Consider the following 144179-nt stretch of genomic DNA (forward strand, 5'->3'; position numbering starts at 1 on the left):
CAGCAGACAACATCTCAACATTAATGATAGAGTAGTCATATATGTTGTTGAATAGTTGTTGTTATAAATAGATCTTATGTCTGAGCTATCAGAGTCATAAGATGAATTTTATGACTCGTCTTCAAGTGATTTAGTAAAAGTATGTATGGTATCAATACCTACATCTTTGGTGTTGCAAGTTCCTTCGTGTTTTGGTTCATTGATCACTTGTATTTGACACACTTGTGGACATAACCTTGATGGTTGTGTTAGTCCCTATCGTCCTTTCCATTCAGTCTAGACTGATGACTGGTCCTTCTTCTATAGCTTCTAATTCTTCTTTTGTAGTTCCATACTTGATTTTTCATATCTCATTGGAGGGAGAATTTGCTTGTGCTCTTCCTTCTTTCAGCTGTTGTTCATAGTCTTCTTATCTTTTTAGTCTGATTTCTTCTATTTCCTTTTGCAATTTTAAGCATATCAGCTCTTGTGCGTCATCTATGATATCTCTAGATTATTCAGGGGTTTATGTAGTAGATGTATCTAAGAGATGATCTGGACCCCATTCATAGTCATTTGAATCAATTTCTGAATCATCTACTTGTTATCTACCAATATATGTCACTAGAACATTCAATAGTGCAAATAATTTTCTGATTCTTTCTACCTCTTCTTTCATATCCTCTAGGAATTTTACTTCTTGTAGTATTATAGCTGATACAATTGGAACTTCATTACCATTTGCTTCCTCTCTTTGGGTTGGCAATTCTTCTTGTTCATCATCTTACTCTTCCTGAGTTTGTTGCATATTAAATTTTTGTGATGTTGAAGGTAGTACCTTTTTCCTCCACTTAGGTTGATGTTGAGAAGTATGTTTCTGATCTGATGACTTTCTTGGATCATATCTCAATCCAGTTTTATCAGTTGTAGACTTAGTTTGCAGTTGAATAGGTTCAACAATACCTTCTTGACACTTTCCTAGAGGACTGGTACTTGAATATCCCATGCATTAAAGCATCTTATAGACTAGACCATATTTTGTCAAGGAAACCTCACAATGTTGTATTTCTTTGTTTGTACAATATTCTTTGAAAATCCATTTGAGAATGAAATCCTCTTCTATTTCATCTACAAGGGAAGTAGAGGACTGTATAAGGAGACCATCATAAATGAAATTTGGAGTTGAAGTTTGTGGCTTCATAACCTTTGATGGTTTTCCCGACTGTCTTCCCGAAGGAGGAAGAGACATTAGTGAGAGTACAGGTTCTATTTTGTATCTATCCATGCCAGTATTTGTGATTTTCAATTTCTTCTCTAAATCTTTCAGCAAAGTTTCTAAACTTTCAGTTGTAGAGGCCACTCTATTATTAGGAACAAAGGCATCAACACTCTGCATTAATGCATTACAGGTATAGCTTGTATCACCAAAAATACTAACTTCAACTCTGTTATAAGGAAATTTTAAGCATTGATGATATGTAGATGGTACTGCTTTCATTTCGTGAATCCATGGTCTGCCTAGTAAGATGTTGTATGAAAGAGGAAGGTCAAGGATCTGAAAGATAACATCTTTTTCCATAGGTCTTACCTTGATTGGTAATAGTACCAGACCTTTAGAGGTTCTTTCTTCTTCATCATAAGCTTTGATCATTATTTTCTTTGTTGGATCATGACATTTTCAAAAAATCCCAGCTATGTCAGTAGATTGTAGGTACAAATATTCAACCCAAAGCCTCCATCTATCAAAACATGTTTAACTCAGTGTTTATGGATCATAACTTTGATGTGTAATGGTTGGTTATGTGGATGATTCAGTGAGTTGTCATCTTCTTCAGAGAAAGTGAGGTAATGAGGCAAAGTCAGGTGACCCACCATAGATTGAAACCGATCTATATCAAAATATTTAGGTACACTAGTAGTGAGCAAAGCCTTGTTTGGGATCTCTCTATGAGCAGAAGAGATCCTAAGCAATTCCAAAATGGAGATTTGAGAGTTAGTTATTTTTAATTGTTCAACGATGCTATAACAAAGAGAGGATGATGAAGCCAGTTGTTTAGATTTAGCCGGAATTGTGTCTGTTTGTCTCTTTGAAGGAGTTGGTAGGTTTGACATTGTTTGAGCAGAAGTTGAGGAAATAGCTCCTTGGAGAGTAACCTTCTTTTGAGCACAGATCACAGCATCTGCGGTTTGTGCTTGATTTTGTTTATCTTTGATTATGATCAAATTGCAATATTCAGGTTTAGAAGATTCAATCATGTTGATCACGTTGTTGTTGTTAATGTAGGTATAATTGACTTTAGCACCTCCCTTGGATTTTGAGGAATCACCTTGTTCATAAATAGGTAAGGGATCTTTAAAAGCATTATGATCAGCAATAGTCACATGATTTCCAACAACAATTTTTCTAGTGTCGATGAGATCTTAAATTTCATGTCTAAGCTTCATGCACTTCTTTGTGTTATGACCCTTGTTTCGATGGTATTCACAGTATTCGTTTTCTCTCCACAACTTGGGTTTAATTTCTGGATCATATGGTCTAGAATTGTCTGGCAATATTATCAGGTCATTTGCCAATAAAGTTTTAAAATCTTATTCATATGATTCATCTAGAGGAGAAAAATGACATTTAGGTTTTGAAATCCAAGGTTTCTCTTTAAACCATTCTTTTGATTTTTTGGAGGATTTTCCACTGCAGTTTCAGTTGCTTTGAGTGCTTGTGTGCCACTAACCAGGTTAAATATTGTGGATTTTGATTTTGCTTGAACGATGTCTACCACTCTGTCATTAACAACATTTTTGTTATTACCAGTATTTGTTCTTTTCTTTAGAACTAGAACCTTGCGATATTTCTTTCCAAAGTGATATATCTCCTTTCTTTATGAGCACATATTCCATTCTGATGGCACTATCTACCATTTTGTTGAATGAAGGATACACTTGCATTTCAATACTATATTTCAATTCATGGATTAAATTATTGATGAAGATATCCATTTTCTCAGAATCTAGAATAGGTCGTGAATATCTAGAGAACATCTTTCTCCAGTGTTGAAGAAAGGTGAGAAAAGGTTCTCTTGTTTTCTGTTTAGTGTTGCAAATTTTGATCATAGTGATTGGATGACGAATGTTATAGGAGTACTGTTGTAGAAACAATTGTATTAACTAGTCAAAAGTTTTGATTCCCATAGGTAGGCTTGAAAACCATTCCATAGCTTGCCCTCCTAAACTTCTCGGGAAAGGGCGCATGAGGTATGTTTGTTTGTGCATGAATTCCATACATAAAGCGCAAAATTCTCTGACATGGTCTTGAGGATCTACATTCACACCATATTTGTCAAACTTAGACATCTCTACTTTTGAGGGAAATGGAGGCATGTAAAGGTTTTTGTCAAACGGAAATGGGCATATTGTGTCCAGAGAATATTGCTTTGATGATTTATCTATGTTTTTCAGCTCTGTGATCTCAGTCTGTAACACTTGCAATCATTTGTTTACCAGGCCTAAAGGTGTCTCTTCCTCCTTAGCGATGAGGGTTTCAATGTTATAATTGATAGGAAGTTTGGCACCTTGCTTTGCTAGCTCTAGAAAATAGTCTTTTTTTTTATCTAGCCATGATGACTTTCATCATCTTTCGGAAATGCTTATCGTTCAGACATTTATTTATACTAGTTTCCAAAGGTTCAGAAACTATGGATTCGTCAGATGAAGACTCATTTTTAGTGGCATGATTTCTAAGGTTGTCATAAGTATCTCATTTAGTTTCTTGTCTTTCTTGCCTTTCTCCAGACATGGTGGGAGGTAGGGGCTGATAAAAAATTGGTAGATTAAAAATAGGTATTTGTGACGATGAAGGTTTATTTGAGATGAGCTCTTCTACAAAGAATGGATTGTCATTTGATGAAAAGGATGCTCATTTATGTTTGTCAGTTTTGCTACAAGAACTTCTGGTTTGAATAGGCATTTACAGTCGACAGGATTGAGAGCTAGATGTGATGCAGAAGTCAAGATCAAATTGCGGCTAGTTGTTCGTTTAATGTAGTGATTGAGAGAAATAACTAAGATCTAGTCTGGTTTCAAGAATGATCTATCCTATGTAAGATTTTATTTAAGTTAATATAGGTTTGATAAGATGTTGTTTGAACTAACTGAGAGATAATCGACGAAATCATGCAACGCAACGACAGGGGTACACTATCAAGATTGTTTATGCTCAGGATGATGATAACCAGTTTTATGCTCGTTGTGGACTATTTTAAGCAAGTTTGATTGTTCTAGACTTAAAAAATTAGGAATTCATACGATAGGGTTTACAGAACTAGACGACAGTTTAATGGTTTTAGGACAATGAAAATAGTATTTTGTATGAGTTACTACCTAGGTTCTATGATAGGTGGGCAAACTACAGATGATAAACTGTTGGATATGATGATTTTTCATACGACACAAAATAGAGGATCATATGACAATTCCCTAACCAGGACAACAATTTCTTAGACCTCGTACAACAATTGATAAAGGGCTAGATGAAAATCTATGAGGATTAATAAAGTTTCATATGATAATACATATGCAGTAGGATGATATTTCAGCAAGCTCGTACGATAGTTTACTGGACAAAGATGAGATTCTAACAGACAGAGTTTTTCAATGACTGACGAAGACTAGTTTTTGACAAGGGCTAAGTTTTTTATGACTGTCAGGGACTAGTTTTGGACTAGAACAAAGTTTTGATCACTGAGATGTTGATTTGTTTGATTTGTTTTCTCCAGTTTCAATATTTCAGTTTTTCAGTTTGAGGGGCGAAAACACAGAAAACATGCAAGATGTATAATAATTCCAATCACAACATGCTAACCCTACGGAAGTCGGCTTAGAGAAGAAAACCTTTGCTTTCTGAATTAAGTATACAACCAATAGATAATTAGAATATGGCCGCTAAGTATCACACAATGGATTCTCAATGTCGTATTAGCCAACTCCAAATGCTAATGGGGGCACGATATGGAAAGTGTCTTGGGAGAGTTACTATCTCTCTTGCACAAAGATTGTCCCCCTTTCGGAGGTGAATCAGGTAGCTTCTATCTTATAGTTCTTAGTCAGGAATTTCATTTGAAATTACCCCTTGAAGTCACGCAAGCATGATTGAGGCCTATAGCCAAACAAGGTACCGAAACAAGTTGTAGTCATGTAAACATGATTGAGACTGCAAGGCCCTACAAAATGCTCGATATGAGAGATCTCAAAGAGAACACTCAAATAATCCCATCCTCTAAGAATTTAATCACCAGAGGCCTATTTATTATAGTGAGTTGGAATTCTTAGGTCCAATTGTACTCACTTGGGTCATTCTCAAATGGTGATTACTTTTTCCCACTGTGATAGGCCCACTAAAGGTACACAAATCTTGAAACTTATAAAAAAGCTTCAATGGTCTAAATTTTTGATTGTCTGTAAAAGACAAGAGCATACTCTCCTACCTCTCAGATTTTTCTGAAAACACAAAAGACAGATTTGTTCTTTAACCAAATAGCAATTTAAGTGCCTAAAAAATGAATTTAAAGAATATACGATGTTTGGTCAATTTTCTTTAGGCAACCTACAAAACCAATGCATTAGTATTCATGTTGTTTTTTATTCTTTGACAAGTGTTCTATAAGAAAATGGTTAGGTTGTGAAAATCTCAAGTGGACATAAGACAATTCAGGGTTAGCATCAGTATCATCAAAATTTAATTCAAGAAAAACCTTGAAAAGTAATTTTTTTTCAAAAAATCCTAATCTAACTCCTCCAACCTGCAAGAAACTATTAGAAACGTACAAGAAGAAAAAGTTAGTGAAATATCAAATCTCTTGGTGGGCTTACACAAGCCTAATTTCAAATCTTGGTTATAATTTTTTCACTCCTAATGCCAAAATGCCCTGAAATTTGACTGATTCTGAAATTTAGAAGATCCTCAAAAAACTAGATTTTGTATTATAACTCCTGCAGGTCTGAAACCCCTCTCAAACATCCTGAAAATATATATGGAATATAACTTAAAGTATAAGAAAGAGAAAGAGAAGAGGAAATATCACTTATACTTAAATGTTATATTTTATATATATTGACCTTCCGCAAGCCTAATTTCAAGCAAACTCCTTTAAAAAACTCTGTTTTTCATACGACAGAACAATAACTCGTATGAGTATTCTCACCTGACCATATGATAATTCTCACAGAACCAAATGAGTAAACACAGAAGAAAATGACAAAGCAGTTACTCGTACGACTATTACCATAGAGTCAAATGACAAAACACAAAATTAGATATCCAAAGAAGAAACTCATATGAGTATTCTCTCTAAACCACATGATAAACGATAGGTCTTGATAGAATGTCGTATGATGAAGGATATATACTCGTACGATATTTCAAAGAGGTTTACGGATGAGACTTGTAGGATAGAAAAAAGTGATTTGGAGGCCGAAGTATTGAATATTTTGCCCCACAGTGGGCGCCAAAAATGTGTGTGTGAAAAGTGGACCTGTATCTGTATCTCGAATACACAACACTTCAATTAAGTCATTAGATGCATGGTTATTAAATCAATAATCAATGAATAATAAACCATTACAAAGCGACCTATTTCCTTCTAGTAGATGCGAGTTTAGATTTCTCCTGGATTGCTAAGCTATCCAATGACTAGACAACACCTAAATGAAGGATTTTTAATCTATATAAGCATGGATTTAAGCTAGATGGATGCAAGATTTAATTCTAGATGAATGAAAGATATGCATGATTAATCTAACATGATGTAAGCTATGAATGAATATTTAAGCTAAATGATGTAACAAATATGCAATATCTCATTGCAAATTCTCAATGAACCTACAGCAAAAACAACATAATAACAATATCTTCTCTAGGATCCTTGAATGAGAGATGAGAGCCTGAATTTATAGAAAACTCAGAAAGAAACCAACGGCTAAGATCAAATGATGATGAGAGGTCAATATTTTCCAAGAGGAAGCACAATCTAGGTGAATTGATGTGATTGGCTGCTTTTCTTAGTTTTAAAGGAAATTTAACTAAAATTAAGATAAAATCAGAAAAAACTAATTTATTCTCTATTTCATTCAATTTTAATATTTAATTGTTTTAATTGCTTTCTCTAAGATTATTTATCAATTTTTAATTTTTTTTTCCAATTAATTCATTTTTTGATGATTTAATGGCAAATTGATTTATTTAATAAAATATGCTAGGATATTCAATAAAATAAATAGGATAATTTGTTTAAAAATGATTTACTTGGAATAATCAATTAATTAAATAAATATTTAATTAATATTGGTTGATTAATTTGCCATGTGACATTTAATGATTTTAGAAATTAATTGTGTGCTCAAGATTAAATTTAATTGCCTTTGCTGAGGACCTTGGTGACATTGTCAAGATTAGGGGCTCATGGTTTAGATGATCATTTTTAGGGTGTTACAATTGCAGATTCGGAAGATTTTTTGATCCGGTTTGTAGTGTTGGTATGTTGATCACTATTTTGCAAAGTCTGGTAGATCCTCTAGTATATTCTAGTTTGATCAGATCTAGTGCTGTTATTTTGGGATATTTATAGGGATGGTCTTGTGTATCTTAATTTCAATTGGATCGTGATTTGGTGCTCCACACGTTATCTTTCTTCATGACAGTTTCTGATTGGTTGTGTCCTTGAGCTTCTAGACGTTGACCGATGAAGATTTGAAAAGTGGTGTTGGTGCGACTGTTCTAGATGATTCTAACATGCTTCCTTGCGTCTCTTAGTCATGTCCTATTTGTTTTGGTGATCCACATTGATCATTGTGCGCATTTTTGGTGGTTACTATCAATTGATGGTGATTTGCATGTTATGCAGTTTTTATGGTAGTGTAGCAAGTTGTGGTTGACCTTGGCATGATTTTTGGTGGAGTTGTGAGTTTGGGAATTTGATTTAGGACCATGTTATTCTATTTAAACCATTATATTGGTCTAGTGGTCAATCTTTGTATCATGTGATGTAATTTTATAGTTGAGGGTTGAGGGTATATCCGACCTTGTTGTCAAGGTTGATGAATTATATATAGGTGAAATAGTCATGTAGTTTGGGTCTCAATGTTGTGTCTACATTATCATACAGAGGTTTGTGTGTGAACAAGTGATTTATCCTTTGGTGTTGAGTTTGTGGCGAGAATGGTGTTGCAAGGCAAACATTTGTGCTTAACCAGAATTGTAATCAGGCATTTGGAGATGTTATTCTTTAAGTTCATTTCTTCGGAATTATAGTTTGAATCTTATTGTAAGTCAGTGAGACTTCCTTGAGGGTTGTAGCCTTTCAGGCCATTATATTTGAGAAGTGGTCTCTAGGCAGTGTGTCTAAATGCATGTGCATTCCCCATTATAACATTTTCACATACTATTGTAGAGTATCAACTTACTGTGGGTAGGTTCACACCATGGTTTTTCCCTTAACCGGGTTTTCGATGTCAAAATATTGGTATTGTGTGTTGTGTTATTAATTTTCTTATCTGTCTTATTGTTGTAGTTTATCAGATATGTGTTTTGTGGTTAAGTTTGTTATTCTAGTGAAGACTAATTCACCCCCCGTCTTAGTCTTCCCTCTTATTAGAGCTGACAATTGGCATCAGAGCTAGATCCTTTGGTAGAAGCTTAATCACTTAAGGAGATCCAAGATGGAAACTCAAGGTGTTATCTTTAATAAGGGTAGTCCAAGATTTGATGGAAGTAACTATGCTATATGGAAGGACTGGATGGAAGTGCACTTGAAATTTCTTGGTGAAGATTGTTGGAAGATTACAAAGAATGTCTATGTTGTTCTTCAGAATGTACCATCTACTCTGTTGGAATTATGTGAACCGGTATGTGGACATAATGACATTGTATGTTGTCATTGATGTTAATATGTTGAAGAGGTATGAACCGACATATGTGAGAATCAGTATAACACTGTGAACCAACATTTGTGCCAAAGTGAAGCGGTGTGCTTGTTCAAGATGAACTGGCATATGGTTATGGGAACTGACACATGGAAGCATTGTATGACTACCGGTTGGTAGTCTCAACTTTAGGGTTTCTGATTGAAGTGCTTCAAGCCTGTATGGCTCAACCGGAGACATTGTGTGATGAGTTAGCATTGTAATGAAGAACAGATCATGTTCCCATGTCAGCCTTGTGTGCATGAAGGATCTTGCATAAAGGAGATTGTTCCTATCTACCCTGGGAATGTGCGAAGTCTGTAAATGGTGATAATGTGTGATGGGTTATCAGCCACCATAAAATCAGTGGAAAACAAACAATGGAGAATGTCTTGAGATTGGATCAAGACTGTTGCATTCAATAAAGTATGATCAATGGTCAAGATTGAACTGTTTGAATTCCTTAACCTAACAGGTCTAGGGTTTAGGGTTTATGCTACCAACCTGTTTGTTGTCCTATAAGGTCAATGTTGTGACTCTTTTAGAGGTTGTTGGTAGAAGTTGTGTGTGAGTATCCAAGAGAAGGGATACATGATTCTTGCCAGACTAGAGGAGAGAAGTGATACCTGTAGAGTGTAAGTGCAGAAGGTGAAGAGGAGCTTAAGTGGATCTGCATTGGCATTGAGTGTTGTTACTAGAACATTGAAATACCTATTGATCTCTAACCAATTCAACAGTTGGAAAATCCCCTAACAGGGTAGCCTTAACCAACTTGCTATAAATCCCTTAACAGGGTAACTCAAAGTTATTGAGATCTGGAAAGCTAGAGAGCTCTGGAAATCCTTTAGCTATTAAGTTCTTGAAATCCTCTAACAAGGTACCCTTAATAGGTTTTAACCCTTAATCGAGTATTGTAGCCATCCCTTAACCGGGTGATCTTTAATAGGATTGGTTCCTAGTAGAATCTTTTGTAATGTCTTTAACCGGACAAGGCTTCTAACTTAGCAAACTTCCAAAGAGTTCAACAATAAGCTTGTGGGTATTCATCCCCACCATGGATTTTCCCAGTTGGGTTTCCACGTGAAAAATATGTGTGTCATATGTGATGCTTTTATCTTGTGATGCTTTGTTATTGCCTGTTAAGCATATGATGGTTTTGTGTTTTATGCCTGTCAATAAAACATGTTGAACTAGCTATTGTGAAGATATGATGATAGATTACCTGTTCATGAATAAGGGTGAAATGGTAGTGTAGTTTTGAGTTGAGTGGAAAACTCAGTAAGTAATCAGTTTATGATTTCTTTAGTTGTTCTGAGTTTTACCGGTTGCACTCTATCTCAAACTAGTGTCACTGTTTGCCAATCATTTAGTGGGATTGTTGTTGAACCGGTTTAGGTCTATATTTTGTCTATATTGATTCACCCCCCCCCCCCTCTTAGTATCGGTTTGGTACTATTCGTTCATCATTGAGTTATCATACTCTTGATGAGGTTAAGGAAGTAGAACACAATATTAGAATGAGAGAAGCATTTCTTAGTGTCATGACTAATTCTAAGATGACAAATGTAATGGGACTTTAGATCACACATGAGATCTGGGTGAAGCTTGAGGTGTTGTACAAAGGTGATAAATAAGTGAAGGTTTCTAAGCCACAAAGTTTAAAAGGAGAGTATGAGACATTGAAGATGGGAGATGATGAAAAGCTACACTCTTTTATGGCTAAGGTGAATGACCTTGTCCTAGGTATCAGATGTTCTAGTGGAACCATTGAGGAAGATGAATTGTTGCTAAGGTGTTGAGATCTTTGCCTTCTTCCTATAAACATAAGGTTGCTGCTATTGATGAGATCTGAAGTGTGACTACTGTGACAAGAGATATGTTGGTTGGAAATCTTATTGCATTTGAGTTGAGTGAATTTGGAGAATCACATGGAAAGTCTGAGACAACATTTAGAGAATTTGCATCTATATCCGATAAGCAGAAATATGATCCTGATGAGTGCAGGATATCTAGATATGAAAGAGAGAGAAGAGAGATGGAAGAGAAAGAGAGGGCACTAGATGAACTTGAAGCACTAATTGCTCAGATATTTCCTAAAGGTGTCGGTAAGTATGATGGATAGTTTCCTTTGAAATGTTTCTCTTGTAACAAGATATGACATTTTGCTTCTAGATGCCCAAAGAGAATGGCTAAGTATGATAAAAATGATAAGTTTGATAAAGATGATAGGAAAGATAGACATGACAAGCATGAGAAGTATGAAAAGCCTAACCAAAAGTACAAGAATAAAAAGAACTATTATTATGATGTTGAAGAAGATATTACAAATGAAAAATCTGAAGGATATGAAGCTGTATTTCTTGCCATTAAGGAAGATGGACCTATACCTGTTGATTCCACTAGTTGTACTATTGAGGAGAAAGCTTTAGCTGCTAAAGTTGAAGAGAAAGGTGAGTGGGTGATTGGGAGTGGTTGTTCACATCATATGACTAGTGATAAAAGAAAAAAGGTAAGAATGGAAAGATATGATGGTGGAATAGTCAGATTTGGAGATGACAAATCCTATGTGATCCATGGGAGAGGTTCTATTTATTTTGATGGTAAGCATAAAGCTAATGATGTTTTGTATGTTGAAGGTTTGAAGCATAATATTTTGAGTGTTGGATAGATGGTTGATAAGGATTATGATCTACAATTCAAGGATGGTAAATGCAAGATCTTAAATGCCTCTAGTATAGAGATTGCATCTAAAACTAAGACTGAAGGTAACATTTTTCATTTGAATGTTGGTGAGAAAAGTTGTTTGATTGCTTAGATTGATGAGAGCTGGTTATGACATAGAACAATGTGTCATGTAAATTTTGAATCAATGATTAATATATGTTCTTCACATGTTGTTAGAGATCTGCCCAAGATTGTTAAGCTTGATAATCTAGTATGTAAGGAATGTCAGTTGGTTAAGAAAATAAGAATTTCTTTCAAAGGCAAATAATATACATCTGATGGATTGCTAGATCTTGTGCATACTAACCTATGTGGACCTACAAATGTTAGAAGTTTGCAGGGTGATAGATATTTTATGCTTCTAATTGATGATTATTCTAGGATGATGTGGGTTGTCTTTTTTAAGGAGAAATCATAAGCATTTGATAAATTCAAGATATTCAAAGTTAAGGTTGAGACTAAGTTTGGATTGAAGGTGAAGTGTTTGAGATCTAATAGACATGGAAAAAAAATTTCCAGTGATTTCAATTCATTCTGTGTGAAGCATGGGATTAGAAGATAATTATCTCCCCCTAGAACCCCTCAGCAGAATGGAGTCATTGAGAGGAAGAACATAAATATTTTGGATGTTGCAAGGACTATGATGATTGAAGGGAATGTTCCAAAGATATACTAGAGAGAAGATATTGGTATTATTGTTTGCACATTCAACAGAGTTCACATCAAAGGAGATACCGGTACGAGCCCTTATGAGCTTTGGTTTGGTCATGTTCCTATTGTGAGATATTTTAGAGTATTTGTGGTGCAGGGGCACTTAGCAATTTTTTTTTTGAGTTTGTTTCCAAGATGTTGGAATCATATTTTTTAGTTTTTTTAAAAAGGACAAGAGGTCATAAAGTATGTTCTCAAATGATTGTAAGGGCCCTAAGAGTCTTTGTTTGGCCAATGTTGGCATGTGAGCTCTTCAGGGTGTCAGGTAGAGCACTTAATAGGATGAGTTGTTTTTGGGTTAATGTAGGTTGGTTAATGTTGTTTTAAAGTTGTTAAGGTCATATGAGTCATGTGAAAGTGACCAAGTTTGGTTTTGAGCAAAGTTGCTCACCTATGCAATAAATTGCAAAAGTTGCAAAAGTTGCTCACAACAACTTTGCAACATTTTTCATACACCAATGGTTAGTTGGTTGTCACGGTTGGTTGTGATAAATTGTAAGTACTCCAAAGCTAGTATAAGGCTTGGAAAGACTAATGAAAAATGGTTGTTGAAGGATGTTGAATATCTAAGGCAAATAAACAAGTTTTGGTTTCCCATTTGTGTGTGTTCTTCCAAGTTTTTGTTGTTCTTTGCAAGTTTATATGTCCTGTACAGATTGAGAATCCCAAAATAGGGTCATGGATTGTTAGAATGACATCTTACCTTCATTTTTTTTGATTTGGAGTCTTGAAGTGTTGTAGGTTGTAAATAATCTTCATTTTGTTGTAGATGGGTTCAGGAGCCCTAAAAACTAGGGTTTTTAGAGAAAACTGGCTCCAACCTAACGTTCCATGATAGATTTCCACTCTAAAACCTTGTGGAATGTTAGGTTGCTATGTATTCTATGTTTTGTTTCGGGTTTTGAGACAGGGAAACCCAAATCATAGATTTCCCACCATACTCTAAGCTTGGCATGTTGAGTTAGCAAGCATTATGAATCATGGATAATAGGCCCTAATTGGGTGAGTCTAGTGGGTGAAGGAGAAGTATGATTGGTTTGGAACTCCATATAGAAGCACAGACCCCAAACTATCATCAATTCACTTAGGCAATTAGACTGGTGAAGGAGTTTTGATCAATCCCTATTTTTAATGCCTAGAAAGGGGCAATTAGGCCTAGTTAACCGATAAGGGTTAGATATGTTAGTGACCAAACCCACCTCTAGTTTTGAGAGTGTATGTAAAATCAAAATGGGTGTCTAGAATGACAAAGAATTCATAGGGTTGTTCAATAAATATAACTAGTGAATACAGAATACCTCGCTGATAGGGCTACTAGAACTGGTTAGGCTTAAAAGTGCAGTTTGTTTGTAAAACACCAAACCGGTAAAGTGTCAAAGTTATTGAGCAAGGATTAGGGTTGAGAATCCATCCAAAATCATCCATCCTAGTGTGTGTATTGTTGGTAATGAAGATCCTATGGTAGAGGGGTTGAACTCTCAGGTTGAGTATGAAAGGGAGTGGGAAAACAAGGTCTTCGAAGCAAGAAAATGGAACTCACAAAACAAGAAGAGCTTGTCCTAGCCTAAGGACCTTGGGAAGGTCAGAGAAGGTAAGTCTTCTAGACCCTTGGAGGGTGTGAGGTGTAGAATCATTGGATGGTTCTTGTGTAGCTCAGAGGAGATACCTAGACAAGGTAGAACAAACTGGTGAGAGACAATCCACTCCACATTAGATTTGTAGTAGAGATAATTGATTGAACAAAGTGGTGTATGTTAGAACCAAAGCTAGAGTCAAAAGCTAGAGGCATGCCACCAAAAGAAATGAACCAAGAGGCCATCAGGAAGTTGGTCCAAGATATGCTTAGTGAAGCCCGAGAGAAAGAAACCAAGAAAGGTGAGGGCGAGGTCACTGAATGGGGTGATGAAGCTGATGATGAAGATGCAGATGTGATAGGATTCATAATAGAAAAGGAGTTTGATAGAGATCAACAAATCTTCTTGGATGCCATCAAGTCACTCAATAAAAACAACATAGAAAGTTTACCTATCTACAATGGAAGCCTAAATGGCTAAGAGTTATTGGATTGGATAGAAGCCTTGAACAATCATTTCAAATACAAGGAAGTTGCAGAAGAAAAGAGGGTCAATTGGCCAAGTCAAGACTGAAGGGATCAAACCTAGTGTGGTGGAACATGATGCAAGAAGAAAGAGAACAAACTGGGAGAAATAAGATCATCTCTTGGGAGAGAATAAAGATTAGGATTAAAACTCAATTCTTACCTATAGATTATGAGGTGCAGATGCACAAGGAGTTGTAGAATTTGAAACAAAGAGAAATGGATGTGAGTACTTATATAGAGGAGTTCAACAAACTTACCCTAAGAGCTAGGAAGAAAGAGGAAGAGGTGAAGAAGGTTGCAAGGTACTTAAATGGCCTTAGAAAAAAAATTCAAGATGAGATCAGCATGATAGCACCTGACACAGTCGATAAATTCTTTTACTTAGTCTTGAGAGAAGAAGGTAGGATCAAAAGGAAAGGTTGACATAATCAAAGAGGTAGAGGTGGCAGAGGTTATAGAGGAAGAGGCACCTTTGGAAGGGGATATAATCCCAACAAGAATGATGAAGGAAATCAATTAGAGAATGGTGGTGATAATCTAACAAAGGAGGATAGTTTAGAGGCAACTCTAGAGGGATAAATAACTATAGAGGAAAATTTGGAAATTTAGGAAGAGGAAGGACAATCTTCACTAGAAAATGCTACCATTGTCATCAAGTGGGGCATACCATGAGCCGGTGTCCTGAAAAGACTTCAAGCTCTCACATGGGAGATAGGAGAACTCAGTTGGTGCAAAAAGAGGATTTTCAAAGTGTTACCTCACCAATCAGCAAGGCAGGACTAGTCTCAGATGGAGAGAACCTAATGCTAAGAAGGACCTTGTTGAAGGTACCATAGTCCAAAGAACCTACACAAAGGAAGACACTTTTCAAAACCACATGCAGATCTCATGGTAATATTTATAAAGTTATAGTAGATTCAAGGTCTACTGAGAATATTGTAGTAGTTGACATGGTAGACAAACTAAAATTGAAAAGGTTGCCACATACCACCCCCTATAAGGTATCTTGGTTGAGTAAAGGTCACCATGTGCTTGTAGATGAGCAAGCTTGGGTAGAATTTGAAATAGGATATTACAAGGATAGAGTGTTATGTGACATATTACCCATGGATGCATGTCACTTTTTGTTAGGACACCCTTGGCAGTATGATATCAAATCGATACATGATGAGGAGATGAATTCCTATGTTATCACCAAGGAGGGTAGAAAGTTTTGAATGGGTCTCTTGATTGATTAGGGTGAAGAAAGACATGTTGGATCAAGTGTTATGTTGTTTGGTGGGAAAGAGTTCTTGAAATTATTGAAGCATGAAGGGAACCAAGGATGTTCTCTCATAGTGAAACCCAAAGATGTGACAAAGACTGAAACCAAATTGGTGATACCACAAGAGGTGCAGACCTTGCTAGACTGGTACAAATACATAGTTTTCAATGAGATACCAGATTCCTTACCTCCTATGAGAGATGTTAATCATCAAATAGACCTCATACCTAGTTCGACTTTTCCAAACAAAGCTACTTACAAAATGACACCTACTCAAAATGAGGAAATAGCAAAGCAAATGCATGAATTGCTAGATAAGGGGTTGATAAAGAAGAGGTTAAGTCCATGTGTAGTGCCTACTGTTTTAGCACCTAAGAAGGATGGTAAGTGAAGGATGTGCACTGATTCAAGGGACATAAACAAAAATCACAATTCGATACCAGTTTCCAATACCGAGGATTGAGGATCTAATGGACTACCTAGGTGGAGCTTGCTACTTTTCTAAGGTGGATTTGAAATTAGGCTATCATCAAATTAGGATCAGACCTGGTGATTAATGGAAGACAACCTTTAAAATAAATGAGGGGCTATATGAATGGTTGGCGATTCCCTTTGGGCTCACAAATTCACCTAGTACCTTCATGAGACTCATGAATGAGGTTCTTGCAAAGTTCATTGGTAAGTTTGTCATCGTTTATCTTGATGACATTATGATTTTTAGCAGGTCAAAGGAAGAGTATATCAAACATTTGAATCAGTTTTTGAGGAAGCTACATCAATCCAAGTTGATGATGAACTTCGATAAATGTGAGTTTTTCAAAAATGAATTGGTGTATCTTGGTTTTGTAGTTTCTCAAGGTTGTTTAAAAATCGATCCATCAAAAGTGGAAGCAATAGTAAATTGGCCTACTCCTAAATTAGTAGGAAATGCAAGAATTTTCCATGGTTTAGCTTCTTTTTATAGGAAATTCATTACAGGTTTTATCCATGTGTGTGCACCTATCTTGAACACCATCAAGGGTGGGATAAAATGTTAGTTTCAGTGGACTAGTGCAGTAGACAAAGGGTTTGAGTTCTTCAAACAAAAGGTAGCAGAACTTCCTTACCTTAGGCTCCTTGATTTCAATCATCTCTTCATTGTGCAATGTGATGCCAGCAAGTTGGCTATAGGGGCCGTTTTGAGCCAAGAAGGTCACCTGGTTGCATTTTTCTCTAAGAAGCTCAATGAAGCAAAACAAAAGTATTCTACCTATGATCTAGAGTTATATGCTATGGTGCAAGCACTCAAGAAGTGATGACATTATTTGTTACCTAAAGAGTTCATAGGCTACACTGATAATCATGCACTTAGTTTTTTGAATGGGCAGGAGAAATTGATTCAAAGATACATCAAGTGGGTTGCGTATTTGCAAGCCTACACCTTTTCTATCAAGCGCAAGAAAGGAGTCACTAATAAGGTAGAAAATGCCTTAAGTAGAAGGGTTCTAACCATTCAAGAAGTACAACTGCAAAGTGTGGGGTCAAATGACCTCAAAGATATCTACCAAGGTGACAAAGATTTTGGTGAAGGATATGATGTTTGCTCAAAGGTTGCTAATGCTTGTCATGTTTCCTATTTTGATTTTATGTTGCAAGAAGGCTTATTTTTTAAAGGAAACCTACTTTGCATACCACAATTCTCTATGAGAGACAATATCATCAAGGAGAAGTATCAAGGTAGTCTAAGTGGACATTTTGGTCTTGACAAGATCTTAAAGAAGGTTGGTAGGTTCTACCAATGGCCTAGACTACAATCAGATGTTAGAAGATTTGTGGAGCAATGTGCTATTTGTCAAAGGGCTAAGGGTACTTCTAGCAATGCAGGTTTATAACAACCTCTAGCCATACCAACAAGACCATGGGAGTGTGTGAGTATGGACTTTGTTCTTGGTTTACCTAGATCTCCAAGAGGATATGATAGTGTCTATGTCATGGTGGATAGATTTAGCAAGATGGCATACTTTGTGCCTTGAAAATGCACTAATGATGCCTCCTACATAAAAGGGTTGTTCTTCAAAGAGATTGTAAGGATCCATGGTTTACCACTTAGTATTGTGAGTGATAAGGACAAAATTTGTGAGCCACTTTTGGTGAACCTTGTGGATGAAACTTGGTACTAACCTTTATTTTTCATCTGCATACCATCCATAGTTTGATGGTGAAACTGAAGTAGTAAATAGGTCCTTGGGTAATTTACTGAGATGTCTCACCAAACAGCATGGTCAAGTTTGGGATCTAGTATTGGGACAAGTAGAGTATGCCTACAATGACTCTATCAATAGGAGCACAAGATGGAGTCCATTTGAGATTGTATATTGATGTCATCCAAGGGGTATCTTAGAACTCAGAGACCTAAATTCTATGGACCATAGGAGTGCTCAAGGTGAATACTTTGCAGAGGATATGAAGGAGATCCATGAACAAGTCAAGAAAACATTGTAGCATAAAAAATGAGAAATACAAGACACAAGCAAACAAAACAAGAAGAGAAGTACACTACAAGGTAGGTGATCTGGTTATGGCCTATCTAAGAAGGAAAGACTTCCCAAGGGATAACATAGCAAACTATGCATGAAGAAGATTGGACCTCTTAAGGTTGTGCATAAGTTTGGCGACAATGCCTATGAGGTGGAACTACTACCAAACTTGGGAATATCACCAATCTTTAATGTATGTGATTTGTTCTAGTATAAGGTAACTCAATCAACTCCAAACAAAGAAGAGACTACTGCTATGGAAGAAGTATATTGGATACAAGACCTACCTCCAAGCCAACCGGTGACATTGGACTGAATTTTGGAGTCCAAGATTGTCAAAAGGAATAGGAAAGGAGTCTATAGAGACTACTTGGTTAAATGGATATGTCTCCCTAAATCTAAAGCTACATGGATGTCTAAAGGAGATATACTGAAGCATGGAACCACTGTTCAAGCCCTATCCACTCAAGGGACTTGATTTTTTCCTACCCTGCGAGTATGGTGTTGGGGCACTTCGCAAATGTTTTGTTGAGCTTGTTTTCAGGATGTTGGAATCATGTTTTTAGTTTTGCAATAAGACCAAGAGGCCATAGAGTGTGTGCTCAAATGGTTGTAAGGGCCCTAAGAGTCTTTGTTTGGCCAATGTTGACATGTGAGCTCTTAAGGGTGCCAGGTAGAGCATTTAATAGGATAAGTTGTTTTTGGGTTAATGTAGGTTGGTTTGTGTTGTTTTTAAGTTGTTAAGGTCATGTGAGTCATGTGAAAGTGACCAAGTTGGGTTTGAGAAAAGTTACTCACCTATGCAACAAATTGCAAAAGTTGCAAAAGTTCCTCACAATAACTTTGGAACATTTTTCATACACCAATGGTTAGTTGGTTGTCACAGTTAGTTGTGAGCATTTGTAACTACTCCAAGGCCAATATAAGGCTTGGAAAGACTGATGAAAAATGGTTGTTGAAGGTTGTTGAACATCTGAAGCAAATAAACAAGTTTTGGTTTCCCATTTGTGTGTGGTCTTCCGAGTTTTTGTTGTTCTTTGCAAGTTCGTAGGACCTGTACGGATTGAGAATTCCAAAATAGGGTCATGGATTGTTAGGCTGGTGTCTTACCTTCATTTTTTTTTATTTGGACTCTTCAAGTGTTGTAAGTTGTAAATAATCTTTTTTTTGTTGCATGTGGGTTCAGGAGCCCTAAAAACCAGGGTTTTGAGAGCAAAATGGCTCCAACCTAATGTTCCATGGTAGATTTCCCCTCTAAAACCTTGTGGAATGTTAGGTTGAAATTTATTATATGTTTCTTTATGGGTTTTTAGATAGGAGAAGCCATATCAAAGATTTGCCACCATACCCTAAGCTTGGCACGTTGAGTTGGCAAGCATTAGGAATCATGGATAACAGACCCTAATTGGATGAGTTCGGTGGGTGAAGGAGAAGTATGATTGGTTTGTAAATCCATATGGAAGAACAAACCCTAAAATATCATCAATTCACTCAGGCAATCGGACCGGTGAATGAGTTTTGATCAATCCCTATTTTTAAGACCTGGAAAGGGGCAATTAGGCCTAGTTAACTAGTAAGTGTTAGATATGTTAGTGACCAAACCCACCTCTAGTTTTGAGATAGTGTATGTAAAATCCAAAAGGGTGTTTGAAATGACAAAGAGTTCATAGGGTTTTTCAGGAAGTTTAACTGGTGAATGTAGAATACTTTGCTGACAGGTCTACTAGAACCAGTTAGGCTTAAAAGTGCAGTTTGTTTGTAAAACACCAAACCGGTAAAGTGTAAAAGTTCTTGAGAAAGGATTAGGGTTGGGAATCCATCCTAATGTGTGTAGTGTGGGAAATGAAGATCCTATGGTAGAGGGGTTGAACTCTTAGGTTGAGTGTGAAAGGGAGTGGGAAAACAAGGTCTTCGAAGGAAGAAAATTGAACTCGCAAAACAACAAGAGCTTGTCCTAGCCTAAGGACCTTGGAAAGGTCGGAGAGGGTAAGTCTTCTAGACCCTTGGGGGGTGTGAGGTGTAGAATCCTTGGATGGTTCTTGTGGAGCTTAGAGGAGTTACCTAGATAAGGTAGCACAACCCGGTGAGAGAGAATCCACTTTACATGAATTTGGTAGAAAATGTTATATCAAAAGAGACGAGGATATAGGAAAGTTCAATGCTAGCATTGATGATGGTATTTTCTTGGGATAATCAATAAAGAGAAAGGCATATCGGTGCTACAATAAGAGATTAAGAAAGATAGTAGAAAGTGCAAATGTGAAGGTGGATGAGAACCTTGGGAGAGAGATCAGAGAATGTGGTTATGATGATGTTCAACATATTGTTTTAGCCCCTATTCACCCTGAAGAGCCTAAGAAGAATGATCCAATAGAGATTGTGAATCTGGATGTTGTTGGTGAAGGAGTGTAGCAACCTAAAATTCATAACAATCAGAAGACTCTAAGGTATGTAAGATTGAATCATTCTGAAAATTAGATTATTGGTGATGAAAATAAAGGTGTGATGACTATAAGAAGGCTAGTTGTTGAAGAAGTATGATTGATTTCCAAAGTTGAACCTAAAGATGTTGTTGAAGCCTATAAAGATGAAATTTGGATGAGAGCTATGGAAGAAGAACTAGCTCAAATTAGAAAAGAATAACACTTGGGAACTTGTTCCTAGACCTAAGGATATGAATGTTATTGGTACTAAATGGGTATTCAGAAATAAATTGAATGAAGTCAGTGATGTTGTTAGAAATAAATCTAGACTAGTCTTCAAAGGGTATTCACAACAAAAAGGGATTGATTATGAGGAGACTTTTTCTCCGGTTTCCAGACTTGAAGTTGTTAGATTGTTTCTTGCTTATGCTACTTATAAAGATTTCAAGGTATATCAGATGAATGCAAAATTTGCCTTTTTGAATGGTGATCTTGAGGAAGAAGTTTATATTGAATGACCTGATGAATTTTCATTGTCGGATGATGGAGACATGGTATGTAAGTTGAAGAAATCTCTTTATGGACTAAAACAAGCTCCTAGAGCTTGGTATGCTAGACTAGATAAATACTTGTTGAAATTGATTTAGTAAAGGTACTACTAACAACAATCTATACTTTAAGATAGAAAATGATATCCTCATTTTTGAAGTCTTTGTTGATGATATAATCTTTGGTGGTGATGATAACTCGAGCATGAAGTTTGTCAGTGATATGCATAAGGAATTTGAGATGTCTATGATTGGTGAGATAAAATTTTTGTTAGGTTTACAGATTGTAGAGACAAGAAAAGGTATATTCATATCTCAAACTAAGTATGTGATGGAATTGTCAAAGAAGTTTGGATTAGAGGGCTCTAAACCGGTTGGAAATCCTATGGTGACTAGTTGTAAACTGTCTAAGAATGATGAATCTCTGAAAGCTAATCAGAGTTTGTACAGATCTATGGTTGGTGGAGTGTTGTATCTTAGTCATACTAGGTCATACATTATGCATGTTTTGTGCATGGCTGCTAGATATCAAGCTGATCCAAAAGAGATTCATCACTATTGTGAAGAGGATGTTCAGATACCTAAAGGGAATTGTGGACTATGGATTATGGTATCCTAGGAATGATGATTTAATGTTATGTTCCTAAACTGATCCTAACTCAACTGGTGATGTTTATGACCAGAAGAGCATTACTGATGGAGCATTCTTTTTGGGTAAGAAGTTGGTTTCATGGGCTAGCAAGAAACAAGATTTAGTGTCCTTATCTACAACTAAAGCTGAGTAGATTTTTGTAGGTAGTAATTGCACTCAGGTAATTTGGGTGAAGCAAATGTTGAAGGGTAGAAGAGTCATTTATGAATAGCCTATTGTTATATACTATGATAATTCCAATTCTATCAACATGTCAAAGAATCATGTACAACATTCAAAGACTAAACATGTGTAAATCAAATATCATTACATGAGAGAGCAAGCCAGTGAAAAGAAGGTGAAGTTGGAGTATGTATCTACAAAGGAACAAATAGCTAATATTTTCACTAAACCTTTGTCTATAGATACATTTGTCTACTTGAGAGACAAGTTAGGGGTATCCACCCCTCCTGATGAGGACCGGATATATTGAGTTGCATCAATCTGGTGGATTTTAGAACCTTATCTTCTTATCTAGATTGGTGACTTGGTGCTGCTCCTCTAGTCAAGTAGTTTGTTGATCTGGTTATATAGTTTTGGGGGAGAGAGGTTCACATTTCTATTGTGTGAGCTTTGGCATTTTTGTCAAAGGGGGACAAAGATCATGTGAAAAACTTCTTTCTAAGTCTTGATCTTAGGAGGAGTTTGTTGGAGATGTCTTCTTTTCTTTGCATTGATTATTTTTCACATTCATATGTTTCCATCAATGCCAAAGGGGGAAATTGTTGGATATTTTTGGTCATTACTTCTACTAGGATATGTTATTGTCATTGATGTCAACATATTTTGGTGATTGCTCTGATGATTGCAGATTGGGAAAATTTTCTGGTCCGATTTGTAGTGTTGGTTTCCTGATCACTGTTATGCAGAGTCTGGTATATCCTCTAGTATATTCTGATGTGATCAGATCTATTACTATGCTTTTGGGATATTGCTTGGGATGGTATTGTGTATATTCATTTTAGTTGGATCATGATTTGGTGCTCTACAAGTTATCTTTCTTCATGACAATTGTTGATTGGTTGTCTTCTTGAGCTTTCAGATGTTGACTGATGAAGATTTGAAAACTGGTGTTGGTGCAGCTATTTTGGATGATTCTAACGTTCTTGGTGGTCTTTCTTAGTCATGTCCTATTTCACTTGGCAATCCGCATTGATCATTGTGCAAGTTTTTGGGGGATTCTATCAATCAGTGATGATTTGCATGTGATGTAGTATTTCTGTTGGTGTAGCATGTTGTGGTTGATCTTAGCATGATTTTCAGTGGAGTTGTGAGTTTGGGAATTTTATTTACAACCATTCTATGCTATGTAAACCATTATATTGGTTTGGTGGTCAATCTTTGTATTGTGTGATGTAATTTTATAATTGAGTGTTGAGGGTTTAGCCGACCTTGTTGTCGAGGTTGATGAGTTGTATATATATGTGAAATAGTCATGTTGTTTGGGTGTCGATATTGTGTCTACATTATCAGAGAAATATTTGTGTGTGAACAAGTGATTTATCCTTCGATGTTGAGTTTGTGGTGAGATTGGTGTTGTAGGGCAGACGTTTGTGCTTAACTGGAACTGTAATCAGGCATTTGGAGATGTTATTCTTTAAGTTCATTTCTTTTGAATTGTAGTCTGAATCTTATTGTAAGTTAGTGAGACTTCCCTGAGGGTTGTAGAATTCATGTGTTATAAGTGTTAAATATGATATAATTCATGGTTAACTATTCAATGGGTTAAATGGTTACTTTCCTATGTTTTATGTTAAGAAAAGATCATTAGTGTAAGTAGGGGAAAATCATTTAATTTTGCTAGTTAATGTTGCACATATCTTTACTATTGTTGTATCTAAGTAATGTCATTGAATTACCCTATGGAAAAAAAATTAAATATTATAAATAATTCTGCTTGTGCATTTGAGCTTATGTGATCATATTAATTTAATGTATGTATTACTTTTAAGTTTTATGTGTTGTTGTAACCTTTAAAAAAAAGTTATCTCTAGTTTAATAGATAGTTGGTTAGTTTCTCTAGGGTATTCTTGGAAGGCATTACAATAGCATTAAACTATTCATTAGTCATTTTCCTATTGATTGTCAAATGCTTGCTTTCTATGGGTACAATAAATACTATTGTGAGAGTAGATTTTATACTACATTGGATACATTTGGGATATATTTCTAGGAACTATTCATTTGCTTTCAGTCAAAAGAAAGCATACTATAAATGCAAAGGTTAGGAGTAAAATTAAATAGATGATAAGGTTTTACCAAATATTAAAAAAATTACTTAACAAGGTGGAGAAATTTAGGATTCTGGCTAAATTGTTGTGGCATAATTATTTTAATTAGAAGCATATCACTCATGGGATTATTAACCACCAAATATAAAAGTAATTATAGATTTTATAAGAATTAACTAGTTTTAGAAATATTTCAAAAGTAGTTCCTCTTAAAATAGATCATGGCCATTCCATTTAACTAGTACTTGGGAGTTAACCACCCAACTTTATAGACTAGAGGTATTCATATGTACAGAATGTAAGACTCGGAAGATCATTTAAAACATGTCAGAATCAAGTATTATCAAGCATAGTCAAATCCATTATTCCTCTTAAGAAAAAAATGGTCTACATCAAATATGATAGTTGGATGATTTGTACTAATTATAGAGATTTCATTAAATACACCATAAAAGATAAGTTTCATCTTCAAACAAGTGATAATTTGTTAGATGATATTAGTGGTTTTATTTATTCAATAAAATGATCTTCGTTTTGGTTATAATCAAATCAAAATTTAAGATGAGGATGACAATAAGATTACTTTTTAAACACATGATGATGACAATAAATTTTCTTATAATACCTATTTCTTTCACAAGTGTACCATCAATATTTTACTTTATTGAATCTATGATTAGTTCATTTATTTAGAGATTCATTGTTTTGATATTTTTTATGAAATCTTAATATATAGAAAATCTTGGAAGAAACACTCGCATCACATAAACTAGGTTTTATGCATTCTTAAGTAACAATAAATACAGTTGTTATTTTTTCTAATCTTTCAACTATCTCCATCATATTTGGGTGTTGTTGTGGTAGCTCCCTTGTGCAAACCAAACCTACTTGCATAAATTGAGTAATGCATGTTAATACCATTCCTTTATCTACCTCTTTAAAATTTCTAAGTAGTTGGTTGTCCGCTACAATTTTATTTAGAAAATCCATACATGCCCATTTTGGTACATTAATAGCTTCCAGAAATATGGCATTTATTGGTCTCCTCCTTGTTAGGAATTCTGAAAGTAGAATTCCATAGATGTATACATATCATATCCTTTTGTTGAAATCATTCCACGAAACCATATTTTTAAAATTATATTGTACTTAGTGATTGTCAATCCATGTGAAATAACCATATAAAAATAGAAGGAAAACGATGATAAATTGTATTGCAATAATACAAAATTTATACTTGGTGCAAAGTAGGCGATAGCCCATTTAGTAGAAGTTTGTGAAAGTTGATCAATTCATTGAATTTTGAAATAAGAGTTTTGCAATGCCAAAGTTTGTTATATCCTAAGTCATATCATTCCCTAATAACAAATTATTTGATTTGAGGTCACAATGAGTGACTTCCACAAACCATTGATGATGTAGATATGTCATTCCTTGTGCTATCTCCTTTGTTATTCTTAATTAGTCACTCAAATTTAATTTGCATTCATCTCCTCCCTCAGGATATAACCATTTTATCTAAACTTGTATTTGACATGAAAGGAAGAACCAATGCTTTAAAATCAAAGTTGGAACAAGTTGAAATTATTTTGATCACATTGCAATGCCAAACTCTTTCTAACATATTGCTTTCTCTTTCAAAATTTTAGAGAGCACTTTCATCTTGCAAATTGAAAAATTAAACAACAATATTTGTACCATTATTGAGAATCCCTATATAAATAGATCTATAAGTTCAACTCCTAATAGATTAGTTTAGCTAAACCAACTAGTTGCATCCATAATTTTTTCATACGAAACCCTTTTAGACCCAATGTTAAGGTTTGGGATATTTTGATTTGTATGTCTCCTAAAGAAAATTATAAACAATGCAGGATACATGATGAAGATTGGTATGCTAATGAAAATTAGTACTATCATCTTTTTAGAGACAAAGAATTGTTTGTGTTCACAATCAAAGAATGCTTGTAAATTAATCCAATTGCCAAAAGGACCAACATTTCTAGAAACTACTTGTTACAAGTGCAGTTGTTGTTGCACCAAAAGATCGACCTGTCAATGCCTGATACAACCACTAGGCTTGTAGAATTCATAGGAGGTGGTTAAGACATGTCACCAACCCGAGTGATGTGTTACACAACACAAGGAGACCAACTGCACACACCTTGCAACAATCTCCCCTAGTGCAAGCAAGGGGTTTGAACCCCTGACCAAGCTCTGATACCACTTGTTACAAGTGTGGTTAATTTTGCTTCAAAAGATCGACCTATTAATGCTTGATACAACCACTAGACTTATAGAATTAACAAGAGGTAGTTAAGCCATGTCACAAACCCAAGCATCGCGCTACACAACACAAGGAGACTAAGGGCACACACCTTGCAACACTACTAACTCATCAATCTTGTAAAAAATCCTCTCCTTGTAACTTTTCCTATTAAGTTGTTTGAAGAGAGTGATATATTGAAGTGTTTTTATCTATTGGATATCAACTAGGATTGCACCTAACAAATTATTACTTGAGAGATCAATAGCCGCAATATATTTTAGACTTGTGAGTGATGTTGTCATTGGGCCATCAATTGAATTGCATTAAAGATTTAAATATTGCAATTTGTTGAGAGGCACATCTATAGCCTGGACCATTACCATTTTACCCATTACTGAAATAGAATCTTGTAATAAACTGTTTGAAATATTGAAATAAAATTGGATATTTGAAAGACTTTCCCATTCAAAAGGTATATATCCTTCTAGTCTATTATGTGCCAAGTCCACCTTTTGCAAAGTGATACATCTCCATAAACTTGCACAGAGTTTCCAAGGTAATTGATTGTGATGAAGAACAAGATGTCTTAGTAGTCAAAGATCACCATGACTTTTTGGAATTTGGCCTAAAATCATGTTCTCTCTTAATGAAAATATCCGAAGACATTTTGGGGTGAACCCACAATAGTGGGTTACAGTTTTTTGCCAACTTTGGCATTGCAATATTCATTTTTAGAAAAAACTTTAGATTCAAACACCTATTACTACTAAATTGTAAGGAATTTATAGATGATGTCAACTTGAATTGTGTCATTTTCTGTGTAGATTCTAAAATATTTTTTAATAATTTTTTAAATCAATTGGCTTCCATTTTTCTATCTCCCTCAAAAACTATTTTTCTACAAAAACCAATATTTTTAAAGAGTGATACTCACTTGGTCAAGCATAACTTTTTTCCTAAAATAGATATAAATGTGATTCTTTCCAATTTAGTTTTGTAACATCCATATCTAGTGTTTTCAATTGGTTTTGTAACATTATCTTCAATATTTCATATTTTATCAAGTTTTGAAGTTGAGTTAACTGTAATTTTGACATATGTCTATTTGGTCATACATAACTTGTTGTATATGTCATGAAATCCAATTTTTTTTGTTAGAAAGAGGACTTCAATACCTAGTGCCTAAATATTTTTTTAGAATTTTTTGGGTGATGTTTACTATTTTTCCATAAGAATTAAGCTCAAAGGTTGATGTTCGGTGTGAAACCTATGTTTAGTTAATCTAAAAAAAATAAATCTTAATAAACTCAATACACAATAAAATAATAATCATTAGAAAGCTCGCTTCAAGTACTACTTGCATGCATTTGAGTTTATCAAAATCCATCCATTTGAGCACCCAAATTGACCTTCGAAGGCCATATTGTTGTAGAAACCAAGAGGGTTTTTGGGAGAGGCCCCTAGGAAGAACTTTCGATACAACATGTGTTCGATAGAAAGGGGGTTTGATCTAACCCCCGAGGATTTGATTAAACCCCCTTGCACAATTTTTGTTGCAACTGTTGCCAATATAATGGATTTGGTTAACTGTTGTTGTATATGGTGAAAATGGATTAACAACAATATTGAAAGACTAAATGAATTCAACCACAAAACCATAGCCTAACAACAACAAAGATCCACCATAACATATGAAGATTACCTAAGACAATGCAAATCAAATAAAATCACAAAGATTATACCATCACATGTCCAATAGGGTTTGGATCTCCATTCTTCCTATCTCCATTGATCTTGCTTGATCTATTTGCTCTCAGATTTTATATGTGCACAAGAGCTCAACAAAGAACAGAAATGTGGTTGCAAGTAGGCTTGATTGCATATGCACGTTCGAAAGCATAGTCAGGGCTGAATGCATAGTGAGTTAGTTAGGGTTGATAATGAAGGAAGTATCTCCTTATATAGAAGACACTATATGAAATGGAAGGATAAGATTAAGAGGTCTAAAAGATAAATGGTCGGCTATGATTAGAGGGTAGGTAAAAGAAATAAAAAAATAATAAGAGGGTAGGTAGTGTATGAATTAAGAGATGAATGACATGTGTCATGGGTAGAAAAGGATAATGAATTAATTAAATAAATAAAGATTCATTTAATTAATAGAAGAAGTGGGAGCAATTAAATAAATAAGATATTTATTTAATTTCAGAAAAGGGATAATTTAAATAAATAAAGTATTTATTTAAATGAGAAATAAGGCTAGAAGAGGATAAATGAGTTAATTAAATAAATAAAGATTTATTTAATTAATAGAAGAATTAGGCTTAAGATAATTAAATAAATAAAATATTTATTTAATTAGACATGACAATTTTAGGTGTCTACATTTTTCCCCTCTTTGAGACAATGCCACTTGTCATGTTGTTTCAAAGAAGATGATATGAATTGATACAAAGTTGTCCCAAGATGGGAATGATATCCCCCCTCGAGAGATTGGATGAAAATGTTTAGAAAGATAGTAGACAATCTCTCGATAAGAAAGAAAGGCTAGAATGGACTGACTGGATAGGATAGAGTGGCAGAGTCATGGGATAATGAAGACTGACTCAAAAAATGAGGGCTAGGGCTAGGGTAGTCTATAAGATAGACCATGAGGGGAATGCATCCTCATTGTCATCCACACATCCAATAGATTAGAGTGCAGAGAGAGAATAGAGCAGCATCAGTCAACAGCGATGGCATTGGTTCACATATTCGATCACATTCGCCGATTTCAGAGGCCAGTAGATGCAAGAGAGCTAGTAAGTACCATAAAACCTCCTTTGTACTTTGTCACATTAATTATTGTCATTAATGTATTCTAGGAAGAGCAATAAATGCACATTTAGGAAATGTCAAAAGGGGTAAAAATGTCAAGGTGCGTCTATGTCATGAATGCATGCTTATGTCTTCAAGGTCAAATCGACAGTTCTGTGATAAACATACGTTGTTGATTGGATAAGTTGCTGAGAGGATATACTCAAGCAGGTCCTCTAGGGAAGACTAGGATAGTAGATAGGACTAGGATTGATAATTTTATGATACAACATACGTTGCCAATTAGGAAACTACTCAAGAGGATACACTCAAGTAGAGGCCCTAGGATAAGATAGATTGAGGCACTTTGTGATGAACAATGAGTACCAAGACATAGTACTTTGTGATGAATAGGGAGTACTAAAATATGAGCAGCACTTTGTGATGAACAGGGAGTGCAAAAACATGTAATACTTTGTGATGAATAGGGAGTACCACTAGGATAGAAGCAACACTTTGTGATGAACAGTGAGTGTCACTAGGATAGAAGCAACACTTTATGATGAAAAGTGAGTGTCACTAGGATAGAATATCATATGATAAATGTAAGCACTAAGATAAAGAGTAGCATTTTGTGATGAATAGTGAATGCCACTATGACTGACATGATTGATTTGCTTGACTGCAAGAGTATCTACCTATGCTAGAGTCACGAGAGAGATTCCCATCGACTCAGAGTTTGTGAGCAGAGCTGACAGTTGAGGAGAGAGCAGTGGTTCAGGTTATGGGTCTATGATTTATTCTATATGTGCCTGAGTTTCAGGTGAACATGGGTTTGCTGACTGCGCTAGCTGAGAGATGGCACTCAGAGACTTGCAGTTTTTATTTGCCGATGGGTAAGATGACAGTCACCTTAGAGGATGTGTACAGGATTCAGAGGATACTAATCGATGGGAAATTAGTACCCTATGATCAAGACAGAGACAGGGATGCACTAAGACGAGTGTTTCAGGATCCAAGACTGGAGATGAGGGTTGGACATGTGGCTTGGGACACCACTAGAGAGAGATATAGGAGATAAGCATCTAGCGGTGGGGTCATGGATCCTCCACCACCACTAGATAGAGGGGGTAAGAGAGATGATCCTGGGGTAGGTCCTTCTAGGGCTCAGACTCTGTCGAGGCTAGGTGGCTCCAAGGGAGGGAGTTCATCATAGCCCTAGAGGGCTCCCTATGTATCAGTTTTGTACCATTTTGTATGATGATGTAGACACCTTCGGGTGATTGTAGCCATATGATTTTGACATCATTGTATCATGACACTTATGATTATATATATATATGAGATTCATCCTTGTGGCAGCTATATGCATGTGTACCTATGTGATGTATGTTTCTATGTGATGCTTATGATATGGATGCAAATATGTACATAAGGAAATGCAATATTTTTTGTTCTTTTATGTTTTTATATGTTATGCATGGTGCAAATGTGAATGTATGAAATGTAAATGAATATGATGAGGATGTAAAATGTGCTAACATGTGTTGTGTGTAGGATGTGATGCAATTGTGATATCTATATGTATGTATGAAATGCTTATATGTGGTAATCCAAGTGCAACTACATGAGTTGCAAATGTTTTTGGTGTGTCATTATACTCAGTCGTGTGATAGCAGGCTACACAGACTCAAGAAGGACGATGGAAGTCAATCAAGAAAGGGGGATGAAAGATAGAAGATATGAAAGTGAAAGAGCTTCATATGTGTTATCATCATTGAGCTTTATTATGGCAAAATAGGTTATGACAATCGAGGCATATGTTCGACCCAAAAAGTCATTGTACCTATTTACATGGAGATAAGATAGTCTGAAACAAGGAATGCCCCAGTTCACACTAGACTCACAATCTCCTCATATCCTTGGACAAGTTATAGCATTACTAAGAGACAATTCACAAACAACAAATAAAAATAGGTGAGGATACCCCATCCTCGCCTTTCTAGTCAAAGACATCCTGGAGATAGAATCTCTAGTCAGAGACATCCTGGAAAAGCTAAAAGACATGTCACCAAAAGATAAAATCAAAAGAAAACTAGGACTCGACACCAACATCCACTATAGTCCTCAAGTTTAGTGTCTCTTATCACTTGTATAAGTCTTATTTGATTGTGGTCACAATGTTTACTTTCACAAAAAGGATAGATAGCACTAAACCATAATTTTGGTTGAGTCTGTTGAAAGATTTGATTTGTTGAAGCCCATTGTTACTGTTGTGTCTCATCCGAAACTGACTGATACTTTATTATGGAGAAGATGTAACTTTATTGCAGATTGTGTGCGGATAGACTGAAGGAAAGTGGAAGAAACTGTACTCCTCAAAACATTTGATGCTCTCAGTTCCACACCCATCACTAGACGTAGGATTTGCCTTAACCATAGATAGTATCTGATTTATTATGGATGGAAAGGGTTGTGAAGGAATGTTTATTATGAATGGCTAACCAATCTTAAGTAGATCAATAACAAGCCATGATGGGAATGGGTAAGTTTGTTATGGATGAAGAGGTTGTGAGTGTGTGCAAAGTGAAAGGATGAGATGGAATCCTGAAGGAGGGAGGAGCAATGTCTCTATGCATGGCGCCGATGATCCATTTTTCACCATGGTACTTGCCCAGGGCACCACCGAAGTGGTTTTTACCATTGGACGAAAATGTTTTTCTTTACTTTTTTTTATTTTTCAATTTTTTTTTGTGTCACAAGGTGCCTGTTTGCTAGGTTTTCACCAAGTAACGATTTTTTTATTTTTTTTTTTCTTTTTTTTTTTTGTATTTTTGAATTGGGATACTCTGAAGAGCTATGTGTAAAACCTGCGAAGGTGCATGTTGTTGATAGGATCCTCCAAAGGTTTTCCATCTAGATTTGAAAGCTGATATGCATCAGATCCATAGACTGTTGTGATGATGTAAGGACCAAGCCAATTTGGTTTGAACTTGCCCTTCTTCTCTCTGTCTTGCTGATTTTTAGGATGTTCTTTGAGAATTAAGTCACCTACCTCAAATGTGTGAGGCTTGACTTTATGATTATAGTTGTGATGTTCCTTGACTGAATAATGTGTAGCTTGAGTGACTGTCTTCCTTGATAAAGGAACTAAGATAGAATTACTAGTGTGTGGACTACACAAGCCCGTATGCATGTCACCTAAAGAAGTTTGGGCATCCCTGACAACAAAGTCCTTCGAGGAAGCTCCATTAAAGGTCCATGATGTATCGCCAAAAGGGGATGGATGTGGGGAACAAGTGGATGAGTGATGAAGGCTTATGATTGTGAAAAGAAGTGAAAGTAGGATAGCATGATGTAGACTTAAGATCAACAAGTATGCTTTTTGACTTGAAATTTTAGAACTTTTGCCCCCAGTTATTTTGGTATTAGGGGAGATCATCTCTTGTTCTTTTTTCTTCATGGGATTTTTATCCTTGAATTTTATTTTTGTAGAGTCCAATAGCTTTTGATTTTGATTTGGAACACAGGACTTCTCTTTATTATTGACTTTTAGATTTTTCTTTTCAAATCTTGATTTTTGATCCCCAGTAAGTGAGGGCTTTTGTGATTCTTGTTGATCCAAGTTTGGAAGTGGAGTGGAAATGGAATGAGTGGATGATATGGTAAAGGTATGTGATTTATCAAGAGGGTTGGCGATATGATCAATAGATTCTTTGCTGGAACCACTATTAGGACTATTGATATCAAGAGTTGCTTGCACCACTATAGGAGATTTGCATTCAGACTTAGTAGCCACAACACTAGGTGGTTCACACCCAATTTCTTGCAAATTGTTTATAGATTGTTCCTGTCAACTCAATCTCTTAGGAGATAGTGGTAGTTGATCAACATGAAAGATATACTCACCGCATCCTAGGTCTTTAATCTTGAACTTTTCTTTGATCTCTGCTTGTTCTGATGTAAAAGCTTTCAAGGATTCTGGATCCACATATGCCGATGAAGGAATAGCCTCTCGATTGGGTGGAATTGTTATTTCTGATCTAGGTCATAGATTGTTGCAATATATGAATGGATTTGGGTCATCTTTGACGGTCACTTCAACTCCATTATGAGGAAACTTGATGCATCGATGTATGTAGATGGGGTTGCGCTCATTTCATGAATCCATGGGCGTCCCAAGAGTATGTTGTATGTGAGAGCGAGGTCTAGGACTTGACAAACCACATCCTTTGTAACTCGCCCAACTCTGAGGGGCAAGGTGACTGTGCCTTTGGATGAACGCTCTTCATCATCATATGCCTTGATGGTAATTTTGTTTGTAGAATTCATAGCCTTTTCAAAATATCCCAATTCTTTAATAGTGCTCATTGTACAAATGTTTAGACCTACTCCTCCATCTATCAATACTAGTTTTATTTGATGTTTGTGTATGAAGGCTTCAATGTGTAATGGTGCATTATGTGGCTAACTTACAGAGGCGTCATCGGCTTCTATGAATGTAAGGGAGTGTGGAATGGAAAGGTATCCCACCATGGATTGAAATTGGTCCACGTTCAGATCAGTAGGGACAAAAGTGTCTCTCAAAGTTTTATCAAGAATGGCTTTATGTGCGGGGGATATGCGTAAGAGCTCAAGGATGGAGATGAGCATGGGTGTCTTCCCTAACTGTTCTACAAGGTCATACTCAGCTTTGGTTGATGAAGAAGTGGTGTTTTTAGCTGGAGCACCTTGTAAAGTGAATTTACCTCGATGAGTTGTAACATTACATTCAAAGGTAGGTTCAGAAGAAGATCTAATGCCTTTTAGGACAATCTTGGGTCTTTGGGTAGAATTCTCAGGCATTTTATCCTTGATGATAATGGTAAAGACATAATTGTCCATCGAAATGTGATTGATAGTTGAATCGTAGTTATAAGATGCTCTGGTATAGTTGGTTTGATCATCTGTAGCTTTAGCTTTTCCCTTGTCATGTTTTGGGAATGGTTCCTTAAACATCTCATGTTCTTGGTTGGATGAGTGTCCTTCAATTTCAATGTCACCTCTTTCAATGAGATCTTGTATGATGTTCTTCAGTCGATGGCAATTTCCTATTTTATGTCCCTTGCTTTTATGAAATTCACAATATTCATCATCATTCCACCAATTTGGTTTAACCTTTGGTTCATATGGAGGAAAATCTAGAATAGTGATTACTTTGTTTGCCACTACCTTTTTGGAAACTGACTCAAGTGGTTCTCCCAATGGAGTGTACTTCCTTCGTGACTTTGAAGTTGTTTGAGCATTCACTTGATTGTTTGTAGAACTTGATCTAGAAAAAAATGATTTTGGGTTGTACCGTATTGGCATCCACAACACTGTCATTGACTGTGTTCTTTTTTTTATTCCAAAATCTTGGCTTATCTTTTCCTTTAAAGTCATCTTTGTTTTCTTTGAATATCTTAATAACTCCTTGTTCAATTAGGACCCTCTTTGTTGCTAAGGCTTTTTCAATGATGTCCTTGAAGGTGGACAAACAAGCTTTTCTTAGGTCATGACCAATGTCTTTGTTAACATTTTGGGTGAACATCTCTACCATTTGTTTTTGTGGAATTTCACAAGAGCATCTACTGGCTAGATTCCTCCATCTTTGTAAAAATAATGAAAAAGACTCTCCATCTTTTTTCTTGGTGTTGCACAAAGTAGTGACTGATATGTCTGTCTCTATGTTGTAGGAGAAATGTTGGATAAATGCCTCTGCTAAGTCACCCCATGACTTAATACTAGGTGGAAGTTGGGAGAACCATTCCATAGCTTGATCACCTAAGCTTTGTGGGAATAATCTCATCAAATATGTCTCTTCTGCTGCTACCTCAATGCAAGCTGTGAAAAATTGTCTTATATGTGCCTTAGGATCTCCTTTGCCTCTATATTTATCAAACTTAGGCATCACAAAGTGTGTAGGAAAAGGAGGCATTGGAATGCTCTTGTCAAATGTATAGGGACATATGTCTCTCATTTTGTAAGTTGGCTTCGGTGTATTCATGTCCTCCATTTTCTTTTGTAAGTCCTTGATTTTCTATCCAAATTGTTCTTAGGTGGAGACCGACTTCTTGGACCATACCCCATGCCTGAGGCACTAGGTGGAGGAGGAGCATGTTGCATATATGGATGATATTGATCATACACATGTTCATATGGAGGAGGTCTATAGTGATGCTGTGTATATGGACCACTTGGTATGGAGTCATAATGAGGAATGGAATATCTATTTTTTCCATGTATACCATACTCTACAGGTATGTCATGATTTTGTTCTAATGTGTTGCCCCCAAATTGGATGTGGGGTTTCCTTGTGTCCAAATTTTGAGCATGCCTTTGGATATCCAATTACTTTGGTGGTTGGTCCTTAATATTGGTATGTGATTGAGTATATTTTTTTGCATAAGACTTCCATAATGGTCTGCGAAGGTGAGTATCATATGCTTGACCATGTGCATGTTGGACCTCTGGCTTTTGAAACAAAGATGATGGTGATTTAGGTACCATATGTGGTCCTCTATTGCCTCCACTATTAGGCCTCCTTTGATCCATGTTGAGGTGAGGTTGTTGCAAAGGTCAATTTTCTATTATTTGAGACATGTCAAAATCATGAGGGATCTTGGCTCCAGTTTGTGCCATCACTTGTAAGAAGTATTGTCTATCTCTCCTCATTATTTTCTCAACCAATCGATTGAAGCAGGGATCCATAATGGTGTCTTCCACTTCTGCTGAATGTACTGAAAAGTTGTCAATATTATCATTGTGTGTATCATTGTTGTTTGTAGTGTCCATGTGCTCAACATTTGGAATGTTTCTATAAGCATTCATGTCAGGTAATGTAGTATGATCAGAATTGAAAAAGACATCATTGTCATACTCATAGACAATCATGTTTGCAGACTCTTGAGCTTCTTTAGTTTCTCTTCTAGATTTTTGGGAATGGGTTTCAACCGTGAACTAGGTCTTGACCAAGATGTGTGAGACTAGATGAAAATGGAAAGAGTATGGAAGACCAAGAGTTGGATGGAATGTAAATGATTCTGAGGTGTACTTGCAATGTCCAAAGTGTAAGACCAAGTATGTATGTAGTAGAGTAGGTGTGGCTTCCAAAGAGAGGATAGTTTCTCTTGATGAGGTAAGTTGACCTTGACTCTAAGTAAGACCAAATGAGACCCAAAGGTGATAGACCTTGATGAGGGACCACTTAGCAAAGTGTTGTTGTATGTAGTGTGTTCACAAAGCAAGATGAGGACAAGCAAGTGACCTTTTGACTCAAGTTTAGACAAATGTGAATGTAATGTAAGATGTAAAGCAATGATGGACTTTGTGAGACCTAAAGACAGGTTGAATGCTAGATGAAAACCCCAGAGAGATAACCTAGGAAACTCAATAAATCTGAAACTAACTGTTCTTGTTTGTTGAATTATGAAAGTTTTCAATCCTGAACACAGACATGCCTGTATACTTCACAGACGCGCTTAAAGGACAGAGATGCATTTTTGTCAGACATAGATGCACTTAAATGACACAGATGCTATTTTGTCAGACACAGACACATTTCTAAGATGTTGCAATGTTGCTCAAAAGACACAGACGTGTTTCTGCCCTTCACAGACGCATTTAGATGACACAGACGTGGGTCTGTCAGACATAGATGTGTTTCTACAAACTTTGTGCAATTTTTCCAATCTGTGAAGTTGTTTGTTGTGACCAAATCTGAATGTTTGACTATTTTCCATGACAAGAGGACACAGTGTTGATGAAGACTTAATGTTTGCAAGTGTTTAGACTCAAAGACTTAAAGAAAAGTGTATTGTTTGATGTAAAAAAATGTTTTGCATACACTTAAAGACACAAAAGACATAATGTTTTGCTGTTTGGTCTTGAATGTTTGATTGTTCAAAATAAGACAAGCACAATTCTTATGGTTGGCCAGGACAATAGTTGTTGATCCCACATGGAGTTTCCCCCGAGGCTACGCTATTCAAAGCGGATACTTAGATGCTTGACCCCACTGGCTCCACCCTCGACACTCACTTCTCGAGGCAGCCAAGCATCAATCCCCATGAAAACTCCTCATGGTGAACTTTGTATCTCTACTAAGAACTGTATGTGTGTGGGCCGCTACGAGAGGTCCAACCTCCTACCCCAACAACTAGAAGGATTTTGGCTTCTAAAACAAAAAGGTGCTAGTAAGGGCATCTGCTTGTGTGGCCATACATGTGGCACTTTCAGCTCTGTAAATACATAGTTTTGATGAGGACTCAATGTTTGCAAGTTTTTAGACTCAAAGACTCAAAGAAAAGTGTGTTTTTTGATGTAAAAAAATGTTTTGCATACACTTGAAGACACAAAAGACACAATGTTTTTCTATTTGGTCTTGAATGTTTGATTGTTCAAAATAAGACAAGCACAATTCTTATGGTTGGCCAGGACAATAGTTGTTGATCCCACATGGAGTTTCCCTTGAGGCTACGTTATTCAGAGCAGATACTTAGATGCTTGACCCCACTGGCTCCACCCTCGACACTCACTTCTCAGGGCAACCAAGCATTAGTCCCCACAAAAACTCCTCGTGGCAAACTTTGTATCTCTACTAAGAACTATATGTGTGTGGGCCGCTACCAGAGGTCCGACCTCCTGCCCCAACAACTAGAAGGATTTTGGCTTCTAAAACAACAAGGTGCTAGTAAGGGCATCTGCTCCTACGGCCATACATGTGGCACTTTCAGCTTTGTAAATACAGAAGGCTCCCAGCCGGTAGGGGTTATGCCCTACAACTGATCAAATAAATTTTATCAAATGGGTTTATGGGGAGACATAGTGTTAGTATGAACTAATTAGCACATGTTATCCATAGTTTTCACCATGAATACAATTGTTTATAGTGGTTTGGAAGAAGATGGCTTTTCTTTTGCTACCACTTGGGTCGTTATCTCCTCACTAGTAGTCCTAATGACCACATGGGGAGATAGGCCCTCTAAAGATTAAACAAAAAGAGCCTATTACTCAAGACACAAAAGACAAAGGTTCAATTTTAGTGCACCAATTGAAGTGTTTGCTAATCTATGAAAACAAGGCACACAATGAAAGATCAAAAATGCTTTCCAAGGTCCTGCAACAAAGATCTATTAGTAGTTTGGATTGTTTCAAATGATCACCCCTTCCTGCAAGCACACAAGTTAGGTAAATTTTAGATCCAAAAGACTTTGTGAAATAGGGGCCTTTAACAATACGTTTTGTTGACCAATTCAAAGATTTGATTCATCATAAAAAAAAAGAACACCTGTAAAATTTCAAGAGATTTCCATAAATGTAAGAAAATCCAAAAAATTTGCTAATTTGCTCCAAAAATTAATTTTTTATGAAAAATCATAAACAATTCATATAAAATGCAAAATCAATCCAAAAAATCTGCAATTTTTATTGGAGAGTCTTGATGGTCTTCCAAACCTGCATAAAAAAATTTCTGCAACAAATCCAAGCAGTTTGTGAGATATGAGTAACATAATGCAAAACCCTAATTTTCAAAGATCCAATTTTTGAGGAATGAGTTTGCATCAAATTTAAAATCACAAAGAATAGATCCTATGTATAATTTTGAGAGATTTCCAAAAATATAAGAAAATCTAAAAAAGTCACTAATTTTTTATGAAAAATCATAAAAAATTCATATAAAATGAACCTTTAATCCAAAAAATCTAAAATTTTTACTGAACACTTTTGATAATTTTCTTGACCTGAAAATACAATTTGATGCCAAAATTCGAATCCCGTTGTGAGATCTGATCAAAATAAGGAAAAACCCTAATTTTTAAAGATCCAATTTTTAGGCAAATATTTTGCATCAAAATTAAAACCACAAAGAACAGATCCTATGTATAATTATGAGAGATTTCCAAAAATGTAAGAAAATCCAAAATATTGGCTCATTTACTCTCAAAATTAATTTTTTATGAAAATTCATAAAAAATTCATACAAAATTAAAATATGCTCCAATAGATCTGAATTTTTCTTTGAGAGCTCCTAATACTGTCTTCAACCTGAAAAAAAAATTTGGTGCAAAATTTCCAAGCCGTTTGTGAGATATGATCAAATCTCTCCAAGATCTTGATTTTGTGTCCAAAACCCTAGCATCACAAGGTTATTCTCCAAATTGTTTTACAAAACAACAATATAGGGTTAGGAAAATCTACAAAAAATATAGATCTAACAAAAATCCATGTCCCATGGGGCGTGCCAAAATGTATATGGTGAAAATGGATTAACAACAATATTGAAAGACTAAATGAATTCAACCACAAAACCCTAGCCTAACAACAACAAAGATCCACCATAACATATGAAAATTACCTAAGACAATGCAAATCAAATGAAATCACAAAGATTATACCATCACATGTCCAATAGGGTTTGGATCTCCATTCTTCCTATTCCATTGATCTTGCTTGATCTATTTGCTCTCAAATTTTATATGTGCACAAGCGCTCAACAAAGAACGAAAATGTTGTTGCAAGTAGGCTTGATTGCATATGCAAATTCGAAAGCGTAGTCGAGGCTGAATGCATAGTGAGTTAGTTAGGGTTGATAATGAAGGAAGTATCTCCTTATATAGGAGACACTATATGAAATGGAAGGATAAGATTGAGAGGTGTAAAAGATAAATGGTCGACTATGATTAGAGGGTAGGTAAAAGAAATAAGAAAATAATAAGAGGGTAGGTAGTGTATGAATTAAGAGATGAATGACATGTGTCATGGGTAGAAAAGGCTAATGAATTAATTAAATAAATAAAGATTCATTTAATTAATAGAAGAAGTTGGATCAATTAAATAAATAAGATATTTATTTAATTTAGGAAAAGGGATAATTTAAATATATAAAGCATTTATTTAAATGAGAAATAAGGCTAGAAGAGGATAAATGAATTAATTAAATAAATAAAGATTTATTTAATTAATAGAAGAATTAGGCTTAAGATAATTAAATAAATAAAATATTTATTTAATTAGACATGACAATTTTAGGTGTCTACAGTTGTTATTGATATCAACACTATATCCCGGTTGGATATGCTTCTACTATCTTGGTTGGACCTATCCTAGTTAGACTTGGTGTTTGTCTTGGTTTTGGCTATGATTCTGATCTGGTATGATCATATCCCTGGTTTCAGTTTTGGATGGTTAGTTGGGATGTTTATATGCTTGTCATATTTAGTTGGTTCATGATTTGGTGCTCCGAAAGCTATCGCTTATGTTCCTGGTTGGTATTTTCTGGTATCGGTTAGCGATATTTGATGATTTGGTTAGATGATTTTGGTCCGGCTTATGGAAATGGTTTCTAATGTGCTGAAGGTATTTCTTGATCGTGTCCCAATTGTTTGGTGGCTTCACATTGGTTGGCATGCTGATATGGTTTTCCTATCTGGATCCGATTAGATATTCTATGTTATTGCACTGAGGGTTTCTACTAGTTGGTGAAACATATTGGAGATTGGTCTTAGCGTGATTTTCAATGGATATAATTGTTTGGGTATTTGATTTAGGTCCCTGCTATTTAATATAAATCATAATATTGGTCTGGTTATATCATGTGATGTAATTAATGTAATTATGGGTTTAGGGTTTAGCCGCCCTTATCACTAAGGTTGATGATTTGTATTTATAGGTGACTTATTCATGTAATATGGTAAGGGATGGGATTGATGGCTATTTTTGCATTATCAGAGAAAGGTTTATGTGTGAATAAGTGATATATCTGTAATACCCTAAAAATGGTCATCTAAACCATATGCCCCTAGTCTCAACAATGTCACCAAGGTCCTAACCAAAGGCAATTAAATAAATCTTGAGCACACAATTAATTCTAAAATCATCAAATGTCACATGGCAAAATTAATAACTCAATATTAATTAAATATTTATTGAATTAATTAAATCATTCCAAGTAAATCATTTAAAACAATTATCTTATTTATTTTTATTAAATATCCTAGCATATTTAATTAAATAAATCAATTTGCCATTAAATCATCAAAAAGAGGAATTTAATTAAATAAATCAATTGAGCACAAATCTTCAAAAATGGAAATAAATGAGAAAAAGGAATTAATTGACCAAGAAAGAATTAAAAATTTGAGAAAAGAAATCAATTGGAGATAATCTTGAAAAACAAATTAAAAATTGATAAATAATCTCAGAGAAAGCAATTAAAACAATTAAATATTAAAATTGAATGAAATAGAGAATAAATCAGTTTTTTTGTTTTTTATCTTAATTTTAGTTCAATTTCCTTTAAAACTAAGAAAAGCATCCAATCACATCAATTCACCTAGATTGTGCTTCCTCTTGGAAAATCTTGACCACTCATCATCATTTGATCTCAGCCTTTGGTTTCTTTCTGAATTTTCTATAAATTCAGATCTTCATCTCTCATTCAAGGATCCTAGAGAATATATTGTTATTATGCTATTTTTTTTCTCTAGATTCATTGAGAATTTGCATTGAGATATTGCATATTATTTATTTCATATTGTTTAAATCACTTAGCTCATTTATTGCTTAAATCATGTTAGATTAATCTTGCATTCATCTAGCTAAAATCCATCCTCATATAGATAAAATTATTTCATTTAGGTGTTGTCTAGTCACTGGATAGCTTAGCAATCTGAGAGCATCTAAACTCGCATCTACTAGAAGGCAATGGGTCGATTTGTTATGGTTTTATTATTCATTGATTATATCTGTCTAACCATGCATGTAATAACTTAATTGCAGTGTTGTGCTTACAGATCTAGGTCCACTTTTCACACACACATTTATGGTGCCCATCGTGGGGCAACGAACCCAAAACTACAAGATTTCTAATGTTTCTTGAATAAATTTAATGTTTGGTTTTTATAACTAATAAACATGTGTTAAATTTGCAAATAAAAATCTTTCTTTTTTATTGTTCTTCTATGACAGTAAAAAATGGTCTCGGTTTGGAGAGCCTAACTTTTTATTAAACGTTTGGATCTCAACCAAGTTTTGATATGTTGTTTAAAACCAATTTATATATAGGTTCACCAAAGGGATTTTCTTAAATATTATGGGTTTGAAAGTTATGAGTGACAGAGTGCAAGACTATCATTTTACTTATTCTTTTGTGACAGTCAACAATAGTCTCGGTTTGGAGAGCATAATGTTTTTTTGAACCATTGTATCTAAACCAATTGTTGATATGTTGTGTAAAACCAAGTTTTCTATGGGTTCACTAAAGGGATTTTCTTAAAGATTTTGAGTTTGAAAGTTATGATTGACAGAGTGCAGGACTATCATTTTACTTATTCTTCTGTGACAGTAAAAAATGGTCTTGGTTTGAAGGGCATAAATTTTTATTGAACTGTTGAATCTAAACAAAATTTTAATATGTTCTGTAAAAACAAGTTATTCATATTTTCACTGAAGTTAATTTCTAAATTATCTGTGGTTGAAAAGTTATAAGTGATAGAGTGAAGTACTATCAAAACTGTCATAACTAGGATAGTCATAAAAAATGGAAATTCTTGTTAGATTAGTTTAATTTATAGTTTGCATGCTAGAATTTTATTTTGATAATTATTTTTTATGTTATTTTGGCAACTAATTTTGGTATTTTAATGTTTTTAGGATGCTTGTCAAAGAATCTATCAATCAAACATACGCCTACCAAAGAATCAAGAAGAAAATGACTACTGACATATTGGTTTTGCAGGTTGCCTAAGGAGAATAGACTAAACATTGTGTATTCATTTAATATTTTCTTAGGCAGTTAAATTTCTATCTGGTTAAAGAACAAATCTATCTTTCATGTTTTCAAAAAAAATTTAGGTAGGAGAGTATGCTCTTGTCTTTTATAGACAATCAGAAATCTAGACCCTCGAAGCTTTTTTCTAAGTTTTGAGATTTGTTTACCTTTAGCGGGCCTGTCACAGTGGGAAAAAGTAATCACCCTATGAGAATGACCCAAGTGAGTACAGCTGGACCTGAGCATTCCAACTCACTATAATAAATAGGCCTCTGGTGACTAAAGTCTCAGAGGATGGGATTATTTGAGTTTTCTCTTTGAGATCTCTCATATCGAGCATTTTGTAGGGCCTCACGGTCTCAATCATGTTTACATGACTACAACTTGTTTCGGTACCTTGTCAGGCTATAAGTTTGAATCATGCTTGTGTAACTTCAAGGGGTAATTTCAAACAAAATTTTTGACTAAAAACTATAAGATAGAAGCTACCTGATTTACATCCGAAAGGTTGATAATCTTTGTGCAAGAGAGATAGTAACTCTCCCAAGACACTCACCATATCGTGCCCCCATTAGTGTTTGGAGTTGGCTATTACAACATTGAGAATCCATTACGTGAGACTCAGCAGCCGTATTCTGATTAGCTATTGAGTTTGTACCTAAGTCAGCAAGAAAAGCTTTTCTTCTCTAAGCCAACTTCCATAGGGTTAACGTGTTGTGATTGGAGTTACTATTTATCTTGCATGTTTTTTGTGTTTTCATCCCTAAAACTGAAAATAAAATACTAAAACTAGAGAAAAAAAATGAAACAATATCAAACAATTCAGTGATAAACTCTATCTGTGTCCAAACTGGTCTCTGTCAGCCATCAAAACATCAATCCTTATCAAAAAATGGTAGTCTTCAGTCATTGAAACTTTGTCTATCAGAATCTTGTTTCTGTCCAATCCTCTATCATACGAATTCCTGATCTTGTCAGTCAAAATAGTCAATATTGTCCAAATCAGTCTATAGCGAGCATAAAACTGGTTGTCATCCTCCTGAGCATAAACAACCTTGATAGTGTACCCCTGCCATTGTGTTGCATGATTTTGTCGATCATCTCTCAGCTAGTTCAAACAACATCTTATCAAACCTAAGTTAACTTAGATAACGTCTTACACAGGATAGATCATTCCTAAAACTAGACCAGATCTTAGTTACTTCACTCAATCACTACGTTAAACAAACTACTAGCTACAATTTGATCTTGACTTCTACAACACATCTAGCTCTTGGTCTTGTCGGTTGTAAATGCCTGTTCAAACCAAAAGCTCTTCTAATTTTTTTGACAAAAGTAAGAATCTCATGAATACCTTAGCTCCAATTCCCATGGCTACCTCTGCTCAAATATTTCAAGATATCAAGAAAGAAATATATGACATGGAAATCCAACAAAATAAATCAATGACTCCATTTGAAAAACAAATGCATGATATCAAGAGTGAGAAACTTCAAGGAATGCTAAAACAATTATATGATTTGACAATCAAATACCAACAAATAACTGACAATCAAAGACCAAATCTCATACAAGATCACAAAACATCTTCACCAGGACAAAAAGACACATATTCCCTAGATAGACAGTTTACACCTTTGGGGCAATCTATTGAGTCAACTTTGGAAGAGCTTCTTAAGAACAATCTTATCATATTGCCTAAAAACACCAGATGGGGATGTGCAGTTTTGAGTAGTTACTGTTCATATCATAGGCATAACAAACATAAGACTTCAATGTGTATGGAATTAAAACATAAGATTCAAGATCTCCTTGATGATGGTGTCATTGAAATTGAAGATTCGAATGACTCACCTGAAGAAAAAGAAGGAACTACTTCTAAGCATGATAAAAATCATGAACCTATGTCTAGCAAGGCTCCATATGTAGCCTCCATCCCTTCCATGATGCCTTCATCTCTCATTCAAGGATCCTAGAGAATATATTGTTATTATGCTGATTTTTCTCTAGGTTCATTGAGAATATTGCATACATATTTAGATCATTTATCTCATTTATTGCTTAAATATTGTTAGATTAATCTTGCATCCATCTAGCATTAATATCATGCTCATATAGATTAAAATCCTTCATCTTGGTGTTGTCTAGTCACTAGATTGCTTATACAAATCTGAGAGCAATCTTATACTTGCATCTTTTAGAAGGCAATGGGTCAATTTGTTATGGTTTTCATATTCGTGTTTATATCTATCTAACCATGCATGTAATGACTTTATTGAAGTGTTGTGTATTGCAGATACAGATATAGGTCCACTTTTCACACACACAATATCATTCAACAAAAGATTGTGAAGGTTTTTTGGAGTTGCAGGGCAGACATTTGTGCTTAACCGAAACTGTATCAAGCATTAAGAGATGCTACTTTCATAGTTTATTCTTTCTAGATTGTACTCTAATGCTTTTGTAAGTCAGTGAGACTTCTCTTTTGTGATGAACAGTGAGCTCTAGGCAGTTGGCCTGATTGCAAGTGTAATCCCCATTGCAATTATTTCACATACTACTACAAAAGTATTATTTGATTGTGGGTAGGGTTTCCCATTGTGGTTTTTTTCTTTACCAGGTTTTCCACATAAAAAATATTGGTGTTGTGTGTATTGTTCTTTCTTTCTTTATCTTTCATTGTATTGATTTCTTTGTGCTCTAGTATAAAGGTTATAATCTGCATTAACTCTGAATATTGATAGAAAACCAATTCACCCCCCCTCCCCCCCCCCCTCTCATTTTTCTTCTAGTATTAAATCTATCTAACAATTGGTAACAAATATTGGTCCTCTCTGTAGAAGCTTGACCGCTTGAGGAGATCTGATGGCATATGCATCTAGTTCTACATTCAATCCCTAGCAGAAGGAGAGTCCTAAATTTGATGGCACAAATTACAAAATAGGGAAGGAGCGAGTGAAGATTCATCTAAGGTGTCTTGGAGCTGAAGTTTGGGAGATAGTGGAGAAATGGTATATACCTCATGATCCTAATTCTGGAACATCGACACCTGCTGATGAACAAAAGAAAGCTGAAAAATAATGTTAGAGCCAAAGAAGCATTGCTTAGTGCCCTATCTGATGAAAAGTTATTGAATGTCATAGAGTTGGAGAATGCAAAGAAGATCTGGATAAAACTTGAAACTCTTTATGAAGGCAACCAAGTTGTAAAGATTGCAAAAATTGAAGGTTTCCAAGTCAGATATGAAAGTTTGAAGATGAAAGAAGATGAGCAGATAAGTTCTTTCATGAATAGAGTGAATGAGATTGTCATGGGAATCAAATGTTGCGGTAGATCAGTTAATGAGGATAAGGTTGTGTCAAAGATTCTAAAAGTTCTACCTCTAGCTTACAAGATGAAGGCTACTACAATTAATAAACTCTAGACAATGTCAAGTATCCATGTTACCAGAGATACATTACTTGGGAAATTGATTGCTTTTGAGTTTGAGGAACTTGGAGATCATAGTGAGACTAAAACAAAGAAAACATTTAAAGTATTTGCCTCTAGTTAGAAGAAGATAGATTGGAAGGAGTTACATGCTAAATACTTGGAGGAAATTGAGAGAGAAGACAAAGAACTTGAAGAGTTGAAAGCCCTAATTGCTAGAAGAATCCCTAAAGGACCGACTGGAAGTAAGTATGAAGGAAAGGTACCTTTTAAATGTTTCTCATGTAATAAGATTGATCATTTTGCTTCTAGATGTCCTAAAAGATCAACTAGGAATCATGAAAGATTTATTGGGAATTATAAGCCTAATCCAAAATATCATAGCACACCTAGATTTAGAAGGAATAAGGATAAATCATGTTATTATGCTGGTGATGATGATTCTAGTATTACTGATGATGATGATGATGATGATGATGATGATGATGATGATGATGATGATGATGATGATGATGAACTTGTAAGTATATCTGGTAATGGAAGCTCTGGTAAAGACTGGGTCTTTATTGCTATCAAGGATGATTCTCTAGAACCTGTCATTGAAGCAACTCATAATGAGGAGAAGGCATTAGCTGCTAAAATTAAAGAAAAGGATGAATGGGTTATAGACAGTGGTTGCTCACATCACATGACCAGTGACAAGAGGAAATTCCCAACTTCAATAATTTGATGGTAGACTAGTTAGATTTGGAGACAACAAGGCATGTAGGATCAAAGGCAAAGGAACAATATCCTTGGATGGTAAGACTAATACTAAAAATGTTTATGATGTTGAAGGATTGAAGCATAATATTTTGAGTGTAGGTCAGATGGTGGGTAGAGGGTTTCATTTCCAATTTAAAGATGAAAAATGCAAGATTATCAATAGATCTAGATTGGAGATTGCATCCAGAACTTAGACCAAAGGAAACATCTTTCATCTGAACTTTGGTGAGAAGGCTTGTTTGATTTCTTAGATTGATGAAAGTTGGTTATGACATAAGAGGATGTGTCATGTAAACTTTGATTGCATAGTCAAGATCACTTCAACACAAGTTATCAGAGATTTGCCCAAGATTGTCAAACCTTATAATCTAGTATGTAGAGAATGTCAAATGGGTAAGCAAGTTAGAAATTATTTCATAATCATACATGATAGATATAATGAAATTCTTGATCTTATTCATACTGATCTATGTGGATCGGCAAGGACTAAAAGTTTATAAGGTGATAGATATTTTATGTTGCTTATTGATGACTATTCTAGAATGATGTGGGTTGCATTTTTGAAAGAAAAATCTGAAGCTCTTGAGAAATTCACAATTTTCAAAGCTATGGTTGAGACAAAAATAAGATTGAAGAGAAAATGTTTAAGATCAGATCAAGGCAGTGAGTTTACATCTGGTGAGTTCAACAACTTTTGTGAGAAGCATGGAGTTAGAAGACAATTTTCTACACCTAGAACCCCACAATAGAATGGAATAGTGGAAAGGAAGAACATAACTATATTAGATGCTGCGAGGACAATGATGATGGAAGCCAAATTGCCTAATATCTATAGAAGAGAAGCTGTTAATACCGAAGTATACACTTTCAACATAGTGCACAGAAAAGGTGGTACTGGTAAGATTCCTTATGAATTATTGTTTGGTCATACTCCTAATGTCAGATATTTTAGAATTTTTGGAAGTAAATGCTATATTAGAAGAGATGATGCATTAGGGAAATTTGACCCTAGAAGTGATGAAGGTATATTTTTGGGTTATTCCACTAAAAGAAAAGCATATAGATGTTATAACAAAAGATTGAATAGGATAATGGAAAGAATGAATGTTAAGGTGGATGAGCAAGATAACAATTAGATCAAATCATATGATTGTGGACCGGAAGATGAATTCTTTAGATTAGAACCGCCAGTGAAAGAATATATTCAGATCATAGATCCAATTGCTCTGGTAAAATCAAAAAATTCCTCTATGACTGATGAAGGGAAGAAAGAATCAGAAAGTCAAGACATTCTGAATACTCCGAGGTATGTGAAGTTGAATCATTGTGAAGATCATATCATTGGAGATAAAGGTGTAGCGTCCTAAAATTGCGACACTTGCAATTTTGACTGCATTTCGGTCTTCACAATGGCGATGCAACACGCAACCTGAATGGAGACCCCGAAGCTTGCTCACGACACCAAAAACTGCATTTTTCAAGTACCCTGGCCTGAACCTCCTTGCACCCTGATGTCCCGGGAGGTGGGACCAGAGCGCCCAGCGCCCTGGTCCCTCAGGACCAGGGCGCCCAGCGCCCTGGTCCCCAAGACCATGGCACCCAGCGCCCTAGTCCCTGGGTCCTATTTTGGGCCCGGTCTCCTAAGGGGTCTCAGGTCTTTTTGTTTGCAATTTGGAAATTAACTTTCCTGGTCAGCCTAAGGTCCGAAAAATCAGTCTATCAGCCCTAATTGACAAGTATATAAACTACATTTTTCTCTCTCATTTGATATATGAAGAGGATATGTGTACAAAGCGTGGAAACTATACTCAAGCATTCAAGCATTCAAGCATTCCTTCAAGCAATTGATCATTTCAAGTCTCCATTCAAGGCTAAGTGTTGCATTCAAGACAAGGATTCAACCATTGAAGAGGAGATCACATACTACTACAACATACAACATACAACATCTAAACCTTCGCACATAAGGATACAAACATCCTTAGAACAAGGTATTAGTACTTGTTTTACAGTCATTTACATTTACAGCTCTTGCTCATTTCTTGGTTAATTCCAAAACCGGGGTTTGACCTAAAGGCAAACCCCTAATCCCTAACCCCCCAATCTTCTTTGCTTTTCTGTGTGTAGGTTGCAGGTACGTGGCTGAGATTGAAGATCTGGAATCCTTGTGCAGAGACGAACAGATCCCCCTTCGTTTCGCGGATTTTTCGGAGGACCGTGGTGCTAGGCGCCATCGTCCCGACAACTTTTGCTCAAATTTGTAGGACAGCACCGTATCAACATTTTACTACTAATTCCAGGTCCGCAGCTTCATACTGTATTCCTATCTTAGTTTATAAGCGAATCTTTGTCACTTTCTATGCATTCCTAGCTTAATTCTCCTATGCACATTCTTTACAAAAGAGGGTAGCCTTGCTGTCTTAACCCTTGAAACTCATTTAGCATCCAATCTTGCATTGCGTGGGATTGGATCTTGTGGGTTTCAACCCCTCTTTTGAATGTAAAGTCTCCCCCCTAAGTGAAAACCATCGAATCCTAGCGAACCTCCCTTCTCTCTCCTTGGAGTTGGAAGAGGGGAGAGCAACTAGGGTTCGATCATGATTTTTCCACTTTACAAAAGGAAAGGTGTGATGACTAGAACAAGGTTAGATACTTAAGAGGTATGTTTAATTTCTCAAATTGAACCATCTTTTATTGAAGAAAGTAAAGATGATAATTGGATGAAAGAAATGGATGAGGAACTAGATCCGATAGAAAAGAATAAGACTTGGGAATTGGTTCCTGGGCCTAAAGATAAGAATATTATTGGAACTAAATGGGTTTTCATGAATAAATTAAATAAGGAAGGTCAAGTTGTAAGAAATAAAGCTAGACTGGTTTGCAAATGTTACTTACAGGAAGGAGGAGTTGATTATGATGAGACTTATTCTCTGGTTGCAATAATTGAAGTCGTAAGACTATTTATTGCCTATGTTGCACACAAGAACTACAAGGTATATCAAATGGATGTCAAATGTGCATTTCTAAATGGAGATCTTGAAGAGTAAGTCTACGCTGAACAACCTGGTGGATTTTTTTTATTAGAGGATAAGGACATGGTTTGCAGATTGAAGAAATCTTTATATGGATTAAAACAAGCCCCTAGAGCATGGTATGCTAGATTAGATAAATATCTTTCAAAGCTTGGTTTTAGTAAAGGTAATGCTGATACTAACTTATATTATAAAATTAAGCATGATGACATACTGATTATTGAAGTCTTTGTGGATGATATCATTTTTGGAGGATAAGAAAGTTTATGCATGAAATTTGTTGATGATATGAAGAATGAATTTGAAATGTCTATGATTGGTTAGATGAAATTTTTCTTAGGTTTGTAGATTACTCAAACTAATAAAGGTATTTTCATTTGTCAAACCAAGTATGTGAGAGAATTGCTTAAGAAATTTGGAATTGAGAATTTTAAACCTATCGGCACTCCTATGATAACTGGTTGCAAATTGTCAAAGGATGATGAAACTCCTAGAATAAAAACAAGAAGATACAAATCAATGATTGGTGGTTTGTTATACTTAGCTCAAACTAGATCTGATATAATGAATGTTGTATGTATTGCCTCTAAATTTCAGTCAAATTCTAGAGAAACTCAAGATATTTCTATCAAAAGGATATTCAGATATTTGGTAGGTACAATAGACTATGGGTTATGGTATCCAAAAGATGATGATGAAAGACTATGTGCCTATACAGACTCTGATTGAGTAGGAGATGTGGATGATTGGAAGAGCACTACATGTGGTGCATTCTTTCTTGGAAATAAATTGGTTTCATGGCTTAGAAAGAAAAAATCATGTACTTCATTATCTACTGCTGAATTTGAATATGTAGTTGCTACAACTAACTATACTTAGATTTTATGGATGAAACAGATGTTGAAAGATATAAGGGTAAGTTATGATAAACCTATTTTTATTCATTGTGATAATACTATTGCTATTGATATGTCAAAGAATCTGGTATTTCATTCCCAACCAAAACACATTTCTATAAGGTATAATTTATGGGAGGAGAAGGTTGAAGAAAAGGAAGTTAGAAGGTTTATGTGCCTACTAAGGAATAGATTTCAAATATTCTAACAAAGCCATTTCCTAAAGATACTTTTTAATATCTCAAAGATCAGTTGGGGGTCACCACCCCTCCAAAAGAGACTTATATATGCAAGAATGCATCAATACGGTGAGCCTATCAAACATACATTCTGATACGGGTTGATGAGCTGATGTTGCTGCTCAAAGGGAGTAGTCAGCTGTTTGGTTTATTTTTTATTTTTGGTTTGGTATTCATCCTTTTTAATTGATGTCAAAGAGAGAGATGGTGTTCATGTGAAAAATAGTTAATCCTTGGGGGAGATGGTATTCATGTTAATCTAATGGGGAGATATATTTCAAATCAGTCTTTGGGAGATTGTTGGCATTTCTTGGCACTTGGATGTTTTTCACATTCAATGCTAAAGGGGAAGATTGTTGGAAATATGTTGCATTTAGTTAAGTGTTATCATTGATGTCAACACTAAATCTCGATTGGATATGGCTTTTCTATCCTAGTTAGACTTGGTGTTTGTCTTGGTTTTGGTTGTGATTCTGATCCGGTATGACCAGATCCTTGGTTTCAGTTTTGGATAGTTAGTCAGGATGGCTATATGCTTGTCATATTTAGTTGGTTAATGATTTGGTGCTCTGGAAGTTATCGCTTATGTTCCTGCTTCGTATTTCCAAGTGGTACTGGTTAGCTCTATCAGATAGTGATATTTGATGATTTTGGTTCAGCTTATGGAAATGGTTTCTAATGTGTTGAAGGTGTTTCTTGATCGTGTCCCAATTTTTTGGTGGCTTCGCATTGGCTGGCGTGCTAATATGGTGGTCCTATTTGGATCTGGTTAGATATTAGACTATGTTGTTGCACCGAGGGTTTCTACCGATTGGTGAAACATGTTGGAGATTGGTCTTATCGTGATTTTTGGTGGATATATTATTTGGGTATTTGAATTAGGTCCATTCTATATAATGTAAATCATAATATTGGTCTGGTGATATCATGTGATGTAATTTTTGTAATTATGGGTTTATGGGTATAGGGTTTAGCCGACCTTATCACTAAGGTTGATGATCTATATTTATAGGTGACTTATTCAAGTAATATGGTAAGGGATGGGATTGATGGTTATGTCTGCATTATTAGAGAATTTTTTATGTGTGAACAAGTGATATATCATTCAGCAAAAGATTGTAAAGGTTTTTTGGAGTTGCAAGGTAAACATTTGTGCTTAACCAAAATTGTATCAAGCATTAGGAGATGTTACTTTCATAGTTCATTCTTTCCAGATTGTAGTTTGATGCTTTTGTAAGTTAGTGAGACTTCTCTTTTGTGATAAGTAGTAAGCTCTAGACAGTTGGCCTAATTACAAGTGCAATCTCCATTGTAACTATTTCACATACTGCTGCAGAAGTATTATCCGATTGTGGGTAGGGTTTCTCCACCATGGTTTTTCCCTTTACTGGGTTTTCCATGCCAAAAATATTGGTGTTGTGTGTATTGTGATTTCATTCTTTATCTTTTATTGTGTTAATTTCTTTGTGCTCTAGTATAAAGGTTATAATCTGCATTAACTCTAAATATTGGTAGAAAACTAATTCACTCCCCCCCCCTCTCAGTTTTCTCCCGGTATCAGATTTGTCTACTACCACTTTCTAATGAACGTGGCCTTTTTTAATTGCCGACATTTGATAGAAACCCCAGTCAGTCAATTTTTTTTTTTCAGACTATGAACAACTCCATATAAATGTAGATGTTTTTTTTTTCATTTTCTACATCTCAAATTCGAAGATTAATTCACATTTTTTCATAAAGAAGACATTTTTAAGTGAATTTTCTTGTTGTGGATTTTTCAAAAGACATTTTTTAAAAGGAAGGAGATGGGAAATAAAAGGACAAGGGTAAATAAGATTGCGTATAAGAATTCACCTAAAATAGAACGAAGATGTCATGAATGATAATTGGCAAGATATCATATGAAAAAAAGAGGTATGCAACTCTACAATCTGTAATTCAACAACCCACTTAAATTAATAAAATTATAAAATATATTAGAAATAGAAGGTGATTAAAAATAATAAGTACTCTCTCTCCCCCCACTTTTAGTGATCTTAATTGATTAAATTAAATATTTTTAGTATCTTTCTATCTTTCTCTCTCTCTCTCTCTCCTTTTAGTCTCTCATCTTAAGTCTCTCTCTCTAGATACTTTTATTCTTAGTAGATTAAATCTCTCTCTCCTTAATCACCTTCTTTTAATCTCTCCCCTTAAGACACTCTCTCTCTCTCTCTCTCTCTCTCTCTCTCTCTCTCTCTCTCTCTCTCTCTCTCTCTCTCCTTAAGACATCATAAGACTTTATACATGATGCCTTAATACATCTTAGGACATATGTTAACCCCATAAGACACCTAGGACCCCTTAGTACATCCTACGACCTCTTAAAACGTCATAGGACACCTTAATACAACCTAGGACATCTTTTGACCCCATAAGACATGTAGGACCTTTTAATACATCCTACTATGTATACTTGAACCCTTTTTTACCCTAATGCTACATATGTTTTTAAATATTATACATGAATGTATAGCTAGATGTTGAAATGTTTAAATTGCTTTATGATATGTTTAAATGTTATGTATATTATGACATATTAGGACCTATTATGACATAATAGGACCTATTCTGACATGTAATAGGTCATATTATCACATAATAGGTCCTATTACATGACACAATAGGACGTATTATGTGATAATAGGACCTATTATGACATAATAAGACCTATTATATGTCATAATAAGTCATTATGACATAAATAGCTCTTGTTATCACATGATAGGTCCTATTATATCATAATAGGACCTATTGTGTGATAACAAGACCTACTTATTATGTGACATAATAGGTTATAATATGTCATAATAGGTCCTATTACCATATAAGAGGTCTTATTATGTCATAATAGGTCCTCTTATCACATAATAGGTTCTATTATGTCATAATAGGTCCTTTTATCATATAATAGGTCCTATTATGTCATAATAGGTCCTATTATCACATAATAGGTCCTATTATGTCATAAGACCCCATGTAGGAGAATCTATTACTACATTATACCCCTTAAGATGCCTTAGTACGCCCGATTATCACACAATAGGACTTATTATGTGATAATAGGACTTATTATGTCATAGTAGGACCTATTATGTCATAATAGGTCCTAATATGCGATAATGGGTCCTATTATGTCATAATGGGACCTAATATGATATAATGGGACTTATTATGACATAATAGAACCTATTATGACATTTAATATGTCCCATTATGTCACAATATATCTTATTATCACATAATAGGACTTATTATGACATGTAATAGGTCCTATTATCACATAATAGTTCTTATTATCACATGATAGGTCCTATTATGGAATAACAAGACCTATTATGGCATAATAGGACCTATCACATGTCATAATAGGACCTATTGTGTGATAATAGGTCCTATGACCTCATAATAGGTCCTCTTATCACATATATAAGGAGATATTATGTCAAAATAGGTCCTATTATGTCATGTACTAGGTCTCTCTCTCTCTCTCCCTTAATCACATAATAGGTCCTATTATGTCATGTAATAGAACCTAATATGTGATAATAGGACCTATTATGACATAATAGGACTCCTCTCTCTCTCTCTCTCTCTCTCTCTCTCTCTCTCTCTCTCTCTCTCTCTCTCTCTCTCTCTCTCTCCCTTAATCACCTAAAAATCACTTTAGTACTTTTAATCCTTGAGACATGCCTCTCTTGCTCTCTCTCTCTCTCTCTCTCTCTCTCTCTCTCTCTCTCTCTCTCTCTCTCTCTCTCTCTTAATCAGCTTAAAATAACTTTTTAAACCTTAAGACAAGACCCTTAAAACTCTCTCTCTCCCCCTCTCTCTCTCCCCCTCTCCCTCCCTCTCTCTCTCTCTCTATATATATATATCTATCTATCTCCCCCTTAATCACATAATAGGTCCTATTATGTTATAATAGGACCTATAATGACATAATAACACTCCCCTCTATACTCTCTATCTCTCTCTCTATCTCTCTCTCTCCCTCCCTCCTTTTAGTCTTCTTAAAGGTTAAATTAAATAATTTTTCTCATACTCTCCTTACAGGTCAAGAACAAGATCAAGTAGATGCTCAAGCTACAGAAGTTGGAGAAGGGTCAACCCAAGTTCAAACAAGTATGCACATCTTTACTTGTCTCTCTATCTTGAACTTCTTTTAATATTCTTAATAAAAGTGATTAAATATGTTTAGTCTCTCTATATATTTCTCTAATACTCTCTTTATAGGTCAAGAACAAGATCAAGTTGAAGGTCAAGCTGCCGAAGTTGGACAAGGGTCACACAAAGCTTAAACAAGTATGCACATCTTTACTTCTCTCCATAGATATCCTCTTTAGTCCTGTTATTCTTTAATTTATGATAGAACTAGATTAAAATGATTTTTTTTTTTTTTGTGTGTGTAGTTTGTGCACAACACAATGAAGCTCAAGAAAATGTTGGACAAGGAGCAACATAGTTTCAAGCAATGGAAGCTGGAGAAGGGTCAATATTGCTTCCTACTACTAGTATGAATGAGAATATAGATCTATCTCAATATGTAAAGAGAAAAATTAATTACAAAAACTTAGATCATTTAATTGAAATGGATGTGGAGAAATTGACATTATGTTGAACAACCTACATATACTAATAGGAGGACATTGAATAAAAAGTCAAAGAAAATACTTGCCCAGTTTGAGAATCTTGATACACTTAAAAAGGCCCAACTATTATCAATTAAACTTCTTAATAACAAGTTAAAAGAACCATTTAAATTATTGGGTGTAGAAACTACATTGAAAAAGAGGAAATTTTACAGCTTACAAAAAGATATTGTTAAAAATTTTAAGGGTGGTTTACGTTCAATTGGGAAACCGTCTAGATCTATGGATAAGGTCATTTTAGGAAGAGTGACATTGACATCTATTGCAAATAAAAACATGTCCCAAAATAAACAAATCTCCTCACTTTCATCTGAGATTGGATATAGTAGGAAGACAATATCACATTGTGTAAAAAGGAGAAAGAATTTGGATGATAGTACATTTGAAGGCAATTGGACAATAATGTGTAGATCTCCTCATTGTGATAGGATTGAAGATGGAGTAACTACATTTTTGAATTATCATACTTGTCCTTCATCAAATAGTAAAGATATCATCAAATATAGGATTGGGTCTAATGAATATGTTCTACATACAAAACATTGGTTGGACACCACGCAACATGAATTGTATTTTTCATTTTGTAATTCAAATCTAAACATAAAGATTGGAAAAACAATTTTTAAAAGATTAAAGCCATATTATGTGAAGATAAACAAAGCTTTTGAAACTTGTTGTTGTCATTATCATATTGAATTTGATCTCTACTATCAAGTGTTACGAAAGATGATAGAAGAAAGTGTTAGTTTTGAAAATACTCCGCCTAAATGGCCAAGTCATTTCATAGCATTAATTTTATGTAATGAATAAGATGATAATGCAACAGGTCAAATAGATTGCATAAATGGAAAATGTGAAACTTGTGGTAATTTGGCTAAATTCCCTTTGACAAATGAAGATACCGACATGAAAAGGATGGTAAAATGTAAGAGTTACAAATACATAAAGTCTGAAACAAAATTGGGGAAATAATCCAAAAGGTTAGTATATTTTGAAGAGGAGATACCTTTGGAACTGATGTAGAGTGGTTTAAGCTCTCCTAATAGGTTTGTTCACTCTTGATGTCTTCTTAGGTTGTCTCTTGAACCATCCAATGGTTCCACTCTTTCCAACCTTACAAAGGTTGTAGGGCCCACCCTTACTGACCTTCCTAAGGTCCTTAGACTAAGGCAACCTCCTCTTGTTTAATAAGTGTCCAACACTCCTTATTATAGACCTTCCTACTCAACACCTTAACCAAGAGCCAACCCTCTCTACCATAGGATCTTCATTACAGATGACCAACACTCTTAGGGATGATTTGCCTTAGTTTTCCAACCCTATCCATTCATTTATGGACTTTGGTGTTTACTAGTTTCAAGATTTAGGGCCGATCTGCTCTTTTAGGCCTTATAGGAGACCTAGTTCAATTAGCCCTATCGGTGAGGTATTTTGCAGTTATCTGACAGAAGTCCTAAACACCGATATTAAATTTTTAACTTTTCAGATACCCTTTTGGAATATTCATACAATATCACAAAATTGAACATGGGTTTGGTCCCTAACCATCATAACCCTTTTTAAGCCTAATTCCTCCTTTTAAGCCAACAAAATAGGGATTTGCTTGAATGTCTTCACTAGTCTGATTGCTCAAGGATTCTAATGATTTTTTTAGGTCTTTAAATCCATGAAGATGTCCAATCCAACCTTGCATCAATCCCATTCATCGAATTTACCCATCTAGGGCCTATTGTCCACAATCCCCAATGCTTGCTAACTTAACGTGCCAAGCCAAGGGTATGGTGGAAAATCTGAAGTTGAGCCTTCCCTATCTTAAAAAAATAAATAAAAAATTATATACAAGGCCATCTAACATCCCATAAGGATTTAGGATGAAAATCCACCATGGAATGCTAGGTAGGGGCCATAGAATCCTCAAAACCCTGGTTTGTAGGTCTTTAGGACCCGCCTGCAATAAAAATGACAGACTTGCAATCTATGACACTTCAAAAATTCAAAACACCATCAAATGAAATATATGTCTCTACTCTAACAATTCATGCATTGGTGTGGGCTTGTAAATCCAGACAGACCGACAAATCCAGTTAAACTCAATTATGCTCACTGAAAACACAAGATTTTAAAGGCTAAACTTGTTCTTCTTGTTTCAATTCTTCAACCAACACTTCTCATTGGTTTTACAAAGCCTTATATCGACCTTGGGTTGGTTACAAATTCATTTAACTAAAAAAAATAACCAACTAGCCGTTGGTGTTGGAAAGTGCAAATGTTGCAAAGTTGCTATGAGCAACTTTTGCAACTTTGACAACTTTTTGCATAGGTGAGCAACTTTGCTCAAATCCAACCTAGGTCACTTCCAAATGATCCAAATGACCTTATAAACCACTAAAAAACAACAAACCAACCTATCCTAACTTAATAACAACTTATTCTACCAAGTTCTCTATCTGGCACCCTTAAGAGCTTATATGCCAAAATTGGCCAATCAGTAACTCCCAGGGTCCTTACAAACATTTGAGTACTCATTCAAAAACTTATTAACCTTATTACAAACCAAAACAACATGATTCCAATCTCCTAGAATCTACACAACAAAATTGCCTTTATGCTCCTGCACCATGCTTTGGGGGTAAGAAGAACTCAAGTCTCTTGAGTGGGTAAGGCTTGAACAGTGGTACCATGTTATAATATATCCCTCTTTGACATCCATGTAGCCTCTAACTCTGGCAGTCCTATCCATTTGATTAGATAGTCTTTATAGACTCCTTTTCTAGTCTTTTTCATAACCTTATAATCCAAAATTCATTCCAATGTGACTAGTTGGCTTGGAGGTAAATCTTGTAACCAGTCTACATCTTCAATAGCAGTAGTCTCTTCATGTTTTGTAGTTGTTTGAGACCCTTTGTATGGGTACAAATAACATACATTGAAGATTGGTGAGATGCCCAAGTTCAGAGGTAACTCTTACTCATAGGCATTATTGCCAAACTTATGCATTAGCCTAAGAGGTCCAATCTTCTTCATGCATAGCTTACTAGGTTGTCCCTTGGGTAGTCTCTCCTTCCTCAAGTAGGCCAACACTAGATCACCAACCTTATAGTGTACTTCTCTTCTCTTTTTTTCTGCTATGGCCTTGTACTTCTCATTGTGCTGCTGCAATGTCTTCTTGACCTGCTGATGTATCTCTTTTACATTCTCTACAAATTTTTCCCCTTGTGCACTTCTATGGCCCATAGAAATGAGATCTCTAAGCTCTAATATTCGGAGGTAACTCTAACTCATAGGCATTATTGCCAAACTTATGCATTAGCCTAAGAGGTCCAATCTTCTTCATGCATAGCTTACTAGGTTGTCCCTTGGGTAGTCTCTCCTTCCTCAAGTAGGCCAACACTAGATCGCCAACCTTATAGTGTACTTCTCTTCTCTTTTTTTCTGCTATGGCCTTGTACTTCTCATTGTGCTGCTGCAATGTCTTCTTGACCTGCTGATGTATCTCTTTTACATTCTCTACAAAGTTTTCCCCTTGTGCACTTCTATGGCCCATAGAAATGAGATCTCTAAGCTCTAATATTCCCCTAGGATGACATCCATATACTCTCTCAAAGGGACTCTGGCCTGTGCTTCTATTAATTGAGTCATTGTAGGAATATTCTGCTTAACCCAATACTAGATCCCAAGCTTGTCCATGCTGTTTGGTGAGACATCTCAACAAGTTGCCTAAGGATCTATTAACTACTTCAGTTTGACCATTTGATTGTGGATGGTATGCTAAGGAAAAGGAAATTTTGGTGCCCAGTTTCTTTCATAAGGTTCTCCAAAAGTGGCTTACAAACTTAGTGTCTCTATCACTCACAATGCTAAGTGGTAAACCATGAATCCTCACTACCTCCTTGAAAAATAACCTTGTTATGTAGGAGGCATCATTAGTGCATTCGCAAGGCACAAAGTGTGCCATCTTACTAAATCTTTCCACTATGACAAAAAAACTGCCATACCCTCTTGGAGTCCTAGGCAAGCCAAGAACAAAGTCCATGCTCGAACATTTCCAAGATCTGGTTGGTATGGCCAATGGCTAATATAAACCTGCATTGCTAGAGGTTCCTTTAGCTCTCTGACATATAGGGCATTGTTCCACAAACCTACTAACATCTGACTGAAGTTTAGGCCAATGATAGAACCATCCAACCTACTCTAAGGTCTTATCAAGACCAAAATGTCCCCCTAAGCTACCTTGATGCTTCTCCTTGATGATATTGTCTCTCATAGAGCACTGTGGTATGCAAAGTAAATGTCCTTTAAACAAAAGGCCTTCTTGCAACATAAAATTAGAATATGCAATATGACAAACATTAGCAAACTTGGTGCAAACTTCATATGCTTCACCAAACTCCTTGTCACCTTGGTATAGATATTTGAGATCACTTAACCCCACACTTTGGAGCTGCATTTCTTGGATGGTAAGAACTCTTCTACTTAAGGCATCTACTACCTTATTGGTGAATCCTTTCTTGTGTTTGATGGAAAAATTATAGGCCTGCAAGTGCTCAACCCATTTGAGGTGTCTTTGGTGCAACTTCTCCTGTCCATTCAAGAAGCTAAGTGCATGGTTATCAATATAGACTATAAATTCCTTAGGAAGTAGATAATGCCACCATTTCTTAAGGGCTTAAACCATGGCATACAATTCTAGGTCATAGGTAGAATACTTTTATTTTGCCTCATTGAGCTTCTCAGAGAAAAATGCTACCAGATGACCTTCTTGACTTAAAAGTGCTCCTATTGCCAACTTGCTAGCATCACACTCCACAATAAAGAGGTGATTGAAATTAGGGAGCCTAAGATAAGGTAGCTATGCTACTTTTTGTTTCAACAACTCAAATCCCTTGTCTACTACACTAGTCCACTTAAACTGACATTTCATTCCACCCTTCATGGTGTTCAAGATAGGTGCACACACATGGCTAAACCCTTTAATAAAATTCCTATAAAAAGACGCTAATCCACAAAAAATTCTCACATATCCTATTGAATGAGGAGTAGGCCAATTAAATATTGCATCTACCTTTTCTAGATCCATTTTCAAACAACCTTGAGAAACTACAAAACCAAGATATACTAGTTCACATGTCTAGGTTGATCATCAACCTTTCTTGATGTAGCTTCCTCAAGACCTAATCCAAATGTCTGATATGCTCCTCCCTAAACCTGCTAAAAATCAAAATGTCATCAAGATAAACAATCACAAATTTACCAATAAACTCTGCAAGCACTTCATTCATGAGTCTCATGAAGGTGCTAGGTGCATTTGTGAGCCCAAAGGGCATCACCAACCATTCATAGAGCCCCTCATTGGTCTTAAAGGTTGTTTTCCACTCATCTCCAGGTCTGATCCTTATTTGATGATAATCAGATTTCAAATCCACCTTTGAAAAGTAACAAGCTCCTCCTAGGTAGTTGATTAGGTCCTCAATTCTTGGCATTGGAAACCGATATCTAATTGTAATATTATTTATGGCCCTTGAGTCAATGCACATTCTCCATTTTCCATCTTTCTTAGGTACCAAAATAGTAGGTACTACACATGGGCTTAAACTCTTCTTTATCAACCCCTTATCTAGCAACTCTTGCACTTGTTATGCTATTTCCTCATTTTGAGTAGGTGTCATTTTGTAAGAAACTTTATTTGGCAAGGTAACTCTGGGTATGAGGTCTATTTGATGGTTCACATATCTTTATGGGGGTAGAGCATCTGATATCTCATTTACAACTATGTCCTTGTACCGGTCCAACAAGGTCTTCACTTCTTGAGGTCCTATCGGCTTAGGTTCAGTTTTTGCCTCTTCTTTTGGTTTCACTATATTCCCTCTTGTTTCAACACCTTTAAGAAATCTTTCCCACAGAGCAACATGACACTTGAACCTACATGTATTTCCTCTTCTTGAATAACCAAAGGAGCCATTTGGAACTTCCTTCCTTCCTTGGTGATAACATAAGAATTCTTCTCCCCATCATGTATGACTTTGAAATAATATTACCCAGGACATCCAAGAAAAAAATGGCATGCATCCATGGGTAGTATATCACATAGTACTCTATCCATATACTCTCCAATTTCAATGTCTACCCATGCTTTCTCATCAACTAACACATGTTGCCCTTTACTCAACTATGATACCTTATAGGAATTGGTGTTTGGTAACCTTTTCAACTTGAGTTTGTCTACCATCTCAACTGCTATAATGTTCTCAATAGACCTTGAATCCACTATGACCTTACAAATCTTACCATAGGATCTGCAAGTGATTTTAAAAAGTGTCTTTCTTTGAGTAGGTTCTTCTTAGCATTAGATTCTCTCCATCTAAATTGGTCCAGCTTTTCTGATTGGTGAGGTAACACTTTGATAGTCTTCCTCTTGCACCAATTGAGTTCTCCTTTCACCTACATAAGAACTTGAAGTCTTTTTAGGACACCGGTTCATTATGTGGCCCACTTGATGACTATGAAAGCATTTACCGGTGAAGACTATGGGTCCTCTTCCTAGTGTGCCAAATTTGCCTCTAAAGTTGTTTCTTCCTCTAGAGTTGCCTCTAAACTGATCATTCTTGTTGAAGTTATCCCCACTATTTTTCGTTTGATTGCCTTCTTCATTCTTGCCAGAGTTATGAACCCTTCCAAAGGTGCCTCTTCCTCTGAATCCTTTACCACCTCTACCTCTTTGATTGAACTCACTTTTCCTCTTGATCTTGTCCTCTGCTCTCGAGGACAACTAAAAACACTTATGGGCTATCTCAGGTGCCAACATGCTGATTTCATCTTGAATGTTTTGTCTTAGGCCATTTAGGTATCTTGCTACCTTCTCCACTTCTTCCTCTTTCTTCCTTGATCTTAGAGTTACTTTGTTGAACTCCTCTGTGTAGGCGTTCACATCCATTTATCTTCTGGATCTGCACCTCATAATCTAGAGGTAGGAATTGAGTTTTGATTCTTATCTTCATTCTCTCCTAGGAGGTGATCTTCTTTCTCCCAATTTGTTCCCTTTCTTCTTGCATCATGTTCCACCACACTAGAGCTAATCCTTTCAACTTTGTCTTAGCCAAATTGATCCTCTTTTCTTCTGCAACCTCCTTGTATTTAAAATGATTTTTCAAAGCTTCTATCCAATCCAATAACTCTTCTCCATTTAGGCTTCCACTATAGACTGATAAACCATCTAGGCTATCTTTTGTCAGTGATTTAAGGGAATCCAAGAAGATTTTCTAATCTTTCTCCAATTCCTTCTTTTCAATCACCACTCCTATCACATCTGCATCTTCGTCATCAGTTTCATCACCCCACTCTATGATCTTGCCCTTACCTTTCTTGGTGTCTTGCTCCCGGGCTTCACTAAGCATGTCTTGGACCAACTTCCTAATGGTCGCATGACTCATTTCCTTAGGTGGCATGATACTGGCTTCTGAATCTATTTCTTTGTCTAACATACACCACTTTATTCAAACAAGTGGCTCTGATACCAATCTGATGTAGAGTGGTTTAAGCTCTTCTACTAGGTTTGTTCACTCTTGATGTCTCCTTAGGTTGTCTCTTGAAACATCCAATGGTTCCACCCTTTCCAATCATCCAAAGGTTGTAGGGCCCACCCTTACTGACCTTTCTAAGGTTCTTAGACTAAGGTGAACTCCTCTTGTTTAGTGAGTGTCCAACACTCCTTATTAGAGACCTTCCTCCTCAACACCTTAACCAAGAGCCAACCCTCTCTACCGTAAGATCTTCATTACACATGACCAACACACTTAGGGATGATTTTTCTTATTTTTCCAACCCTATCCCTTCATTTATGGACTTTGGTGTTTACCAATTTCAAGCTTTAGGGCCGATCTGCTCTTTTAGGTCTTCTAGGAGACCTAGTTCAATTAGCCCTACCAGTGAGGTATTTTGCAGTTATCTGACAGAAGTCCTAAACACCGGTATGAAATTTTTAAATTTTCAGATACCCTTTTGGAAGATTCATATAATATCACAAAATTGGACATGGGTTTGGTCTCTAACCATCTAAACCCTTTTTAAGCCTAATTCCTCCTTTTAAGCCTACAAACTAGGGATTTGCTTGAATGTCTTCACCAATCTGATTTCTCAAGGATTCTAATGATTTTTTTAGGTTTTTACATCCATGAATATTTCCAATCCAACCTTGCATCAATCCCATTCATCAGATTTACCCATCTAGGGCCTGTTGTCCATAATCCCCAATGCTTGCCAACTCAACATGCCAAGCCTAGGGTATGGTGGAAAATCTTAAGTTGAGCCTTCCCTGTATTAAAACCAAAAAAAAAACATTATATAAAAGGGCAACTAACATCTCATAAGGCTTCAGGATGGAAATCCACCATGGAATGCTAGGTAGGGGACATAAAATCCTCAAAACCCTGGTTTGTGGGTCTTTAGGACCCACCTACAACAAAAATGACAAAACTTGCAATCTATGACACTTAAAAACTTCAAACCACCATAAAATGAAATATATTTCTCTTCTCTAACAATTCATGCCTTGTTCTAGGCTTGGAAATTCGTACAGACCATACAAATCTAGTTAAACTCAACTATGCTCACTGAAAACACAAGATTTTAAAGGCTAAACTTGCTCTTCTTGTTTCAATTCTTCAACCAACACTTCTCATCAATTTTCCCAATCCTTATATCGGCCTTGGGTTAGTTCCAAATTCCTTTAACTAAAAAAAATAACCAACTAGCCGTTGGTGTGTGAAAGTGTAAATGTTGCAAAGTTGCTATGAGCAACTTTTACAACTTTGACAACTTTTTGCATAGGTGAGTAACTTTGCTCAAATCCAACCTAGGTCACTTTCAAATGATCCAGATGACCTTATAAACCACTAAACAACAACAAGCCAACCTATCCTAACTTAATAACTTGTTCTACCAGGTGCTCTATCTGGCACCCTTAAGAGCCCATATGCCAAAATTGGCCAATCAGTAACTCCTAGGGTCCTTTAAAACATTTGAGCACTCATTTGAAAACTTATTGACCTTATTACAAACCAAAACAACATGATTCCAATCTCCTGGAATCTACACAACAAAATTGCCTTTGTGCTCCTGCACCAGGAACCTTTATGGAATTTTTTTGCAAATTATTTCAACCTATATATGTCATACCTTTTTTTCTAAGTGGCAAGCAAAATAGTTCCAAACACTTAGATACACTTTCCCACCTAAAACAATTTTATCAATTGTCAACTTTGGAAAAAATTACTCTTTTGTTCATTAAAAAATAGATACAATTAGAATACTACTTTTCAGAGCAGACGACTATTATGGTCTAGGTGTGTTATCGACATGCACAATTAGTTTTGGATGGTGTTGAAAGTGCATTTGAAGCAAGAGTGATTAAGAAAGAATATCACTTTTATGTTAGTGATGATAAAGAGCATGAAACACATTTTGTGAAACATTGCTTTAAGTTTTTTGGATATTTGGAAAGCATGGGCATAGAAATTGAAAAGCATTTTGTTTGGTCAGATGGATGTGTAGAACAATTGAAATCATCAAGGCCATTTTATGAAATATGTAGATACCACCGAAACCAAAAGATACCACATGTTTGGAGTTTCTTCGAGAGTGGACATGGAAAGGGTGAGCATGATGGTAAAAGCTTGTATCAAGTGTGCTTTAAGAAAGTATCAAATGAATTATTAGGGATTTCGTATAAAAGATGCACATGATGTTGTTGAACGGTGCAAGATACACTTTACACCAAATGAGGCTAGTACATCATCGAGATCCAATCGAGTCATACCATACAAAGTGTTCTAGGAGATATAAGGTAGGCACGTGATCTAAGTTCAAAATTTGATTTTATTTCAATATTCAAAGTACTAGACACAATTTAAGTTTACTTAATATTAAATTGAATATTTACATGTGCAAATTATTTTTTATTTTGTTTTGAAGATGTGGATAGAAGATCAATGCATGGATGCAAGAGGGTAGAGAAAAAAAGATCCTTAAATTCTATCATGAGTACGGATAGTTGCATGTGGTCATTGTACACAAGGGACCACTCATGCTTTTGTTTTGAAAACATTTCCAGAAACTCTGATGATTGCATCAACCAAGAGTGTGGATATGTCAATGCATGGAATTTGGTACCACTAGATGTTACTGATGTTGGCATTTTGGCACTTAGTTGTCATTGATGTCAATCAATGGAGATTGCACATGGTAGATGGTTGCTTGGATAATAATGAAGAGGCAGAATGATAAGATGTACAACTGGTACAGGATGCTATACCGGTCAACAAGTGAAGAGCACTCTACTGGAAAAGGGTTTTACCAGTATGTGTTTGTCAGACCGACTGAATATTGGAAAGCCATGTCTTGATTAGTGTGAAGCTGAGGTGGAAAGTAGGGTGTGGCTGGTGAAGCTTCATCCATAGGGTCGATGAAACAAATATTCGCCATTAATGAAGGAACCACAAATCAAGGGATTACATCAGACTGATTGTGGCTTGAGGAAGAAGGAATGATAGAGTAAGATCAAGGAAGTAGTTGGCACCTGGATTGAAGCAAGAAGATTAGACTGAAAGAATACCTTGAGAAGAAAGCAGCAGAGGCATTAATAGAAATTTGACAGATGTAAATCTATATAAAGAATCATGTTTCCCCTGTCTGTAAAAACATGTCTTAAAAAGCACGAAAATGATGGAGATGAACTAACGGACTTCAAGAAGATCAAATCTTGCAAGATCTGACTGGATTTGACTTGCTGTGAGGATGGTGAAGAAACCCTAACCACCTAGATTTTGAATTGTTTTGGTAGGAAATCATCTTATAAGAAAATGGAGTAATGAATAGAAGATTGATGATGCTGTAGTAAAGAAAGAAGTGTGGAGAGGAGTTGGAAGAAGAAAACTTGAGAAGGGGTTTTGATCAGGTTGCAGTGTGAGTAAGTAGGAAGACCGGTTAGGACTCTATAGGTAGTTACATAGTCAAGCAGTTGAGCCTTATCGGTAAGGCATGGTAGAGGAGACAACATCCCAGTGTGACATAGCGTACTAAGAGACTGTGTGTGAGAAGGAGAGAAAGATAATAGAAAGTTAATTGATTCAAGAGCTGCATAATTCATTGGCAGTAAGAAGCCTAAATTATACTCAAAAAGTATTTCAATATACATTTCCAAGTTGGAGCTTGGTGCTCCTTGGGTTGGTGCACTAAAAGTGCAGGGGTTGGTTCTCCTTGGGTTGGTGCCCTAAAAGTGAAAGGGTTGGTGCTCCTTGGTTTGGTGCCCTAAACTTTGTAATTATGTTTTACTGTGAGGCTAGATTGGAGCATTAGACTTCAACATATCTTCTCACTGAGGTTTTTCCCATATTGGGTTTTCCTCATAAATCTGGTATTATGAGTTGGTTGTGTGTGCATGGTCACTTTTCCTTTCTTTCTTATATTACCGGTTTGACTGACTCTTTGATTAAGTACATAATTGATATTCTCAAGTTAGATCAAAAAAAGAATAGACCTAGGAACCACTGATTCACCCCCTCTTAGTGGTACTCTGTGTTCAACAATTGGTATTAGAGCACAATTTCCTAGTTATCTTTAAATGCTAGGTAGATTCTAGGCTTTGAGCACAATGACAAGAAGTGAGTCTGCGTCCTCAAAAGCCCCTTTGTTTGATGGATATAACTATGCCTTCTGGAGTAGAAGAATGGAGACATATATTTCATCTCTTGGCTTTGATGTATGGATGTCAATCAAGAATTGGTATGATGTTCCTAATACTCCTCCCACTGATCGAGATGCAAAGAAGGTGTATGAAAATAATGCAAAGGCTAAACATGACATATTGAGTGGATTGTCCGATAATGATTTTGTCAAGGTTATGAATTGTGTTTCAGAAAAGGAAAAATGGGACAAGTTATAGAGATTATTTGAGGGAGATGCAAAGGTCAAGGAGGCCAAGCTGCAAACTGTAAGGAGCCAACTTGAAAGCATCAAAATGAAACATGATGAAAAAATCGCATAATACCTTCACAAATTTGATGAAACTGTGAATTCTATTAGAGGACTTGGTGAAGAGATTGCACATGAAATTCTTGTCAAAAAGATAATTAGATCTCTCACTCCCAAATATGATACTAAAGTGTTAGCCAAAGAAGAAGCCAAGGATCTGAAGACTTTCATTATGGATGAACTATTTGGTTCCTTGATAGTCTATGAGATGAGAGCAATCGGTGAGACTTCCTCAAGAAAAGAAGTTGCTTTCAATACCACCAAAAAGGGGAAGGAAGTTGTTACTCTTAGAGAATTCAGTGAAGACTCTAATGCTGAAGTAGCAAACTTTGTCAGGAAGCTCAAAACAGGATTAGGCCGGTACAAAGGAAAGTTGCCACTTAAGTTTTTCAACTGTGGGAAGGTAGGACACTTCACTGCAAGCTATCCTCACAAAGAAATTGATAAAGATGAGTCAACAGAGTAAAATAGATCTATCGACAAATACAGAGAAAGAAATGACCATCGACAGGGAAGAAGAGACTTCCGGAGCCAAAATAGTTTATATACCATTGAGGATGACACAATAGATGACGAGGATGCATTAGAAGATGATAACCATGAGAACCACAAAAGAGTAAATCTTTTCATGGCATTTGATAGACTTGCTTTTGAAGATGAGGAAAAAGAGGATGTTGAGGCTAAAGTGGATTTGGAAAGTGAACTTATCAGTGCACTTGAAGAACTAAGTAAAATAAGAAGAGAACTCAAGAGATTCAAGCTTATTGCAATAGATGAACAAGATCTCTTGAAGTAGTCTCTAGAAGAATCTATTCAAATCATATCTGACTTAAAGCTACAGTTGGAAGAAACTAAGAGGATCAGTGAAGCTACAACCCTTGACTTGACAAAGAAAGAAAAGGAGCATCAAGAGCTAAAAGAAGAAATAATAAATCTCAGAAAGGAGCTTGAGGAAATCATGGAAGAAATAAAAATATGAAGAAAGTATGAAGGCAACACTGAAGCTTTGGATAAGATGTTGAGCAAACAAAAGCAATCCAAAGAGACTGGTGGCTTAGGCTTTGAAGTTGGTCAAGGATCAGCCCACAAAGGAAAATTTGACAAAAAGATAATGTTCACTTCTTCAATTGAAGGAGAAGAAAAGAAGGCATTCATTGTAGGCAAGGAAACTAGTAAAAAGACATGCTGATATTGTTAGAAATCGACATCCGAACCAACATACAAAAATGAACCGGAGGTCACATTTCATGCACAAATTTGTAGATCTGAGAAGGAATGCCAGGATTGACCAAGAAGGATTCACAAGACTCAACAACATGAATGGAAGACCCACAACAAGGCAGTTCCATTCTGGACCAAGACAACACAATCGGTATGTATCAAATTTTCATGGTTACTATTATCAGTGTAATAAATTTGGGCACAGAAAAGCTGACTGTAGGTTAAACAATAAACCTTCTATGAATTTTGAAAGTAGAAATTCATCTAATACACTCTAAGATATGAATGTTGTATGCTATCAGTGCAATGGATATGGACATAAGAGCTTTGATTGTAGGAAGAACCAACCGATATCCTACAATAGCATTAAAGATGCTTCTTTTATTGAAAACATAAAATGCTATCTGTCATGAATCTTGGACAAATAGCCAAATTATGTAGAAACAATAAGATCAAGAAAGTGAAAGAAAATCCTCATCAAAGACCAGTATCTGAACCTGAGCAGAATTCAGGAGCTGACAATAAGAAGGAAATCAAACTGGTTTGGATTGAGAAAGAAAAGGAAAAGATAGAATCAAGTCTCATAGTGCAGACTGCCTTGCATGTTGAGAGGAAAAATCTATGGGTAGTAGATAGTGGTTGCTCAAACCATATGACTAGTGACAAAAGAAAATTCATTAATCTTGAAGATTGGAATGGTGGATCGGTAAGGTTTGGAGACAATTCCTTCATCAAAATAAAGGGAAAAGGAACACTAAGCATTGATGGAAAATTGAAGGCACATGATGTATATTATGTGGAAGGCCTCAAACATAATCTACTAAGTGTGAGTCAAATGTACGACAAAGGTTACAAATTCACCTTTAAGTCAACCGGTTGTCAGATAAAGAAAGACAGTATCGGTAAAGTGGTGGCAGAAGGAAAGAGAACTGGTGGAAATGTTTATAATCTGAAGGAATGTTATGAGTCCCAATGTATGTTAGGACAAGTAGATGAAAGTTGGTCGTGGCACAGAAGATTAGGCCATAAATTTTGAAAACTTGATTATAGTAAGCAAAAAGAGGTGTGTGAGGAATATTCCACCCATCATCAAGCCAGTAAACACATTTTGTGATGAATGTGTAAAAGGCAAGCAAACAAGAGTAAGTTTTAGAACAAAGGAGCACAACACCTCCAAGCCACTTGAAATTGTGCATACAGATCTGTGTGGTCCAACTAGAACAAGAGCACTTGTTGGTGAAAGATACTTCATACTTTTCATTGATGACTACTCAAGGATGACATGGGTCACCTTTTTGTAAGATAAATCATAAGCATTTGAAAGATTCAAGATATTTTAGAAGATGGTGGAAAAGGAAAGTGGGTACAAATTAAAATGTTGAAGATTAGACAGGGGTGGAGAGTTCACATCAAATGAATTTGAAGATTACTGTGAAAAACATGGAATTAGAAGATAATACTCTGCTCCTAGTACACCACAACAAAATGGTGTGGTAGAAAGGAAGAACAAGATAGTCAAGTAGATGGCCAGAACTATGTTGAATGAGGCCAGTCTACTGGATAATTATTGGAAAGAAGTGGTGCATACTGTTGCATGCACCTTGAACCGGGTTTAGTTAAGAACAAACAACAAGATGACACCTTATGAATTATGGTATGACCGGAAGCCATCAGTCAAATATTTCAAAGTTTTTGGAAGTAAATGCTTCATTAAGAAAGATATGGGTGGTTTGGGAAACTTTGACTCTAGAAGTGATGAAGGGATCTTCCTTGGTTACTCATCAAACAACAAGACCTACAAATGCTATAATAAAAGACTAAGAAGAATTGTTGAAAGCATGCATGTAAGAGTTGATGATGATATGCACAAAGGATGTCAACCACACATTAATCGGTATGATGACTCCGATGATGAAAATATTGATGTTCAGCCTGACACTGAACCAAAGGTAGCGCCTTAGAAGGATCCCAACCGGTATGTACTATTGAATCATCTGAAAGAGCAAATTCTGGGAAATAAGAGTGATGGTGTGCAGACTAGAAGAAGACTTGCTCAAAATGATGAACAAGTGAACCTATGTCTCATGACTGAAGTTGAACCCAAAAATTTCACTGAGGCTAGCAAGAGACAAGAATGGATGGATGCCAAGGAAGAAGAAATGCACCAGATTGAGAAGAACAAGACTTGGGAATTAGTCCCTAGACTGGAAGATAAGAACATCATTAGCACAAAGTGGGTCTACCAGAACAAAATGAATGAAGAAGGTAAGGTTGTGAGGCACAAAGCTAGACTAGTGTGCAAAGGATACTCTCAAGTAGAAGGGATTGACTTTGCAGAAACATTAACACCAGTGGCTAGATTAGAAGCAATTAGGATGTTTCTAGCTTACTCTACCTACAAGGGCTACAAAGTGTACCAGATGGATGTAAAATATGCTTTTCTAAATGGAAATTTGGAACAAGTATACATGGAAAACCCAGAAGGATTTCTACTACATGATGATGAGACATTTGTATGTTAGTTAAAGAAAGCTCTGTATGGTCTAAAGCAAGCCCCCAGAGCATGGTACTCAAGATTAGATTTGTATCTAAAGGAGTGGGGATTCAAAAAGGGAAGTGATGACAACAATTTGTACATAAGATAAGATGGGACTTACATGATTATTGTGGTTGTGTATGTAGATGACATCATCTTTGCTAGCAACAAGGATACTCTCTGCAAAGAGTTTGCTAATCAGATGTAGTCAGAATTTGAGATGTCAATGCTTGGTGAATTGAATTACTTCTTTGAGATGCAGATACTATAGAAAGATGAAGAAATCTTTATCTCATAGGTCAAGTATGCAAAGGAGATGGTGAAGAAATTCCAACTGGAAGATTGCAAACTAGTAAGTACTCCCATGGTGACTAGCAGCAAATTAAGTAAGAATGATGAATCACCGGTAGTGGATCAGACTTTATATAGATCCATGATAGGCAATCTACTATATATAATTGCTTTAAGACCATATATTGTTCAGGCAGTATGTATGGTGGCCAAATTTCAATTTACACCAAAGCAGTCACACATGAATGTTGTTAGCAGAACATTTAGGTATCCACAAGGAATTCTCAACTATGGTTTGTGGTATCCTAAATAGGGAATTTTTTTTTTGGAAGCATACACTGATGCCGATTGGGCAGGGTGTATTGATGATAGAAAGAGCACAAGCAGTGGTGCATTCTTTCTAGGTGACCTGCTAGTCTCATGGCATAGCAAGAAGCAAGACTCAGTCTCCCTATCTACTGCTGAAGTTGAATACATTGTTGTTACTACATGTTGCTCTCAAGTGCTTTGGATGAAGTAGACTCTCAAAGATATCCAAGTGGACATCACTGATCCCATTCTCATCTGATGTGACAATTCAAGTGCAATCAACATAGAAAAGAATCTAGTCATGCATTCCAAAACAAAGCACATTGCAATCAAATACCACTTCCTTAGAGAGAAGGTTGAAAGACAAGAGGTAAGAATGAATTATGTTCCTACTGGTGAACAAGTAGCAGAGATTTTCACCAAACCACTACTGGTAACCACATTTGAGTACCTCCGACACAAGTTGGGAGTTGTATAATTTACCTAGGAAGGTTTGTGTGGTTCAGGGGGAGCATTGTGTGGTGCAAAGAGGGAGTGAGCAAGTACCCTTTGTCATTGTGTCAAAGGGGGAGAAATTTACCGATATGGAGTAGACTGTGAGAAGTTGACATCAATGCCAAAGGGGGAGATTGTTGGCATTTTGGCACTTAGTTGTCATTGATGTCAACTGATGGAGATTGAACATGGTATATGGTTTCTTGGATAATAATGAAGAGGTAGAATGATAAGATGTACAACCGGTATAGGATTCTATACCGGTCAATAGGTGAATAACACTCTACTAGAAAAGGGTTTTACCAATATGTGTTTGTCAGACCGACTGAACATTGGAAAGTCGTGTTTTGATTAGTGTGAAGCTAAGGTGGCAAGTAGGGTGTGGTTGGTGAAGCTTCATCCAAAGGGTCGATGAAATAGATATTTGTCATTAATGAAGGAACTGCAAATCAAGGGATTGCATCAAACTGATTGTGGCTCGAGAAAGAAGGAATGACAGAGGAAGATCATGGGAGTAGTTGGCACCTGGATCGAAGCAAGAAGATCAGACTAAAAGAATACCTCAAGAGGGAAGAAGCAGAGGCATTAATAGCAATTTGACAGATGTAAATCTATATAAAGTTGTAAAGCGGAAAATCGCGATCGAACCCTAGTTGCTCTCCCCTCTTCCAACTCCAAGGAGAGAGAAGGGAGGTTCACTAGGGTTGATGGTTTTCACTTAGGGGAGAGACTTTACATTCAAAAGAGGGGTTGAAACCCACAAGATCCAATCCCACGCAATGCAAGATTGGATGCTAAATGTGTTTCAAGGGTTAAGAAAGCAAGGCTACCCTCTTTTGTAAAGAATGTTGATAGAAGAATTAAGCTAGGAATACATAGAAAGTGACAAAGATTTGCTTATAAACTGAGATAGGGATATAGGATGAAGCTGCAGACCTGGAATTAGCAGTAAAATGTCGATACGACGCTGTCCTGCAAATTTGAGCAAAAGTTGTCGGGACGATGGCGCCCAAGCGCCATGGTCCTCTGAAAAATCCGCGAAACGAAGGGGGATCTGTTCGTCTCTGCAGAAGGATTCCAGATCTTCAATTTCAGCCGCGTACCTGCAACCTACACACAGAAAAGCGAAGATGATTGGGGGGTTAGGGATTAGGGGTTTGCCTTTAGGTCAAACCCCGGTTTTGGAATTAACCAAGAAATGAGCAATGCTGTAAATGTAAATGTCTGTAATGTAAAACAAGTACTAATACCTTGTTGTAAGGATGTTTGTACCCTTATATGCGAAGGTATAGATGTTGTATGTTGTATGTTGTAGTAGTATGTTGTAAGTGATCTCCTCTTCAAAGGTTGAATCCTTGTCTTGAATGCAACACTTAGCCTTGAATGGAGACTTGGAATGAATGCTTGAATGCTTGAATGCTTGAGTATAGTTTCCACGCTTGTACACATATGTCCTTCTTACCCAAATGGGAGAGGAAAATGTAGTTTATATACTTGTCATTTAGGGCTAATAGACTGATTTTCCCAACCTTAGGCCGACCAGGAAAGATAATTTTCCAATTTGCAAACATAAAGACCCGAAGTCCAAAAGAGACCGGGCCCAAAATAGGACCCAGGGACCAGGGCGCTGGGTGCCATGGTCCTGGGGACCAGGGAACTGGGCGCCCTGGTCCTGAAGGACCAGGGCACTGGGCACTCTGGTCCCACCTCCCGGGACAGCAGGGTGCAAAGGAGGTTCAGGCCAGGGTGCAAGAAAACGCAGTTTTCAGTGTCATAATCAGGTTTCAAGGTCTCCATTCAGGTTGCGTGTTGTGTCGCCATCGTGAAGACCGAAATGCAGTCGAAATTTCAAGTGTCACAATTTTAGGACGCTACATTTAGCCCCCACTTTAGCGGGAGTATGTATGCTCATACTTCCGGTAAAGTACAAGGAAACAACATTGAAAGACTTTCACCACGTCAAGGAGGCAAGATACACCAAGCCCCCAGTGGACTAACTTCGATTGACAAAGTAAAAGGGAAGATCACGAGGGAGAACCATGACTGTCAGTAGTAAGGTTCCCTCACTATGAGTCATGCAAGAAAGATATCAAAAATTTTCAAGGCAAAGCTAAATTTGTCAAGAAATTTTCAAGTATCTTGAAAAGATATGAACTGGATGTATGCCCCCCTATGTTAAAGCGATCGCACACGCCTCACCGGGGGTGATTGCTTTAAGGTAGTGATACATATAAGAAATGAGAAAGGAAAGGAGCACGTTATCACAAGGATTTAGCCCCCAAGTGTGAGATAAGCCCAAGGATAATAGACACAAAACACAAAGCACAAGGTGACTTCGCTTTCCTCAGGGTCAGTATGTTGTATGATAATTCATGTATATCATATGTATGTATGCATAATTGTTCTTCATTCCCCAATCAAGGAAGGTCACCTAGAAGAAGGGAACACATGTGTCTTTTGAGTCAACATGAGAGAGACCAAGAGATCTCAATGCTTTGCATCGTCCTCAAGTAGACAACACTAAGGACAACAAATAGAAGAATGAGAATAACATATAGAAGAAGTAACACAAGAGAGGAGGAGAGAATCTGCTATGCTAATGTAACTAGTCTAGCACGTCATCTACCCCCCGATCTTGCTGATCAATGTTTTGGGAAGGCAGGGAACATGCTAGAGGAGGAACATTCAACACAGCAGATGGGGCTATCACAAGATCCAAACAAGGGCTATGTTCATATCCCAAGCCGCGGTGTTCTTGTCCAGGAGCTAGGATAAGTGCTTTAGAAAATTCGTTAGATAGATGGTTATCAATATCAACAAGTTCATATTCACTATCAGAATGAACAAGAGAAACATTTTCATCATGAATAACATTTTCATCTATAGCATCATCAAGATTTATAAAAATAGGGTCTTTGATTCGCACAGGATCAAGACCATCATGCATCTTATGTTTTGGAGATTTTGGAAAAAATGGAATAATGCTTGTTAAAGGTGTTTTGGGAGATTGCAAAGTTTGAGAAGCAGCTGCTTGAGCCCTAAGATGACACTTTCGTCGGCGTTCACGTGCAGAACGATTTTGTCTAGTCTTAGTAGGAAGTGAAGAAGATTGAGGAGGAGGAATGTTCTCATCCTTATCACTTGGGTGTTTAGGTTGTGGTCTCTTAGGCTGGATAATAGGAGAAGAAGAAGGTCTCTTCTCTCTATAAAAGGAAGGAGGAGGAACTGCTCCATACAAAGGAGGAATATTTGGTTTTGGAAGGAGACCAAGTCCATCCTGACGAGGAGGGATAGGTCTACTTTTAGGAAGTTTATTAGATATAGACATAGTCACATCCATAGGGATGGGTTGGGAATCTTCTTGAGGAAAGACATTAGTTTTATCTTTCAAAGGAAGAACTTCCTTCTCAAGAATGATAGGAATATCAAGTTTAGGTGTTCTAGGTTCACTTAGAGATAGGATCATATCTGTTTTCCACTTTTGATAAGATTTGAAAAGATGATCACTTCGCGGAGGAAGAGAGTGGAATTGTTTAGGCCAAAAATAATCAATAGGAACGCTAGAAGTTCTTTCAGCTGGTTTAAAGAGACTATGATTGACAGTAACAACTTCACCATTATGGGGAAATTTCAAACACTTGTGAATAGGAGAAGCAATAGCTTTCATGGAAGATAGCCAAGGATAGCCAAGCTTCACACGAAATTGTTCGGATGAAGGAATAATAGCAAAGTTCACATCAAGGGATTTGTTATGGACCTCAATAGGTAATGTAATAGAACCAATTGCAGGAGAAGAAAATGCATCAAATAGTTTCACAATCACATCTGTTTTGTCATAAATCACTTGATTCAATTGCAAAGTAAAAAGAAATTCTTCAGTAATGATATTAACCATACAAGAAGGATCAATAAGCACTCCACGGCAAGGTGTATTCTTGACTTTTGCAACTATGTATAAAGGACCATCAGGTGCCCTAATGGTTTCACTGGAATCAAATGTGATGGAAGATTCTTTAGGGTTTTCTTGCTGCTCTACAAAGTTAATCACATTCGGAGTCATAGACACAAGACCATCAGATGAGAGAGAGGAATCATTAGCCTCAATTGTATTAGAGGTATGAGAAGGTAATGGATCAGTGAAAATTTGAAGATTTTGATTAGGAGGAGCTACAGATGTATTGCCTTTATCATTCACTCCAGAAATAGAAATAGTATTATTATCAATCAAATCTTGAATTTTACCCTTTAAAGAAAAACATTTTTCAGTATCATGCCCAGGCTGACGATGAAAATGACAAAAAGATTTGTTATCAAAATAAGGTGAAGTAATCTTTGCAGGATCAATTTGTCTTATAGGAGGAAGAGTAAGCACATTTTGTTCCAATAACTTATTCATAATACTATGCAATGATTCATTCAAAGGAGTATACTTTCTTTCTTTTTTGAAAAATTTAGAAATAGGAGGCACACCTAATGCTGCATTCACATTGTTGTTGATGATGTTTTCATTGAATTTGATGGAATCTCTGTTTGGTTTAAACTTCCCAAATGGTTGTTGACTGCTATCACCCTTATCACTCGGAGCCATAGGATGTGATTGTTCCATTTGACTCACAGTCAGTTGATAATTGTGAAGAGTTGCACACAACTGTTGGAAAGAAGTAAACTCAGAAAATAGAAGTTTGTCTCGAATATCTTTTTGTAAATTAGAAATAAAGATTCTTTGAATATCATTGTCAGGCACTGGAAAGGAAATTTGAGCATACAAATGCTTATATCTACCAATGAAATCAGCCACTTTTTCTTTAACACCTTGTTTACAATGCATTAAATCAATCAAAGTAACTTTAGGACTTATATTGTTTTGAAATTGTTGAATGAAAGCATTTGCAAGTTGTTCGAAAGAAGTAATAGAATAGGAAGGCAACGAGCAATACCATTGTAGGGCTTTGTCTCTTAATGTTCTAGTAAACAATTTTGCAAGCAACCTTTGGTCATAAGCAAAATCAGTACATATTGTTTGAAAGGTCTTAACATGTGTTAGAGGATCACCTTTACCATTATAAAGCTCCAAATGTGGAATTTCAACATGTTTAGGGGGAATAGCTCGAACAATGTCAAGAGAAAGTGGACTCGCAACATCAAATGTGGGCACACTAAACGTAGATTGATTCATAGAGGCAATTTGTTGCTGTAAAGAAGAGACAGTTTGTGCAAGATTGTTAATGGTCACTTCAGTCGAAGAATTCATATTAGATGTGTTAGATTGAGATGGAGGTGTTATATTATTGAAAGAAGGTAAAGAGTAAGGTGGTGGGACTCTATGATAGTTAGTCATAGGAGATGATTGGACAGGAGGAACACTACAAGGAGGAATTGAATGGTTAAATGAATTGCCCCCTTGCATCATGTTCATTTGTGGAGATATAATAGGGACACTCATTGAAGGAATGAATGAAGAAGTCGGATTAAATGAAGGAAGAGGGTTAATTGAAGAAGAAGGGTTACCCCCATGATTGGTGATCACAGGAGGAATGTCTTGTGTAGAAGTAGCCATTATGTTTGATGTAAAGGTAGGTATGCTAGCAATAGAAGTCATCAAAGGAATAGAATGATTGACTTGAGTAGGAGGTTGTGTATAACCCAAATTTTCAGCACAACTCTTCATAGGCATCACATTCGAATCCACAATGTGTGCAATACCACGCAAAATATCAATTCCATTCTTATCACTTTGAAGCATACATTTTAGACCCTCAATTAAAGGAAGAGCTTGACTATCAGGGTATTCTTGAGACATCCATTGTCGAAAATCGTCAAATTGGTTATCCAATTTCAAAAGTTGTTCTACAGAAACCTCATGGAGAGCTTCTTCATCATTAGGATGATTAGAGGAATTACCCATGTCCTCGTTAAAAAGGCTATTCAAATTAGGTTCCATCTCCTCAGTAGTTAAACCTCGGAAAGACTTAATTCTACGGCTTCGTCTAACGGGAATAGTGTAAGTAGGGCTTATTGTTGTAAAACTCATGCACTAGAGAGAGAGAGAGAAAGTTTTGAATTTAGAGGTAGCAATTTTCAGTAAAATTAGCCAATCTTCTGGATTTAAGCTGTTAAATGCAATCATGACAGTCTCCCGAAATTTCAAAAAAAATGTCAAGGACCGTGGCGCTTCGGAGTGCACACGGTATCGGCAACTTTTTTCGAAATTTGTAGGGATGAAAGTTATGATGATTTTGGAGCTAATCTGAAAAAATTGAGTGATTTTACGATCTGTAGATAGGCCAAATTAAAGTTGCAATCTCAAAATTGAACCCTACCAAGATTGTCGAAAAATGCAAAAATTTGAATTTTGAAAAAGAGAGGGAAACTGAAATTTTGAATTTTATGATTTTAGAGGGAATACCGAAAGCAATGCAAGTTTTGAAATCGGAAATTTGACTCAATTTCACGCAAAATTCAATTTTGAAAGCGGAAATTGAAGTTGTTGTAATTAAGCACTTAATTTCAAAAGTCACAAATTGCAAGAATTTAAATAAAGCACTGAAATTTTTAATGAATGCAAACACACTTTTCAGATTTAGGATAGTAAGAACACAATTTTGACACAAAATTTCAGTTTCAATGATTTTTGAATGATTAGAAGCGTTAATCCAAGCAATCCCTAGACCAACTTTGAATTTAATTTTGAAAGTGTTATAATTGATAAAACTAGCCAAAATTCTGGATTTTAGCAGGAAAATACAGTAAGATCTAGCTCCCGAAATTTCGGAGAAAATGTCAGGGACGATGGCGCTCGGAGTGCACACGGTCCTCGCAACTTTTTTCCAAATTTTTAGGGATGAAAGATATTGTGATTTTATTGCGGAATCCAAAGTTACAGCTGATTTGGAGATGTTTTGATCAGTGAAATTGTCGGACAAAGGTTGAATAAAGAGGGTTTCAAAAATTAGGGTTTTGACACTTAACCACTTAATTTTCAAAATTAAAGCATAGATATGAATTGATAATTTGTAATAGAAGGGTAGATCTGAAACAAGCATTAACATTTAGACATTTCACAAGCTTAATTACTAAAAAGAAAATTTAGGGTTTTTATGCAATTAACCTCTAAAATTTTGCAAAAGATCAACATGGAAATGTAATCAAGGAATCCAATTTTCAGATCTAACTATGAATAATCAGAAAGGATGTTCACGTCGGGTTCACCAAAATGTAAAGCAGAAAATCGCGATCGAACCCTAGTTGCTCTCCCCTCTTCCAACTCCAAGGAGAGAGAAGGGAGGTTCACTAGGGTTGATGGTTTTCACTTAGGGGAGAGACTTTACATTCAAAAGAGGGGTTGAAACCCACAAGATCCAATCCCACGCAATGCAAGATTGGATGCTAAATGTGTTTCAAGGGTTAAGAAAGCAAGGCTACCCTCTTTTGTAAAGAATGTTGATAGAAGAATTAAGCTAGGAATACATAGAAAGTGACAAAGATTCGCTTATAAACTGAGATAGGGATATAGGATGAAGCTGCAGACCTGGAATTAGCAGTAAAATGTCGATACGGCACTGTCCTGCAAATTTGAGCAAAAGTTGTCGGGACGATGGCACCCGAGCGCCACGGTCCTCCGAAAAATCCGTGAAACGAAGGGGGATCTGTTCGTCTCTGCAGAAGGATTCCAGATCTTCAATTTCAGCCGCGTACCTGCAACCTACACACAGAAAAGTGAAGACGATTGGGGGGTTAGGGATTAGGGGTTTGCCTTTAGGTCAAACCCCGGTTTTGGAATTAACCAAGAAATGAGCAATGCTGTAAATGTAAATGTCTGTAATGTAAAACAAGTACTAATACCTTGTTGTAAGGATGTTTGTACCCTTATATGCGAAGGTATAGATGTTGTATGTTGTATGTTGTAGTAGTATGTTGTAAGTGATCTCCTCTTCAATGGTTGAATCCTTGTCTTGAATGCAACACTTAGCCTGGAATGGAGACTTGGAATGAATGCTTGAATGCTTGAATGCTTGAGTATAGTTTCCACGCTTGTACACATATGTCCTTCTTACCCAAATGGGAGAGGAAAATGTAGTTTATATACTTGTCATTTAGGGATGATAGACTGATTTTCCCGACCTTAGGCCGACCAGGAAAGATAATTTTCCAATTTGCAAACATAAAGACCCGAAGTCCAAAAGAGACCGGGCCCAAAATAGGACCCAGGGACCAGGGTGCTGGGCGCCATGGTCCTGGGGACCAGGGCGCTGGGCGCTCTGGTCCCACCTCCCGGGACAGCAGGGTGCAAAGGAGGTTCAGGCCAGGGTGCAAGAAAATGCAGTTTTCAGTGTCATAATCAGGTTTCGGAGTCTCCATTCAGGTTGGGTGTTGCGTCGCCATCGTGAAGACTGAAATGTAGTCGAAATTGCAAGTGTCGCAATTTTAGGACGCTACAAAAGTATCATGTTTCCCCTATCTATAAAAATGTGTTTAAAAAAGAACGAAAATGATGGAGATGAACCAATGGACTTCAAGGAGATCAGATCTTGCAAGATCTGACTAGATTTGATTTGCCTCAAGGATGGTGAAGAAACCCTAACCACTTAGATTTTGAATTATTTTGGTGGAAAATCATCTTATAAGAAAATGGAACATTGAATAGAAGATTGATGATGCTGCAATAAAGAAAGAAGTGTGGAGAGGAGTTGGAAGAAGAAAACTTGAGAAGGGGTTTTGATCAAGCTACAATATGAGTAAGTAGGAAGACCAGTTAGAGGACTCTACCAATAGTTACATAGCCAAGCAGTTGAGCCTTATCGGTAAGGTGTGGCAGAGCAAGCAGCATCCTAGTGTGACACAATGTACTGAGAGACTGTGTGTGAGAATGAGAGAAAGATAATAGAAAGTTAATTGATTCAAGAGTTGCAGAATTCATTAGCAGTAAGAAGCCTAAATTATACTCAAAAAGTATTTCAATATACATTGCCGAGTTGGAGCTTGGTGCAGGGGTTGGTGCTCCTTGGGTTGGTGCCCTAAAGTTTGTAACTGTGTTTTACTGTGAGGATGGATTGGAGTAGTAGACTTCAGCAAGTTTTCTCACTGAGGTTTTTCCCATATTGGGTTTTCCTCATAAATATGGTATTGTGAGTTGGTTGTGTGTGCATGGTCACTTTGCCTTTCTTTCTTATATTACCGGTTTGACTGTCTTTGTGATTAAGTACATAATTGATATTCTTAAGTTAGACCAGAAAAAGAATAGACCTAGGAACTACTGATTCACCCCCCTCTTAGTGGTACTTTGTGTTCAACAACTGATACAAAGGGTGGAGTTTAGGATAAAAGCTTCTATGACATTCCATTGATTTCTACTGATTATGACCATATTTCAGGATTAATCAAAATTGGTATGTATTCAAATTGCATGTTCATTTAATTAAATTCCGGGCATGTGATCATTATAAAATTTTTTGTATGTCTAGATCTCTTTAAACTAAACTAACCACTTGTTCATTTTTTTGTAGGAGATGTTTTTGCAGTCATAGTGGAGCCTGATAATGTAGAAGGTGTTAGTTACTATTTATTACGTTGCCTAGAGGAGAAGAAGAAGCTAACAAAACAAGAAACACGTGATGAAATGGTGTTTCCCATAGGTTCAGTGCACATTATTTTAAATTTAAATTTTTTAAAACTTTTAAAACTTACATCTTACATTCGTTCCTTGAGAGCTCTAGAATTCATTGAACATTTTAAACTATTTATTGAACTTGAAATGTTGTTTCTTGTGTGCAGGTTTAGTTGTTGTGCAAGGAACGTAATTGAAGCAAATCAAAAGAGTTAAACATGGTATTTACTTTATTGATTATCAACATGACAACAAGGTCTATCAATATAGCCACCATGTAATTGCTAGCACCCTAACTCTTCATCTAGTCATAGGACATGGAACTCAAAAGTGGAGATTAGATATTGATGATCATGAGAGAATATTACATGTTATCCAAGAGCGGGCTCAACCACTTTATGCGGCCTAGAAATAATTTGTATATGTTTGCAAATTGTGTGAAGGTTGAAAATTTTGACATTTATAATTGTCTTAAGGGGATGTAGTTAGGACATGGCTAGCTTGGGGATCTGATTTAAACTCTTATGTTGCATATATATAATGTGATATTGTTTAAAGTTTTAAATGATTTAAACTAGATTATGCTTTATGATATTTTAATTATTGTTATTTATGGACCTTGAATAAGCGGATGAGATTACATACTTACATATGATTTTTAAATGTCTTAAGGGGATGATTTAAATTATTATGTGTACACTTGTTCATGTCTATTTGAAAATTATAATGAATTGTACATCTTGGGAATTACATTTGTTCATCTATTAAATTAAGTTTTATGAAATTAATATGTATGTATTCAAGTTCATCTGTTTGTAAATTGTTTAATCAATTATACATTTTGGGAATGTCACTAGGTAGACATGATTTTTAAATGGCTTAAGGGGATGTTTAATTACAAAATAGCTAAGTGAGGGGATGATTTAAATTTTTATGCAGATCATATTGTTAAAACTGATGTTTTATGAAATTTAATCATCATTTAATCCAAGACATGTACAACATGATAAACTAGATCGTACATGTATATGTAGGTATATATGTATAAATTACATATATTCAATCATCTTTCAATGTACAACATGTAGTTTTAACATCAAACAATATGTCAAACATACAAATTAAAGATCATCTTGAATGTATATAGATCATCAAACATGTCAAACATATATAAATTAGATCATCAAACGTACATACATATTTTTAACACCTAAAAAAATGTCAAACATATGAATTAAATCATCATTTAATGCATATATAGAGATCATAAAAAACATGTCAAATGCATATAAACTAGATCATGTAAAATGTATCTATATAAATTCTAGATCATCAAATGTACATATATAAAGTCTAAAAATCATGTCAAATGTATTTATATATGATATATCAAACAAAATGTCAACAATTTATATAAAAGATCTAGATCATAAAATGTCTAGCTAGATGGCCTAGCACCCTGGTCATCATGATGGCTCCTAGTGGAGTGATCCTCTGAATGATTATCATGCTCTAAAGGATGAACCGATCCCTACAAATAAAGTAATAAACATACACACATGTTAAATAAAATATACGTTAAATACATGCACATAAATTATAGTCATTTAAAATTTAATGCAATATATATGTATCATACATTTATCAATTTAAAACTCACATGGCCACTGGTGGCTGCATCATCAAGTGAGTCTCGTCGACGTACACGATCCAACTTCAAGGTAGGAGTAACAAGAGGCATCTCCATCTAAAAAAATTATATATATAGATTTACATGAAATCAAATTTGAATTTAGTTCATTTACTTAAATATTTAAATTAGAAATTTGCAGCTCATGAGCATGATGTTAAAAAAAAATTTACTTGTGTAGAAGGTGGCATCTGATAGTACTTAGACCCTCCAGCCATGATTGTGTCCACTAAAATATCAAGATTTTTCTCAGTCTCATCTAGACTCAAATGTACATCTACATCATGAGCGGCTACCAAATGTCCCAATAATGATGAATGCAGGGGATTGTGCAACCAGGATGGCATCAATGACAACTCTGAATGTGTCAAAAAATTCATATAAACCGCAGTCATCATGCTGAAGTCAATATCATCCAAGCCAATATCATATGTACGATGTGTTGCACTCCTTGAAGGATCTATACCCTATGTGCCATGTCCCTTTATGCCAGCAGCAAAATCGTTCGGAGGTGGATCCTGATGTGTGCTAATGCTAGGGCCACTTGGCTGATAAGAATGATCATGAGATGGTCCTGAATGTGGCTCATGAAAGATGGAACCTCCATGAACTCTGACCTCTGCTATAGGGATATGATGCTCAGATAAAATATATAAATATACATCCAAAAGATCCTTAGCTAAACTTATCAGAGTAACTGTTAGCATTTTGAGTTTGTTGGCATTTTGCATAGAGATTGCATTAATGATATGTTGTCATTGATGTCAATTGAACCAGTAATGGTATTCATGTTATTGCTGATATTGTTGTTTTTGATATTGGCTAATAACCGGTAAGAAGAGCTTTGTGGAAGATGTTGCAAACTGGTATGTAAAGTTTGTGAGTTGAACTGGTGAACCGGTGTAAAGAGTTAAATATTTCTAAGCAATGTAACCGGTAAATGGGTATGTGTAGGATCATGGTGTGCCAAAACAGGCCCTTAAGTGGCAATGAAATTTCAAAAAATTAGAGTTGTGTAACTTGACATGAAAATTTGAATAAGTTGTGAACATTATTTTTAAAATATGTAAGAAGAGAATATATAGAAAATTGAATGTAGTTTCTAAGCTACTAGTTGTTTTTTGGAAAAAAAAAATCATATTTGATGAAAATTTCAAATTTCAATGCAGTGATACTAAAATTTAAGGAAAAAAATAAGAAGTAGACGTATGTCTGACCACCCTAATCACAATCAAATCATTTTTTTTTTTATAATATTTATAATATAAGTATTAGACTCATGTCCGGATGTGACACATTATTTTTTTTAATTTTTTATAAAGTAAATAATTATTTATGAATTTTTTACTACAGCTTTTCAGAAATTTAGAAATTCCTACGCCTGACAACCTTAACTTGGTCAAAACCTTATGATTTTTTTTAAAAAAAATTTCCCTATAGTAGACGAAGCATAGAATGTGACGCATGTTTCAAATTCAAAAAATGTTATACCATTTGAAAGTTATGAGTGTTTTTCAATTAGTATATCAATCAGGACTATTGTCAAAATTCAATTAGAAAATAAATTAAAATTATTTATTAAAGTCGAAATAAGACAAGCCTTATATTGTTGGAAAGCTAGGAACGTCCTTAAAAAGTCCTTTTCATTTTATCAATTTTGGCTACAAAAAAAGTCGTCAGCTACCAATGTAAAGTCTAGAAAATCAAGGAATACTAAAAAACACATTTTTTCAGTTGACTTTCCAGGCTTGTCACTTCCAAGCCAAATACCAAAGCATTCCTGAGCAGAAATTTGAAATTTAAAAATTTGACTACAAAAATCGGATATCCGATATATTCGATGATATTCGATTATATCAGATATCTGATTTTAATATATAAATTTGTGGTCACCAAAATTTTTCTCGCTGCCACCTTTTATTTACTGAACTACCACATTAATGGCAATGGCAAAAATCTGATATCCGATTATATCCGATATCGGATTTTATTAGTCATATTTTAGAGAGAGAGAGAGAGAGAGAGAGAGAGAGAGAGAGAGAGAGAGAGAGAGAGAGAGAGAGATTAGGGGAGAGGGAGAGGGAGAGAGGGAGAGAGAGAGATTAGGGGAGAGAGAGAGAGAGAGAGAGAGAGAGGGAGAGAGGGAGAGAGAGAGAGAGAGAGAGAGAGAGAGAGAGAGAGATGGAGAGGGAGAGAGGGAGAGACACACAAATTGTGTCATTATGGGTCATATGTTGTCCTAAGAGGTTGTAAGACACAATATGACCCCTTAGGACACAATATTTGATTTTAATCAGTAAATTCTCTAACTAGATTTGTTTATTAATATATTAATATATTAATTTATAAATAAATTAGTATATGATATTAGGGAGAGGGAGAGGGAGAGGGGGGGAGTGGGGGAGAGAGAGAGGGAGGGAGGGGGGAGGGAAGGTAGAGAGAGATAAAGAGATTAGTAGAGAGAGAGAGAGAGATTAGGGGAGAGAGAGAGAGAGAGAGATAGAGGGAGAGAGATGGGGAGGGGGAAGGGAGAGAGAGAGAGAGATAGAGAGAGAGATTAGGGGAGGGAGATAGATAGAGAGATTAGGGGAGAGGGATAGAGAGAGATTAGGGGAGAGATAGAGTGAAGGAGAGAAGGAGAGGGAGAGAGAGATTAGGGGAGAGAGAGAGAGAGATTAGGGGAGAGGGGGAGAGAGAGAGATTAAGACATCATAGGACATCATGAACCCTTATGAGATTAGGGGGGAGAGAGAGAGATTAAGACATCATGAACACTTATGACCTCTTAGGACACCATATGACCCCTAATGACATCATATTGGGTCGCTTTGGGTTATATTGTGTCCTAAGGGGTCATATTGTGGCCTACAACCCCTTAGGACACCATATGACCTCTAACGACATGATTTGGTATCTTAAGGGGTCCTATGGTGTCGTTAGGCATCATATGGTGTCGTTAGGCATCATATGGTGTCCATAGGCATCATATGGTGTCCTAGGACACCATATGACCCCTTAAGACATCAAATTGTGTGTTATGGGTCATATGTTGTCCTAAGGGGTCGTAAGACACCATATGACCCAAAGCGACCCAATATGGTGTCATTAGGGGTTTAATGGTATCCTATGGGGTCGTGTATGATGTCTTAAAGGGGTCATATGACACAATATGACCCATAACAATCAAATATGGTGTCTTAAGGGGTCATATGGTGTCCTAAAGGGTCGTAGGACACCATATCACCCCTTAAGAAACCATATGACCTAAAGTGACCCAATATGGTGTCATAACAGGTCGTATGGTGTCCCAAGACACCATATGACCCCTATGGACACCATAGGACCCCTTAAGACACCAAATCATGTCATTAGGGGTCATATGGTGTCCCATGAACCCTTATGACCTCTAATGACACCATATTGGGTTGCTTTGGGTCATATTGTGTCCTAAGGGGTCATAGTGTGTCCTAAGGGGTCCTATGGTGTCCCAAGACACCATATGACCCCTATGGACACCATATGACCCCTAACAACACCATAGGACCCCTTAAGACACCAAATCATGTCGTTAGGGGTCATATTGTGTCTTACGACCCCTTAGCACACAATATGACCCCTAATGACACAATTTGGTGTCTTAAGGGGTCCTATGGTGTCCCAAGACACAATATGACCCCTATGGACACCATATGACCCCTAACGACACCATAGGACCCCTTAAGACACCAAATTGTGTCATTTGGGGTCATATGGTCTCTCTCTCTCTCTCTCTCTCTCTCTCTCTCTCTCTCTCTCTCTCTCTCTCTCTCTCTCTCTCTCTCTCTCTCCCCCCCCCTCTCCCCCTCTCCTTTTCTCTCTCTCTAAAATATGACTAATAAAATTCGATATCTGATTTAATCAGATATTGGATTTCTACCATGCGGCAGTTTACTAAATAAATGGTGGCAACGGGAAAATTTTTAGGGACCACAAATTTTTTTACTAAAATCGAATATCCAATTTTAGTACAAAAAACCAAGAAAAAAGGGTTTGTGGGCCATTTTGTAGATTCCAACGGCCCACAGTCTGCATATTCTATTTTCTGTCAAGGATCAAGGGTTTTTAGACAGCTAGAGACAAATTTGTGCTTTTGGGAGATTCTTAAAGTGAAAAATTACATTGTCAATCATGAAGGAGCATATGTATGGAGGGAAATGGGGAGTAGTCGTCGTCAGAAGTCTAAATGCAAAAGAAAACTTTCAAATGACCAAATTGAAGTCTATAGAGAAAGAGATAGAGAATGTCATAGGAGGAGAAGACAAGGTATGTTAAATATTGCTAATGTTACTTGAACTGAAGAGGAAATTGAATTTGAAAATGTGCCACAAGTTATTGAAAATGAAAATGTAGATTTTGAAAGTGATAATGAAAATGCTCAACATGTGGAAAATTTTGACATAGGAGGTGAAAATGTGGAAAAATTTAACATTGAAGGTGGAATTTCTCAACCAAGTGAACCATATGTAACACCTAATTACTTTAGAAATGAAGACCCTCTCATGGATGAAAGACAAATTCCAAATCCAAGACCTTCAAGAACCCCAAAATGGTTATTTGAAATCGATGAGAACATTATTGCGAATCTTGAAGGCAAGAGGTCAACAAGAACTATTCAGTTGTGGGCTACACAACTTTTCAACAAAAATTTTAGCAATAAGACATTGATTGAGCAATGCCAACTCTTTGTTCAATTGCTAAAGATGATAAAGATGAGACCAGTGCTAAACAAATTGAAGATTCATATGAACAAGAAAATGGAGAGAAATTCTATTATTGCAAAAAATCTATTTGACGCTCTCAATTCTATTGGAAATAATACCAAAGAAAGAGATAAGAGAGCCGCTCGAAGAGTGATTACAACCTCCTTAGTAAGCCATTAATTGAGGAAGGCTCATCAAATGAGACAAACTAGTGTTGATTTTAACATAAACCGTAAAACTTTGGATAGAGCACTTGCACGAAGACAAAGACTTGACGATCCACTTCAACAAGATACATGGGAATTTGGTGGGAGGATTCCACGTGTTGATAGAAAGTTGACTGACAATGTGAAGGAAGAGATTCAACAATTTTGGCACTCTAATTCTAGAGTGTCACCCAATGTAAAGGAAATTTTGAAATTAAGAATCGACAACCGAGACGATACACCGCATCCCAAACATTTCTTGGAATCAAGCCAAACAATGTTGTAATTTTTTTTTTGTGAATTACATCCAACTTTGCAAATATCACAAAGGGACTTTGAATCTTTGAAACCATTTTATTGTGTTCCTCTTAAGATTCACAATACCTGTTGTTGCAAGTACCATGTGGAGTTTTCAATGTACCAAGAAATTTTATGTCATATTCGTTCTATGATGCATACTAATGAGATGTTCTAGGAGTGTGGTGCAATGCTATTTTTGAGATCATCAAGAGACTTGCAAGATCTATTTTTATGCCCTAGAGATGATGGCTGCTATTTCTATAGAAATGATTGTTTGAATGAGAAGTGCTCAGAATGCAGTGGGTTGTCAAAGTTTGTTTCATGTTTTCATGAGGGAAGCAAACACGAGTTTGGAAATATTTATGTTGAGAAAAAAAGATACGAGATAGTGAAATATACTTTGAAGAGTGGAGGTGAAGGTTCTAGATGTGAATTAGTCTCAAGAGAAGTGAGTATTGCTGATTTTATTTTGGATTTTAAGAAAAATATTTTCTACAAGTATGCAAGGCTCATCCATAGGTCTTAGTGGTTGGATCAACAATTCAGGATGTGTAAGAACTCTTTCCTGATTGGCACTATTGTATTGGTGGTTGATTTTGCAGAGAACTATACATTACAATCACAGAATGAGGTACAGTCTCAGTACTACAATTCAGTCTAGATTGCTATTTTTGTTCACATTAAATATAGACATGCTTCGAATAGTATAGAGGATGACATGAAGATAATCAGGGAGTATCATTTTTATATGAGTGATGATAGATCACACTCCTCCGAGTACGTGCAACATTCTTTCGAGAAATTTTTTGAGTTCTTGCATGAGAAAGATATTGCAATTGACCGACATATAATATGGTCAGATAACTATATGGGTCAATTCAAGAATGCCCATATGTTTTATTGGTTGAGTAGAATGCATGTGGAGAGGTGTATACCTCATATTTGGTGTTTTTTTAAGGCAGGGCAGGGGAAGGGAGAGCATGATGGAGCAGGTGCATGTTTGAAAAGAGCTCTAGTTAAGGAGCAATTGAGGATTTCAAGTGCAAATTTCTTTAATGCACGTTCTATTGTTGATTGGTGTAGTTCAGCATTGTCACATGGAGGTACTCTTGATTCGGCAGTGAGCAGATTATTTTGGTTGGTTGAGGAGGGAACAATGGGAGATAGATTGGATTGTCAAACAATTAAAGATTCTTCAAAGATGCATTCATTTCTCAACTCAGATGCAAGTACATGGACCATTTGGACATGAGCGTTGGCTTGTTTTTGTCAGAGTTGTGTTCGGTGTGATTGGGATCAGTGTGAGTCAAGTGAGTGGGTTGATACGTGGGTTCCCCACTATCTAACTCCTTTATCTCAAACAATATCCTTGCCAAACGATGACATGGAAAGTTCACTTGAGTATGATCGTCTATCAGATCTTGTATGGCCAAGACATATTTTTTCAGTTGTTGCACCATAAGGGAATCAAGAGAGATCATAATATTGGTTGGCATGATGTGTACAAGGAAAACAAAAGCTAACACAACTAGTGACAGATGATGACGGGTTCACATATCCTACAGGTTCAGTTGTTGTTGTGGGAACTTGGTTGTGAACATACATGATTAGAAAGAATGGCATACCTGCATTTGAAGAATATAAGAGACACAAAACCATTATAATGTGTAGTCACATAAATTTGTCCACTTAATTAAATGAATACTTAGTATTTATTTGATTATTTAACCATCAATTAATAATTAATTAAATTAATATTTAATTAATTCATCTTAACCCTCTTCTCCTATTAATTAAATAAATTATTCAATTTATTTGATTTAATTCACTTAACCAAATTCAGACCATTAATTAAATAAATAAATCATATTTATTTAATTAAATATTCTCTCACATTTAAATAAATTAATATTTATTTAAATCCCCCAAAATCCCACCTCTCACATTTAAATAAATTAACATTTATTTAAATCACCTTTATCCTCCACCCACTTGCATTTTCCTACAAAAGCAAGTTGCACAATTATTTTAAATAAATAATTTATTTAAATCACCTTTATCCTCCACCCACTTGTATTTTCCTACAAAAGCAAGTTGCACAACTAATTTAAATAAATTATTTATTTAAAATCCTATTTATCCTCACCCACTTGAAACCTTTAATGGTTTCCCTTAAAGTATTCAAACTTGATGGCTTTAAAGTCTTCAAACTTGATGGCTTCCTTCTATAATCTTCTTAAGACTTTAATGGTTTTCCTTAAAGTCTTCAAGCCTTTAATGGTTTCCCTCAAAGTCTTCAAGCATTTTAATGCTTTATCTTCATTTTTCTCATTTAAATAAATTAATATTTATTTGAATATTTATCCAAATGCAAATTACACCATTTAATTGAAATAAATGATTTTATTTTAATTGAAAATACCAAAATTTCTCCCACTTGCATTTTCCTACAAAATCCACTTGTATGCCTAAACCCCTTCTAGATTCTTCTAAACCCTTCCTAATTAGCCTAATCCATCCCCTAAATATTGTCACATTCCTAAGCAAATTGGAGTCACTTCTCAAAGACTCCAAAGTCTTTGAAAAACAATTAATGCTTTGTGTGTTCAACAAATTAACCCTCAAAGTCTTGGATAACCTTTGAAAGCTTTCAACCTTCAACCACTTAATCCCCAAAGTCTCCAATAACCTTTGAAAGCTTTCAACCTTCAACCACTTAATCCCCAAAGTCTCCAATAACCATTAATGGTTAATTCAACCCTCCCACATGGTTAAAACATTTGTTTTGACTCAACCTCTACCCAGCCCAAAGGTCTCATCAGGCCATTAATGCTTTGACCATGATTATCTCTTAAACATTTGCACAAAGGTTTATCCTTGGATTAACTCTTAATCCAATGGGTAATCTTAATTTAGACTTGACCCTTACCTTCTAGATAACCATGAGGTCTTCTCAGGCCTTTAATGCCTCCAACCTCTTCTCTCAACCCAATCCTATGTTGACACTTGTCACCATTTTATTGGTGCCAATTGTGCACATGGATCCCCAACTTTCAAACTTGGCCCTTGATTAAACCATTCAATCTTAACCCTTCATTTCCCCATTTCTTCTATAAATAGAACCCTTCTCCTCAAGCAAAAGGAATCATTTTAGAGTATTGTTGTTATACTGGCATTAGCATAGAGCTTTTTCATAGCATCACTATCTACTCTTGCATAGTATTTGCTTATCATATTCAACCATCTTGAATCTCCATATGGCATCCATGGCTAGTGCTAAAAGCTGAGAGCTACACTCATTTGGGACTTGGAGAGGAGAGAAACAAGGGAGAAGCATCAAAAGGCATCATGGAAGCATCTTAGGGAGGCTCTTCTCCTTTCTTTTATTTTGTTAAACTTCTTTCATGCTTTTTGAAATCTCTCTTGATATGTTTGGAATGGTTTTTAGTTCTTTGTTTTGTTTTTATGGTTGAAACTAACTTATTAACATTGAACTTTGTTGTTGCCTTGTCCCCATTTCCATGACATCATAATGTATTCACACCTTATTATAGCTACAAATGTCAAGTTGTTGAAGCATCAAGCAAAACCAAAGACCAAAGAGCTATGGACAGTGACTACCTTTGTTCATGAAGCAATACTGGATGCTCTTAAACAAAGAGATGACCCTTCAGGCACACTTGAGTAGTAGGTCTTTAATGGTGCCTTATTTTTTTTATCATGCATTTCATTTCGAACAATGATCATTAAACCTTAATGATCAAGTTTGTTATGTGTATATTAAGGATGTGTTGAAAATGCAGGTCTATTGATGAACATTTTTTTTTGGCAACACGATTTTTGCATGCACATAGTGGGTACATGATATAATCGGAAGAGACGTATTTTTGCAACATGACTTATTATCATGCATTTGATGAGCTTTACAATTTTTGTTATTAGAGAACACTATCTGACAATTTTTGATGATATAATTATCACAAAACCTTTATGCTCATGCAGGTCTTTATTGATGATATACAATAGTACATCACATTATGATTTTTGATGATATACAATAGTACATCACATTATGATTTTTGATGATATACAAGTTCATGCTAGATCATTCGTCATTGACAAGACCCTCTCTTGGTGATGGTACATATTCTTTTATGCATTAATGAGGCTAAATTTTGTGCATAAACATTGAGTCAAGTGAATGTATTTCTATTTAGAAATGACCATATCTACCCTCGTCTTCAACCATGCAAAGAAATGTAGTGAGAAGGGCTTTAATCAACATGTGTCTTTCTTCAAAGTTATGCTTGTATACTTTGCAGAGAAACTAGTAAGTTTCATAATTATACAATCTTGTGCATCTTAAAAATGTTTGAAATGATCTATTTATAATTTGCCAAACTAATTTGTATTAAGTGTTATAATTTGTTTCTTGTAGCACGTTCATTCCGCATAAAAACGTTACTTATTTTGGTCTTCATTTATATGCAGGCATTGTTGTACGTAAGCTTTTCTCTTAGGACATGAGGATGTTTGATGCAGATGAAGTGGGATGTTGTATTTGTATATGGATGTGAATTGATGTAACATTGTTATGATGATATACAATGTCCATGAGCAAATTGGTTTAGTTATATTGATGATAATGTCCATGTATCTATACATGAGTACATTGGTGTAGTTGTATTGATAATGAAAAAAAAATCATGTTTGCATATCCCTTCATGGATGTCACATGCAAGTGTAATGGTAATTATGTGTATACAATACATGGAAATATTCATGATCATTATGTGTCTACAGTGTAATGCTTGTTTATATATAATTTTAGCGCTCAAGGGACGACGCCGGTAGGGTATGACCCCAAGCGTTGGATTGAGTGGGGGGGAAAAATAGGAGCATGCATAGGGTAATAGTGCCTAACTGGACATGTCAGAGCATATAGTTTGTCATCATGACGAGCAGAATGAGAAATCGGCCACGCGAGAACATTCGATTGAGTGAGACTGACGATTTTTTCGCCAACCGAAAAATTGCTGCCCTAATTAAACTTTAGGGTAACTTGAAAACCGAGATAGGATTTTGTAGGGACCCATCTCGTGGCCCTATAGGTTCTAATAGATCATTTGTAGGTGCCATGGATTCCAAGTTAGGGCCCATCAAAGTTTGATAATTTTGAGCACTTAGGGAGCTTAAGGGACGACGTCGGTAGGGTATGACCCCGAGCGTTGGATCGAGTGGGGGGGAAAATAGGAGCATTCATAGGGTAATAATGCCTAACTAGACATGTCAAAGATGATGATTCATCATCGCGATGAGCATAACGAGAAATCGGCCACGTGACAACATTCCATTGAGTGAGACTGACGATTTTTTCGCCAACCAAAAAATTATTGCCCTAATAAAACTGTAGGGAAACTTGAAAAACCAAGATAGGATTTTATAGGGACCCCTCTCATGGCCCCATAGGTTCAAATGGATCATTCGCAAGTGCCACGAATTCTGAGTTAGGGCCCATCAAAGTTTGACAATTTTGAGCACTTAGGGCGCTCAAGGGACGACGTCGGTAGGGTATGACCCTGAGTGTTTGATCGAGTGGGGGTGAAAAATAGGAGCATGCATAGGGTAATAATGCCTAACTGGACATTTTGGAGCTGATGGTTTGTCATCGCAATGAGCAAAATGAGAAATCAACCATGCAACAACATTCGATTGAGTGAGACTGATGATTTTTTCGCCAACCGAAAAATTGTTGCCCTAATAAAACCGTAGGGAAACCTAAAAAAATGAGATAGGATTTTGTAGGGACCCTCTCATGGCCCCATAGGTTCAAACAGATTGTTCACAGGTGCCATGGATTCTGAGTTAGGGCTCGTCAAAGTGTGACAATTTTGAGCACTTAGGGCGCTCAAGGGACGACATCGGTAGGGTATGACCCCGAGCGTTAGATCGAGTGGGGGGGGAAAATAGGAGCATGCATAGGGTAATAATGCCTAAATAGACATGTTGGAGCTGACAGTTTGTCATTGCAACGAGCAGAACGAGAAATCGGCCACGCGACAACATTCCATTGAGTGAGATTGATGATTTTTTTGCCAACAAAAAAATTGCTTCCCTAATAAAACCGTATGGTAACTTGAAAAACTAAGATAGGATTTTGTATGGAACCCTCTCATGGCCACATAGGTTCAAACAGATCATTTGTAGGTGCCATGGATTTCGAGTTAGGGCCCATCAAAGTTTGACAAGTTTGAGCATTTAGGACACTCAAGGGACGACGCCGGTAGGGTATGACCCTGAGCGTTGGATCGAGTGGGGGGGGAAAATAGGAGAATGCGTAGGGTAATAATACCTAACTGGACATGTTGGAGCTGACGGTTTGTCATCACGACAAGAAAAATGAGAAATCGGCCATGCGACAACATTCGATTGAGTGAGACTGACGATTTTTTTGCCAACCAAAAAATTGCTGCCCTAATAAAACCCTGACCGTTCGATCGAGGTGGGGGAAAAAATAGGACCATGCATAGGGTAATAATGAATTGTATCAAGTATTTTTCATTAAATGAATTATATTGTATTGTTCATTAAATGAATTGTATTGTTCATTGAATGAATTGTATTGTATTGTTGATTAAATGAATTGTATTATTCATTAAATGAATTGTATTGTATTGTTCATTAAATGAATTATATTTTTCATTATAAAAACAACACTTACGATGAAACGAAATGAATTGTATTGTTCATTAAATAGCCATTATTAACCATTGTTAATTATTGGAATGAAGATTAAAGATTTCCATGATAACACCACGCACAGATGAGCAACAATTTATATGATCAAATATCAAATTTTGTATATATAAAAAATGTCAAATGATTACAAATGTATGTCCATACACAATTATGGCATAAATGCCAACTGAAACAAAATGTATGTCTAAATACGTGAATGTATCCATATATAAAATATACATGCCAACCAGACATGTAAGCATCCCAAAACTATGTATAACATCCTAAGCTGCTGATGGATCATCAAAATCGATCCTCTTCACTGCACTGCTAGGCTCTAAAGGATCCTACACAAGAAAAACAAACCACGATTAATATTAGTTATATTATATAATTCACATTCGAAAAGTTAACATAAAAATGAACTATAATTGAACTATTCATGTTTACCTCAGCTCCACGTTTTCTCTTCAGCTTTGCAGGACTCTTGATGTATGTCTTCGATAGAGGAGGTATGTTTTGAATATTTTCATACACAACCTACATATCTCCAAAAACATGACATTAATACAAGTTAGCATATTATTGTCACTGATAATAAAAAATTATATCTACTAATCAAAAAATAAAATAAACACACATCTACTCGAGGCATCTCTTCTTCTTTTTCAGGTATACTGGGTGTAGTCATCAAGGATGTGAAGCCAAGAATTCTCTGTATGTATACACAACAAGTATAGGAAACTATCAATCTATGTCTAGACATGTATAATCACTATAAGTTATTTAAACTATTCATTCAATCATATTTGCATTCAATTACCTTTCCCTTGTCTCCAACTGCACTACCAAATCCTAAATCACACTGCCCCACACTCGTACTGCTTGTGCCCTACAAAAGTAAAATAAGATATACATGCAAGTTACTACATAATCTAATTAATACCAATATAAATGATGAGCATGTATGTACAATAAAATACAAACAACTAGGTGCAATAATATATGTACCGTCAAGCTATCAAGACCAAATGAAATGGCCGACAAGGTGCCCTCCTGAATCTGTCTCAACTCATCCTCGGTCATCAACTCTTAAATAGACCATGTAAATAAAAATTAGTACATAATATTATCTAATTTATAAATATTTAATTAAAATATAACATGAACTATGAAAATACAAATCTTACCACTACATCATCAATCTATGATGACAGTGCCTCCTTGCCTCTAGCATGTGAGGACTCCCTAGGGTATCCTCCAGTCTGTGTAATAACATCTGGTGCATCATGCATCTCATGCACCTCATAATCTGCACTGTCCACAGGAGGATCAACAGGCTGTCCAACTGGACCCAAGCATATGTGCCCACACATGACACAACTATGGGGCACGCATATGTGTGGAGCCGAGGATGACATGTCAATGGAACCGGATGCACCGCTACCATCAAGAGTAGGCTGAGCTACTGACGCAGCCTAAGAAACCAAAAGGCTACTCAAAGAGTGAATAGTTGATATGGTCCGTGAAGCCGCCTCACAAATTATATCAGGATGCTGCACTGCAGGTGCGGGATCAATAGGAGGACGGGAGACATATGGGCCCTGGACTACTCTGACTGCCCTAGGTCTATTTTGGGGCATACCTAAACCTACACCCTGGAAAGGTTGGATGTTAAAGTAGTTCACATGTTTGTGTAAAACAAACTCAGCATACAATTTTTTTATGAAATAGAAGGGGATATCAAGATTGTTTTTGGGTGGTTTGTTGAAAACCATCCACCAACGATCCCAAAAGTTTTTCATAATCCCATCATTTGTGCACCATTTAATAGAAACTTTTGTTTTTTGGGGATCTACGGGCTGACCAGTACGAGGATTGACAACCAATGAGGCAATTTCGGCTTTGGATATCTCGAGATCCTTTATATCCTTATACAACAAGCCATCTGCATATTTTTCCCTCATAGAATCTCACCACAAAAGGGTGGCATTGTGCTCCTCAGTCATGGTTTCCATACTTTTTATGATCGATGTGAGAGGATCAAACATTGGGTTTAGACGAGGGATCCTACAATATACTTCTGCAATCCCCCTCAATTCATTCAAATTGTGTGCAATCAAATCCTAAATTGAGGGGGGGTTTAGCAAATGAGGGTTTGGTTGTTGCAGTTGTGGTTGGTCAGTGTTTTCATTGTTATCCCCCATTTTTAACCTAATTGAATGTAAACAATTAAATTTAGTTAACAAATTTAAACAATTAGGTATTTGATTTTAAAAAACCTAGTTTTCATGAAAAAAACCATATTTCAATGAAAAATCAAATAAACATTAATAAAAAATACAAAAAATGAATGAAAATGATTCAAAATGATAAAATTCTTACCTCTAAATCTATTTTTTAGCAATTTTTTGTCAAAACACCGAATAGCGGGTGCATCGGATATTAGATTTTTAATAACATATATAATATAATAATATATTATATAATATATTATTATATTATATAATACATGTTCTATTATATTATATATATTATAATATATAATATAATATAATATTATATATAATATAATATAATATAATATAATATATAATATAATATAATATAATATAATATTATATTATATTATATTATATTATATTATATTATATTATATTATATTATATAATACAATATTATATTATATTATATTATATAATATGTATTATATAATACAATATTATATTATAGAATATTATATAATATGTATTATATAATACAATATTATATTATAGAATATGTATTATATAATATATTATTATATTATATAATATATATAATTTAATAATATATATTATATAATATATTATTACATTATATATATTATACAATATAATAATATATTATATATTATATAATATGTAACATATAATATATTTTTTAAATTAAAATTATAAATAAAAATCGGATATCCGATTTTCCGATTTGCATAGGTAATTACTAGGCCAAGGTGTATTGACACCCAGGCCAAGCAAAAAGTCAACATAGATTTTTGCATTTTTAGGCGAGTGAGGAAGGCTATTTTTTTCACATCACCACTTTTTGACCCCCCTTGATCTTGCACTAACCCAAACTCTATCAGTTGTTAAACCCTAACCAATCAAGTTTGTTGGTTTATTATCTGATAAGCGGTAATGATGAAGACACATGTGATCATTGTATGAGGATATGTTCAAATTATTTTAGTGCATTTGTTTTTGTCTAGGGAAGGAGCAAAGTGGATTGCATCTAATGCACAACGCGTGATGAGTTACAAAGTCCGATGAAGTGGTGATCATGGAGCGGTTGGAATGTTCCTGAAGAAAGTGAAGAGATTGTCATGATTTCTAACGGTCAAGATTGTACCGACTTGTTTTTAATCTTGATGATGAGAATTAGGTTTTTGTTGTGTTACCAACCTAATTGATTTGTATTTAAGGTCAATGAAGTTGTTTGTAAAGGTTGTTGGCAAGATTGACATAAATCTATTGAGTGTGTAGTTGCCTAACCGGTGAATGGATCTGCACTTTGAGTAAAGGTAGATTGAAGCCTAGAAGGATCTGATCAAGAAAATGTAGTGCTACTCAGACAGATCAAGAAAACCTGTTGTTTTCTAACAATTACAGTAGAAGTGAAATCCCTTAACTAGGTAAGCTCTAACAAGGTCATCCATTAGCTTGGATTCTTAAATCCTCTAGCAAGGTTACTCCTAACTGGGTATTGTTCTTTTCATCAAGGCATATTTGTAAATCCCTTAATCGGGTGATTCCTAACCGGAATTAGTTCTTAACAGGACTTATTGTAAAGCTTTAACAGGGTTGGCTCCTAACAGGGAGAACTTCAGAAGAGTTCAGATAGCGATCCCTGTGAGTCTCATCTCACTGAGCTTTTTACCTATTTAGGTTTTCCATGTATAAACATTTGTGTCAAATGGTGAATGCTTTTGTGGTTGTGAGCTTATTTGTTGATTTGGTTAACTTCTGATAAGGCATGATAAGTAGAAGCATTGAGAGATTAATATGTTTGGCAATGATTAAGCATTTTTGATGTTTACAAGATTGAAGGTTTTTACTATTAAGTTGTCATAACAGTTAAACCAGTTGATGTTAACTATTCTTATGAATATTGATCTTGACTGAGATATGTTTACTTTGTGTGAATGAATTTGAGTTTGGGAACTTTGTATCAGTTTTTCAATATACTGATTCACCCCCCCTCTTAGTATTCTACTCGATACTTATTCTTTCATCATACCATCAATTGGTATCAAAGCATCTCAGGTCATCTTAATCTAAAAGCCTAACATCTCGAGGATAAGATCTTGTAGATCATGATGAAGAAAGAAGGTCTGAAGTTCAACAAAGATAACTATAGAATATGGAGTGACAAAATGAAGATTTACATTAAGAGCCTTGGCATTCAATATTGGGATCATATAGAAAATAAGTATATTACACCTACTGGACCCCTAACTAATGATCAGAAGAAAGAACAACAAGAAAATCCGTACAGTATAATTTGTTCCTTCAAGCCTCAGTATATCCCTTTGAAAGATAGCTCTAGAAGAACTGGATGGACTTGAACTGTTAGGCGACTTAGGATCTTCCTCAAGTAGTTAAGATTTCTTCAGATAGGACCAAAGCTCTAATACCAATTGTTAGACGGTTCATTCAAATAACTAGAAGACAATTGAGAGGGGGGGTGAATCAATTGTCACAGATTACCGAAAACATTAGCATTGTAAACTTCAATACTAGAACCCAAAATAATAATACCAAAAAATTAGTTAATCCAATTAAGCATAAACAATAATCACAGAATAAAATCCATCCACACAACACTAAGATTTGTACGTGGAAAACCTGGTAAAGGGAAAAACCACAGTGGGAAGCCTACCCACAGTCAGATAATACTTCTGTAGTAAGTATGTGAATTTACAATGAAGGGACCTGCACTTGCAGGAAGGCCAATAGCCTAGAGCACATTGCTCATCACAAAAGGAGCCTCACTGACTACATATAAATCCAGACTACAACATGGAGGAGTGTTGAACTACAAAATATAGCATCTCCTATGCCTGAGTACGGTTTCGGTTAAGCTCAATATCGGAGGAATAAATCCTCTTACACAAACCCAATTCAATCTCCAATGATCGACCAACTCCTCTTCCAGAATGATATTACATTATTCATGCATTACATTCCTTGACCATGACCTCTTACAATAACCATGATGATATACAATGAGATCTTACATCTTATTTATACAAACCCTCGATCATAAACAATCAGGTTGGTTATGAGACTATAAACCAATTACATAATTACATACTATGTCAGCCTTAGACCAAAACAAATAATATCCAACACATAAGACAACCCAGAAATACAACAATATGTCCTATCCACACGTTATATTAATGTCAGTCCATAACCTAGATCAATGGAGACCAAGTATAGGTCTGCACACTTCAACAATGATCTCCAAATGCCAAGTCTCGAACATGATCACCAACAACATCCTGAAACTCCATCAGAAGCTGCACCAACACCAATTATGCAATGCATCAAATATCTCCACCAAAAGCTCTACCGGTGAAACCCTTGCTAGAACCAGAATCCAATCACCATATCGAAAGCAATTGACCAAATATGAGTACCAGTGTCACAAATAAGCCAATTCCATCATAGATTATACTGGAGTCAACTGGATCATGCTGGATCCAAGTTAAACAAAAAATACTCAACCTACCAGGACCAGAAGGGTGTAGGTAAAGCATCCAAATAGCTAGTGTTGACATCAATGCAACACATAATTAGTTCCACCAAATGACCAACATGTAATTATAAAATGAGGGGCGTGCACATGCAAGAAGGCCAACAACCTTTAGAGTGCACTACTCATCACAAAAGGAGTCTCACTGACTACAAAATAAATCCAGACTACAATCTGGAAAGAAGAGTGAACTGCAAAGATAGCATCTCCTATGCGTGAGTATAGTTCTGGTTAAGCTCAGTACTAGAGGTCTTAAAGCTCTCTTACCAATCCAATTTGATCACCTATGATCGACCAAAACTCCTCCATATGATTACAACATTATTCACACATGTAATCACATTACCATCCCATAACCATAATCCCATTAATCCCCATGATCTACAAAGAGATCTTACATCATATATATACCAACCTGGGACCTAAAGAATTAGGTCAGCCACCGAAATGATAGTACAATAAATTATTAACATAAATATACAGTCCAATGATCAACTAAGTCAGCCTAAGACCAAAACAACATAATCCAATCAATATATCTAATTGGTAACGCATCGAGATCACCCATCAACACATTACACAAATCGGTCCATAACCTAGGAGAATAACACAAAATAGCACCGGACCTTAAATAGATCGTCATAAGCCAAATGCAACATCGCTGATGAAGTGGAACATGAACAAGATAACCATCAACATCTTGAGAACCTTCTTGAAGCTGCACCAACACCACTTATCACGTGCATAAAAAGATCTTCAACAAAGCTCTGTCGATAAAACCCTTACCAGTGACCAAAAGGCTTAGTAGAATATATGATAGTATCTGAGTCATCAAATCCTGAACCAACTGATCATGATACACATCTAAATAGCATGAATGAAAGATCCAAATCAATTCAATAAACCAAAGCATACCGAAGCATACTGTATCAATATCATAAACTAGCCACTCTACTGGAACCAACCAAAAACCTATAAACAACCAAAACAACCAGTGTTGCCATCAATGACAAAACATCAATGCAACACATAATCAATTCATCCAAATTACCAACAATCTCCCCCTTTGACATTGATGGCAACACTAGATGTGAAAAATATCCAAGTACGAAGAAATGCCAAACATGTCTCCCCCTATGGAAGACATCCAACAATCTCCCACAAAATGATATAGCAATGAAGCTCTGAACCAAACTCCCCTAATGAATATATCTCTCCTTTATGTTTTTCACCATAATAACTCTCCCCCTTTGACATCAATGCCAAAGATCTGACATAAATATCAAAGAAAAATCATAAATCCTTTGATTCTTACAACTGACTACTCCCCCTAAGTAGTAGCACCACCACATCAATCCGAAATGAGTAATAGCTCTGATAATGCATATGGGACTTATGCCAATCAACATCACTCAGGTCTCTACCTGAGGGGCAGAAACCCCCAATTTGTCTCTAAAGGACTCAAATGATTCTTTAGGAAAAAGTTTAGTGAAGATATCCGCAATCTACTCTTTAGTGTTCACATAAACCAGTCGACTTCATTTGCTTCCACCTTCTCCTTCAAAAAGTTATACTTGATAGATATGTGCTTTGTCTTAGAATGAAATACCAATTTCTTTGATATATCAATAGCAGTAGAGTTATCATAGTGAATAACTACTAGTTCATTACAATCTACCTTTATATCCTTCAACATTTGGTTCATCCATAGAACTTGTGTACAGTTAGTAGCAGCAACAATATACTCAGCTTTAGCAGTAGATAAAGAGGTACATGACTTCTTTTTTTCTGATCCATGAAACAAGTTTCTTTCCAAGAAAGAAAGCTCCACTGGATGTGCTCTTTCATTCGTCAAAATCTCCAACCCAATCTGCATATGTATATGCACATAATGTAAAGTTGTCATTTTTAGGATACCACAAACCACATTCAATTATTTACTACAAATACCTGAAAATCCTTTTCACCGCACTCTCATGATTTTCTCTAGGATCACTCTGATATCTCGATACAATACAAACTACATTCATTATATATGGTCTAGTCTGAGTTAGATATAACAAACCTCTAATCATAGAATTGTACCTTGTAGGATTTAACGGTGTAGATGCATCTTTCTTTGTCAATTTCTCACTTGTAACCATCAGAGTACCAACCGGTTTAGAATTTTCCATATCAAATTTCTTCAAGAACTCCCTAGCATACTTAGTTTGACAAATGAAAATACCTTTATCAGTTTGAGTAATCTGTAAACCTAAGAAAAATTTCATCTCCCCAATCATAGACATCTCAAATTCATTCTTCATATTGCTAGAGAATTTCATACACAACTTATCTTCACCTCCAAAAATCATACCATCAACAAAGACATCATCAGTGATCTTATAATATAAATTACTGGCAGCATTACCTTTAGTGAAATCAAGCTTCAAAAGATATTCATCCAATCTTGCATACCAAGCTCTAGGGGCTTGTTTCAATCCATATAAAGCTTTATTTAACCTTCAAACCAAGTTTTTGTCATCTGAAAGTGAAAATCCATCAGGTTTCTCAATATATACTTCCTCTCCAAGATCTTCATTCAGAAATGTACACTTAACATCCATCTAATAAACCTTGTAGTTCTTATGTGCAACATAAGCAAGAAATAATCTCACAGCGTCAATCCTAGCTACTGATGCAAAGGTTTCATCATAATCAATTCCTTCCTTCTAAGAATATCCTTTACAAACCAATCTAGCTTTATTCCTCACAACTTGTCCATCTTCATTCAAGTTATTCCTAAAAACCCATTTAGTTCCAATAACATTCTTATTTTTAGGTTAGGGAACTAAAGTCCATGTGTTATTCTTTTATATTTGATCTAATTCTTCTTCCATAACTTTCATCCAACATTCATCTTTACAAGCTTCAATTACTGATGCCGGTTCAACTTGAGAAATTAAACATCCCTCATCAGCTGCCAACCTTCTTCTTGTCATCGCTCCTTTGTTCTTGTCTCCAATGATTTGATCTTCTAAATGATTCAACCTTACATACCTAGGAGTCTTCTGATTTTCTGTTCTGCCACCCCGATCTTCAGTTACTGTTGAATTTTCTAATACTGTCGGAGTAATTAGCTCAACATTTTGTTTCAATGTAGGTACTACCAATTTAGTTATGATTATTTCCACTGTCGGTTCTCTCTCATAAGTTATTATTTGACTTATGTTCTTCTCATCCACCTTGACATTTGTGGTCTCCACAATTCTCTGCAATCTTTTGTTATAACATCTATATGCTTTTCTTTCATTAGAATAACTAAGAAATATTCCTTCATCAAATCTAGGATCAAACTTTCCAATGGAATCATCTCTTTTGATATAGAATTTACTACCAAAGGTTTTGAAATAATTAATTGTCAGTATATGACCAAACCATAACTCATAAGGTGTATTACCAGTATCTCCTTTGATATGAACTCTGTTCAATGTGTATACCATCATGTTTACAACTTCTCTCTAATAGACATGAGGAAAATTAGCTTCCATCATCATAGTTCTAGTTGCATCCAAGATAGTTTTGTTCTTCCTTTCCATAATTCCATTCCGCTGAGGTGTCTAGGGTGTAGACAATTATCTCCTTATCCCATTATTCTCACAATAGCTATTAAATTCATCGGATGTGAATTCTCCACCCTGATCTAACCTTAAGAATTTAATCTTCAATCTTGTCTCTATCTCAACTTTATCTTTAAAGATTTTAAACCTTTCAAATGCTTCAGACTTCTCTCTTAGAAAATTAACCCTAATCATTGTTGAATAGTCATCAATGATTAGCATAAAATATCTATCACCTTGAAAACTTTTGATCCTAGCAAGACCACACAAATTAGTATGAATAAGATCAAGAACATCATTAGATTTGTCTTGTATACTCTTAAAATAATTTCTGACTATCTTTCCCATTTGACATTCCTTACATATCGGATTATAGGGCTTTACAATCTTAGGTATATCTCTAATTGCCTTAGTAGAACTGATCTTCACATTGCAATCAAAATTCACATGAAACAACCTCTTATGCCATATCAAACTCTCATCAATTTGTACAATCAAACATGTATTCTCACTGGAGTTCAAGTGAAAGATGTTACCTTTATTCTATGTACTAGTTGCAATCTCCAATCCAAATCTATTGATAATCTTGCATTTTCCATCCTTGAACTATAACCAAAGTCCCTTATCCACCAACTATCCTACACTCAAATGATTATGCCTTAAACCTTAAACACAATAAACATTATTAGTGTTATTATTACCATCCAATGATATCGTTCCTCTTCCCTTGATCATGCATGCTTTGTCATCTTTGAATCTAACCAGAGGACCATCAAATTCTTGCAAAGATAAGAACTTCTTTTTATCTACAATCATATGATGTGAACATCCACCGTCAATTACCCATTCATCCTTGTCTTCAATTTTAGTAGCAAGGGCCTTCTCTTATGGTACCGGATCATCTTCCTTGATAGCCAAAAATACCCATTCCTTTCCATTTATGGATCCACTAACTGAATCTTGTGTCGGTTCATCATCAGAATCAGTAAAAACTTCCTCATCAGCAAAGTAACATGAATTGTCTTTGTTCCTCCTATACTTATGCTTGTTCTGATAATCATGGTTAGGCCTAAAAGATCTTCTAGCTCTTTCTTAAAATCTTGAATTCCTTTCAGGACATCTAGATGCAAAATGACCTATCTTATTACATGCAAAGCATTTAAAAGGTGATTTTACTTCATACTTACTTCCCGTCGGTCCTTTAGGTACCCTTCTAGAAAATAAGGCTTCAAGTTGCTCAATCTCTTCATCTTCTTTCTTCATATCCTCTAGTTCCTTCCCATATAAATCTTTCCAATCACTCTTGCTGGTAGATGATGTAGATGCATGAAAAACAGGTTCAGATTTTACAACTCCAAAAGGTCCAAATTCCTCAAGTTCAAAAGCAGATAACATGCCAACCAAGGTATCCCTATTAACAGAGGTGTTTGCCATAGTTCTCAGCTTATTAATTGCAGTATCCTTCATCTTATAAGTCGGTGGCAAAGCTCTCAGTACTTTAGAAACTATTTCATCTTCTCTTAGAGATCCACCACAACATTGAATTCCCATAACAATCTCATTAACTCTCTCCATAAAAGCAACAATCCTTTCATCTTCTTCCATCTTCAAGTTCTCATACCTCACCCGGTAACCATCACATTTAGCAATTTTTTAACTAGGGTCACCTTCATTCAGAGTGTCCAATTTGTCCCATATAGCCTTTGTAGTTGATTTATCAGTTAGTCCCATTATTTGCTGATCAAAAAGTGCACACAAAAAGGCTTCTCTAGCTCTACAATCATTCTCAAGATCCTTATCTAGGCCTGTTGAAGGAGCATTTCCAAATGCCGAATTAAAAGGGATAACACCTTTCTCAGTGATCTTCCAAATTTCCCTTCCAAGACATCTCAGATGAGTCTTCATTTGAATCTTCCATATCCTATAATTTGTTCCATCAAACCTAGGAATTTCTCTCGGGAAAATAGTTGCAAATGTATTTGATGAACTTGAATTGTTAGATGCCATAGGATCTTCCTCAAGCGGTTAAGCTTCTGTAGAGGGGACCAAGCTCTAAAACCAATTTTTAGACAACTTAGATAACCAGAGGACAACTGAGAGGGGGGTGAATCAGTTATCAACACATTACAAAACTTTAAGCATTCAAATCCTTATTATTGGAACATATAAAATCAATATAGGAATGCATAAACCAAATGCTAGAATAACTGATATAGCAATAAAACATGAACATAAATCACATAATAGTTACCATCCATCCAAAACACATGACACCAAGATTTGTACGTGGAAAACCCGGTAAAGGGGAAAATGATGGTGGGAAGCCTACCAAGAGTCAGATAATACTTTTGTAGTAAGTATGTGATTACAAAATGAGGGGCCTACACATGCAAGAAGGCCAACATCCTAGAGCATATTGCTCAACACAAAAGGAGCCTCAACGACTACAAAATAAATCCAAACTACAATCTGGAAAGAAGAGTGAACTACAAAGATATCATCTCCTATGCTTGAGTATACTTCCAGTTAAGCTCAGTACCAGAGGTCTTAAACCTCTCTTACCAATGCAATTCGATCACCTTTGATTGACCAAAACTCCTACATATGATTACAACATTATTCGCATAGGTAATCGCATTACCATCTCATAACCATAATCTCAATAATCCCCATGATCTACAAAGAGATCTTACATCATATATATACCAACTTGGGACCTAAACAATTAGGTCAGCCACCTAAAATATAATACAATAAATTCATAACATAAACCCGCAATCCAATTATCAACCAAGTTGGCCTAAGACCGAAACAACATAATCCAATCAATAAACCCAACTAGTAATGCATTAGGATCACCCATCAACATGTTACACAAACTGGTCCATAACCTAGGAGAATAACACAAAATAGCACCAGACCTAAAATAGGCTGCCATAAGTGAAATGCAAGACCAGCGATGAACTAGAACATGAACAAGATAACCATCATCATCTTGAGAACCTTCTAGAAGCTGCACCAGCACCACTTATAACATGCATCAAAAGATCTTCAACAAAGCTCTACCGGTAAAACCCTTACTAGTGACCAAAAGGCTTACTAGAATAAATGATAGTATCTGAATCATCAAATCCTGAACCAACTGATCGTGATACACATATTAATAGCATGAATGAGAGATCCAAATCAATTCCACAAACCAAATCATATCGGAGCATACCGCATCGATATCATAAACCAACCACTCTATTGAAACCAGCTGGAAACTGGTAAACAACTAAAATAATCGGTGTTGCCATCAATGACAAAACATCAATGCAACACATAATCAATTCCTCAAAATTGCCAAAACCAAAATTAGTAAGTAATGCATTAGAAGGATTACAAGTAATAGAAGACCAGACATGTGGTTTGAGTACTCTATTGGATCTTCTTAAAACAGGTGATGATTCACCCTGTGGCTCAACTAGTTGTTGTTCTTCTAGTTGATCTTCATCTAGTTGATTTGCATCTGGTTGTTCTTCATCAAGCACATCTAGATAATCAAGTTTTTCCACCTCTACTAGAATAACTTCCATACCTTGTTGTTCTTTACCTCTTTGCATTGATTTTTCATTAAAATACACATATCGACTAACAAATAATCTTGTGGGCAGAAGTATCCCACAATCTGTAACCCTTTGTACCTTCTACATAGCTAAGAAAAATATATTTTGTGGACTTCTTGTCCATCTTATTTCTATTCTCTTTAGTAATGTGTACATAAGCATTACAACCAAAAATATGGAGGAATGAGTAATCAACTAGTTTACCTTTCCATATTTCATTTGGAATTCTATTATCAAGAGCAGTAGTGGGAGATCTATTGATCAGGAAATAAGCTATATTTACAGCCTCACCCCAAAATTTCTACTCCAAACTAGTAATACTCAACATGCATCTGGCTCGCTCCATGATTGTATAGTTCATGCGTTCAGCAACACGACTTTGTTGTGGTGTCCTAGCAATTGTCAACTGCCTTGCAATTCTATGCTCACTACAAAAGTGATTAAATTTTGCTGAACAAAACTCACCTCCATTATCAATTCTAAGACATTTTATTGTCTTACCTTTTTGATTCTCTACTAGAGCTCTAAACCTCTTAAAACAAGAAAACACTTCAGATTTCTTCTTGAGAAGATAAATCCATACCTTATGAGAATAATCATATATAAATGAAATAAATATGATGAACCTCCAATAGATGTTACAGGAGCTTCCCAAGTATCTGAATGAATTAGATCTAATACACCTTTTCTTTTGGTAGTACTTCTAGAAAAACTCAGTCTATTATATTTTCCAAACAAATAATGTTCACAAAAACTTAAATCTTTAGATTTTGCACTTGGGAGAAGATTTCTATCTAGCAGTACCTTCAGACCTCATTTAGTCATATGGCCTAGCCTTTGATGCTAGGTTAATAATGAGTCCATCTCAGCATCGGATACCACAAAAACCTCTCCAATGTTAGTTTGTCCAACTAACCTATAGAGATTGCCAACCTTCTCTCCCTTTAGCACAACCAAAACTCTCTTTGTTACCTTGAGACAACTATTTTCACCACTGAATCGATAACCTTGTTCATCAAACACTCCAAGTGAAAGTAATTTTTTCTTTAAACCGGGTACATGCCTAACATGCGGAATAGTTCTAACTACTCCATCAAACACCTTGAATCTTACCTCTCCTTCACTAGCAACTTCACATGGGCTGTCATTTACCATGTAGATCATACCACCATCACAAGACCGATAAGTAGAAAACTAGTCTCTGTGTGGTGTCAAATGAAAGGAAGCACCAGAATCAAGAATCCAAACATGAAGTAAAGAACTTCTCAAATTAGCAATTAATACCTCTCCATCTTCCAGTGGTGTCTGAACTTCAGCAGTGTTTGCCTCAAATGCTGGTGTACTAGGATTCTCCTTGGTTGCTTTTGGCAACTTGGAATCCTTCTTGACATGTCCATTCTTGCCACAGTTCCAACATTTCACCCTTTTCCGCCCCTTTGATTTGGACCTAGTTTGTCCATGCTTAGTATTTTCTCTTTCCTGAGTTTTGCCTCTTGCAACAAGAGCTTCATTAGAACAAGACCCTTGAGATGTCTTTCACCTTGAATCTTCAGTGATTAAAGAAGCCACCACATCCTCAAAGACCAACTTCCCACTTGGTGCAGAATTACTAAGAGCCATAACCAACTAATCCCAACTATCTGACAAGGAGCAAAGTAATATTGCTGCCTTATCTTCTTCATTGATTTTCACACCCATTGAAGCCAACTTGCTTGTTAGTGTGTTGAAATCGTTTGAATGATTTGTTGCAGATAAATTGTCACACATCCTCAAATTATACAACCATCTCCTTAGAAGAATTTTGTTTTATAATGACTTCGTCTCATACAACTTTGCGACCTTATTCCACAAGTCATGAGCATTTTGTCTCCTCTACAACATTGAATAGAACCGAATCTTTTAGAGATAACTGGATTATTTCTCTATCCATGCTATCCAAGGTATTCCATTCTCCTGTGCTTATATTTGTAGGTTTTGATGATACTCCTTTAAGAGCTCTATCACATCCATCCTTCACCAACAAAGCTTGAATATTAAGCTTCCATAGAGAAAAATTCGAACCATCAAACTTATGTACCTCAAATATGGTAACACTATTTCCAGCCATTGCTCACTTCTAAAAGCAAACAACTTCTACACAAATAACCTATGCTCTGATACCATTTGTGAGAAAAATAACAAATGCAGAAAATTTGCAAAGAAGAACAATAGCACATAACACAGATTTATGTGGAAAAACCTGGTAAAATATACCAGTAAAAAACCACATGCAAATTTTGTCTTTTGTGTTGATTCTCAGGAATTACAGAGTTACAACATGCTCAAGACTGTACATCAAAACATGACTTCAAGTAGCATAAAACAACCGAGTTGTAGAGTCCCACTTGAATACAACTTACTAAATATAATAAGTACGACTCACACAACTACATGTAAAACAAATGTCAAAATTACTCCATGATAATGCAAACACTGCTAGCTAAGAGTCCAATTTTGACTTCACATTCCAACAATTGCTTCTTAGCTAATTGTAAATATTGGATAAGAGTACAGTTGGAAATGGAATCAGGAATCACTCTTGTCAATTTATTGAAATGAAGATAAAGTACTTTGAGTTGAATAAGCATGCCAAGTTCAAAAGGAATATCACTATGGAGCTCATTTTCCCCCAACTTCAAGTCAACTAAAGATGACAGGATTCATAGAGAAGGCAGGATTATGCTTGTTAGTTGGTTTACTCCTAGAGAAAGGATCTCTAAATGTGAAAGAAGGCCAAGATGGGATGGAATACTTCCACTCAAAAGGTTATAGGACAGTATGAGATGGTGCAAAGAATGACAATTAGCCGGAGTAGAGGGAACTGAGCCTTGCAATCTATTTACAGACAATCTAAGTATTCTAAGGCAAAAAACCCTTCCCAACTGTGGAGGAATTCGGCCATGAAAGCTATTATTCCAAAGAGAAAGTACTCTAAGAAAAGAGAGATTTCCAAGGAAAGGAGAGATGGGGCCCACTAAAGACATACTTGTGAGATTCAAGGAAACCACACACTAATGACGAGAAGAGAAAACGACACCAGTCCAATTGCAAAGGGAATGATGAGGAGACCAATCGAACAAAGAATTGTTGGAATCGAGAGAAAGTGAATGCTTAAAAGAGAGAAGAGCTTGTTGATCAGAGTAATAAGAAGGAGAATGCAGAGAAATAATAACAGGGTAGTAAAGAGAGAAACAAGAGTATGAGTAGGAGGGGACATACTAAACTTGAAGCCATCTTCATCTTCATCTTCACATGTATTGAACTCAGAAACAAATAAGTGATAAATACAAAGCTTTCCAAGCCTCTCTCGTTCTCACAGGCACTCCGAAATGTTATTAAATACCTGTGAAGGCATGCGCGATGATGAAATTAATTTGTTTCTACTGGCCACTGGCATAACAAAGTCTACATGGATCAATCGTAAAGTGTTGTCGCGCACAAAAAAAAATGGGAGGAAAGTTACCAAGCAATTAATTTAGAACCAAATAAGAAGGAATTTCTAAGTTTATTTGCAGTGTTGTGAAAAATTAAAGTAATCATGTGATTGCATTATGATTGCATTTTTTTAATTGCATTTTGATTACATTTGGAGGTTGATTTAATGCATGTTAATTATGGATGATGTATTTTACAAAAAAAATATTAAAAAATTGGAAGAGAAATAGGAGAATGTATTTCTAGCTCTCATTTAACAATATTATTTCACATATCAGAAAAATTAAAAATAAGCTAGATCATATGTAAAATGTAAATTAAGCAAGTGAGGTCATTTGTGAAATGTTATTGTGAGAGGAAAAATATAACATATACACAAATAATTGAAATAAAAGACAAATAAGAAGTAAATGAAAAAAAAATGATTCTTCAGTATTTTTATATATTCTTATTTTAAAAAGACTTAAACCACTCTTCAATTGAGAATTTGGATGAAATTGATTGAAAGAGTTTTCACTTAAATTGGATGGAGAATTAGAGGCATGGAAGACATGCTTGGATAGTTAATAAATTTGCTTTGAAAAATGGAATTGTTATAAGAACTTGTCATTTTGATGTGCTTCAAATTGAATGTATTTTCATGTTTCTTCTCTTCATTTTCTAAATTCTTCCATTTGATGTTATCCACATATGTGGTAGCATGCGACTTCACTTTCATGTTTAATTCATTATATATTCTCCAAACAATTTTAGTACATTCTATATTTTGACATAGATAAACATGCAGTTTTATGAAATCAAAATAACATAAAAACAATTAAATTCTACTTTTTTTCATAGGTAAACAAGCACCACTTCTATGAAATCAATATAACATAAAAAAATTAATTTTTTTTTTTTTAATTTATTTATAAAACTTGCAAAAATAATCAGCATTCTATTTAACTTAAAAAAAATTTATTTTCTTCTTTCAAACATTTAAAATATAAGAAAATATTAATATATTTAATAATATTTTTTCGAATTAAAAATATAATATTATATTGTTATTAAATATGAAATGAATTTTTTAAAAACATATTAGATTTAAACATTATTAATGATTGAAATTATAAATTATAAATTAATTTGTAATTAATATTATAAATTATGATGACCTAACCATTGCACTGCTCTCCTTAAGTTTAATTATTTATACATTTTATAAAATTCCTGTTTTAAGTCAATAATATGACTTTATTAAATAGTAAAAATAAAATTAATTGCAGAAAATGGTGTCATGAATATATGAATAATAATAATAGAAGACAAGGGGTTCACCCTGCAACATGACGGTAATGTCATGAGCCCCGGAATGGGGAGGTCATAGGTTCAACTCACCCTGTAGGCGTTTGCGAGTTTGGCGGACGACAGATGACAGACTGTACTCCCCCGCACAGGAGCACATGGGCAATGCTACCAGGCATCGCACACATGTGTTTGCCTCGACTTAGCCCTAACATAGGGCAGTGGAGTGATAAGGGAGGCCTATGATTTGGAGCGATAAGGAGATGCAATGGAGCGATAAGGAGACAAGTGGAGCGATAAGGAGATGGAAGTGGAGTGATAAGGTGGTGTGTGGAGAGATAAGATGCAGGAGATATAAGGCAAATGGAGAGATAACCAGGGAGGCATAAGGAGTCTTGTGGAGAGATAAGGAGAAGGGAGATATAAGGAGTATTGTGGATGGAACAGATTGATAAGCTATAGGAGACAAATATTATAAGTGTTAATGCCTCAGACATGTTCACCACAGGGATGGGGTTGGGGTCCCCCTCTGTGACCCCACTGGTTCATAGCTCCAATCATAAAAAAGTGATTATTATTGTAGGGGCGAGACCCCATAGTCCTAAGTTAGTGGTACGCTACATAGCAGCTGGTAAATAATAAAAATTGTAACCTGTTACCGATCAAAAAATAATAATAATAGAAGACAAATGGTAAAAATGAATGAAATGCTGAAAAATGGGATCATGAATATATGAATAAAATACAAATGGTAAAAGCAAAATTAAGTGCAGAAAAATGGTGTCATGAATATCCACATCAAGAGTCTTTCGTTTATGTGGAAAGAGTTGTGTGATAAAATCGTTGGGCTATGAGAGAGAGAATGTGGAAAGTCAGCAGAGTTGTGCAATGAAATCGCTCAATTTAGTGCAAAGACTAAGATATGGAAGTGAACTATTCTATAAAAAGATTTTTGAATCTTGACATATTATTAATATATTTTTATTAGAAATATGAATATTGTAACATTTAAATAGTATAGATCTAATCAATAAATAGTATATTAATGGGAATTGAAATAAATGTTAGGTAGTGGCTAGTACTTGTTGTGTTTATAGTATTGCAATAATGAAAAAAATTGTTTAGTTAATAGATTAGTTATAAAATATCAGTTTGGACATCTGTTTTAACAATAGTTAGGATAATATAACTATTGTTGAAACTTATGTTCAAATTGATATTTTATAACTCATTTATTAACTAGACATTTTTTTCATTATTGTAATACTATAAAGACGACAAGTACTAGCCACTACGTGGCACTTGTTAAAAATTAAATGACATTATCTTTTATAAATCTCAATATAATTAAAAATTAAATGAAATTATATTATTTTAATTTATTAATTTTTTTATTATTTTAATTAATTATATTTTACATGTTATTTCTATAATTCTATATATTTCTTAACTTTTAATCTATTTTTCAAATGTTAAATACCCTACTTATATACTATCATTTTCTATTTTCTAAAAACTCATTATCAAATTTAAAACAAAACTTCAAATTCCTAAACTTATTTCATATTTCATAGACATGAAACATCTCTAATATATTGAAAAAAAATTGTTATAGTTTCACATAAAGACATGATCTATTTACAATTTAATATATTTTCCCAAAATCTAGTATTTTCTTCCTTATATCTAATCATCTATGTAATGATGTTTTCTTTTGAACTTCCTCCAACCATTCGTTCTATTTTTAACACAATTTTTCTTTTTCTAGATATAAGGAAATAACATTTTTACTTTTCTATTTCTAGTATGTTTGTTTATCAAAAATTAAAATTTAAGTACTATCATCTTCACCTTTGGCATTAAAATGTAAATGAACTAAAAATTATGCATAAAATCTAGTTTCTAATATAACCATAATCTTAAGTGTAACTTTAATTGAACCCTTATCAAATTGTATCTTAAATTGTAACCCTAACATGAATTGAACTTAATTATACACCAAATCTAACTATAACCTTAATCCTAACGTTGAGTAAAATATTAATCTTAAAATTATAAGCCTAACAATTTAACTCTTGATTGGAAAGACAAAGTAAATATTGACATATCTATTACATTAATAAATTTAACTCTTTTGTAAAATATTGTTAAATCTCTACATAATGAGAAAATTAAAAAAAATATTATCTTTGACTTTTTTTAATTGAACATAGTAATTTATGATGAACAAAAGTAATTTATGATGAATAGAGTTACCAATAGATACCTAGTTATATGACATTATACATCACTAAGTGAATGGTTGATTAATAATAAATGAAGATTTTATTAAAATATTTTTTTAGTAAATATAATTATATAAAAGATATTATAAATATATACTTTTAATTAAAGTTAGACTTGTATACTATAGTATGTAAGCATTAGATATGAAATTGAAAACAATACTTTATAGGGAAAAGAAAAAAGCTATTCCTATAACAGTGGGCCAAAATATGAATTTTAACTTTTGCATTTTTAATAATTTTTCTTGACTTGCATGTCATTAATTTTTTAATTACATAAAAGGATTAATTAACTATTAATTAATTAATTGAAGTTTGTGAAAATGTATTTGTTAGAAATATTAAATTGAAAAAAATAGTTAAAGTTAAGATATTCTATTATATTATTATATGCATTTTTTCTAGTATTACATTACTATTATATAATGTTTAATTAAATTATTTTTATTATATTTAAGAAAATTATTTACTAAATTACATAAAGATTACCCCAATTTAACTTTTATATTTTTAATATTGTATATATTATATATTAATTTTTAAATTTTTTGAAAACAGTTTTGTTTAAATTTAAATTCTTTAAATTTAATATAATTTTTAAAAGGTTTAGAATTTTTTAAATATTTGTTGGGTGGATGTGTAAAATAAATTTGATCATAATAATAATTAATAATTATTTTACTTGGAAAGCGATGGCTTGGCATGCGAAAAGCATAATTAAATCTCTTTCTCTCTGTGAAAATCCCTTTCCACTACAAGGTGCATATCAGGGCTTTGGAAATCGTTTTGCAGTTCTGGCTAGTGATGCTAGGGCAAACAAGACGAGTGGAGTAAATTCTTGAATCATCAAGCAAGAAGCTTTTTTTGCAAAAATAAAATACTCACTGGTTGATTCGGCTAGGGCTCCCCTTCCTTCGCTCCAAGGTTGGGATCAAAATTGGTAGTTGGTAAGGCACTGAAATAACAAGGCAGAAGGGCAATCAAATTGTCTAAAATAAAATCCCAAACTTGGGTGGAAGGAAGGTCTGTAAAACCTAACTGGACAAACAGATCCTCAGCTTCCATTACTAAAATGTCCGCTAACAAATTACCCAAAGCCAACATCAGTGAAATAATCATTGATATTGATTCCCAAACAATAGATATGTATCAAATGCATTACAACGACAGAATGTTTTTTGCTTAATGGAAAGGTTGGGGGATCCCGACTGAACAAATTGCTAACTAGGTGGCATCTTCTCTCAATAACCAGGTAAAAATTGACATCCTTCTTGATCAGTTCTTAGCTATTGAATGTGGTAATCAAAATTTAAGAAATTCATTACTAAATAAGGGTTTATTAGAGTTCATGGGCATAGGGTTTGACTGTTGGGGATGGAAAACCCTCTTTCACCCTTCGCAATTAAATTCATGCATGGTCAATAGAGCTATATCACTCAAAAAAATTCCGGTTGAATTACGAAACAATGATTTCTTAAGAATTTTAGGGAACAAAATAGGTAAATTTGTAGGAGTTAAAAAGTTAGCCTTAAGCTTCTTTAACCATCTTCTGATTGCTAACATGAATATTAACATTAAAACCATCGAACCAATAACACTATGTTATGATAATCTATGTTTATCCCTTGAATTACCATTCTACAATGGTCCTTTCAATTTTGAAAGACCGAGGAAGACTCCCTTTAAAATCTCTTTCCCTAAATCAATCTCTGAGTCGAGAATAGCTCCAATTAGATTTGTGGATGGGGTGGGTTTCTCCATTAGAGGTTTTAATAATTCTAGCACTAATCACCCTGCCAGGTCTCTGTGTCATAAATCCCCAATCAAAACCCTATGCTCCTCGCCCCAACCACTTCCCTCTGTTATCTCCCCAAGAGGTGATCCTTCTCACGAGGTTAGAAACTTGGAAGAGGGGGAAATTTGTGAAGGGCTCCCCTAGAAAGAACAGCCCGGTATGACAAATATGTTACCATTGTGCTCTCTTACACCACTAGAGAGAGTGAACTCCTCAAAAACTTCCCCTCTACGGATTCTCATCACCCTATCACCATCAAAAGAAAAGGATAATTCTCCCCTAGATCCAGATCTAGAAAAGGCTTCTCGGCATTATCAACAATTCTCCCCAGTCTCAAATCTTAAGACTCCTCGTGGGGAGGAGGCTTACCCTGCTTCGCCACGGGCTGACCCTATTTCAACTATAATTTCTGAGAATGACCAAGTGTCTAAGGAAGTGGACATCATTGCCAATTATATAGGGGAAGAAGTAGTAAATGACCTCATGGATCAACTGGTTGATGAAATCAATGATGATGAGGAATTGGAAAGACAAAGGGATTTCCTCGTTAACAATCTTGTAAATATTACTAGAGTTAACTTAGACACAGATGAACTCTTCATAGCCTTAGAGAACTTGGAAAATCAGCAACCTAACACTCTTGGCATTCTCTATTCTGGTGAAAGCAAAGACTCTCTGGATTGTGCTAAATTCAGTAAAAGAAGGGGTAGAAAATCCCTTGCTGAATTAAGACTGAAGGATGGAGAGGCTAGAGGCCAATCCAAAATATCTACTCTTTTTAATGTAGGGGAGGGGAAGTTCCTCCACATAGAGCCATGAAAATCATAACATGGAATGTTAGGGGATTGAATGCCCCTAACAAACAATGCATCTTGAAGCATTGTATCTCTGATTCTAAACCTGACTTGATGTTAATTCAAGAAACAAAAATGAACGCATCTGAGATTTCTCTCTTTGAGCAAAAACTAGGGGTTAGACAACTAAATCATTCCCCAACCATAGGTGCTTCAGGGGGCTTAGCTATCATTTGGGATCCTAGAACCCTTTCGTTCACACCATTAGAGATCTAGTAGAACTGGATAGGAGGAGAGGTTGTAAGCTATAAAAATAACCTTAGATTGAAACTAATTAATGTTTATGGCCCCATCTAGAACATGGATAAGGTGAAAGTGTGGATGGATCTTGAGATCTTTCTTAAAAGCTTCCTGAACAACCTTAGTATCATTGGTGGAGATTTTAATGCCATCACTAAAGCTTCAGATAAGAGAGGAGGAAGTAGCAAGCTTCCCCCTTCAACTGTAGATTTCAATCTCTAGATCAATAGGAATTCCCTGTTGGAAATCAAGATGATAGAGAATGCCTTTACCTAGAACAATAGAAGATCTGGCTTTTGTAATATAGCAGAGAAACTTGATAGGTTCTTTATCTATGGTGGGCTCTCAGAGCTGAATTACTCCTTGAAGGCAGAGCCTCTCCTTTTATCTGGATCGAACCATTTACCACTCCAATTAAACTTATTATCCGACAATACCCCTAAAAAATGCCCCTTCAAATTTGAGAAAATGTGATTTAGAGATGACAACTTTCTAAACTTACTTGAAAAATGGTGGAGTAGCTCCATTTTCTTAGGTTCAAAAATGTTTATTATTGCAAGTAAGTTAAAACTTATAAAAAGGAAGCTCTTAGAGTGGAATAGGACCAATTTTGGTAACATCTTTGACAAAAAAACCCTAATAAAGAATGATCTCAATATGGTTAACACTGAGGTCCTTGAGAAGGGGATGGATGAGCTTCTTTTCCTTAAGGAGAAGGCCCTACTCTTAGAGTATGAAAAGATACTATCCTATGAAGAGATTTTCTGGAAACAAAAATCCAGGGAGACTTGGTTGAAGGATGGGGACCGAAATACCAAGTTCTTCCATAATAGCACCAAGCAAAGGAGAGGGGTCTACTGAATTTCTAAAATTATCAACAACCAAGGTTCCATTCTGTCTAAACCAGATAAGGTTGCGTCTGAAGCAGTTAAGTTCTATGAGAATATCTTAAACAATCTTGAAGGCTCTGACCTTAAGGGCCAACTCGATATCATTAGGAATATCCCAAAACTTATTACCAATGACCACAACCAAATCCTTTTAAAGAAATTCTCAGTGGAGGAGGTTAAATCTGCCCTCTTCAAGATGAATCCAGATAAAGCTTCGGGCCTAGATGGCTTCCCCACTATCTTTTTTCAAAAATGTTGGGGTTTTATGGGAATAGAAATCACAGAGGCCCTAGAGGGGGTAAGGAATTCAGGAAAGATTCTTAAAGAAGTCAACAATACCTTCCTTGCCCTCATCCAAAAAAAGAAAACCCGGAGAGCTTCAATGACTTCAGACCAATTGCTCTCTGCAACACTCTGTATAAACTTTTAACTAAAACCTTAGCAGCCAGACTCCAAAATCTCCTTCCCTTAATTATTAGTGAGGAACAAACTGGCTTCGTAATGGACAGATCAATTTATGATGGGGTGATTATTGCCCAGGAAGCTATGCATTCGGTTCAGCTTAACAAATCACCAAGCATGCTAATCAAATTGGACATAAGTAAAGCTTATGATAAAGTTGATTGGTGCTTCCTCTGCAAATGCTTGGAGGCCTTTGGCTTTTCCAAAACCTAGATCAACCTTATCTTCGAATGCATATCCACCCCTAGATTCTTGGTTCTAGTTAATGGCTCCCCAGAAGGCTTCTTTAGTAGTTCGAGAGGACTTAAGTAGGGTGACCCTATATCTCCCTTCCTTTTTATTATTATGGCTGAAGCCCTAGGCAGAGCTATTTCGATGGCCAAAGAGAAGGGGAAGATCCAAGGTATTCCCATCACCAGTGGCCTCCCCTCCTTTACCCACCAACAATTCATGGATGACACAATGCTTTTTGGACAAGGTGACACTAGGGGAGGCTTGTGCCTTTAAAAATATTCTCAATTCCTACATGAAGGCCTCAGGTCAAGAGGTTAATCTAGCTAAATCTGTTGTCTTTTTCTTCAACATAGACCCCCTTCCAGAAAAAGAAATCTGCAAAGTCCTGGAAATTAGTATAGGTTCCCTTCCTTGAAAATATCTAGGCATTCCCCTTGATAGAGGTAGGAGACCCTCTAATTTATGGGACAATTTAGAGGATAAGATCAAATCTAGAATCAACACTTGGAAAGGGAAATGGCTCTCCTTGGTTGGCAGGGCCATCTTGGTTAAATCAGTCTTATCAGGTATGCCCATTTTCAAGCTTTCCCTTCAATGGCTATCCTCTTCCAAACTTGTTGAGATCAATAAGCATCTTAGAACTTTCTTATAGCAAGGAACTGATAACAACCACAAAATCTCACTCATTTCATGGGACAAGATATGTTCACCCAAAGAGGATAGTGGTATTGGCATCAAAAACCTTCGAGACCAAGGTAGAGCGTTGGGGGCAAAGCTAGTCTGGAGATTATTCAGATTTCCACACCTCAAATGGGCAAGATTACTTAACCTTAAGTACCTTAATGGAGATGATCCATCCCAAATCTTTAGGGAGCCCAACCCTCCTAGAGGCTCCTACCTTTGGAATTTTATGCTTGATTTTAGGAAGATCATCTTGGATAGGCTAACTTGGAACCTGGGGTCTGGGGACAAAGCCCTCTTCTGGTCAGATTCATGGGGAGGATATAAAGCCATTGAAAACATCCATAACTTTGGGATTACCCAGCCCTTCTTGAAGCAAAAAGAGGCCCCCTATTAAATAGTTATCTCTCCCCTTCAAAGAAGGGGTTGGTTGGCAATGGATCGAAAGGGACGATGAAGCCATCTCGGAGGGGGACAAGCATAAACTCTTGTCAATTCTCAACTCTAGGAACTTTGTCCTAAGTTATGATGAGGACAAGCTCATATGGGAAGGCTCCTTAAAAGGAGAATAAAATTCCAAGGATAGGTACTCTCACATATCCAAAGCAATTTTAAGACCTAAGGTAGAACTTCCATTGAATCTTTGCTGGGATAGAAATTGTTTGCCCAAGGCAAGCATTTTTTCCTGGCTAGCAACCCAAAGCAAACTCCTCACTACTGACAAATTTAAGCATATGGGCTATGAGGGTCCTAGTAGATGTCCCCTATGCAAAGTAGAGGAAGAGGACACCAATCATATACTCCTTAACTATCCCTTTGCTCATCAATGTTGGATCTGGTTCACCAATAAACTTGAATGGTCTGTAGCCTTCCCCAACACCATCTTAGGGATGCTCATGGCTTGGTCTCTCCTTAGGCGTGGTTGTCTCTTTGAAGGTTTATGGAGAGCTCTCCAATCATCCATAATGTGGGAACTTTGGAAAGAAAGAAATAGGCGCATCTTTAAGAATGAAAAACTAGATGTCCTAAGAATCATCAATAAGATAGAGTCAGCTGTCACTGAGCTTGTAAATAATAGACTCTCCTCAAGTTCACTTAAAAATGCTTCTATATCTTATTGGGATGAAAGGATTAAAAAATGATGGAAAGGCTTGTCCTTTCCCCCCTTTGTAGGTGAAGGCCCTCCGGCCAGCCTCCGATCTAGAGCATCATGTAGATGGCAGCCCCCTAGTGAAGGGTGGTTGAAGTTAAACTTTGATGGGGCTTCTTGGGGCAACCTAGGACAAGCAGGGATAGGATGCATTGTGCATAATTGGGAAGGCAAGGAAGTAGCATCCCTTGCCTCTCCGGCTGGCATCAATACAAACAATTGGGCAAAACTGTTGGCCCTGGTGGAAGGCTTGCTCTTATGTAGGAAACTTGAAGCTAAATGCTTAGATATTGAGGGAGATTCGGCTATAGTTGTCAATGCTCTAAGAAAAGGTAGCATGCCCAATTGGAAACTTAATACCTTGCTATCAAAAGGCTATGGACCTATGCAAAGGTTTTGATAGGTTTACAGTTAATCACATCTATAGGGAAGGTTATAAAAGGGCATATGAGCTTGCCAACATGGGGGCTGATGGCATCAAGCTCCTATCTTTGCCAACCTAAGACAAGTTCTGTCTTCACTCCCTCTCATCTCACGTGTCTGGACCCTAGTCTCCTTGGTTTAGCTCCATATTCAAACCATCCCTTGAATCGTGTTGTTCAGAGAATCATTAATCTCACAGATATATCTAGGCATACCTAGAGAGTTCTCATTTCCATATTTAGATCTATGAAGAGATTCTGGGTGACCTCAAAAATTTCTCCAATATATATATGTGGATATTTGAATATATATAGTATATATATACATGTTTAGATATATATGTATGTGTGTATATATACATAGATACAATTATATACATACATTCATACATTAATACATATAGATAGATATATATATACATATATGTATGTATGTATGGATGTATGCATGCACAAATGTATGTATATATAGACATTCACACATATATTTCTTCAAGTTATATATATTCACATATCCTTGAGAAAGATATATCTATATATATATATAAATACATTTTCATGTATAAGTTATATATATATATATTCATATTTATTAAGATTTAAACTTATATATATATAAACATATATTTCAAACTTATTTATGTCTAAGATAGGTTTGTATCCCAACAAGTCTATCTTTAGATTTAGAGTCAACCCTAATTGCTCAAATCCTCCACACTGCTTATCCAAGACCCTCAGAGCCAATGTTTAAATATTCAATTATTTAATTAATCCTCAAGGAATTTTTCCTTTAACCTTACTCAGATATGCTCTAAATCATATGGATACTTTGTGATGTAATTGGTATCATTTTCCCTTCTTTCTGGGCTATACCTAAATTTAGCTATCGCCACGACGTCATGCCTAGATAAGCTTGAGGATTAGAAGAAGACTAATCCATACATTCAATAAGTATAGGATTATAAACATGATTTCATATCTCATCTAAGTATATGTGGCCTAGATATAAAGCTAACATTATTAATGTAAGGATGGCCTTCCTCTAAGATTTAAGCCTTTCTAGGTATCCATAGCTATATTTTCCATTGTTCGAACCCCTTTAGCTGGAGAGCTTTAGTGGTCGTATAAATCATTATTGTTGATATCACATGTCAGCTTCCTTTCTCGATCAAAGCCTTTTTGATGGCTAATAGCGAAAGGTGAGTTTATGTCTCCACACTGATGGGACAGTTGAGTTAACCTAGGCTTGATGGCTGCAAGGTTAATATTAATGATCTTTCACCTTGAAATTCACACTTCATGTCTGATATTTACTATTTAGTAATTGCTCATTATTTAACTTGTAGAGTGCGAGTCCTATTTTGGAATGCTAAGTTTCTTCCTACTAAGCAACAATGGATACAACACTCAAACTTATGGGGTTGAAACGTCAAATGGCCTTTGTTGGTGAGATTAAGGATGAGAGGCTAAAAGGTATTCTTGTTCAACAGAACCCTTTGATTTCTGGAGCAGTAATGAAATTTCTTGGGAAGGATTTCATTATGAACGAGGATTGAACCAGAGCCAACTCAGATATTGCCGCAATGTTTCTAGCCCTGGAAATGTATTTTGAGAGGGATAGGGATATGGTGATGAAATTATGTAAAAAGGTCTTCATTAAAGACATTCTTGGTGAATTGGAACGGGTTATGGTTAATATAGATGAAGAACTTACAGCTCCCAAGCCACGGGACTATGATGTCATAATCAGGGAAAATAACCCGGTTCCTCATTTCCCTATTCTGGTTATTGAAGACCCAATGGCTTTCGAAGCTCTGCGCTCTATCAGAAGCAGGAAATTCCTATTTCTCTCTTGGATTCTCCAAGTAAAGAAACCACCATAGGAGAAGTGGTTACAAAATTATCTGGAGACAGAAAATATCATGGTCATCCCTGATCACATGCCTATCCCTCGCTCCCCTGTTGCCCTCTCAACAGAAGCACCAGAGGGCTCTGGGCCTCGTTCCCCCCACAAGCCGAGCAAGAAAGGATAATGGCCCTGGAATGGCATTCTTCAAGGACGAGGTCTTGTTATTAGATATAATCTTTTTTGTTTTTAGAAGTTAAAGAATACTCAGAGACATTACGCTTAATAGCCTTTTTTGAAAAGGAACGTTGCATAGTTGATCTTTCAAACTTTTAGACTTGAGATGGTTTTTTACTTGGCTATTTTTTTATTATGAAGACATTGAGCTATTTAGATAGGAGGAATATAAAGTAAGTGTTTACACAAAGGCAAAATATGGATTTCAATCTTTGTTTTTTTTGAAAGAATTCTACTTTCTTGAGTCTTTCTTATGTTTCTAGGCTAAAAAGAGTAAGTGTCAGTTATGCTATGAGGCTGCATTTTTAAAGGTTTTTTGTGCTTTGATACGGGTACTGGTAGTCTTAGTTTCCAAGAGTCATCCTAAGGCCCTCATTAGCTCAAATCTCTTTCTACAGATATATACACATTCATATCCTCATACCTATCTATATATATGTATATATATACATATACATATATATACATATATATATGTATATGTTTATATATACATATACATATACATATGTATATGTATATATATGTATATATATACATATACATATATATATGTATATGTATATATACATATATATATGTATATGTATATATATACATATACATATGTATATGTATATGTATATGTATATATATACATATACATATACATATACATATATATATGTATATATACATATACATATATATATGTATATGTATATATATAGATATATATACATATATATATACATATATATACATATATACATATATATACATATATACATATATATACATATATACATATATATATATACATATATATGTATATATATATATACTCTCGGCCATCATTATTCTTAAACATCAACCTGTATTACTATATTTACATTTAGTAAGGTAAATTTGCAGATTCTTGCCTTCTCTTAGTATGTAGCCTTCATATTCTTACACTCTTATCTTCAGTCTTAATAAGGTATCACTCTGGATAATAGATCAAGGTCACTATGGCAGGCAATAATTTCTCCACTAAAATGTCTAATTATACTGGTTTTTTAAGTTGTCTACCATCCCTATTAAAATAGGATTTTACCTATAGTTAACTGTGAATGAGGCAATGTAGTAGTGAGCATTGATTCTTTAAGACAAATATATACATAGTCATAATGTAGCATTTTGCTCTGCAAACCCAGTAAACTGTATATTTACTTTAGACATTAGCAAAGCACTTGATCATATGGATTTTCTGGTATTTACTACTCTGATGATATTTATTTCAAAATTCATTTCTATGTGAGTATTCTAACACCACTAGCCTGTCATATCTTAAGAGTATGGTTCCAAGGAGTTAATTCGGGGTCTAGATAGAAATTTATTGCCTGCAGGGTATAATCACACTCCGTCATTCTCTTTGCTGAAATAATGGGGATAGGGAGGGGAGATTGACTAAATCCCACTTACTTATTGTTGTTATTGTAGCCTAGATCTCATCCTTCTAAGGAGCACATCTAGGAGCATTAACAAGAGTGGTAAGATGGCGATTCCCTAATTAATAAAGTTCTGGCCATACACTCAGTTTCGAGTTTTCCATATCTTATGCATATTCTATGAGGATAGGTTTCACATAATATTTTACTAAAGAAATCTCTCTAGATGGACACTTAAAATTTCTTTCATGTAAAGGATTGATCGATACTAACATATCTGCCTAGTGTTTTAATTACTAACCATGCAGGCCAAACAAGTATGTTTTTTGAGCTATTTAAGGATAGTATTTACAATCGAAGAATATATTCAGAGCCATGCAAGAGGAGTTGAAGGGACAAAAGATTTCTAAAATTCAAAATCTGAAACTTGTAAATTAGGGCTTGTAAAGGAGGGGTAAAATAGAAACACCCCTCCTAATCACCCTGGCCCGAGGAAGTATTGTATCAAAATTTGGAATTTATTGTATTAAGTTAATACTAGTTGGACTATGGTCCCGAGCAAGGCTGGAGGTTTTCTCGCCTCCACTCTTTCCTACCAGCGCCCGCACGAGTGGAGCAATGTAAATTTCAAATAATTAATAAAAAAATTTGGCCTTGGCCTCTTACCGATCAAAAAAAAAAAAAAAATTGATCATAAAATTTAAACACGTTAAATATTATTTTAACGTACCTAAAAAATTGCCTAAAAAAATTCATTAAGAGAGTGGATCGATGAATGAAAATCTAATAATAAGATGTAAATTTTTCAAGCCAATTAGATTGGAGAAAAATATTTTTTTATAATTTAGAAACTTAAAAATTATGCATCTTAACTCTATAAAAATTAAAAAACATAGATCAAAACAAAAATACCTATTTCTAATTGGTGGAGAAACAATTGAATAATAATGAGTTAACAAAAATCAATGCAACCGATTACAATAGTACTAGCCTGACGGCAAGTACTAATAAGGAACAATTGGGTTTAGTTTAGGTCAATCTAATAGGTATATTCATATATGTTTTTATAATTTTTGAATTCTTTATTTCACATTTCTATGTTTACATATGTATTATCAGATGGCTTCACTTTCATGTTAAATTCATTATATATTCTTATGTAATTTAATTATTTTTATTTTTAAAAATTTTCCTTTTAAGCCAACATTATGATTTTTTTAAGAAATTGAAAAAAGTAAAGTTAAGTGCAAAATATTTTAAAATTTGTTAATTTTTCATGTGTAAAACTATATTTCAAAAATTAATTTTAAAATAATTTTGAATGAAATTTAATGAGAGAAATTAAGTCTCATTACTTTTTCTTGTCTATAATCTATTGAGACTATGCCCAATTATTATTTTAATTTTATTAATTTTATTTCTATGTATTTCTCAAGTAGTATTTGGGGTAAACCAACAAAGATTGGGTGTTTGGAAGGTGTGAAAGAAATGAGTTTCCATGATGTACCATTTTCAAAAGTGATATCAAAGCTGCAATTGACTAAAGTTATTTAAGTATGAAATAAGCAAAAAAAAGAATAGATATACAAAATAAAGCAAGGAGTTATACTTAATTTATTACTACTAGTATATTACAAATTTGAATTATGTCATCAATTGAGAAAAATTGATGGAGATTAGTGGCCTTTTTAATTAACTTGAGAATGGAAAAAAATTCCTTTGTTTGAAATAAAATTAAATGTAATTAATCTTTATCCTTCCCCAAAAATACTTGAGCATTTTATATTATGTTTTAAAATGTTATTCTAAGAAATAAAAAATAAAAAATAAAGCAAATTAGGTCATTTGCAAATTGCTATTGTGAAAGGAAAAAAGACTATAGAGAAAAAAATGAAACAAAAGACCAAAGGGAGGTAAAGTGAATAAAAAAGATTTCTCATTATTTTTATTTATATTGTAAACTCTTTTTCTTTGATCAATTAATAAAAAACTCTCTCAAATCTAAGTCAAGGCAGATTGATTGGGGAAGACGCGTTCTGACAATCCTAATTGGTCCTGTGAATGATCCAACATTCACTCCAGGTTCTCGATCCTCAACTAGATAATCTCTTTAGCAACATTTCAAGTTTTTTTGTTCCTTTTTTATAGCTCATCTAGCTAGATCAAATAGTTTTTTCCAGCTCTTTAACCTTTGAGTTTTTGGCTCTCCCTAGTATTATTTTTGAACTTTGTACTGATAAAAAAGAAACACTCCCAAACTCCTTTTCAAATAGGAATTTGGATAAAACTGATTGAAAGATTTTTCCATTTGAATTGATTGGAGAATTAGAAGTATGGAAAGTATGCTTAATTGTTTATCAGTTTTGTTAAAAAAAATTAAATTACTGTAAGAATTTTAACATTTTGATTATTCCAAACTACAAATATTTAAAAAATATGTTTTACACATGTATGAATCAAGTGTCTTTGTTTTTATTGGCCACATTGAAAAAGAATTATTTCAAAGTGTCTATGCAGGCCAATTGTGAGAGTTGTGTAATGAAATCGGTGAATTAGGAGAGAAAATGGGAGGGAAGTTAGGAGAAAGGTGTAATGAAATCATTCATTAGAAAGAATGAAAGAAAGTAGTGCAATGAAATCATTGAGTGTTGAGAGAGAGAGAGGGAAAGAAAGACAACAGAGAGGTACGATGAATTCTCTCATAAACTCGTCTTGATTAGTGCAAATTCAAAGAAAGAAAGAAAAGTAGAGAAAATGAATAACAAATATTACATTAAAGCTAGTCTTCATTGTCTTGTCTTCTTAGACGACATGGATCATTTGATTTATTGAATATTACTATACCTATTTCAAATATAATTTCTACAAAAATGTTGAAACATATTAGTTAGAAATATTTTATTTATCTTAAAATTTATATATCCCTTCTTCTCCCTACCTCTCTTTATATCACTTCCTATCTATATATTTATCTTTTTGTCTCCCTCTCTCTCTCGAGCTTTATATTTATCTTTCCATTTTACAATCTCTTTCTCCTTTCTCTCTTTAAGTATCCTCTCCTTCTCCATATCTGTATCCATATCCATCTCCATCACTATCTTTCTCTCTACATGTGTCCCCTATCTCTATCTTATTACACCTCTCTCTTGCTCCGCCCTCTCTCTCTCTCTCTCTCTCTCTCTCTCTCTCTCTCTCTCTCTCTCTCTCTCTCTCTCTCTCTCTCTCTCTCTCTCTCTCTCTCTCTCTCTCTCTCTCTCTCTCTCTCTCTCTCTCTCTCTCTCTCCATATTACAAATATATATTGAAAATATTTGTAAATGGAGCCTACTTATCTTATTGACTCAAGGGTTTTGTTTTAATAATATTTTGATACTTGTCAGTAGATGCATAGTCGATTTGGAACTATCACTTCTCGATTGAGAACTTTGTTGCAGAAAACAACATCATTTGCTAAATACACTAATAGTTGACCTCTTTTACAACACAAATGTATGCAAAAAATATAACAAAAATATTCCTAACTTACACTCCACACTTCTTCAACATACCCATTGCACACCAAGGTGTGAGTGCTAGTTTTTAATTAAAAATATAATATTTATATAAATCTATACTCTACGACATCTTTAAACTCTATATACTTATTAAAAAAAAACCCATGTTTAGATAATTATTGAAGAGAAAACACCAAATACAATATAAATGATAGTTAATAATAAGAATTTATATTTGAAAGACACGATCAAACCTTGCAAATTATTGCTTCAGTTATGCATATACCATTTTTTATGTCCAAAATTGCAACTAAATAAATATTTTGAATATCCTAAAAACAAGTTAAAATTAAAATTAATATGGAGTCAAATAAACTCTCAAATTACTAATGTATAGGAAAACAAATTACATGAAGTTTAATTTAGATTTAGTTTTTTTTTAAAGTTAATCTTTATTGATCAATATTTATGACAAAAGCTTCATAAAGATCTATTTTTAATGAGAATTATGGTCCACTTAAGACTCATCACATCTAAGTGATGTTCTCCATAGATTAGAATTTTCTAGTAGGTCTCAATAGAAAAATGAGCTCTTGTTTTATCAAAATTTGTTTCTTTGCCACAACAAAAAGACTATGTCAATGGTTTAAGCTCCATCCAAGGGTGAAATTAAGTCATAACCAGGTATCTTCTATTTAGCATATAGACAATTGTTCCGAGTTGAGTCAAGATGAAATGTATTACCTTTTGTTTGTGTCCCAGTAGCAGTAAGCTTTCCATTTTTGTCATGAACTTTGACACTTCCTTTCTGAAATTCTATTCGGTATCCTGTATTGTTTAGCTGTGCTACACTCAACAAATTGTATTTCAGACCTTCAACCCAGTATACATCATCACATTTAGCATTTTCAAGAAGTGTGATAGAACCTTTACCTTTCACCGGACATGGTGCATCATTACCAAATCTTACATAGCCTCCATCATAGTCTTCTAATTTAACAAACTTGTGTTTATCACCTGTCATGTGATGTGAGCATCCACTATCTATGATCCAAGGATCATTTTTATTTATGTGAGATATTAAGGCTTTTTCCTCATACCTTTCTTCATCTGATCCATCTTTGATAGCCACATATACAACTTCCTCTATCTCAGTCCCATCAGATTTGTTATCGTTGGATTCCTCATCAGCTACTAGGCATGTCTTTCTAGATCCCGAAGTCTCGGTGGCCTCTGTATTGGTTGTCTTTCTGTATGTCATCTTGGTATTCTCTCTTTTCACTAGATTCTTTGTCAGGACAGTTAGAAGCCATATGTCCTATTCTATCACAGTTAAAACATTTTAAAGGTAACTTTCCTTTATACTTACCTTTGCCTCTCAGTAACCTTCTGGCTAATAATGCTTCAAACTCTTCTTGCTTTTTTATTTCCTCATATAGTTTGTGTACCTCTTCCATGTTTTTGGGAAATCTCTCACTTGCTCCACTATGATTTCCTTTAGTATACTTATACATTCTATCATTGTAATCATCAGATTCACCAAGATGAAAAGAATTGAATGCAGATTCAACTTTATTTACCGAAGACCTACTGTTATCAAAATTACTTAACTCAAATGCATGTAGCTTACCGATAGTAGCATCCAAGGATATTGGCATGTTTGGTACAAACCTTAATTCATTGATTGCAAAGACTCGAATGGCATAAGTAGGTAGAAGTGTTTTGAGCAACTTACTTGTTACATCCTTTTCTTCAATAGTTCCTCCTACTCCTTTGATTTGATTGACAGTTTCCTTTAACCTTGTACTATATTGGGTTATGTTATCTCCTTCATTTATTCTCATGGATTCAAGTTGACCTGTTAAACTATCAACTTTTTCTCTCTGAACATGTTCATCACCACCATACACATATATAAGCTTATTCCACATTGCTTTGGCATCATTGCAGCCTTCTAGATCATTAAACTCTGAGTCGGTTAATGTTGATGTTATTTCAATCATTACTTGAATATGTTTTTTATTTTCCTTTATCTCTTCCATTATCATCGAGTAGGTGCTAGGTGCAATGTAATCATTCTCCAGATAATATGTTGCATATTCTCCAATTCTCGATAAGTGTAGCTTCATCCTTTTCTGCCATGTGGAGAAACTAGACTTGTTCATCTTTGGTGCATCACTTTTATACATCTTTGGATGTTGCCTCAAGTACATTTAAACTTTTCTTCTGGAGTCCAATGCTCTGATACCAAATGTCAATAAGATGAGGAGGGGGGGGGGTGAATCATAAAAACTCGATAAACAATGTATTCATCAGATTCAACCTCGGTAGCCTTTATTGATATGCAACTATGACTGTAAATCATTCAAACTTACAAACAGATACACTTAAAACATCATAACACTTTTAACACCAGATTTAACATGGAAACCCAAACAGGAAAAACCCACTGTGGGATTTCGAACCCACTAAAAACTATACCCTTCTAGAGTATGCTCGGTCAAAAGCCAATCCTATTACAGATTACATAAACACATTGCTAGATGTGACCTAGTTAAGGGATTTCCCTTAGACTTGTTAGAATCTTGCACTTTGTTAGAAGTGACCTTGTCAAAGGATTTCAAACACTCATTCAGAATGTTACCTTGCTAGAGGATTTACAAATAGTACTGTTAGGTCCACTCGGTTAAGAGATTTCCTGTCACTTACAAAATAAATAACAATATAAAATATATCTACAACTTCACATTTGAAATGCTAAAGCAAACTCTATGTGCTCAAAATAATCTTGTCATAAGACTTATCTTGCTCCTTGTCGGGCTTCTCAATCTGTTCTTTAATAAGATATTCAATCTTCTGTGCTCGGTAATCACTACTGTAGTATCACTATTTTTCTATTTTCCCGCATACATTGTTCATCAACAATTTCCTATTTATAAACAATTCCTAACCGCTTAATCTCCTTGATCACATTTCCCATGATCAATCTTAGCCATTAGATCTTTAAACTTGACTAGGTTCATTGTATCCTTCGATCTGAAAATGTTTTATCTCGCCTTGGAACCTGTATTCCTTCCTTGGAACTTGTGCTAGGTTATGACCGTTCAATCTGCGCTGTAGATCTCACTCCTATATTTTCGTTGTCATATATCCTCAACAAACTTCTTGCATGACATAACACTCATCTATACATCTCCAGCTCATTGGCATCTTTTATTTAATAATTCTTTTATCCATCCAATGCATTATGTTATTACTTAGTTGTTACTCGGTAAATACTGAACCTTAACTCGATAGATATTCTGCCTTCTTTGACTGATATTGATAACCTTAGTGTTTACCGACTAGCTTCATGCTCGGTAACATAGAACAATATCAAACCTTAACTCATCTATTGAATGAAATCTTTTCTCATTCTTAGAATATGCATATATAGGATATCAAAGTAATCAAAACAACAAAATCTCATCATTGTCTAACTCAGTAATAGTTGCCCATTGAATAACTTATTACTCCCCTTTATTTTCATTCTTTTTGTGTCACTTACCGACATATTTATACTTATCAAAACATACTTATTAAGATATGGCAACATCATACTAAATCAGAAAATCAATTGCTTGATATCAATGACAAAATAATATTATTAAGACAGTAATCATCCTTTCTCAGTTATACAAACAATCTTACTGGAATGCCAACACTCTCTCTTTGTGAAATGCTAACACCATCACCTACAAATTATATTCAAAGTTAGAAAGATAATGAATGTTTCTATCATAGTATTAATGAAAGTTATTTTAGATATCAACTCTATAAATATTAGATGCAAAAACCATTAGATACAAAACCTTAATACAAAGTCCATTTAAAAATAAAAAGAGGTTCCTAAAATGCCATAAGAAAAATATCAATAACATAGTACACTAAAGTGTCAATGGCATATGTCCAAAATACATCTAACAATTGAAATTGTATAATAATTTCAGTTTCCACTCTACCTCCCTTTGATATGGTGTTTCTTTGTTTGACCCATGAAAATATTTAATAAAAAAATATGCTTAGGGAACTATACTTAAAATTATCCATGCATTGGATATTAAAATTGTATCACAATGACACTGAAGTTTTGTATGTATATGTGCCTCCTTGATGCAAGGCCCCTCCTCATCTGTGAATAATGCAACTCTAATTTCCTTAAATGCATTCCATTGATAGTTAATTAAGCCAAATTACTTACTATTTTTTATACTGTTATTTTCATTGGACTCATTGGGGAAACCATTTATTTATATAGGACATTATAAGATTTAGACACCATTGATATACTTGATTTATATAGCTATATAATATGTCTTCTAGCTTCCGATGCATGACAACTCCATGGAAACAAAATAGGTTACAGTTGTAAGTTTCTGTTCCATGCCTTCATTTGATTGAATAAAGTGTGAATATCATGAAAAAACAAAAAAGTTCAACCTGAAAACATGTAGACTGTTTCTGACCATGTGATTATAATGCCAAAATAATTCTTATGTTAGATAGCTAAAAAATTAATTCTTAACGTAAGTTTCATGGTACCCACTATGAAAAAATGTTAAGTCTTTTAACATTTGCAAAGTTAAAATCATGAAATATTTTAAGTTAATCATGTATATTTTTAAATTTATTTTTTCCAAATTCATACTTATTAATTACTATTTTAAGAAAATTATGAAATATTAATTGTTCATTTCACTTCAGTTCTAAAATATAATTATAAATAATATTCAAAATATGAAATTATCTTCTCTAATTAAAAATTAGAATATTTGTATACTCTATAATATCTTTTAATTCAAGATACATATTAAAAGGTGTTCATTAAAAGTTGCACTTATTTCAAATGTGATAGGAATAGATCCCATCTAGAGATAGTTTGGAATATTTCATAAGATTGAAGTGCAATTCTTGTAGAAAAACATTAAGCACAATAAAAATGACAATGAATAATAAGAACTTTTATTTGAAAGAAAAGATCAAGTCTTGCTAGAAGATTAGTTCTAATATCTATATATTATTTTTTTTTCTTTTATGATTCATAAACAAATAGGTATGGTGGATATCTTAAAAGTAAGTTTAAAATATAATTATTACAGAGGTAATTCAAAATGGTCAACATAAACTCTCAAATTATTAATGTTTAGGAAATAAACTTAAATGATGTTTTTTTGGAATTTAATTATGTTGTTTTAATTGATCCTTGTTGATCTATATTTTATGAGTGGTGCTCCATAGAAACTATTTTTGAAGAGAATGAATGTTCCTCATAGGATTGATTACATCCAGCTAATGTTTCACATAGAGGTGAAGACATATAATTTCTTAGTAGTTCTCATGAGCCGAACGAACTCTAGTTTTATCAATTTGTTTTTTGTCACAACACAAAGTATATCTCAATGATTTAAGCTCCAACCAAAGGTGAAATTGATCATATATTAAACATTTATGATACAAAGTGATGTAAAATGAAAGACCTAGTAAGAAGTAGCTTCATGAAATATATTTCCCCACAACATCAGCACACACGTCTATTCTTTTGTATGATCTAGACCATCTACACATTATACCCAAAGTGGAAATGTAATGAGTGTTTTTATCATAGTATACATAAAATTCTTTTAGATATCAACTCTACGATGATTAGATGCAAAAAATTAGGTACTAAACCTTAATGGAAAGAAGATAAAAATAAAAAAGAGGTTCTTAAAATGTCATAAGAAAATATGAATAGTATATACTTAAGTGTTAAGGATTCATGTCCAAACTATATCTATCCATTCAAGTTGTACAAGATTTTTTGTTTGCAGTCTACTCACTTTGGTATTATGTTTCTTTATTTTACCCATGAAAATATTTAATAAAAAAGATGCTTAGATAACTCTACATGATTTTCTCTATTTGTATGCACATCATTACATATTTCTTTATATTATTGTTAAACCACCTAGATGGATTTCCTTGCATGTAACCTAACAATAAATATTGAAATAATCAAATACTTCTCACTCAACGCATATAAGAGTCTTAGTACCCTTACTTAGGCCTATACATTGTTAATCATAATTTATAAACAGTGTAAAATCATTACTTGTTATAGTGTAGTCCATAAATACATGTTGCACTAAAAATATAATCTTTTAGATCTAATACCCATTCTTATTTCTAGAGGTCCCATCCTATCTTATTTTAATTGCCTTATCAATTCCTACCATGGTAAGAATACTAACATGCATTCATCCAAATTTATTAAATGTCAAAGAGATGAAGTTGAGATTCTACCTCATATTTAAAAGAATCTAATATATTTGAGATCTCTACCTCTTCAAATCTTTCATAAGATTATTGTTAAACTTTCTCGTTCTTTAGAATTAGTTGAAACACACAATTATTCTTATCATCATTGATATACAAAGATATAAGAAAAAGATTAATCTTTCTAAAATAATATATATTATATTTAATTCAAAAGCTTTTACCCTTTCACACCAACATCATAATGGAGAAGATCACTTAACTACCTTACTTAGCAGTTATGACCACCTCTCCTTAGGCACATGAGCATATAAAACATACAATAACCATACACGATAGTGACGTATTACAATAAGCGACATCACATAATACGATAACCGATATTATAATAGCTTAGGCTATAGCTATTTACCACCCTCCTCCCCTTGCTCAACATTTTGACCTTTTTACTTCTGTTTCTGTTGGATTTGTATGGAGACTTGGGGTGGCAGACACGAGGGTGTTCTAATTGGAATTCGAGCCGTAAAGGCCCTGCACTCCTTCCACGTCATCATTTTGTAAGTCAACTTTTCTGGTTCGTGCGGGAATAGAAGGGTACATGATGGCCTCCTGAATATTGGAATGCCCCAGCCCTAAGATGTGTCCAATTTCATGTGTGGCAACCGATTCCAAATCGATTGCCGACATGTCACTGTTGTACTGAAGATTAACGGTCCACGACTCTGCCCCGTCAAAATGGAGCCGCCCGTCCTCAGGTGGGAAGGAGTGCGCCAGAACCCCCAGTTGCCCGTCAAATGGGTTGTCGTCGCCGTGAGATCCGTAGAAAAACCCGATTTTGATGTCCGATGAAGAGAAATCGTCCGTCTCGCTAAACGTCACGGGGATAACGGCGGCCCAACGCTGAAACGCGCTGGCGAAAACCGTTTGCATATCCGTCTGTGTTATCTCCGGCACTTCGTTGTTGGGGTCGAAGGCGTAGGTGAGATGCCGTCTGTTGACGGACCAGCGCGGAGTCCCTGGTAAATAGGTGTAATAACTCATGCCATAGCTGCCTATCTGGCTTCCGTTCAATTTCATGACGTCCTCGCGGCCGCACCGAGGCGTCATCAGCTGCGTCACCGTCTGTTGATCTATCTTTCCAGTCACCTTCAGCCCGAAGTTCTGCTGATACATTTTGACGGCCGACTCCGTCACCTCGTCAAATTCCTCCGTCGCGTTTTCTCCATCAGAAATCGAGAGATAGCCAAATTTTTGAAAGTATTGCTTCAAAATAGGCATCGCTTTCGAGGTGTCGCCTCTCTGCGCGTTTGTTAAATTCTTAAAGGACTCCCATGCGCTCTCTACAGACTTGTTGGAAAGCTTTCGAGAAAAAAGCTCTCTAGTGTTTATTCCTTCACATACAATCACACAAAAACTCGCAATGAAAAGCAGCTTCAAGAACTCCATATTCAAACTCTGACTCTTGAAAAGTTTGTTGGGAGGAGGTGGTCTGTAAAGGCTTAGGAGTTTAGATTTTATAGGGAGAGGGATTATTAGTTGTCTGTTTGATGGAGTTTCAACGGCTGAAAGAAAGGAAAACCACCATTTTTCAATTGCAATTATAATCCCTTGTTCACACCTACTAATTATATAGAATCTAGTAGTAAAATATCCAGCAAATTGCAATTATAATCCATTGTTCACACCTACTAATTATAGAATCTATGCGAGAACATCTCTTCCGTAGCAAAGGCGACAACCTGTCGTGTTTTCTTCTCGTTTGATTGCTGTACTTGCTCTAGTGTTTTCTTCTCGTTCAGATTCAACAATTATTATAACGTCCGTATATAGAATGGATTACAGTTGTAATTTGCTTCGTATTGTTTTCCTTTTCTACGCCATTATTTTTGTTTGTTGGAATTTCAACATCTTGGAAAAAAACATAATATTTTCCACGGTCTGCAGGAAATCTGAAGCAGAACATGGAAGGCAGTAACGTCAGTCAAATAGAAAGAAGACTTGATGACAAAAATGGTATCCGGCCCACTCGATATCTCCGTCCACCCAGCGAAAATTTCGAACCAGTTTTAATAAGGCCAGCAAATTGGGGACACTACTGTCAATTGCCATGGATGTTGATTGTTCAACAACTATTCAAAACGTAAGTTTTTGAGAGAATTCCGATTTTTTAGCCTTTTGCAGATTTTCTTATATTATTTATTATTTTAATAAAAATATTCAATATTTAAATTCAGGTTTGAAATGTACCTGTGAATAAAATTCAAAAGGCCCGGAATTTATTATTTCTAATTAAAAAATAAATATCTATATAAATGTATTGTCTACAATATCTCAACATGTTAGGCATTAATCTAGAAAGCTTAGAGTTGGAATATATATCATAGAGCCTAGAGAGTATGTACAATATTTTTAACACGAAATTTGTATAATTTTAAGCATTTCGTGAATAAAATCATGATAGTTATTAATAAGAATTTCTATATGAAATGCTGGATGACCTTTCATCAAGCGATTGCCTTTGTTATCAAAAAGTAATTTTAGAATAAAACTATTATGGGATAAATTTGGGATTCAAAATAATCTCTCAAATTATTAATGATTAGGAAAAAACTATATGATGTTCTATGGGGATTTCATTATGTAAATTGATCTATATTTTACGAGTACTAGTTTAGAAAATTTATTTTTCTAGAAAATGAATGGTCCACTTAGGTCTCATTACATCTAAGTGATGTTTCTCATAGAGGTGATGCATCGTATTTTCCTAGGAAGGTTTATCATTTAAAAGGTCTTTTGTTTTATTGATTCATCTCTTGTCACATGTGCATCTTACAAGCTATATTGAACAACGCCACTTCATATAATGTATGCAAAGACTCGATTCAAGATTGAAATTAATCATATATTACATATTTATTTATATAAACAATGGTGTGAAATTGAAATGCTTAGTGGGAGGGTGGCTTCATATTATATATTGTCTACCTACCACACATCACCATATACACAAGTTGGCGAATGTGACTATGAAAGCAATATGTATTTTAAACATTAATATTTTTATCATGAGATTAAAATTAAACTTATATTCATCCTCATATCTAGTTTTTATTTGACAATATTTAAAATAAAGATTAACTTTTATTAATACAAAAAATTATTAAGATCATCTAACAAATCATGAATTGTTGGAATTAGAAAGTTATATTTTATGATTTATTTATCTAGATATCTATAATTAGTACACATCTCCAACTGTCATATATCTTGCACATGATTACTACATGAGAGTCCAGCAATGACTTTGACTATGCTTGATATTGCTTGCTTCGAGCATTGCTTAAACCATCTTCTTAGTCTCACTTTATGTATATATGGATACCTCTCAAGCAGAAAAACCTTTAAGAAACACTCTTGAAAAAGTTATAAGTTCTTGGCAATTTTTTTATTATTGTAGAAATAATATTTAATTTTATTGGCAATTTTTTTATTTACTTTTTATACAAAATATTAACAACGGTGAATTTTGTGAAATGTGCTAAAATTTGTAGAGAATATTGACAAATAATTATCTTTATTTTAAAATATAAAAATATTATTATCATTGAATTTTAATTGTCTTCAAATATATATAATATTTTTTCTAGTGGATAATGCATGTAATAAAAACCAAATAATTAATTTCATTGTAAGAAAATAAAATAAATGTACCAATAAATTGTATAAATATAAAAAATTATAAGTTTAATAAGTTGGCAAATGTGTTGGTAAGTGTTTAAAATTTAGAACTTTTTTCGTGAAAATATCAAATGCTAAATGATAATAATTAATTTACTTGGTGAATTTTCATTTCCAATCTTGAGCACTTTGATTTCTCCTCAACCTTTATAATATGTATCCTTATGTTGTGGTGAATTAAAAACATAAGCAAATTAAAACAAATAAAGGAATATAAGGATAAAAATAAGAATATGTTTATTTAAATTATATTTAAAATGGTATATGAAAATATTTATACAATAAAAAATCTCCTATTCTATGTTATGACCAATGTTATCTACTATTGCATTTTACTAAGAAAATTGTTCACCCATCGAAGGTAATGCACAAGTCAAAGGCTATCCACTTTCTTTAGAAAATAAACTCCATGGCTTACCTAATATCTATGTTGTATGAAAGTAGTATTGTAGCTCAGCCAGATAGAAATGGGTACTAGTCAAAAATAGCTCTAGTGGCTAAATATTTCTATATCACCTTAAAGGGGAATACCAAGTCCAACACCAAGATGTGAAACTAGAACTGCTTCTTCTAACCCACCTAAGAGTTCATTCTTCACCATTTTTATCATTAGATTCCATACCATAACTTGAGTTTCCTCTAAATCTAGTGGAAATACCACAAATCTAGAAGAAATATCAGTATTTACATGACAATGCAAGTTTGCTACCTAAAATTATTTTCTTAATATCATTTTTGTTGCCTATAACACCAATTGATTCTTAAACTTCACAATGTATTTTAATCTCTGAGTTGATACATTCCTTAGAAAGGCATACTACCTAGAAGCACTTGCAAGTCAGATGGGAGTATCCATGTTAGCAAAAAGACAAGCGAATTGAAATTAATCATGTTTGGTCTTTGTTTTAAGATTGAATTTAAAAGCCAATGATGAGAATAATTTGCACAAATTTTCATAAATGGCATGAGTGTACTCTTGATATTACACAGGACAATTATTGTGTGAATTAATGGACCAATTGCTCCCCATTAATTAAGGTTTACATTTATAAATTGATCTATATTTTATGAGTATTGGTTCAAAAAATATATTTCTCTTGAGAATGAATGATCCACTTAGATCTCATTACATCTAAGTGATCTTTCTCATAGAGGTGATGCATCGTATTTTTCTAGGAGGTTTTATCATTTGAATGGGCTCTTGTTTTGTTGATTCGTATCTTGTCACATGTGCATCTTACAAGCTATATTGAACAACACCACTTCATATATTGTATGCAAAGACTCAATTCAGGATTGAAATTAATCATATATTACATATTTATGCATTAAACAATGGTGCGAAATTGAAATGCCTAGTGGGAGGGTAGCTTGTTATTATATATAGTCTACCTACCACACAACATTGCCATTGCACAAGTATGTTCTTTTTTAAGAGGCACAAACTACACCACATTATATTTAAAGTGAAAAAAGGAATTTGTTACCATTTTTTGATTTTAGATATTAACACAAAGGGATTAGAAATAAAAAAGTGGTTTTTATGAATACCATTAAAAATTGTGTATCTCAAGACTATTGTTAAGGGGTATTTCAGAATTGGAAATATATTTTGAGCCGTTTTCTAATTATAGAATAGTCATAGGTAGAAATAGAGAAGTGATATTATTATGTAGACTACCAAAGTGCATGATATGCCATATGCTTGCATAGTGGTCCCTAGGAAAAAACAAGACAAAGATTGCATAGTATGGAATATTTATCTTGAATGTATGAAAAGTAAGTCTACACATTTTTTTTATTGAATTTATGGGGCATTTATAAAAAATAATGTTTCCATTTTGGTTAGGTAAAAGCCTAGTTTTGGGAGCAACCTTTTATTATTTTTTATGGCTAAGTATGATTTCTCTCGAGAAAGCCTTGTGTTTCACTTTGGTACACATTCGTTAGAAAAGGGGATATTGGTTTTCATCCATGTTGAAACTAATCATTTGTTTTATCAAGAGGAATCCAACAATGGTTTTAAAGAGAGAAAACTACATTGTTGGTAGAAGATGTAAATTTCCTCATGAATTGAGGCCACATGTCAATAAAGGAGTCTTTGGGACCAAGGGAAGGTTTGAAATATTTTGGAATTATTCCATTAGATAGTCCTTTTTTGAAGTTTTGGCCAACACATGCAATGATCAAAGGAGCTAATTATGAACTTTTTGATAGAAGAATTGGATTGATTTTTCACCATTTTCATGTGATAGTAGTTGGAACCCCTGTAATAAAATCCAATTAGATTCAGAACTCACTACCATTATGGAAGAGCTGAAGTCTTATAAATGTAATGTTTTGACATGTAAAATATGTTCAATAGTAGTTAGATTTTTCTTAGATACTACATTTTTTAATTCCAACAAGACTTAATGTGTGATTCTCAGATAAGGATCTAAATATTGTACTCTTTGTCACAATAGTCTTAATATGTGTTTCCTTATCTTTCTAATAATAAATAGTCTATTAAATTTTATGCTTGATTTATCTATAATTAGTTGTTTTCTGTTATATTTTATTAATCTGATGTTATTCTTCATTTTGAAACATCAAATAAGGGTTTTATATCATGCATGTGCTCTTTTAAAATTTGGTATAAATCAAATGTTTGCTATGAATTGCATTAAGAAGTAGCACCTTGTTCTTAATATTAATGCATTACTTTAGATATAGTTTCTTCGTCAACCCCTCTCTCTCTCTATCTCACTCTCTCAAAAATTCATGAGAGAGAATGTTTCTTTGAAGAATGAAATACAATCCATTGTGATGAGGCTGACTAAAGAATTTGAGGACTAGAAGAAGAATGAAGAGAATCTGGCACAATCATGAAAGAAAGAGTTGATAAATGTTTCAAGCTTACTTATGAGAATGATTAGTTGAAGCTTGAGTTGACACAATCAAGGAATAATGGTCAAGAGCTTGAAAGATAGATTGCTACCTTGAGGGATGAACTTTCTATTGCCAATGAATACAAAGACAAATTCAAAGCTAGTTCAGCAAGACATGATGAGATGCTAGAAAGTCAGAGACATTGAAAGGATATGTGAGGTATAGGATTTGAGAAAGGTGAATCCTCCACATCTAGACCTGATCAGAAGAAGAGCAAGAATCCTCTTTTAAGACAACCTAATGCTCATAAATTTAATGGTAGATGTTTTACTTGCAACAAATTTGGTCATATGGTAAGTCAGTGTAGAAGTAGGATCAATAATGGAATGATGAACAATAATAATAATGATGAACAACATGAAAAATGTTCCTACATTTATCAGCTAGTGTTTCATATGCAATAGTTTTGGACAAAAGTCAAATGTGTGTAGAGCACAGAACAAAATATGTTATTCTTGTGGAATGTTTGGACATATTTGTAAATAGTGCAGGGTAAGACATAATAAGATGAACTTCAGACCTATGAAGAATAATGTTGTTTGTCGAGCATGCAATAAAACCAATCATATTGAAAAGTACTAAAAAAGTAAGAACAGTGTTGTGGTAGAAAAGAACAAATCAGATGAGAAAGGAAAAGGGGAAGTAGAAGAGATCAAGGGGAAGCATGAGAAGATGTGGGCGAGAAAGGATGAATCCAGAGCTGACAATGGGTCTGCACCCAAATCCGGTGCATGATCTTCAACCGATAACTAGGGATTTATGCGTTAGGGGGAACTTTTCATTCAGATTCTAAGAATCCCCTCTTCGGTGGTCTATAATCGATTCCAGGAGGTTGCAGAAGGACTAAATCATATATGTTGATGATATTTGGAAGTTTCTGAAGTATCTCATGCTCCAGTATGAAATTTCATGAAGATCATGATAATTGATTGTTGTATTTATTATAGTGGAAAATTAGGTTTTCGAAAGATAAAAGTGCATTTCAATACTTCATTTGTCACAATGAAACTTGGTGATTTCAGCAATAATTTTAGCAACTTATAAGTGAATTCTAGCACCCGATTGTGAAGTGAGGTATCTATCTATTCAAATTTTTAATTTTTCGCAAATCCTTGGATTCAAAATGGCTTCACTTTCTTGTATTGCGACTCCCCTGGTGGTTGAAATCAAGGATAGGGCTCATCCATTCTTCAAGAAACACCCATTCAAATTGGTTGAGGATGATCTCAAAAGTTCAATTTTCATCTGTGCCCTACGGCGT

General features: G+C 35.1%; 1 protein-coding gene across 1 annotated transcript; it reads right to left on the minus strand.

Annotated features, from left to right (window-relative positions):
- Nucleotides 1-136430: 136430 nt before the first annotated feature.
- Nucleotides 136431-137821, minus strand: LOC131061929 (metalloendoproteinase 2-MMP). Its single transcript, XM_057995768.2, has one exon. It carries the CDS (start codon nt 137693-137695, stop codon nt 136754-136756), a length of 942 nt encoding a protein of 313 aa, XP_057851751.2. The 5' UTR covers nt 137696-137821; the 3' UTR covers nt 136431-136753.
- Between the last annotated feature and the right edge of the window lie 6358 nt (nt 137822-144179).

The sequence above is a fragment of the Cryptomeria japonica genome, chromosome 4, assembly GCF_030272615.1.
Source record: "Cryptomeria japonica chromosome 4, Sugi_1.0, whole genome shotgun sequence".
In the NCBI taxonomy this organism is placed as follows: Eukaryota; Viridiplantae; Streptophyta; class Pinopsida; order Cupressales; family Cupressaceae; genus Cryptomeria; species Cryptomeria japonica.

What these genes read in the sequence shown, in the direction of transcription:
- LOC131061929 (XM_057995768.2), bottom strand. Translation starts at nt 137,695, where the DNA reads ATGGAGTTCTTGAAGCTGCTTTTCATTGCGAGTTTTTGTGTGATTGTA.